Below are 143,613 nucleotides of genomic sequence, written 5' to 3'. Positions count from 1 at the left end.
CCTGTCTTGGGTTGTGCCAAGTCAGTCAGTCAAGCTGATGCTCACCTGCAGAGAAGAGGAGAGATCCTGCTGGGTGGTGTGGTGGTGACACATTCCTTTAATATCAGCACTTGGGAGTTCCAGAACTGGTTCCAAGGCTACAGCTAGGAGTCTGGTTTCCTGTGCTCACTCCCCCACAAAGATTTGGGTTTGTGTGCTCCTGAGACCTACCCCAATTTAATAGTGCTATTGCCCTATCATAAAGGATGATAGGGCATGTACACGCATGCTTGATATCACACACATACACTGCCTATGTGGCTGCCTGCCTCTGTGAACCCTGTGAGAGTGGCTGGTACCTTCAGAAGACAGAAGATGGAGGGGGGTTCTGATGCAATTAGAGTTATGGATGGCTGCCAGCTCTCTCTTGGCTGCTGTGAGGATGGTCGGACAGTAACTCACCAAAGACAGAGACATGCCAGACAGGAGTTTTTGGTAGAAAACTAAACTGAACTGAACGGAGTAGAAACAATTTTAGTGTTTTCAGAGTATTGTCTGAGGAACCTTCTACTTAAATGAAAGAAAACCAAATCCTTTCAAATGTCCAGATGTCCTCTGAGGAGGATGAATGGATGACAGAAAAGGAAAGAAGATAAGATGGTTTTAGTTGTTCCAAAATCTGCAGGAATAAAATTTCCCCTTATATGGTGTACTGGAGAATAGCAAGAGTTCCTGATGCATTGTGTCTAGTTTTTCTCACTTGAGGCTGGATGGTGTCAGCCATAAGATTTTCATCTTTTATGATCATGTGAGGGTCTAGTTTTTTTTAATTTGATAGAGGGACACATGTTCCCTGTAGTTCTATTAGCTGTACAGCTTTGACCATGAAAACAGGTTGTATTTCATCAGAGAATTTCTCTGCATTTTATATTTCATCTTTGATTGCTATTAAGTACCATCTAGTTGTTTCTTGGTGTTTCATGAGCACTTTCCTAATTCTTTTGTTTCTTGTATCTTGTTTGGTTTTGTTTTTTGAGGCAGGGTTGCTCTGGTTAACAGTCTTGGAACTCGCTTAGTAGATGAGGCAGGCCTTGAACTCACTGATATTCTCCTGCATCAGCATCCCAAGTGCTAGGATTACAAGTATTATGTCACCACTCCTTAACTTTTCCTAATTCTTTTTCTTGTTGGTGTGGTGTGGTTTGTTTTTTTGTTTGGTTTTGTTTTTGGAGACAGGGTAAAATTACCTAGTGCTAGTGAGAAGGAGACACAGATGCCAACAAATCCACTTAGGGGTTTCTTAGAGGGCAGTGTGCACAGGCCTGGAGATCGAGGTGCAGACAGAGAGCATGGTGCATCCAGTTTTTAAAAGCTGCCTTGCACGTGCACACGGGGGCTTGGCGGGACTACATCACACTGATGACGCAGATGGTGGATGACTCACACATGTGTGCAAGGGTTTAGCTGAGTCATACGTGGATGGAACCACGCATGCGCACATATGGGCCACACGGGGCCCATTGTGCCTGAGGGCCTGTCCTCACATGCCTGCCTTTAGAACATTGAAGTACAGTCTTATCCATGGCTGAATAATTACATTCCACCCTTAAGTTTATTACTAAAATTTGAGGAGTTTGGGGAGTCTAAATGGATGGTAATGTGGTGCCATAAGGTCTTGAAAGACCCTGAGAGAGGACCTTTCCTCTCTGATGAAGACCCCAGAACCAGGACACTCTGAGACCAAACCACAGGATGCAATTAGCAAGAGGTTTATTGAGTAAACACAGGTACCTGAGGGCGGCAAAGTCTTTAGAGGACTTGAGCACCTGCAGACTGGGGGAGGTCTTTTTACAGGAAAGAGGGTGGCAGAAGCAGATTACAGAAGCAGATGCGTGGTTAGTGGTTGGTTGGAATGGGGCAAGGGGCATAAGTGGTTTTTCCTTTCCAGCACAGATGTATGACCACAGACATCCTGTTGTATAGATGTCCTATCTTATAGATATCCTGCTTTACCGATTGTCCTATTTTATAGATATCCTGCTTTGCAGCCAGGGACCCTGACCTCACTCTGCACTTACATTTGTTCGTCAAAAGCCTTGTGAAATGACGTTACAGCAGCTAAGCTGGGATCTTTCATAGAGGCAATTGTTTCTTTTGTGAACTGCTGATATTCTAAGTTTGGCACATGTGCTGACTATAGGCATCCTGTTTCCCTAAGCAAACGGGATGTTCTCATGAGAGCCATCTAGCTGCAGGTTCTGAGGGGGGGGGAGGTGTCCAGAGGGTCTTTCATTCCCCCCTTTTTCTTTTTCATGGATTAATCATAAATCCATGTGTTTAAAACCCTCTACGTCATTCTGCTTTAATATCTGATATTGCTGGGAGAGTACCATGGTTTGGATAACTGAAAGTCTGTCTTTTATAAATTGCACCAGGCTATTTAAAATGCAAGGGTCAATTGTAAAGATAAGAAGTAAATAAGTAGGGGCCCCGCTATAGTGGAAATCAAGGTTTTTAACCATGGCGATTTATTAAACCATCCTTTAAACTATCCTTGTTGTGATTCAAATAGCTTTTATCTCTGCTTTAATCTTTCTCTAAGTTTGGTCTTGGATCTTCTAACCAATCCAGTATGGTCAGCATAAAAGTAACATTTTTCCCTGAGTGTAGCACAAAGACTCCCTTTAAAAAAAAAAAAAAAACAACAGATCCAGGCCCCTCCTGTTATGGAGCACCACCTCTGAAAGATTAGCTCAGACAATAGGCACATGAAAACTAGTACAACTGATGGGACAAAATAACTCATACTTTACGGAGCAGTATTGGGAGAAGATAGTAGAACATCTCTAGGGTGTGCAGAATAGTTCTTAGCAAAATTATCTGAATGAGGCTTGAAAGTTACTACATGGTAGACATTGTGAACCACTGTAGACCCGAGAAAGCACCCAACACTGTGGCAATAATAGTCTATTGACTACAAAGAGCTTAACTCAGCCCCAAGAAACACATGGATGCCTTCTCATAAGAGGCAAGTTCAGTATTATGAAGACAAATCTCTTTTGCTGTAAACACCGGGAGTGTTGATCCTCAATTCCAGAGAATGTGCCGGAGAGGTCAGTTTCGGTCCAGCTGGCACCACATGGCATTCACGGGTTTCCGTTGCATCCTGTAGCATCAGCTTTATCCAAATGTACAGGGTTGTGTCCATTGTGAGAACTTTAACAAACAATGAGAGAAAATGCAATACAGGATGACAAATGTTCAAAACAAAACAAAAAGCCCTAACGCCAGAGGACAGCCAATGAGGACATAAATATCTTTTTTTGAGACTGACCTTACCCAGGCTTTACATTTGTAAGTACAGCATTAAAAAAGTTTTAACATCCCATTAACATTTATTTTATCATATATTAAACCACATCTGTTTATTTGTTGAAAGCCTCATTATTTTATAACCCCACAGATTAAAGCAAGATTTTTCTGTAGAAAAACAAAACCTGTCAAGAGGTAAGGAAGCTTTAGGTGTGTTTGTTTTTCTCTGCAGTTATCTGCACAAAACGGTCTGATCTGGAAAAATCTCAAAGTGTACAAAATAATTCCTGTCAATAGGTCCCAGACACACAGAGGAGGAACAGAACAGAATCGCCTTTTGCTTCTGCTGTCTGATATTGTGCTTCAAAAGACACTAAAAAATGAGCAGAGCCCTGTGGGTTTCTGACTTTAGGAAAGAAGAGCCTTAAAGGTGATGTAAGCCCATCTTATAGCAGATGTGCCTGCCCTGTGCAAGCCTTGAGCTCAGGATTCCATCACCAGGGTCAGCCATTGTCAGCGGATACATGAGCAGCAGGTAACTAGCCAGGCAATAGAACTAGTGGCAGTGATTGCTGGGGTGTTTTGAACCCAGAGCAGGATAGGAGGGAGGGAGGTCTGTCCAGTCATTTTTGCTGGTCTCCAGGGCCAATTATGTCAATTTGTTCTTTTAGAATTTTATATATCCTATCTATCTGACCTAAGCTTTGGGGTTGGTAAGCACAATTTCCAATTGATCCCCAATGCCTGGGCCACACCCTAATTTACCTGGGCAACAAAGGTATGTCTATTATGGGACATGATTATTTTGGGCATCCCAAACGTTAGGATGATTTTTTTTTTATGATCTTCTTAGCCATTACATTGGGCGTCTCAGTCTTGGTCAATGTATGATGCCTATCTTCTTTGGAAATGTGTGGCCTCCTGGAGGCTCAAAATTTCCGCAGATGTCAACAGTCCTTGTTGTCTGTATATTGCTTTGTGTATATAGGTGAGGGCAAAAGCATACCTGCTGTTAGTATAGACGTTCCTTCTGCCATCTGTAGAGCTTGTATCAAAGCCACAAGTTCAGCTTTCTGGTCGGGCCGCCATCCCTGAAGGGAGGCTACTGGCCCAGATCATTTGCTTCCTGTCCACCAATGTTGCCCCCGCCTTCCGCTTACCTTCAGTCTTGTGTACCTGCTCAGCTCGGACCGCCAGCCTTGTTCCCCAGGCAAGCTTCGCCCTCATTTTCGGCTCTGCCTGGCACAGCTTAGTCTGCCATTCTGCCAGCCGCCTGTCCTTTCTGCAGATGCTGGCAGGATCCATAGTCCATCGACGTCAGCCCAGCACAGGAGCAGTAGTCTGGCACAGGAGGGCACCTGTGGTAGCATTGTGACCGCTGTATCGCAGTCTGACATGGGTGAGGGGAGCAAGACTGTAGGGTGAGCAGTCAGGGCTCATGCAGGCTTTAGAGCAAGCACAGCACCAAGGCAGTTGCTAGGAGGTGAGGATTTCTTCAGCGGTGAAGGCAGGGAGAGGTGGTCATCCTGGTGAGGAGGGCGTGGTAGAGGCAGAGGCAGACAAGCAGCCTGCATCTCCTGCAGCACTGAGAACAGCAGCGAAAGCAAAAGTCCCTCGTTTGGCCAACAAAAGGCTTTGATCATACATTTAGAAGTGACCAGGGAGGAACGAGTCATTTATTTGTCCTTTTTTTCAAATTTATAGTTTATAAGGTGTCCAGTTTGTATTTTTAATTTTTTTAATGGTGGTTTTAACACAGAGTACTCAGTTCCTGTGTCTCTGTTCATTTGTCTTTGATCTTCTGTTGCCCAGGCTCCTTATCTGAGTTCTGTCTTTCTTTTGCTTCCCGCCTCTCTCTCTTTTGCTTCCCTTTCTCTGTCCCTTGTTTAACATTTTTTTTCTGTCTCTTTAAATTTTACTAGGTATAATCTTGTAACCTATGTATTTGTAACTTTTTTTTCTTATATCTGATGTTGCCTGTCCTTTGTAGGCCATGGCTACTGCTGTCTGCTGACCTTTAGAGGTTGGTAAAATGCCTGTAAACTTTTATTAATCATTTAAGGAACACGGATTTTAACTGGCCCCTGGAGAACCTCTCTCTTACCTTGGCCGAATTAGTGGGGTGCCTTGCAGCCCCCCTGAGATTTGCCATGAGCCCAGCATTTTGACTCTCAGTTTCTCCCTTTAAGAATTAATTAAACATCATCATGTAGAAGAATGAAAATAGATTCATATTTACCTCTATGCACAAAACTGAAATTAACATAGTCTCAGTAGAATAGACATGAAAGGAAACAATCAGTAATTGAAATCTCCAGAACTGAGAAGCTTTTTCTTTGTATAACAAAGGATATAATTAACAGAACATAATATCAGCCTGTAGAATAGGAAAGGTATCTTTATCAATTATTTTAAAACCATACAAGGAACTTAGAAGCTTAATCCTCATAAAAACAAATATTTCAGTACAATTACGTCACAGACCCAAACTGTAAATTCTCAACAAATGAACTTGAAATGACTGAAAGATATTTAAAATTTGTTTAAATATAACATCCTTAATCATCAGGGAAATGCAAATTAAACAATTCTGAGATTTTATCTTATTTCTGTAAAACTGACCAAGATTAAAAATATCATTTGACAATTTACGCTTACAGCTACTTTGAACATTAGCATGGTGGATTTTCAGAATTAGATAGCATATTACCTTAAAACTTAGCGACATTCTTTATATTATCATAGACAGAATCTGAAAACAACCCAAAAATGCACCTTTTTTATATTAATAATAAATGAGAATCTTCGCCATGGTTTTTTTTTTTATAAAAAAAATGGCCATAAACATTATAAAGAGTCAAAGGGGCCATTTTAACTCAACCTCATCATTCAGTAACATCCCCTTTGCCATTGTGGTGGGGTGAGAAGCTTTAGCAGATCTTTGCCATGTGGGGCAACTCAGGGACCCCACCTTATCACAAGCATTGTGAGCAGACAAGTGTTAAATTCAGATCTAAACATGGGCTGGCTTAGAAGCTCAGCTGGGCTGTTCATATGGCCCCGGCCCTGGGCCAGGGATTTTACAGCAATAGTTCTTGAAGACAGTGTAGTCCTGCACCCATCTAAACAGAGCTGGGAATTCACTTTCCTCTGGACACACTGCATAGTAAGAAATATAGAAAACAACAATCTGTAGTTTTTCTATAAGCACATTATTTTAAAGTGACTTAATTTAATTTTTCCAATTTTTAAACCAGAGGCTTTTACCCTGGATTCAGCACATGATGACTGGAACAGAGCATCCCCAGAAGAGAGATGCTGTCGGGGCTGGTAGGCCCTTTTAATGTCAGCTTACTCCACTACCTGCAACTCCTGAATCCACAGTCGCCATTTACCAACAGCCACAGGGATATTTACTTGCAATCTCTTGCCCTACTGCCAAAACGAAAAGGTCCAGGCTCTTTAGGGGACCTTTGCTTTTTAATAGGGTATCCGACCCCAGAGAAATAGCCTACTGCAGGTTCCCAGGCTTACTGGGTCCTGTGGGGAGGAATTAGCACCAGCTTGGACCCCGCTGGCTGGCATGTGTGTCTCCACAGGAGGCCTTAGTTCCTTGACCCTGGCACTAGCACCAGCTACTTCCCCTGGGTAAGGGCCACAGATCTTTGGCACAAGGTTTTGCATGGCATTTGCAGATGGGGGGCTGCCATTCAGTCCCTAGCACCTTATTTTCCAAGGAAAACAAGCCTTCCCCACAGGGAACCCCACTGGGGATCCTCCCAGGACCTGGCTTCAGCCTCAGCTCCTTCCACAGTGAGCTCCTAGCTGTATAGCACAAGCTTCCCCCATCCCCACCTCAGTACTCACAGCAATCTAGCAGCTTTTCTCTGAATGGGATTCCAGAGGCCCCAGGAGGCATTCCCTCCAGGGGACTTGTCAGGTCAGGATTGGTGGGCCATCTGGAAGCCTCAACTCAGTTCCTCAGGGTGCCACATAGGTCACCAGGGAGGCCCCTCTTTAGCCCTCACACTTCCAGTAGCAGCTGGGAAGACCTTTGCATTGGCTATAGGGGGAGGGAATATCCTGGACTGTCTAAGGCAGCCCTCCTCCCCCCAGTCCTCCTGTACGGTGCTGGTGGACTCCAGGTCAGCAAGGGAGGACTTTACATTCAGCACAGGGAGCAAGCATTCCCTTCTTGTGGATGTTTTGGCCCCGTCTCTCCCTGCTGTAGCAGGGAGAGCTAGTTGTGAGCAGAGGTGGGCAGGATTACAAGGCCCAACTAGTCATCAGCTGGGCTATTCCCGAGCTGATATTTGTTGTGTCTCTGATTTCTTTCCCAACCTTTATATCATCTGTGTACAGTAGAGATACTGATTTTTTTTAAGTTAATCTTTATCCTGCTACATTACTGAAAGTTTTTATGAGTCATAGAAGTCCCTTGGTAAAATTTTTCGATCGCTTATGTAAACATCATCAGCAAACAGAGTTTGACTTCTTTTCTGATTTGTGTTTTCTTGATCTCCTTTTGGTGTCTTATTGCTCTAGCTAGGACCTCAAGAACTATATTGAATAGATATGGAAAGAGAGGACAACATTTTTTCTTGTTCCCGATTGCAGTTGAGTTGCTGGGAGTTTCTCTCCAATTAGTTTGATGTTGGCTGTTGGCTTTCTGCATATTGCCTTTATTATGTTTAGGTATGTTCTTTATATCCCTGCTACCTCCAAGACATTTCTCATGAAAGGATGTTGTATTTTGTCAAAAGCTTTTTCGGCATCTAATGAGATGATCATGTGGTTTTTATTTTCAGCTTGTTTATATGGTGGACTACATTGACAGATTTTTGTATGTCGAGCCATCTCTGCATCTCTGGGGTGAAGCCGACTTGATCATGGTGGATGATGGTTCTGATATGTTCTTGGATTTGATTTGCCAGTATTTTATTTAGTATTTTTGCATCAATGTTCATGACTGAGAGTGGTCTGTAATTCTCTTTCTTAGTATTGTCTTTCTATGGTTTGGGTATCAGGGTAATTGTAGCCTCATAAAAAGAGTTTGGCAATGTTCCTTCTGTTTCTATTGTGTGGAATATTTTGAGGAGTATTAGTATTAGTTCTTCTTTGAAAGTCTTGTAGAATTCTGAGCTGAAACCATCTGGTCCTGGGCTTCTTTTGGTTGGGAGAATTTTGATGACTGTTTCTATTTCTTCAGCAGTGATAGGTCTCTTTAATTTGCTTATCTGGTCTTGATTTAAATTTTGGTAAGTGATATTTATTCAGAAAGTTGTCCATTTCCTTTAAGTTTTCCAATTTTGTGGAGTACAGGTTTTCGAAATATGACGTGATGATCCTCTGTATTTCCTCCATGTCTGTTGTTATGTCCCCCTTTTCATTTCCGATTTTGTTAATTTGGATATTCTCTCTCTACTTTTTGGTTAGTTTGGAGAAAGGTTTGTCTATTTTGTTGATTTTCCCAAAGAACCAACTATTTGTGTCATTGATTCTTTGTATTGTTTTCTTTGTTTCTATTTTGTTGATTTCAGCTCTCAATTTGATTATTTCCTGCCATCTAGTTCTTTTAGGTGAGTTTGCTTCTTTTTGTTCTAAAGTTTTCAAATATTCCATTAATTCACTAGTGTGGGATTTTTTTCAGTTTCTTTATATAGGCATTGACTGCTATGAACCTTCCTCTTAACTCTGCTTTCATTTTGTCCTATAAATTTGGGTGTGGTGTGTGGTCATTTTCATTGAATTTTAGGAAGTCTTTAATTTCTCCCTTTATTTCTTCCTTGACCCATTGATGATTCAGGTGAGCATTGTTTAATGTCCATGTGTTTGTGGGTGTTTTTGAATTAGTATTGCTGTTGACTTCTAGTTTTAAACCATGGTGATCTGATAAGATACATTGGGTTATTCAAATTGTTTTAGTATCTGTTGAGGTTTGTTTTGTTACTGAGTATGTGATCAGTTTTTGAGAAGGTTCCATGAGGTGCTGAGAAGAAGATATTTTTTTCAGTTTGTATGGAATACTCTGTAGATGTCTGTTAGGTCCATTTGAGTCATAACATCTATTAGTTCTCTTATTTCTCTGTTCATTTTTTGTCTGACTGGCCTGTCCAGTGGTGAGAGAGGAGTATTTAAGTCTCCCACTCTTAGTGTGTGGGGTTAATGTATGATTTAAGCTTTGAAAGTGTTTCTTTTACATATGAGGGTACCCCTGTACTTGGGACATAGATGTTCAGTCCTGAGATTTCCTCTTGATGGATTTTTTCTGTGACTAATATGAAATGACCCTCTTTGTCTCTTTTGATTGATTTTAGTTTGAAGTCTATTTTGTTAGATATTAGCATAGCTACACCAGCTTGTTTCTTAAGTCCATTTGATTGGAATATTTTTTTTTCTGAACCCTTTACTCTGAGATGATGTCTGTATTTGAGATTGAGGTGTGTTTCTTGTATGCAGAAGAAAGAAGAATTCTGTTTTCATATCCAATCTGTTAGCCTGTGTCTTTTTATAGGTGAGTTGAATCCATTTATATTAAGGGATATTAATGACCAGTGATTACTATCTCCTGTTAACTTAGTTTTCATTGTTGGCTATGTTAATTTGTGCATTTTTTCTTCTTTGACACTTGCCTATGAGACCATCAATTGTCTGTGTTTTTGTTGGTGTAGCCAACTTCCTTGGGTTGAAGTTTTCCTTCTACTATTTTGTGTATGTCTGAGTTTATGGCTAGGTATTGGTGAAATTTAGTTTAGTCATGGAATATCTTGTTTTGTTCTTCTATGATGATTGAAAATTTTTCTGGGTATAGTAGTCTGGGCTGGCATCTATGGTCTCTTAATGTCTGTATAATGCTTGACCATGACCTTCTGGCTTTCATTGTCTCCACTGAGAAGTCAGGTGTAATTCTCATAGGTCTACCTTTATATGTTACTAGGCCTTTTTCCTTTGCAGCTCTTAATATTCTTTCTTTACTCTGTATGGTTAGTGCTTTGATTATTAAGTGGCGAGAGGACTTATTTTTGGATCCAGTCTATTTGGTGTTCAGTAAGCTTCTTGTATCTTCATAGGCATATCTTTCTTTATGTTGGGAAGTTTTCTTCTGTGATTTTATTAAATATATTTTCTGTGCTTTTGAGTTGAACTGCTTCTCTTTCTTCTATACGTATTATTCTTAGGTTTGGCCTTTTCATGGTGTCCCATATTTTCTGGATATTTTTGGTTAAGCTTTTGTTAGATTTAATGTTTTTTTTAACTGATGAGTCTATTTCCTCTATTGTATCTTCAGCACTTGAGATTCTCTCTTCCATCTCTTGGATTCTGCTGTTCATGCTTGCATTTTTGATTCCTGATCATTTTCTCATGATTTCTGTTTCTGTAGTTCCCTTGGCTTGTGTTTTCTTTATTGTCTGTATTTCAGTTTTCAAGCTTTGAATAGTTTCTTTTCATATGTTTGATTTCTTTCTTTTTTTTTTTTTTTGGTTTTCTTTAAAGGATTTCCTAATGTCTTCTAATATTTTTTTGTCTTTCCCTCCATTTCTTTAAGGGAATTTCTCCTTTCCTCTTTAAGAGTTTCAAACATTCTCTTGATGTTTGAAAAAAAAGAAAAAGAAGGTAGATATGACATAAAAATGATTACATTGGTATAGATTTTGGTTTATTGTTACTAATTTAAGATAAATTTTGTTATGTGTATATTTCTACTCTTGCTTAAGGTATTAATGTTTATGCAGATGATTTAAATGTGTAATGTATAGTTAAGAAATACAGATAGTCATCTATAATGTAGTCATGTTAGGTTTTGTAGATGTATAGAGATATATTTCAGATATATAGGAAATATTCAAACCTTTCAAAGACCTGCAGAATATAGTATTTAAAATGTTTTGCTAATTTAGGACTTTTCATTACAATGAAACACATCTCCTGGTAACAACAATCTACTTCAAGAGCAAGATCGGAATCGAAGAGGCTCTTTATTAAGTTTGTTAGCCATTTGGGCAAGAAAATGCTCTTGCCTGGACTACATGATGTTATGCTATATGAACTGGACATGCAGGACCCTTAGAAAAATAACTGCTGAATTTTCCAAAAGATGGAATGGTCCTTCAGGGTTCCATCTTCACAGAAGAAACTGCCAGACATTCTACAGGATGCAGAAGAAAGCAACTGACAAACTTTGCCAGTCCATAACAAAACAAATTTCTTGCTTCACTGAAAAGTCTTTCAGATATTATGGGCCTGTGGGCTGAAGATGGATGCCCCTACATTACAGAAGAACTTTGTTTGACTGTACTGGCAGTGAGATGTCAATTCTAGAGTTTTGGAAGTTGTTTGCAATGTACTTCCTGTTTACTTAGGTATTATACCCATCTGGGGTCTTTGAAGAGTTGTAGACAGTTATAGCTTTTCTTAGTTATGATAAAAGACAAATTAAATATGAAACTTTAGACTCAAAAAGAAATATTGTAACTGTAATTCTTCCTTGATTCCTGTTTTATTATATGTAATTTTACTACATTAAAGTTAAAACCTTCCTTCTTATTTAAACAAAAAGGGGGAGATTATGTGGGATGTCCTGTATTATTGTTTCTGTTGGTTAATTAATAAAGTTGTTTTGGCCAATGGCTTAGCAGAGTAAAGTCAGGCAAGAAATCCAAGCAGAGATGTATATACAGAGTAGGCAGAGTCAGAGAGATGTCATGTAGCTGCCAAAGAGGAAGACACTGGGACCTTACCTAAAAACCATGAGCCTCATGGTAAAATATTAAATCATAGAAATGGCTTAATTTAAGATGTAAGAGCTAGATAGGAATACACCTAAGGTATTGACCAAGCAGTGTTGTAATTAATACAGTCTCTGTGTGATTATTCGGGTCTGGGCAGCCAGGAAATAGAACAGTCTCTGTTTACATACAGTCATCTAATGGAGCATCAATTGAGGATGTGCCCTGAGGAATTGAATAAGGCAGAAAATTAAAAAATGGTGGGCTAATTTCTTAGATGAAACATCGAATCTCCTAGATGGCTATTAATGATGGCTCATTTAGGATTCCAGTGGGGGACAAAAACAACAAATTGGGCACAAATAAATGAAAATCTGTGGGTTGTAGGGAAAAACAGCCCTAGGTAGTTTCACATGGCAGTCAGATGCTGAAACAGAGGCAGGAATTTTCAGGGAGATTATCACAATTAAAGACATGCCCTTGTTCTACATTGGAGCAAGGTTAAGAATCCATCTTTCTATGCCCTCAGTTAATGGAAGGATTAGGAAAAGTGATTCCTAGTCCCAGGAAGGAATTTCCTATAAAAATCTTAAGCAACTCTCTTTGAAGTATGGCAGTTTCCACCCCAACCTAGAAGCCAAATTTGGTGGAATCATTGATGTCATACTAAGAAGGACTAACTTAACATTAGTGCAGTCATGAAAGACTACAGGCTAGGAATACTGGTACTAGGCCTCACGCTTACATTGGTCCTGAGTTCAGCCACTAGTCAGAATTGAGACAAACAAGTACCAGACATTCCAGAAAGTTAAAAATAGCTTACATAACTTGCATATAGGTTTCAATTTCCTTGCAGCAGTGCTAGCACCAATCCCTGTTTGACAAGACTCCTGTTGCCTCTCCCCTCCTCAATGAAGAGTTCCCCTACCCCAGTCTCCTATACTTTAATCATTGAAAACTCTGCCACAGCTGAACTTGGGGCTCTCCCTGAACCAACCTCTGTTTCAGAACGGATGGAGAGTTTAAGCTCAAGCTTGCAATAAATAAAAGCTCATGACACTAATGCTCTCTGAGCATTCCGAGTCATTGAATTGCAAATTTGTGACATTCTTCCTGCCTGTTGTATTTGCTTTGAATTTTTTAAAGTTAATATGAGTCTTTGTCTGTTTCCCCGGACATACACCCCATGGGTGCCTGGTCCTCACAGTAGTAAAAGATGGTCTTAGAACCTCTGAACTTGAGACAACAGATAATTATGATTTCCCCCTGTAAGTACTAGCAATTGATCTCACCTATATGAAAGATCAGCAAATGTTCTTTTCTACTGAGCCATCTCTCTTGCCCTATGTTGATTATTTATGATCAACATTTACATTGCTTGTTTTTATCTGTCCATTTGTACCTGTTTAAACATGCAGTTCCTTTTAGTAAGATCTTATTTATATTACAGTTTAGACAGGCACTTCGTGTTTCTTGAATATGAATGCAGAACTGGAATGCATACATACTCTTTGTAGGAACTTCAGTAAGAAACCTCTGAGTTCTTTCTATCTTTTCTGTTCATTTGATTTTTGCATGGGAGACAGGGTCTTACAATGTACTTCTGTCTGTGTTGGAACTGATTGCATAAATGGGGCCAGTATTCAACTCAGAGGCAAACACACCTGCCTCCTCATTCTGAGTGCTAGGATTACAGACATGAGTCAGCACCCCAGCTTCCCCATCATCTTTTTGTAGTTGGTCGTTCATACAATTTCTCTATTGATCTGTTTGCTTGTCTCTCTGAGTCTGTTAATAGGCATTTCTCTAACAAGGCAGAAATGACAGAGTTGACCCTCCTTTTCAGTTTCCTTCTAAAATGACTTGGTGATTACATTAGAACTTCTGTGTCATGAAATATGTTGAGAAACACCAGAATTATATGACTATATTTTCAAAGAAGTATACATTTGCAAGGTTGTCACTTTGTTTTGTACACATGTATATTTTAGGATGCAGTGACCTATGATGATGTGCATGTTGACTTCACTTGGGAAGAGTGGTCTTTGCTGGATCCTTCCCAGAAGAGTCTCTACAGAGATGTGATGCTGGAGACCTACAGGAACCTCACTGCTATAGGTAAGACTGTGAATTTTCCCTCACATTTTAAAATAAGGGATGACTGTTTCTTGTTTACAGATGATCTTTTGTAATTGTAATTGTAATTGAGACTAAGGAAGGATGATGTGAATAAGTGTGGCACGGTTCTAAGGTTCACTTAGAGGATAATAACTTAAATTTTGTACATTTGCCAATAATACATTATTCACTTTCCAGTACTATATTTTAGGATGCAAATGGGAAGATCATAATTTTGAAGAACATTGTCAAAGTTCTCGAAGACATCAAAGGTAATTTTCATGTGTAAGCTGATATAAATAGGCCTCAAGAAATTGTAAGATTTCTGGAAATTTTAAAAGAAACAACAGTGTAAATAAGGACAACTTCAAATACACTGATGATTATTAAATTCTCACAAAACCACATAACTTGATGTCAAATAGGTACATTTTGTTTGCAAACCATTATGTTAAGAAAGAAGATAAGGAAATAGTGCCTTCACAGATATCACCATTTCAATTATAGCCTCATGAGAGCTGTACTGTGGAACTGCCAATCCATTTAGTTTCATACCAGTCATAGTACAAAAGATATGCACATTGAATAGGTGATACGTATATGTCCAAACCTTTTTAACTATTTTCCAACTTCTCTTTCATGGGATTCCCTGAGCTCTGAGGGCTTGGATTTCATGGAGATACCCCATTTTGGGGGCTGAGTGTTCCAAGGGCTTTCACTCTCTGTGCAGTGTCTGAATGTGGGTCTCTGTATTTGTTCCCATTTGCTGAAGGAGGAAGCTTCTCTGATGATGGTTGATCAAGGAATTGATCTTTGAGTATATCAGAATATCATTAGGAGTCATTTTATCGATATGTTTCTTTTTTCTTTTAGACCAGTATTATTTTGTTTTCCAAAGGTTCCTAGACTATTGGTTGGGGGAGTGGAAGAATATGATGGAAATACATACAAGGAAACAGAGAAGTGGTGTTGCTGCACCCACATCGTCATGTGCTTTTCCTGCAAAAATAAGAGTGTGCATACCAGGTGTGGGGTGCAATTTAGTGCATCTGAGCAGTGTCTTCTCCCATAGTTGCCTTGATCTACAAGCATGTTTTTTTCTCTCCAAAGAAACCCAATCTGGGGCTGGAGAGATGGCTCAGAGTTTAAGAGCGTTGCCTGCTCTTCCAAAGGTCCTGAGTTCAATTCCCAGCAACCACATGGTGGCTCACAACCACCTGTAATCAGGTCTGGTGCCTTCTTCTGGCCTTCGGGCATATACGTAGACAGAATATTGTATACAAAATAAATAAATATTTTTTTAAAAAAGAAACCCAATCTTAGTCAGAATGGAAAGGCACACTTGTTCTCTGGTGAGATTCATTCTCACCCCTCAACATGGCAAAAGTCCAAAGGTCCTTCAGACCAATGAATATGCTAGGGAACCCAGGTCACTGAATATCATTGGATAGCTCAGGCTAGTGTCTTCTGTCTAGTCCAATGGGAAACTGCTCTCCAAACAGCCAGCTAAAAGTTCTGACAAGCCATGTCAGATGTCATGTTAGAAATGTAGTCATAATCCTGAATCTCACAGTCAAAATCCTGAACTAATAGGATTCTCATTGTTTATGATTGTAGGACACCAAGAGGAAACTGCCTGCCATGGTGGTGCCTACCTTTAATTGGAGAACTTGAGGAGGAGGATAGAGGCAGGCAGCTATCAGGGAGAAGGACATCCTGGTCCACATAAATAGCACCAGAATAAAAACACATGAAAGAAACCTGTTCCAAAATCTGATTTTCAGTACTTGGCAACCAAAATGAACATGATATTGCAGATATTATATTTTGTGTCCCTTCTGCATGCAGAATGTGAAATCAAACTTTATCATACCAAGAGAACATTCATGACAAACTCAGAAACCTGAGCAACTAAGGAGACAAGAACAGAAGCAATTGAAACATTAATATTAAAAGTGTAGCCAGGCGATGTTGGTGCACACACCTTTTAACCCCAGCAAGCAGATCTCTGACTTCCAGTCCATCCTGGTACACAGAACTAGTTCTATAATAGCCAAGGCTACATGAAGAAACACTGTCTCAGAAAACCCTGGGCAGGGAACCAGAGTGGCTGATCCTGTACTATTATTAAAACAAATAAACAAAAGGCAGGCTAAAATGTCTACATTTATTTTGTTTTAAAAAACAACTGTAGCCTTAAACTCCGTTGCTATTTTACAACATACTTTCTATTATTATATCCTATTAATTCCATGTCTTTAAGAACAGTGTTATTTGAAAAGCAAAACCTTAAACTAAGCCATATACATGTATATGTCACTGCCATCTGTCAAGAGAATTTATCACAAGTTAATGCAGGCCATGGCACAGTTATAGCTTACTCTGAAAACTTGATTTCATCAGTAATTTCACTTGTGTAATAACAGCTTTGATACCTCCCTATTATCATGCATTTTCATACAATGTATACATGTAATCTTATGATTGCATTTCAATATATGGTCACACATATCCATAGATAACTTTTTATTTAGGTATATAGTTTTGATTTATAGAATGTATGCTGGGACTACAATTTACAATCCCAGAGAACCTAGACAACAAAGAGGACCCTAAGATAGACATACATGGATCTAATCTATGGGGGAGGTAGAAAAAAACAAGATCTTCTGAGTAAATTGGGAGCATGGGGACAATGGGAGAAGGTTGAAGGGGAGGGGAGAAGAAGGGAGGGAAGTGGAGAAATATATATAACTCAATAAAAATAATTTTTATAAAGAATATATGCTGGAACACCCTTCATAACTAGATCTACTGTCTCACAAGGACTACAGACTCCTAAAAGCCTGCCTTGCTAACTAAACACAATTAGTTCATTTTCACCTCAGAACAAGTTCAACTAGATTAAAAGCTTTTTGTTGAAAGAAAATGTTACAGCTTACACAAGGTCAGAGTATCATTTGACAGTCATGTTCAGCAACATCCACTTCTATCCAGTGACTGATTGATCATCTTCTCTGATCCTTCAGCTTTAACCCTGATAGCTGACTCTGAGTTTTTATTTTTAAGATCACTTAAAATTTGTGCTACATTTGGCACCCAACTTTTGGGGTCTGATTTCTCCCAGAAGCCATTTGCTAGGGGTTTGCAGCCACCACCATAGGCCAGAGACACACGTGGCCAGAGTCACCAAACTACCAGCTAGGTTGTCCTTTCCTCTATCCCGGTGGGATTTCCCAGGACCCCCTTCTTGTACTACCTGCTAGAATAGGTAGCTGATTTGGAAAAAAAACTTTTACTGTTCTACACATTAGCAGTCAGCTTCACATCTTCATCATCATTGTCAGCAGATTTGGTGAGAAAATTGAAATTCTTAAAGGGAGGAGTTACTTAAACGAGATAGTTTTTCCCACATTAAAAATGGGAAACACAATTACAATAGGTCTCTGTATGATTATACAATGCATGATTTAAAAATGGAACAATTAAATAAAGGGATAATCAACATAGCTAGAATTGATGTGCTGTTAATTATCATTGTAATAATCCTTGTTATCAGTTTGATAATTCTTGGTTTATCTCTTAAAAAGTTGTTTGGTATGTGTGCCACGATACAGGCCTTAGAAAAAGTTAATAAGACAGATCATAGGGATATTCAAATCCAGACAGAGCAATTTAAAGGAGAACCAATTTCAGCATTGCATTATAAGGTTAGAGAAAAATAGCCTAAGGTTTTCAAACAATGCACCTTAATATATCTGCTAAACTTACAGGAATTGCCAAGTGATAGATATTCCCAAGGCTCTAGAAGAGCTGATTAGACTCCTGCAGCAATGTTAAATTTAAGGAGATTCAAGGAAGAAATAGTCTCATATGGCACACTGTTGTAGTAGGAGCGGCGGGGCTGCATCCCCAGCACCCCGGCCGCCCACATGGCTAGCTTATGCCCTGAAATAATTACACGGAAACTGTATTCTTTTAAACACTGCCTGGCCCATTAGTTTCAGCCTCTTAACCCATTTCTAATAATCTGTGTAGCCCACGAGATGGCTTACCAGAGAAGATCTTAACCTGCGTCTGTCTGGAGTGGGAGAATCATGGCAACTCCTTGATTCAGCTTCTTTCTCCCAGCATTCTGTTCTGTTTTCTCTGCCTACCTAAGGGTTGGCCTATCAAATGGGTCTAGGCAGTTTCTTTATTAATAAGAAATCACTCCCACATCATTTCTCCCTTTTCTGTTTAAACAAAAAAAGAAAGGCTTTAACTTTAACATAGTAAAATTGCATATAACAAAACAGTTATCAAGTAAAAATTACAGTTACAATATTCTTATCTACTTTATCTTTTATCATAACTAAGGAAAGCTATGACTATCTATCTATTCTTCAACTCCATCAAAGACTCCAGAAGGATATAATATTACCTAAGTAAACAAGAAATCAAAACTCTAGAAATGACAGAGAATTCTCGCTGCCTGTACATTCACCCAAATTTCCTCTGTACCGGTGGGGCATCCATATTCAGCCTTCAGGCCCATAGTATCTAGCCTACATTTCCATGAAGCAGGATATTTCAAAGACAGTTCAGTCACTATCTGCTGTGTCCTGCAGAATGTTTTGCAGACTCTTTCATGAATCAGGAACCCTGAAAGGTCATCTCACCTTTAGGCAAGTTTAGCAGTCCTCTCTCTGTGGGTTCTTTGTGTCCAGTTTATGCATCAGTCCAGGCAAGAGTAGTTTCTTGCCCAAATGGCTATCAAACTCCATAAGGATCCTCTTCGATGCCCATCTTCTTGAAGTAGATTGGTGCTGCCAGGAGCAGACATGTCTCATTGTCATGAAAAGCCCTAAGTTATTAAAACATTTAAAATGCCATATTCTGCAATTTTTGAAAGATATGAAGAATGTCTATCTAACTGAAATGTATCTCTATATATCTAGAAAATCTAACGAACATGACTACAAGCTTTACTATTATCAATAATTATCCATTAGCAACCTATATTTCCTATTATACATTACATTTTAAATGAACTACACAATCACAATTCCTTAATCAATATCAGAAATACATATACATATAACAAAATTGACCTTAAAATCCATACCAATGCAAATTATTCATATCTATATCATATCCCCCTTTAAATGTAAAAGAACATTTATAAACAATATTTGGGAACATGGGCACAGTTTTTTCACTCCAAACTGCTTCCTGCTGAATGGGGGCGCTGTTAATCAGATCATTTAGGGTGTAACCTGTGTGCCACGTTTATCTCAGTTGGCAGTTGAGTGAAGTAATTTTTTGAGGGTGTTCACAGCAACTTTTCGGGAGGTCGTGGTCTATCATACCATATCGGGATAGAGTCAATCCACAGGGTCTGGTCCTCTGTGAAAACTAAAGTAGAACCTCTCCAAAGCATCATATCCTTAGACCCAAATTTTGAAATCATAATACCCTTATATCCATTTTGGTTTAGCTTGGCAGCCCATGTAATGAAATGTCTCTCTGTACTTAGCTCCTTCACAGTCAAAAATTTTAAAGAAAACACAATGTACATAATCCAGACTCTCTGTGAATTTTCCATTTTTACGTGGCTTATTTTTCTTTATTTCTTTTAATCTAAAACTATCTGTACTCTCTTTAAAGACTTTACCTTTTTTTTTTAAACCATTAACTTTGTTCTCTATATTCTTTTTCTTCTCTCTCTCAAGGCTACGTACATTCATCCAACAGTGTGGTCTTTTATGTCTGAATCTGTTTTATTGTGAATCTGTAACATTTTTTTTACTATTCAGAAGTATTTCTTAAAATGTTAAGCAGTTCTTAAAAACTTAAGTTGCACCATGTACAGGTAATATGGTACCATCTGTGTCCTGCCCAGTCTAAACCTTAACTGCGCTGTTATTATTACAGTAATTGCAGTAGTTCCTGCCAGAGGTCAGCACAGTTCAGCATGGAGTAGCCACTCCTGCCTCAGATCTATTTGCTGCCCCTGAGCTGCGCACAGTTCCACGCACACAGCAAGTCCACATTGGAGCTGCACTCAGCAGTTTAATTCTGAGACTGAGCGTGCAGCACAGAAACTCTTTTTATCCAAGTTACAACCAAATCTGACACACAGAGCACTGCGCAGTATGGCAGCAGGAATCGGCCATGCTCTTCTGCCTGCCTAAGCCTGATTCTGCAGTCTTCCCAGGTGCAGGCGGGGAGTGCTGAGCCTTCGGCATGGTCTGAGAGCACTCTCCTTTCGATCCCAAGCGGGAACACAAACATAAAGCCAGAGTTTGCACTGGCGGCACAGCCCCAGGAAGCCGTGCTTTAAAATGACGCAGCTTTTTTCTGCTGCTGTTGCTGAATCAGGAAGTCTCTCTACGGCACACCACCAACAAAGAGCAAAAATCTATGTTAAATTCTGTTTTTTTCTCTGATTAAAATTAAGCTCTCTCAAGTTTTACATGGAATTCATTACCACGCTGGGCGCCACTCTGTTGTAATAGGAGCGGTGGCGCTGCGTCCCCAGCACCCCGGCCGCCCACATGGCTAGCTTATGCCCTGAAATAATTACACAAAAACTGTATTCTTTTAAACACTGCCTGGCCCATTAGTTTCAGCCTCTTAACCCATTTCTAATAATCTGTGTAGCCCACGAGATGGCTTACCAGAGAAGATCTTAACCTGCGTCTGTCTGGAGTGGGAGAATCATGGCGACTCCTTGATTCAGCTTCTTTCTCCCAGCATTCTGTTCTGTTTTCTCCACCTACGTAAGGGTTGGCCTATCAAATGGGTCTAGGCAGTTTCTTTATTAATAAGAAATCACTCCCACATCAGCACGCAATCACTAATTGTAACGTAAGTGTTAAACTTGTGGTCAACTTGTAATAAAATAGAATTATTGCTCAAGACTGGAGAGACTTGGTTCCAGAAGTCTTGGAGACTGGTCCACAATGGAGGACCTGGTGAAAAGAAGAGGCTAAGACAATTGTACAATGTAGTAGATCTAGAGGTAAGGAAATATCCCAAGATCAACTTCTTGGAGCAGGAGATCATGCTAATATAGAAAGGCAAATTCTTATAAGATGGCCAAACCCTGACTTTATGGTGTGCAGCAGCCTTGATTGCTTGAGATAGAACTGAAGAAGTAGGAAAGAAGATTCAGTCATTTACTAAAGTCATACAGGCCCAAACCTTCACTGATTTATTACAAAGATTGACATCAGCAGTAAATAGAATGATACAAAATTCAGAAGCTAGAAAAATAATAATTAAATCTCTAGCTTTTGAAAAATGCTAATTCTCAATGAAAAGGGATAAAAAGGCAAGATCAGCACCTTTGGAGGAATAGATCTGAGATACAATCAATATTGAATCTCTTGACCATGATGATGCTTGTATAGAAGAGATGATTTTCAGAGGTTTGAAGAAAAAATCAAAATGTCAAGTGATGAGGCGAGCACCCGGTTCCCGCACGGCTAGCTTTACACCTGAAATAACAACACACAAATTGTATTCATTTAAACCCTGCCTGGCCCATTAGCTCTATCCTCTTACTGGCTAACTCTCACATCTTGATTAACCCATTTCTAATAATCTGTGTAGCACCACGAGGTGGTGGCTTACCGGAAAGCTTCTAACCTATGTCCATCTTGGGAGAGATTCATTGCATCTGCCTCACTGCCTTCTTCCTCCCAGCATTCTGTTCTGTCTTCCCTGCCTATCTATGTTCTGACCTATCAGGCCAAGCAGTTTTCTTTATTAATTACCCAATGAAAGCAACAGATAGAGAGAAGACCCACCTACATCACAAGGTCATCTTAAAAGGTCATAAGGATCATAAACAGGGTGTTCCTAGAAACAATACTTTTTTTCTAAACATAATCCATTCAGAGGACCTCACCCTCTGGATTATGCAGAAGGTGTGGCAAAAGCAGAAGTTGGACTAATGAATGTAGATCAACAAGGGACAGTCTAGGTAACCCATTGCTGTCTGTAAACTCCATGAGGGGCCTCTCGCAGGCCCCTATCCAAATCAGATTTAGTTGTTTCCTGTCATTGTGAAGAAAACTCTTTTCCAGAACAATTTAAGAACCTAATGTCTATTGAAAGAAACCATACTGCTCTGGATGATAAAACAGCTATAAAAGAAAGAACAACAATTTCAGAAAAACCATTAACAAGTATTTTTTCAAACTTCTGTTAAAGAACAAAGAACAAAATCAAAAATATGAATAAATGATATTGTCACTGGATGTCTGGTAGACACTGGTGTGGATGTAACAATAATTGCACCAGAATCTTGGCATCCAGATTGAACCCTTCCGGAGGTAAATGTTTTTAGGAATTGAAACTTTATCTCAGGTAAAGCAGAGTGTGAGATGGTTTGAACGTATTGGGCCAGAAGAACACAGAGTAAAATACTTTAGAAAGGATGTTTGAAGAAGTAAAGAAAGTCTTGCCTAAATGGGGATTACAAATTGCTCCTGAAAAGATTCAAAGAGGAGATTCTGTTGATTACCTAGGTTACAGAATAGGTTTACAGAAAATTAGAACACAAAGGGCACAAATTAGGAGAGACAGGTTACAGACTCTTAATGACTTTCAAAGATTGTTAGGAGACATTTCCAGTCTATAATCAGCTTTTGGAATAACACTTGATCTAATAGTTCCTTTAAACAAAACCTTACATGGTGATAATGATTTGAATAGTCCCAGAGAATTAACAGCTGAAGCAGAAAAGGAACTGACAATAGTTGAGGAAAAATTACAAGAGGCACATGTGGATAGGGTGAACCCAAATCTTAGTTGTATCCTAGTCATATTGCTTTCCAGAATTTCTCCTACAGGGATTTTAATGCAGAGGGAAGATATTATTTTAGAATGGATATTTATACCACATAAACCAAATAAAAAATTAAAAATTTATGTGGAAAAAGTCTCTAAAATAATTATTAAATGTAAACTGACACTTCATCAACTAGCAGGTATAGACCAAGCAGAAATTATAGTGCCTTTTAGTACTGATGAAATAAAAAACATTATGGGAAGACAATGAACCATGGAAAAGAGCTTGTGCTAATTTTTTTGGAGAAATTAATAGCAACTATCCCAAAAGTGATAGACTTAACCTCATAAAGAGAACTCCTTGGATTTTTTCCTTGAATTGTACATGATGCACCAATAACTGGACTCAGAATTTCATAAAAAACATCAAGTCAATAGTAAAGGTTTAAAGAAAGAGTTTTCTATTACAAGGCAACAAGCTAAGGAGATTATAAAGAGGTGTCCTACTTGTTCTTTCTATTCTCAAACACCATTGCTTGCAGGGAGTAACCCAAAGGGTACTCAAAGGAATGAAATCTGGCAGATGGATGTGTTCCACTTTATGGAATTTGGTAATTTAAAATATGTACACCACACCATAGACACGTATTCAGGTTTTCGATGGGCAACTGCCCTGAGCTCAGAAAAGGCTGATTTGGTAATTACACATTTATTGGAAGTTATGGCCATCATGGGTATACCTGCACAAATAAAGACAGACAATGGTCCAACATATGTATATAAGAAAATGAAACACTTTTTTGCTTATTATAATATAAAACACATTACAGGTATAGCAAATAATCCTACAGGCCAGGCAGTTATAGAAATTTCAAGTTATACTATAAAGGATATACTGAACAAACAGAAAAGAACAGAAAATACTCCCAGAAATAGATTACATAATGCTTTATTGACCTTGAATTTTCTTAATGCTATTGAGAAAGAAACAATAGCAGCAGAGAGGCATTGGATAATGGAAAAAACTTCTGAATTGAATCAACCAGTATATTTTCAAGGATGTGTTGATTTCACCATGGAAACCAGGAGATGTACTACGTTGGGGAAGGGATTTTGCTCTTGTTTCCACAGGAGATGAAAATTGTGGATACCATCAAAATTGATAAAGATTTGCTTTGAAAAAGAGAAACCTATAGAAACAGAGAAATGACAGCTCATCCACACTGGTGATAACCATACAGGTGGTAAGAAAAGCATTTAGAATGGGGGCAGGGTCATGTTCTTGTCATTGCACGAAAATACTCATCTTCAAAAATTCAAGAAACCCCTGATGTTTGAATGATGATAGGTAGAAAAATAACTACCCAATAGGGATCATCAAGAAAATCAAATATGGTTCATAAGTACAAATGATACAATGCTTACATTTATATATATATATGTATATGTATCTATATGTTTATGAATATATAGAGCTGGTTTTGGAGTTGAGCAACGGCTCTGTGCTTCTTTAAATCCAAGCATGTTGTTAAAAGAAAAAACCCAGAGTTACTATCTCATGTCACGGGCCATTTGATGTGGGACAGAAAGAAAAAAGAAGTTAGAAAACATCTTTGTTTTTCTTCATATATATTTTTTAAAAATATTTATTTATTATGTATACAATATTCTGTCTGTGTATATGCCTGCAGGCCAGAAGAGGGCACCAGATCTCATTACAGATGGTTGTGAGCCACCATGTGGTTGCTGGGAATTGAACTCAGGACCTTTGGAAGAGCAGGCAATGCTCTTAACCGCTGAGGCATCTCTCCAGCCCTCATATTTTTCATTGAATATATATGTCTATCTGTCTATATAAATACTGTTCAAGTTTTCCACAATGAACAATGAATTTTCCTGTAGTAATTTTTGAAGTTTCCAGGAAGAAGATGGGGCCCAATAACAACAACTCCACCTGGTTGATATGACATCATGAGACTGATAGCTCTACTACAAGACCTGTTTTGGGTACCAGCTGCACAAGATGATTCCAACTTGGTTAGCTGAAATGGTGCACATCTTTTACAACATTCTGGCCAGACCTCCACAAAATACTCAGAAACTATTTGCAATCTTACCAGACATTAATCTTGAAATTAATCATCATTTTACTTTTACAGGATCCCCCAGAAAGAATGCCACCCTATTCCACAGCTGGAAGTAATTCTAGAGACGATGTCCCCTCTCCCAGTAAAGTTTGCCCTCGGGTTTAAGGACATCACTTAGGGGTTGATTACAATTAGTATACGATTGAGGGTTGGGGGAGGAATTTTATAAGCTCAGGGATCTTTTTGAAAACAAGGGGGGTAAATTGGATGATGGGATAATAGATTGGTATTTGTGAATTATTGTTTATAAATAATTACATTGGCATAGATTTTTGTATATGGATACAAAATTATTGTATGCATGCATGCTTCTACCTCTGTTTAAAACATTTTTATGTATCGATATATATTGTATTGATATATATATATATTTACCATATTGCAGTGTACATTTCTACCTCTGATTAAGATAATTATATATTGTTTATGTATTGATATATATAGTTACCATATTGCAATGTATTCCTGTAAATTGTTTATATGTGGAGGTCACTGTCCTCATTTATTACACAGCTGTTTATTCTCTTAGTCTTTAAGTTAGATAGGTATTAAGAATTGTAAATCAATAGTCATATATGTTTGTCATGTTTATAGTTAGACTAACTAGGTTCTTTAGATACATAGAGATTATATTCTGTATATATAATCTTCAATCTCTTCAAAGAGCTGTAGAAAATGGCATTTACTCTAACTTAGAGTTCTGTGGTAGTGAGACACAGTCGCTCTGGCAACACTGATCTATTCCCAAGAGATTGTTGAACACCGAAGACACTCGACCTGGAGCCTGTCTTCTTGGCAAAACTGGCCTCTGGGCAAGGAACTGCCAATACCTCAACTTCTGACAAAATACATAGTATCTGGAAAAGAATAAGCAGAACTGTCAAATCTTGCCAAGACAGGGTAAGATGTTAAAAATAATCTGTCAGTTATTCCAGGCCTTAGTCAAAGTTGGTTGCTTCAACGCTGCAAACAAAACTTTGGCTGATTGCCTACGTAGCCAGTTGTCTCTGTGATTTGTTGCATGTTTTGGAAGTTGTTTGATTGCACTTCCTAATTACTCAGGAAACATGCCTAGCTTTCTTTCATTTCTTTAACTATGGGAATGTTATCAGAAACATTCAAGAGTCCTAGTTTCAGATATCTGTGGTTCCAGGCAAGACCACTCACTGTCTACAGCAATCTCAATAAACTTAGCAAGTAAATAAATAAATTATAAACAAGAAAATGAATACTCAAACAAACAAATGGAAGCCAATTGTCCTGGATCACTCTTTTAATATTAGCAGAGACAGACAGAGTTATGTAAATTGGATGCCATACTGGTCTAGCAGTTATTTCCAGTACTATACAGAGATCCTGAACAAAGAACTAAATGAAGAAAACAAATCACAAAAGTGATACAAATAAATAGATAAACAAACAAATAAATATAGACATGAGTATAGAGGCTGGAGAGATGACTCAGAGGTTAAGAGCACTGACTGCCCTCCAGAGGACCCATATTAAATTCCCAGTACCCACATGGGATCTCACAGGTTAAGAGCACTGACTGCCCTCCAGAGGACCCATATTAAATTCCCAGTACCCACATGGGATCTCACAGGTTAAGAGCACTGACTGCCCTCCAGAGGACCCGTATTAAATTCCCAGTACCCACTTGGGATCTCACACTTATGTATAACTCCAGTTCCAGGGGACCTGACACTCTCACACAGATAGATTATATATGCAGGCAAAACAGCCATGGACATAAAAAATAAATAAATGTAAAAAATAAAAAACAAATATAATTGACTTGGAATTTGAAATAAAACAACAACAACAAAAAACAAGGGAAAACAGTGCTGTGGATCTGGCTTATGGCCTAAGGTGCCTGGAACCCTGGGCTCTGTCCTCAGTACTGCATAAATGGAAGGCTGGTCTGTGCCTGTCATTCCAACACTCAGGATCTGGAAAGTGGAGGAAAAGTCCCCACCCTTGTGAGTTGGAAAATGACCCATGCATTGGATATATGTTTTTGCACTGCTGAGCATAGAAGCCAGTCTGGAAGCCTCATAACAACCCCAGCCCTGATTTCCTTTGTTTTACTAGTTAGTTAGTTGTTTAGCTCTTTGATTGGTTCTTCAAGACAGGGTCTCTCTCTGTCATCCTGGCTGTCCTGGAACTAGCTCTTTAGATCTTCAATTCACAGAGATCAGCCTGCCTTGGCCTCTGCCTCTGCCTCCTGCCAGAGACAGCAAAGCATACCCCCTTCCACTCACAGTGCCTGAGATGCAGGAAGCAATTCCCTCTAGGCAACCCAGTGGCAGCTCAATAAGCATGTTGCATCAGGACCAAGGAGAGAACACCTATGTGCCCTGAGGACTGCTTCTACAGTGTCTGTGTACACATTTGGCAATGTTATAGATGATTCTGGTTATAGCAATTCTACTGGTGTTCTTTTTCCTGCCACACCAGTGACATCTGAAAATATGGATGTGCTGTACAATAATATGAATCTTCCTGATTTGATAGATCAGGCAGGCACTGAAAACTGTAAAGCAGGTCATGGGGGAAAAGCTGACTTTGAGGAAATTTGGGGGAAATGCAGAAATTGTTCTTTGCCTGATTATGATATTTGGCAAAAGAATTGTACTGAAACAGAAAGGAACTTGGCTATGATGAATAGCGTTTCTGAAGAACCTAGGGCTTGGGGGCTAACTGCCTAGCGGCCTTATAAGTCATAATGATATGTACTGGAATTGTGAGGAAGAACAATGGGAAAGGTACAATGGAGGACAACCCACTGAAATACGCTCCTGTAAACCACACGTAGTTACCCTCTGAGGTGACAGCCTCACAGGGTGTTTTGTGACTAACTCAGCCAAGAATATAGTGGCTGGTATGGGCTTGGGAACCGGAAAAGTGTGATGATGGATGATGATTTTCTGATTTCAAAGAATCTTTGTATTTCTTGTGAACTGCTTTGCCCATGTAATGACTAACCTGTGACAAGAAAATAGAATCAACTTCCTTGTGTAAAATTTACAATAAAAGATTGAGGTTTGAAGCTTGGGGTAGAAAAAGAACCTGCCCTGCAGCTGATAGCCTGTCGCCTTGCATCAGAACCCTGTGTTTGTGTCCTCACTTCACCTTCCAGATCCCAGATTCGAGACACAGTCTCTACTGAGGTTGGTCCCCAGCAGCCTCCCCAATGCTGGGATTAAAGATTAAAGTGTACATCACCACTGCCTGTTAATTTTACTTTCTTTCATTTATTCTTTTCTTTCTTTAATTCTTTCATTTTTTTCTTTCTTTTTTCCTTTTCTATTTTGTCTGCCAACTCCAGAGAATCCAAAGCCTCTGGCCTCCCTTCACAACTAAAAATAATTAAAATCAAGATAATTTACTTGCTATTAATAAAGAAAAAAGAAATGAATAAAAAACAGAGGGAACCTGGGCTGGGGATGGGATGAAGCTTCAGGTGTTGGATTGGAAAGCTGAGCTAGTTTAGGGCTCTGATCTCAGCAGTGCGTGTGGACACTGGGTACACTACATTACACAGAACAAAGCAAGTTCTGGTGGTCACTGGGACTTGGGGTGGTAGGAGAAGAAGCCTAGATACTCAAAGCAAATCTTCTTCTCTTTTTTAATGAGTAAAATTATATTAAAATATCATCAAATGCCACTGTATTTTCAGATCTTTAGGCAAGTTTCATTTATTAAAATATGATTGAAATGCCACTACATTAAATGTAATTAAAAAATTAATCGTAAAAAAAATTAATTTTTTTTTTTAAAGTGGGGAGCCTGAATGGCACAGAGCTTCTGTTGCTGGACCCACACTCACACAGGGTTTGGATGCCACCTGCCCCCACCGCATGCCTGCAGTATTATACACAAATATACAGGTGCCCACTCTTCCACTAATGCAGGCATGCAAGAAAAACAAAGAATCAGGCCTGGAGAGAAGGACTCATTGCTCTTTAGTTTCCAGATAGCACATGGTAGTATCTGGTGCCCTCTTCTGGTAAAGCGGTATACATGCAGATAGAGCACTCGTACATAAAATAAAAGCTTAAATCTCTTTTGTTGTTGTTGTTTTCAATACATGGTTTCCCTGTGTAGCAGCTCTGGCTATCTTGGAACTCATTTTGTAGACCAGGCTGGCCTCCAACTCACAGAGATCCACCTGCCTCTGCCTACTGAGTGCTGGGATTAAAGGAATGCATCACCACACTCAGCCTACATAAATCTTTTTTAACATTAAAGAATCAACCAAATCAGAAGGCAGTGACCTGTAATTCACATAAAATTGGGCATTTTCTGCAATCCACCAAATCCTAAGAGAGTTCAGTGAATATGAAGACAGAGACAGGGTCCTGCAGGCTCCTTGTGTTATGAGCAGAGAGTTCAATTGACCCACAATTTGCCAGAGTATGCTGCTTGAAAAATCACGATTATTGGAGGTTTAATAAAGTAATCAATTTCTAAAAAAGGAACTGTTATTTCTTTCTGTCTGCCTCTCTCTCTCTCTCTCTCTCTCTCTCTCTCTCTCTCTCTCTCTGTGTGTGTGTGTGTGTGTGTGTGTGTGTCTGTCTGTCTGTCTGTCTATATGTATGTCTGAGTACAGGAGTATGCATTCCTAAACTGAGTTTAAAGATCATGAAAGACACTGAGGACACATCTAATAAACAGAGAATCATATTTAACCACAGGTTGCAAGAACATTTTATTAGCCCCAATGCTGGTGCAAAAAATCAAGAAAAATTGCAATCCACAGGGGCGGGAGTGGGGCTGATCCCCTCTCCAGCTGCTGAGCGCTGCAGTTACAGGAATGGGGCAGCACAGCCAGGTGTGCAGTGCTGAGAAGGTGGAACCTAGGGCCTCCCCCCCCCCTCATAAATCAGCTCCCCACTGCTGCTGTCTTGGTCCCTTGCTCTATCCTTAACCATTTTAACCCTATCTCTGAACCATAACCCCTATGCCTAAAGCACTGTCTTAAACCCCTTCTACTTCCTACCACTTGTACCTGCTTCCCTTTGGCTTATGATCCTCAACGTCCAAATTCCATGTGGCTTGCCTCACCTACCTGGCATTGCTTCTCCCCTTTAAGGCCTCTTCAAAAAGGTCTCTAACGTGAAGGGTTCAGGGCATTGTGCTTGTCCAGCATCCATCTGCTGCTGGCTTGGTCTTCCACTTACACACTCACAAGTTAGATGTTTTCCTCCCTCACTACCGCAGAAAGTGTTTTATGAACAAACATAAAATGAAATAATGAAACCAAACACAAACAAAAACAGAATGCACAGGCAGCAGGGTGAGCCCTTCTTGGAAGTTGTGACTGACTTTACAAGTTGTGCAGTTGCTGTTGTTCCACTAGCATGCATGTGTCTGAGGAAGACAGCACACATGCAGCTCTGTGCTCCATGCTCCGTGACCAAATGCACCTGAGCTGAGGACTGGGAAGGAAAGGGCACAGGAGAGGAGAAGGAGGCAGGCAGATGGCAAGGAGCCAGAGGGAGGAAAGGCTAGGAAGAAAGTGGAGAAATGGAGGAAGGGTATAGAGGAAGAGGCAGGGAAAGGAGAGGAGGCAGGAGGAGGGATTAAGAGGCAGTATCAGGGGGCTTGAGAGATGGCTCAGTGGTTAAGAGCATTGCCTGCTCTTCCAAAGGTCCTGAGTTCAATTCCCGGCAACCACATGGTGGCACACAACCTTCTGTAATGAGGTCTGGTGCCCTCTTCTGACCTGCAGAAATACACACAGACAGAATATTATATACATAATAAGTAAATAAATATTTTGGAAAAAAAAAGAAAGGGCTGTGTCAGTTGTCGGGGCAGGAAATTGAGCTTAGGATAAGACAAATAACCCCAAATGTGCATCAGTACATATTAGTCCAATATACCAACTTCGAATGCCAGTCAGATAGTTAGAAGTTACCTGGCAGAGCCAACTTCATCTTTTATAACAACTTAATGCTACAAACTTACAAAAAATGTACTGCTGAACCCCTGAGAAACAAGAGCTCGCTGGGGGTGCGTGGAGGACCTCTCAGCGGCTTTACATCCAGGTACACCTGCGGTAAAACACAAGTGACCTTGGTTCAGCCCAGAGCATTCCCCATCCCAGGATGGGAAATGGAGGAAAGTTGGCTCCTGTCCCTGTCTGGCCACAGGGACCCTAGCTGGTCAGCCTCTGGGGAAATAAGTGGAGGCAAAGCCTTTCCCACATCCCATGAAAGATGGCAGGCACTGGCCATCTCCACTCTAGCTGCTGAGGCTTTGTCGGCAGTGAAGACTCTCCCTGTCACTCCATCAGTCCCAGAGGGAGAGGTGCAAACCTGCCACCAAGCTAAGACCCCCATCCTAACCATCCTCAAATACTCAGTTGTTACAGCGATATCCACTAAAAACATTTCCTCGCATTGATTCAGGAACTTCTTTCAAAATGCAGCTGGTGTGCTTTAATTGGCTAATGAATAAAGAAGCTGCTTGGGCCTATAGCAGGGGAGAATAGAGCAAGGTGGGAGTTCCAAGCAGAGATAGAGGAGAAAGAACGGTGGAATCAGAGAGTCACCTTGTAGCTGCCAAAGGAGAAAGACACCAGCCACCAGCCAGAACCTTACAAGTAGCCACATGGTGGTACACAGATTAATAGAAATGGGTTAATTTAAGATGTAAGAGTTAGCTAGGAGTATGCCTAAGCTATTGGCCAAACAGTGCTGTAAATAATATAGTTTCTGTGTCTTTATTCATGTCTGGGTGCCCAGGAAACACATGATCATTCTCCCCCTACATACAACAATGTGTATGAATATGAATTCAAGACTATGTTTTACTGATCTTTTATTCATGTCAATGATATTTCTTATTAGTATACTTGTTTGGTTCTTTTGAGACAGGGCTGCACTACATCCTCTAGACTGACCTGGACTCAATCTTCCAGCCTGTACCACTTGAGTGCTTGGAATGTGGCATGTGGGGCCACATCGAACTGCTTATTAGTGTAAGCTCTAAAATTCTTTAGTGTAAGATTTTCCATTTATTTTTAAAAATATGCTTCGGTTATTCTCAGGCTTTTGCATTTCCACACAAATTTTAGATTAGCTTGTTCATTTAAATACAAAATGCCTCTGAATCTAAAAGTTGATTTGTGGAATACATGTTATGTTAACAATACTGAGTTTTTCATTCTGATCATGACATCTTTCTGCATTATGATGGGTTTTATAATTTCTTTAACTTTTATCTGTCTTATTTAAGGAGGGAGAGTGCCATAGTATTCGATGTGGAATTGAGGTAATTGGGTATGTCCATGATGTGTGTCCAGGCACTGAATTCTCAAGCAAGCTCCTTTACCCACTAGACTACCTCACTGGCCCTTTGCTCTATAATTTCATTTAACATTGCATTAGTTTTCACCCTTGTCCATACATATTTCATTAATAAAAAACTGAATACATTTATATCATTATAAATGAAAGTGCACAGATCTGATATCACTTTCTAGATGTTCTGTGACCTTAAGATTTTTGGAGCTTATGACTAGAGAGGACCTTTGGGAGAGAAAATTTTATTACCAAAAACAGTTTTCTTGATTATGAAACCTAACAGAGTCTTTGAGGAGAATTTGGAAAGAGTGAGACAGTGTGTTTTGTTTTGTTGAAACAGGGTCTCACCATGTAGTCCTAGCTGTCCTGGAATTCACTGTGTAGACCGTACTAGCCAAAGAAATCCACCTGCCTCAGCTTCCTGAGTGCTGATATTAAAGGTTTGCACCATCATCCCTAGTAACAAATTAAACAGTTTTCAGGTATTGTGTTGGGTGGTGGGGAGAAAGTGCCTGTATTTATGTGCCAGAACTGTAATTATAGGTGGTTGTGAACTACCATGTAGGTACTGGGAATGGAACCTGAGTCTTCTATAAGATCCACAAGCAATCTTAATCTCTGAGCCATCTTGCCAGCCCAAGCATAGTTTTAAAAACAAAGAAACAATATGTAGGTTAACTGATATTAATCCTTCACATATTTTCTTAAGTTTGGGGCAATAGACACCTATTTATTGTGCATTTATTTATAAATATGTTAGTTTATGTCATAGCAACAACCTATCACGCTTTTTTCCCCCACTATACAAGTCAGTATCAACCTTTCCATTATTAGACTTGTTGTGTATATAATTTTAATGTCTGCATAATATTCTATTACATAGATATATAATAATAAAAATGTTGATGAATGTTTTTATTTAATAAATTATCAACTACTATAAGCACCAGCTGAACGATCATTAGATGTTTACCTCTTTTTTGTTATTTTTACTTTCTTGAGGGTGAGGGAATTTGTGCCATGTTGCTTCTTTCCTGCTACCATTTAGACTCTGGGTACAAAACTCAGATCGTCAGGATTAGCAGAAAGTGACCCTACCCACTAGCCCCCTCACCATTGACTGCACTTCCAGGTCTTGAGGGCAAAGCTAACATTGTTCACTGCTCAGATAAAGATCCCTGCTAAGGGCCAGGCACTGTTTAAGTATTCCATGCATTACAGTCAGTCCACATAATAACCTTCTGATAGAGTTTCAACTGTATGATTGAGTTAAATGAGCCATGTGCTATCAGAACGATGCCCTGTTCTCTGTGGTGCTCAAATTTGATTCTACCCATCATTCCTAAATTTCCCCAAGATACCGAGGACTCCATCTTCTAACACTCAGATGTCAGCTGACAACCAAATACTGAACATTACCTATACTATAAAATGGCAAATGCCAGTGAGTACTGGTGTTGACTGAAATAAACGGATTAAAACTGAAAAACTAAATCAACTTCTGGGAGGAACAGTATTGTAGTGGTAAGAGCAGATCATTGCAATGGGAACACATGTACTACAGAAACTGTGGGAGCATTTAGTGAGGAGGAGGCAGAGGACATTCTTAATAATAGTGCTGAAAGTCAGCTTGCAACCCCACACAGCCTGACAACGGTTTTACACAGAGCTATATTTCCAGAATAGGATATTTATAAATACAAAATAAGAATTACATCAAATCGTTTGAAAGACTGATTCTTGACCACAATGTCAGCCAGGGTTGACCAGACAGTTGCTGGACAGATGGACTGTTTATACAACTATACAGCAGCCATTCTGCAAGCTTGTGGACCTGGTAGTGTTTTGTGACAGTTTCTACAAGGTAAATATGCATCAGGACTCTTCCTTCATAAGCTCTCAACTTAATTATTTTGCTTGGATTGATCTAAACAACTTCATTTTGAGTTTTTAAAAAATATTTATTTATTTATTATGTTATGTTATACAATATTCTGTCTGTGTGTATGCCTTCAGGCCAGAAGATGGCACCAGACCTCATTACAGATGGTTGTGAGCCACCATGTGTTTGCCAGGAATTGAACTCAGGACCTTTGGAAGAGCAGGCAATGCTCTTAACCACTGAACCATCTCTGCAACCCTTCATTTTGAGTTTTTGACAACTTTTACAGTACACACACAGGATATACATGTTGGGAGCACATTCACAAAAACCAGAAATGATAAACACAGAGGACTCTTTTTAAGGGAACTAATATAGAACCTGAGTTACACCCAGGCTGGGCATGGAAGTGACTAATGGTCAGGTGATCTGTGTTATCTATAGATCCAGACCATAGAAAGTTTTCACAAGCAGGAACAGAGGTAGTTAACAGTCTACATGACCTTTGCATTATTTCTATGACCAGGATCTTCCCAATGTTCCCACACCATACCAGATCCCTCCCTAGGCTTTTAAGGTTAATGCAGGTAAGTTTGGCAGTGGTGGCACATGCCTTTAATCCCAGTACTTGGAAAACAGAGGTGGATCTCTGATGGAGGAAGGTCATTGGCTAATTATAATAAAGAAACTGCTTGGCTCTCATAGGTTAAAACATAGGTGGGTGGAGTAAAAGAACAGAATGCTGGGAGGAAGAGGAAGTGAGCTCAGACTTGACAGCTCTGCTCTCTGGAGCAGAGACGCCATATTCCCCTCTCCTGGGAGGATGCGATAGCTCTGCTCTCTGGGACACATGTGATGAAGCTCTGACCCAGGGTGTACGTAGGCTAGACTCTCCCTGGTAAGCCACCTCCTGGGCTACAGCAGATTATTAGAAATGGGCTAGTCCAGGTGCGAGAGTTAGCCTAGAAGAGGCTAGATAGAAATGGGCCAAGCAGTGATTGAAAGAATACAGTTTGTGTGTTGTTATTTCGGGGCATATGCTAGCCAGGTGGCCGGGGTGCTGGGGACGCAGCCCCACTGCTCCTATTACAACAGAGTAGTACCCAACGTGGGGCTAAATCCACTTAAAAGCCTGAGAAGGCTTAAAAATAAGGGAGAGAGAATTTCACACAGATTTTTCTGTTTGTTGGTGGCCTGCTGTAGAGAGATTTCCTGATTCAGCAAGAGCAGCAGAAAAAAAAGCTGCGTCATTTTAAAGTGCAGCTTCATAGGACTGTGCTGCCAGTGCAAACTCTGGCTTTAAAGCATTTCAATGGCTTTTATGGGATTGGATATTTGTGTTCATTCTTGGGATCAGAAGAAGAGTGCTCTGAGACTGTGCTGATGCCTCAGCGCTCCCCTCCTGCACCTGGGCAGATGGCAGAATCAGGCTTAGGCAGGCAGGAGAGCATGGCAGATTCCTGCCACCATACAGAGACGTGTTTTTAGACTGCACAGTGCTCTGCGTGTCAGATTTGGATGTAACTTGGATGAAAAGAATTTCTGTGCTGCACGCTCAGTCTCAGAATTAAAGTGCTGAGTGCCGCTCCTCCCTGGCGGCCCCAGAGCTAGCACAAAATGGTATGTCCTCCATTTTGAAATTTTCCTGACCCAGCAGCAGGACAAAACCTGTGTTGTTTTAAAATGCCGGCTTTCTGGGCCGTTCTGCCAGGGCAAACTCTGTTTGAAGCAGGAGGGCCAACTAAGAGAGAGGACTTGGACATAATGCTGCAACTTACTTGCTGGCAGGGACCTTGAAATGCCATAGAGTTGTGGCAGTAAACATGGCTACAGCCAGTACCTCAGCCATGAGGCTGGAAAGCTAAGGAATGGACTGGATCTAGCTGGCAAAGCCACGGCTTTAGTCCTACTGAGATTGCTTGGTAAATTAAAGACTCATGTGGTCAGAAAAACAGAGAGAGATACAGTAAAGAGAGCATCAAAGACAAAGAAAATGTTTAAATGATTTACAGCGTGTTAAAAATATATGCAGGCTAAAAGTTGAAGTTCTTAAAGTAAAAAACAATAAAAAAAGAAGAGAGTTGTGTGTGGTAGTACACACCTTTAATCCCAACACTTGGGAGGCAGAGGGAGATTGAACTCTGTGACTTCAAGGTGTGGTAGCACAGGCCTTTAATCCCAGTGCCTAGAAGGCAGAGACAAACAGATCTCTGTGTATTCAAGGTGTAGTAGTGTACACCTTTAATCCCAATGCCTACGAGGCAGAGACAGGTGGATCTCTGAGAGTTCAAGGACAGCCTGGTCTACAGAGTTATTCCAGGTCAAAGATACAGAGAACCTGTCTCAAAAAGCAAAAAGTTAAAAGTAAAAATAAACGAAATAGAGGTTAAAACAAAGATGGAAAATACACAGAGAATCTTGATACTGTATGCTATTATGCTCTCTTTGAATTGTTTGAATGCTGAGGAAGGAGCAACAGCTGCTAAAAGATATTTATTTATAAATGCTGCTGAACTAATCCAACATAGATATTTTGAAAATGCCTAGACTTTGAAATTTGGATCTAAGGACATGATGCTTTGGAAAGGAGTTTCCTATTTTGTTTTCACAGAGGATGAGAGCCTGTTCATTTCTTCTATTCCAATATGGTATGATGGACCATGCCCTCCTGAAGGGTTGCTATGAATATCTTCATAAAATTGCTCCGCTCAACTGCCAACTGAGATGAAACTAGCACACAGGTTATACCATGAAAGACCCAATTAACGATGCCCCCATTCAGCAGGAAGCAGTTTGGAGAGAAAAAACTGCGCCCATGTTCCCAAAAATGGTTTATAAATGTTCTTTAAAACATTTAAAGGGGGATATGATATATATATGAATAATTTGTATTAGTATAGATTTTGCTTTATTGATAGAGATTTAAGGTCAATTTTGTTATATGTATATACATATTTCTGCTATTAATTAAGATATTGTGATTGTGTAGTTCATTAAAAAATGTAATGTATAATTAAGATATATAGGTTAATGGATAATCATCAGAAATAGTCAAGCTTGTAGTCATGTTAGTTAGATTTTCTAGATATATAGAGATACATTTCAGTTAGATAGACATTCTTCATATCTTTCAAAGACTGCAGAATATGGCATTTAAGGTTTTAATAACTTAGGACTTTTCATGACAATGAGACACTCTGCTCCTGGCAGCACCAATCTACTTCAAGAGGAAGATGGGCATCGAAGAGGATCCTTATGGAGTTTGATAGCCATTTGGGCAAGAAACTGCTCTTGCCTGGACTATTGCATAAACTGGACAAAGAGAACCCACAGAGAGAGGACTACTGAACTTGCCTAAAGGTGAGATGATCTTTCGGGGTTCCTGATTCATAAAAGAGTCTGTGAGACAGTCTACAGGACACAATAGATAGTGACTGAACTGACTTTGAAATGTCCTGCTTCATGGAAATGTCTCTGGATACCATGGGGCTGTAGGCCGAAGATGGATGCCTCAACAGTATAGAGGAACTTTGGGTGACTGTACAGGCAGCAATATGTCTCTGTCATTTCTAGAGGTTTGGATTTCTTGTTTACTTAGGTAATATTATATTTTTCTGAAGTCTTTGATAAACTTGAAGAATGGTTAGTTATAGTTATAGTTTTCCATTGTTATGATAAAAGATAAGGTAGATATAAATATTGTAACTGTAATTCTTGCTTAATAACTGTTTTGTCATATGTAATTTTGCTATGTTAAAGATAAAGCCTTTCTTTTTTTTGTTTAAACAGAAAAAGGGGAAATGATGGAGGAAGGTCATTGGTTAATTATAATAAAGAAATTGCTTGGCTCTCATAGGTTAAAACATAGGTGGGTGGAGTAAACAGAACAGAATGCTGAGAGGAAGAGGAAGTGAGCTCAGACTTGACAGCTCTGTTTTCTGGAGCAGAGACGCCATGCTCCCCTCTCCTGGGTGGATGCGATAGCTCTGCTCTCTAGGACACACGTGATGAAGCTCGGACCCAGGATGTACATAGGCTAGAATCTCCCTGGTAAGCCACCTCGTGGGCTACAGCAGATTATTAGAAATGGGCTAGTCCAGGTGCAAGAGTTAGCCTAGAAGAGGCTAGATAGAAATGGGCCAAGCAGTGATTAAAAGAATACAGTTTGTGTGTTATTATTTCGGGGCATAAGCGGCCGAGTTTTCCCACGGAGAAGATTCTCAGGGTGGGAATTGTTTAGATGTCAATCCATGACTTTGAACAAAGCAGAGGTTGGCTGGATTTCATGCTCAGGTGTTGGTAGATCTGAAGCTTAGGGATTAGCTGGTTTTGTGCTCAAGTGGTCAAGGGTAGAATTATTTTTGGATCTTGTTTCAGGGCCAAAGTGTGTTCTTTCACTGGCCCCTTATAACCTTTTGAGACTGGTTTCAGAGTCAGATGTTTCTTTTATTGGCTCTGGATTCAGGAACAAAGTGTGTTTCTTTGTCTTGGTCTTAGAGTCAGGATGTATTTCTTTGGCTCCAGTTTCAGAGTCAAAATTATATATTTCACTGGCTCTGGTTTCAGTATCAGGATGTGTTTCTTTGGCTGGCCCATTTACCCTACACATAGGGCTGGATAAATTCATAAATTCATTTTACCATGAGTTTTGAAGTACAAACAGTATAAAAAGGACATCATAATGCTAGAAAAGATTGTTAACACTGTCAAATTTATTTCTACAGAAGAAATAGTCTTGTGTTGTAGGCAGAAGATTCTTGTTCATTCCTGGCTGTACAGACTCAAAATAATCACACAGAAACTATACTAATTAACAGTGCTTGGCCTATTGGCTTGAGATTCTAATTAACTAATACTGACATCTTAAATTATCCCATCCCTAATATTTTGGATTTTATCACAAGACTTGTGATTTACCAGTAAGGTTCCAGGGCATCTGTCTCCTTCAGCAGATACATGGAGTCTGACTCCACTTTCTTTTCTCCTCTATCTCTGCTTGGAATTCCTGCCTTGCTCTATTCTGCCCTGCTATAGGACCAAAGCAGCTTCTTTATTAACAATGGTAACAAAATATATTCACAGCATACAGAAGGGAAACTCAAATCACTGTGTAGTTGATTATAAGTGTTTTGACTGAAGATCTTACCAAATACTTTATAATAAGAAGTCCTCAGTATCTTTTTCAGGTAGTCATTGTCTATTGTAATATACAAAGATTTTAACAGATTATTGCACACAAAAGTTTTATTCCAATATAAAGTACAAAACTTTATCATACTGAATACATTCAAAGGGTTTCTATGAAGTATGATTTTTCTCATGACTTAGATTATTCATACATTCAAAGGCTTTACCATACTGATGACATTCACAGAGTTTATCTCCAGTGTGTGATCTTTTATCCATTTGAAGAGTCCTGTGAAGTGCAAAGGCTTTACCACACTCATTACATTCATAGGATTTCTCTCCAGCATGTGTTAGTTCATGTCTTTGAAGATGACTATGATAAACAAAGCCTTTAGCACAATAATTACATACGTAATGTTTCTATCCAGTATGGGTTATTTTGTTTTCAGGGATCACTAAACATGCAAAGGCTTTACCACATTGATTATATTCATAGGGTTTCTCTCCAGTATGTGTTCTTCCATGTGTTTGGAGACTACTGTGACAAACAAAGGCTTTACCACACTGATTACTTTTATAGGGTTTTCTCTCCAACATGGCTACTTTCATGACTTTGTAGATGAATGTGCTGTGCAAAGGCTTCACCACACTGATTACATTCATAGGATTTCTTTACATTATGAGTTCGTTTATGTTTTGGAAACTACTGGGATATGCAAAGGTTTTGCCACACTGATTACGTTCATACAGTTTTTCTCCAGTATGTGTTCTTTTATGCTTTCGGAGGATACTGGGATATGCAAAGGCTTTGCCACACTGACAACATTCATAGGGTTTCTCTCCAGTATGGGTTTTTTCATGATCATGGAGACTACCGGAATATGCGAAAGCTTTACCACACTGATTACATTCATAGGGTTTCTCTCCAGTATGGCTTCTTTCATGATATTGGAGACTACTGGATCTTGCGAAAGCTTTACCACACTTATTACATTTATAGGGTTTCTCTCGAGTATGGGTTATTTTATGCTTTCGGAGAGTACTGTGATCTGCAAAGGCTTTACCACACTGATTACATTCATAGGGTTTCTCTCCAGTATGGCTTCTTTCATGAGTTTGAAGATAACTGTGCTGTGCGAAGGCTTTACCACACTGATTACATTCATAGGGTTTCGTTCCAGTATGGCTTCTTTCATGATATTGGAGACTATTGGAATATGCGAAAGCTTTACCACAGTGATTACATTCATAGGGTTTCTCTCCAGTATGGCTTCTTTTATGTCTTTGGAGACTACTTTGATCAGCAAAGGCTTTACCACACTGATTACATTCATAGGGTTTCTCTCCAGTATGGGTTCTTTCATGAGTTTGAAGATGGTCTTGCCGTGTGAAGGCTTTACCACACTGATTACATTCATACAGGTTTTCTCCTGTATGGGTTCTTTTATGCTTTCGGAGAGTATTGGGATGTACAAAGGCTTTGTCACACTGATTACATTTATAGGGTTTCTCTCCAGTATGGGTTATTTTATGCTTTTGGAGATTACTGTGATCTGCCAAGCCTTTATTCCACTGATTACATTCATAGGGTTTCTCTCCAGTATGGCTTCTTTCATGACTTTGAAGATAAATGTGCTGTGCGAAGGCTCTACCACACTGCTTACATTCATAGGGTTTCTCTCCAGTATGGCTTCTTTCATGAGTTTGAAGATGCTCTTGCCGTGCGAAGGCTTTCCCACAGTGATTACATTTATAGGGTTTCTCTCCAGTATGGGTTATTTTATGCTTTTGGAGATTACTGTGATCTGCAAAGGCTTTACCACACTGACTACATTCATAGGGTTTCTCTCCAGTATGGCTTCTTTCATGAGATTGAAGATGGTCTTGCCTAGCGAAGGCTTTACCACACTGATTACATTCATAGGGCTTCTCTCCAGTATGTGTTCTTTTATGCATTTGAAGAGTATGGTGACGTGTAAAGGTTTTGCAACACTTGTTACATTCATAGGGTTTCTCTCCGGTGTATGATCTTTTATGCATTTGAAGATGACTGTGATATGAAAAAGCTTTACCATACTCATTTTCTTCATAAGGTTTCAATCTAGTGTGTGTTTTTTCATGCCTGTGAAGACGACATGCAAAAGCTTTAAGACATTGAGTATATGCAGAAATTTTGACTTTTTTCGTGCCTACAATGATATAGGTACATGTGAAAGCATTACTACATTTAATACATTGTTGAATATTTTTATCTGTAAATTAATTTTACAATTAATCTATTTTAAAGAAGAATTATATGTTGAAGTTTTATCACCATGTTTACAATCTTGTTTTTCCCCTTCATTAAGGCTTGCTTTTCATCTTTGAGGATAACTGATAACAGCCTTTATTACATGGTTTACATTTCCAGAAACTTTTTTTCTGTATGAGAATTTTCATGTATTTGAAGAGAACCGAAAAAACTCAGAGCTTTACTACTCTTATTGCATTCATAATGTTTCCTATACTGTGAGTGAAATTACATTTGCTAAGTGTACTAGGACAACAGAAGATTTTACACAGTCCTAGTACTCATGGTGCTTTTCTGAAATGTGAGCTTGTTGATATATTAACAATGAGACTAGGAAAACAATGACTTGTATACCTGTACATCAAATTCAACAAGTATACTCAACATGGGGACTGCTATATATCTTCTATTTGTTCCGAGAGAGAGGTATGTTATATTTCTTCACATCCCTATGCTCATGTGGCTTGTATCCAGAGGAACATATGATATACTTAATAAAGGAAGAATAACAAATGTCAAGCTTCCACATTGAGTTCACAGTTTGACTTTTTGTCCTCATAGACTTTTGGTAAATGGATTGAGGCCTCTCCAGGACAGCTGCCCTTGATTTGGGACTCTAACTACCTTCTCACTAAGCTTAAAACAGTCACAAGTATATGGGATGAACTACCTTTTCTATGGAATATGAGTGTAATAGAGAGTTTCAGAGATATACTTATCATGTTTTCAATATGTATATCTTTTATAATATGAATAATATGAAATAAATGATCTGACAATTTTGCAGTATAGTTCTTATTGTATCATGATTGAAATGGAAATATAGGTTAAGGCATCATTTCCTTGCTTCTTTCTTAAAAGCATGACTTGCAAATGCAGTTCACCTATCTGAAATTAAGGTATATGATTTTGCGATAATTTTAATAATCATCAATGCAGTTTATTACATTGTTGTTTTGGTTGAAAACATAAAGGATACATTATAAATTCTTCAGGGGTACATTTGTATGAGCTTATACATGGAAATTACCTTTCATATCTTCTAAACTTTGAAAATATTGTTCAATATTATGGTCTTCCCAATTATATCCTAAAATATAGTGACAGAAAAATGTATGATATATATTAAAAATTGTAAAAAATTTAGTTGCCATATAAGCAAAACAAACCAATGCCTGATTTCTTTACCCATTCTTCTTTCTCATATCATATTACAAAAGAGCATCATTAACCAATGAACACTTGTCCCCTTATTTGAAACAAAAAGATAATTTAGTCTTACCTATAGTAGTTAGGTTTCTGTAGGTCTCTACCATCACATCTTTGTAGAGACTCTTCTGGGAAGGATTCAGCAAAGTCCATTCTTCCCAAGTGAAGTCAACATGCACGTCATCATAGGTCACTGCATTCTAAAATATCCCATACATGTGTACAACAGAAAGTATGATTTGACAACACTGTAAATTTGTACTTTTTTGACAATATCATTATATAATTCTGGTGATCCCCATACTTATTCCATGACATATACATCATTATTTAATTACCAAGTCACTTTAGAAGCAAACTGATCCCAAAGTTCACCCTTCTTATTTCTGAACCATTTGAATTGATATCACCTTGCAAGAGAAATGCCACTACCCAACAATGAAAGATATATAAACAGATCAACAGTACAGAGTACAGATAAGAGAAATTGTATGAACGATTAATTTCTGACAACAATAAAGAAATATAAGATGAAAAACCTGGATACATTGAATCATTCCTCTAATCCGTGTACTCAGAAGGCAAAGGCATGAATATTTATCTGCCTCTGAGTTGAATACCAGCCTAGTCCATGCAATCACTTCTAGGGCAGCCAGAAATACGTGTTAAATACCTCTTTCACATGATAAAAATCAATCAAACAAACATAAAAGTTAGGAATAACTCACAGGTATTTGCTGAAGTTTCTACAAAACTTAGGCATTCACATCAACTATTTATTCATCTACCAGAAACCTGAAGTGCCCCACTTTAAACTGCAACATAAATAAGATTTGACTAAAAGGTAGGGTGTGTTTAAAAAGTTACGAATGGACAAATGAAAACAATAGCAATTAATATGCTGATTACAGATAATCAACACAGAGCAGGAAAGATGGCTCAACAGTAAAGAGTCCTCCTGGTCTTGTGTACCAATGACTTCCATGGGGGATAATAACTATGCATTACTCCAAGTGCAATGTTTCTAGTACCATCTTTTGATCAATGTAAGGAAGGACCAGGTACTCACATCATGCATAACCATGCATACAGGTAAAATACTCTTTTTAAGATAAAAACTCAAAAAAAACAAAACAGGCAGAAAGAAGGTTATGCACCTGCAATCCAATGACTCAGAAGGCACAGGTAGTATTAATGTCTTGAATACATGCCATCCAGGGAAAGATAATGATACCCTCTGTAAAATTTAAAATTTAAGATATGGGTGAAGTTCACTACAATAGCGTATGCTTGATTAAAAAAATGATATAAAAACAAAAAAGTCAGGAATGCTGGCCCACCTTTAATCTCAGCACTATGGCGTCAGAGTTAAGAGGTACTCTGAGGTTGAAGCCAAACTGGTATATACAGCTACTTTCAGGACAGCTAGGGCTACACAGACAAACCATGTCTTCAAAAATAAATCAACAAAAATAAAAACAGTAGGCTACCAAACAACCTTAGCACCAAATAGCAGCTAGTTCTACTCAACCTTATGTGATTTAGTGATAGAGTTTATGATGGTGGGGAAGTAATGACAGAAAGCTGACTGATTAGTTTCAACCACAACACAGTAGGCACAAAGAACAGAAAATGGGTTGAGGCTATAGAAACTCATATTGTGGGATTCCAATCTGTATGCTGTGATTATCATTGGTTAGTAAAGAAACTGCTTTGGACCTATAACAGAGCTATAGGACAACTCTAAGGTGGGTTGGGAAAACTAAGCTGAATGCTGGGAGAAAGAAGGCAGAGTCAGAGAGAAGTCATGTAGCCCTGCAGAAGACAGATGCTGAGAACTTTATCTTGTAAGTTATACCCACATTGCAATACACAGATTGATAGAAATTGATTAAATTAACATGTAAGAGTTAGCCAATAAGTTGCTAGAGCCAATGAGCTAAGCAGCGATTTAATTAATACAGATTCTGTGTGATTGTTTTCGGGCTGAGCAGCTGGGAACTAACAAGCAGTTTCCCATAATAAACACGACCACGCAGCCAACTAAAATCCACTTACAATCTTAGAGAGCTTAGAAAGGAATCCTAGACACTAAAAAATGAAGTTTAGCTACATTTCTTTCCCCAAATGGCCTTTGCTTACTGGTGACATGCTTTGGCACCTTTAAGAGAGGTTTTCCTGATTTAGAGGTAGCAGAAAAAAAGCTGCACCATTTTGAAATGCAGGCTTTCTGGGCTGTGCTGTCAGCGCGAACTCTGACTCTTTCTGGAGGACCAGTAATGGGGTCTGTGAGGAGATTGCTAATGGCAACTGAGACCCGGTGAATGCCTGAAAATGGGGCAATGTACATGGCTCTTGGAGGCAGCAAATGTGCCTCTGCCATCTTGGACTGTGTGGAGCAAGCAGCCAGGACATATTTTCTCTACCAATGGCACAGCTTAAGTTCATAAGAAGTGCTTAGCATTTTAAGAAGCACACTCCTGAACAGGAAAGAATTACGGATACACAATAGTACAATTTCATACATAAAAGACCTCTAAATGAGACAGAGTGTGTTTTAAAAATGTACATAGAGCTGGGAGAGAAAAGGAAAATAATAGAGTTATAAAAAGATGTAAATGGCTCATAAAAAATGAAACGAAGTCTTTAAAGAGACAGAGAACAGACAGTCATAAATTAAGAGAGTAAAGACAATTAAATAAATATTAAAAAGTAATAGAATAAAAACAACTAACCCACGTAAAGAAGGACTGTATACACAGTGTCTGGATTATGTATATTGTTTTATTTTCTTTGAATTTTTGAATGAGGAAATAAAAACATTTTCAAACCAAATGCAGAATAATAAATTTTTTAAAGAAACAGCATATGATTTGTGAGAGCCAGCACTGGGAGTGCCATCACTGGGAAGGTACATCAGTAGGCAAGGAGACCTGATCCTGTAAAAGAAGATCCATAGGGAAGCATTCAGAGGAAGTGATGTGCAGGTGCTAAACCAAGAATTCACCCAACAATCTGAAAAACAACATAAAACCACCAGAACCCAGGGAGCTCACAACAGGAGGACATGAACACCTTAATCAAGAAGAAGTAGAAAAAAATTGACTTTATGAGAGTGATTGAGGCCCCTAAACAGCATGTAAACAATGCCCTTATAGAAATGGATGAGAAGTATAACAGAAAGTTTGAAGAATCGAATAAATCAGTGAATGACACCCTAGGAAACCAAGGAAAAACAATCAAACAGATAATGGAAACAGTTCAAGACTTGAAAACTAAAATGGAGGCAAAGAAGAAAACACAAACAGAGGGCCGGCTGGACATGGAAAATCTAGGTAAACAAATAGAGACTACAGAAACAAGCATTACCAGCAGAATACAAGAGATAGAAGAAAGAATCTCAGATTCTAAAGATAACATAGAGAAAACAAACGCACTGATCAAAGAAAACAGCAAAACCAACAAATTCTCATCCCAAAACATTCAGGAAATCTGGGACACAATAAAAAGACCAAACCTAAGAATAATAGAAGTAGAAGAAGGAGAAGTGCAGCTCAACGGTCCAGAAAATATATTTAATAAAATTATAGAAGAAAACTTTCCCAACCTAAAGAAAGATGTACCTATGAAGGTTCAGGAAGCATACAGAACACCTAAAAGGCTGGATCAAAAGAAAAAAACATCCCCTCGCCATATAATAATCAAAACACAAAGCATACAGAATAAAGAAAGAATATTAAGAGCTGCAAAGGAAATGGGCCAAGTTACTTATAAAGGTAAACCTATCAGACTTACACCTGACTTCGCTATGGAAACCATGAAAGCCAGAAGGTCCTGGATAGATAGATGTACTGCAGACACTAAGAGACCATGGATGAAGCCCAGACTACTATACCCAGCCAAGCTTTTGTTCACTATAAATGGAGAAAACAAAATTTTCCAGGATAAAAACAAATTTAAACAATACGTAGCCACAAATCCAGCCTTACAGAAAATAATAGAAGGAAAATCACTAACCAAGGAGTCCAACAATGACCACAATAACTCAGACATCTAGAGACCCTTCACCAGCACAACTCAAAGAAAGGAAACACACAAACTCTACTAATAAAAAGTGACCGGAGTTAAGAACCACTGGTCATTAATATCACTTAATGTCAATGGACTCAATTCACCTATAAAAAGGCACAGGCTAAGAGATTGGATACAAAAACAGGATCCAACATTCTTCTGTTTAAAAGAAACACACCTCAACCACAAAGACAGGCACCTACTCAGAGTAAAGGGCTGGGAAAAGGCTTATCAAGCAAATGGACCTAAGAAACAAGCAGGTGTGGCCATATTAATTTCTAACAAAGTTGACTTTAAACTTAAATCATTCAGAAGAGATGGAGAGGGACATTTTATACTCATAACAGGAACAATTCATCAGGATGAAGTCTCAATCCTGAATATCTATGCCCCTAATATAAAAGCACCCATGTATGTCAAAGAAATATTACTAAAACTCAAGGCAGCCATCAAACCGCACACACTAATAGTAGGAGACTTCAACACTCCTCTCTCACCAATGGACAGGTCAATCAGACAGAAACCTAACAGAGAAATTAGAGTATCAATGGACGTAATGAATCAACTGGACTTAACAGAATATTCCACCCAAATAGGAAAGATTATACCTTCTTCTCTGCAGCTCATGGAACCTTCTCGAAAATTGACCACATACTCGGTAACAAAGCAAACTTCCACAGTTACAAAAAAAAAATTAGTAACCACTTGTGTCTTATCAGATCACCATGGATTAAAGTTAGAATTCAACAACGATACCCCCAGTCAGCCTACAAACTCATGGAAACTGAACAGTCAACTACTGAACCATACCTGGATTAAGGAAGAAATAAAGAAAGAAATTAAAGTCTTCCTTGAATTTAATGAAAATAAAGAAACAACATACTCAAACTTATGGGACACTATGAAAGCAGTCCTAAGAGAAAAGTTCATAGCGCTAAGTGCCCACTTAAAGAAAACAGAGAAAGCACACGTTGGAGACTTAACAGCCTACCTGAAAGCTCTAGAAAGAAAGAAGCAGACTCACCTAGGAGGAGTAGAAGACTGGAAATAATCAAACTGAGGGCTGAAATCAACAAAATAGAAACACAGAAAACAATCCAAAGAATCAATGAAACAAAAAGCTGGTTCCTGGAGAAAAATCAACAAGATTGATAAACCCCTATCCAAACTAATCAAACGGCAGAGAGAGAATATGAAAATTAATAAGATCAGAAATGAAAAGGGGGACATAACCACAGACACAGAGGAAATTCAGAGAATCATTAGATCTTACTATAAAAGCCTGTATGCCACAAAACTGGAAAATGTAAAAGAAATGGACACTTTTTTATATAAATACCATATACCAAAGTTAAACCAGGACCAGGTGAACAATCTAAATAGACCTGTTAGTCGCGAAGAATTAGAAGCTGTTATCAAAAACCTCCCTACCAAAAAAAGCCCAGGACCAGATGCTTTCAATGCGGAATTCTACCAGAACTTCCAAGAAGACCTAATACCTATACTCCTTAATGTATTTCACAATATAGAAACAGAAGAGTCATTACCACATTCCTTTTATGAAGCTACAGTTACTCTGATACCAAAACCACACAAAGACTCAACCAAGAAAGAGAATTACAGGCCAATCTCACTCATGAACATCGACGCAAAAATCCTCAACAAAATACTGGCAAACTGAATCCAAGAACAAATTAGAAAAATTATCCATTATGATCAAGTAGGCTTCATCCCAGAAATGCGGGGCTGGTTCAACATACAAAAATCTATCAATGTAATCCACCATATAAATAAACTGAACGAAAAAGAAACATATAATCATTTCATTAGATGCTGAAAAAGCATTCGACAAAATTCAACACCCCTTTATGATAAAGGTCTTGGAGAGACTAGGGATACAAGGGTCATACCTAAATATAATAAAAGCTTTTTACAGCAAGCTGACAGCTAAAATTAAATTAAACGGAGAAAAACTCAAAGCCATCCCACTAAAATCAGGAACACGACAAGGATGTCCACTCTCTCCGTACCTCTTTAATATAGTGCTTGAAGTTCTAGCAATAGCAATAAGACAACATCAGGGAATCAAGGGGATTCGTATTGGAAAGGAAGAAGTTAAGTTTTCATTATTTGCAGATGATATGATAGTATACATAAGCAACCCCAAAAACTCTACCAAAGAACTCCTACAGCTGATAAACACCTTTAGTAATGTGACAGGATATAAGATCAACTCCAAAAAATCAGTGGCCTTCCAATACACTAAGGATAAGGAAACAGAGGGGAAATCAAAGAAGAATCACCTTCCACGATAGCCACAAATAGCATAAAATATCTTGGGGTAACTCTGACAAAGGAAGTGAAAGATCTATATGACAAGAACTTTAAGTCTTTGAAGAAAGAAATTGAAGAAGACACCAGAAAATGGAAGGATCTCCCCTGATCTTGGGAAGATCAACATAGTAAAAATGGCAATTCTACCAAAAGCAATCTATAGATTCAAAGCAATCCCCATTAAAATCCCATCAAAATTCTTCACAGATCTGGAGAAGACAATAATCAACTTTATATGGAAAAACAAAAAACCCAGGATAGCCAAAACAATCTTATACAATAAAGGATTGTCTGGAGGCATTACCATCCCTGACTTCAAGCTCTATTACAGAGCTACAGTATTGAAAACAGCTTGGTATTGGCATAAAAACAGAGAAGTCGACCAATGGAATCGAATAGAAGACCCTGACATTAACCCACAAACCTATGAACACCTGATTTTCAAGAAAGGAGCTAAAAGTATACAATGGAAAAAAGAGAGCATCTTCAACAAATTGTGCTGGCAAAACTGGATGTCAACCTGTACAAGAATGAAAAGAGATCCATATCTATCACCATGCACAAAACTCAAGTCCAAATGGATTAAAGACCTCAATATCAGTCCAAACACACTGAACCTGATAGAAGAGAAAGTGGGAAGTATTCTACAACACATGGGCATAGGAAACCACTTCCTACGTATAACCCCAGCAGCATAGACATTAAGGGCCTCATTGAATAAATGGGACCTCCTGAGACTGAGAAGCTTCTGAAAAGCAAAGGACACTGTCGCTAAGACACAAAGGCAACCCACTGACTGGGAGAAGATCTTCACCAACCCCGCAACTGACAAAGGTCTGATCTCCAAAATATATAAAGAACTCAAGAAACTAGAACGTAAAAGGCTAATCAACCCAATTATAAAATGGGGCACTGAGTTGAACAGAGAATTCTCAACAGAAGAAGTTCAAATGGCCAAAAGACACTTAAGGTCATGCTCAACTTCCTTAGTTATCAGGGAAATGCAAATCAAGAAACTTTAAGATACCATCTTACACCTGTCAGAATGGCTGAAATAAAAAACACCAATGACAGCCTTTGCTGGAGAGCTTGTGGAGAATGCAAACTTGTGCAACCACTTTGGAAAGCAGTGTGGCGGTTTCTCAGGAAATTCGGGATCAACCTACCCCTGGACCCAGCAATACCACTCTTGGGGATAAACCCAAGACAGGCCTTATCATACAACAAAAGTATATGCTCTACTATGTTCATAGCAGCATTGTTTGTAATAGCCAGAACCTGGAAACAACCTAGATGCCCTTCAATGGAAGAATGGATGAAGAAAGTATGGAATATATACATATTAGAGTACTACTCAGCAGTAAAAAACAAGGACTTCTTGGGGGCTGGAGAGATGGCTCAGAGGCCTGCTCTTCCAAAGGTCCTGAGTTCAATTCCCAGTAACCACATGGTGGCTCACAACCATCTGTAATGGGGTCTGGTGCCCTCTTCTGACCTGCAGGCATACACACAGACAGAATATTATATACATAATAAATAAATAAATATTTTAAAAAAAACAAGGACTTCTTGAATTTTGCATACAAATGGATGGAAATAGAAAACACTATCCTGAGTGAGGTAAGCCAGACCCAAAAAGAGGAACATGGGATGTACTCACTCATATTTGGTTTCTAGTTATAAACAAAGGACATTGAGCCTATAAATAGTGATCCTAGAGAAGCTAAATAAGGACAACCCAAAGAAAAACATATAGGCATCCTCCTGAATATTAACCTTCATCAGGCGATGAAAGGAGACAGAGACAGAGACCCACATTGGAACACCAGACAGAAATCTCAAGGTCCAAATCAGGAGCAGAAGGAGAGAGAGCACGAGCAAGGAACTCAGGACCACGAGGGGTGCACCCACACGCTGAGACAATGGGGATGTTCTATCGGGAACCCACCAAGGAAATTCGGGATCAACCTACCCCTGGACCCAGCAATACCACTCTTGGGAATATACCCAAGAAATGCCCTATCATATGACAAAAGCATTTGTTCAACTATGTTCATAGCAGTATTGTTTGTAATAGCCAGAACCTGGAAACAACCTACATGTCCTTCAATGGAAGAATGGGTGAAGAAAGTGTGGAATATATACACATTAGAGTACTACGCTGTGGTAAAAAAAAAACAATGACTTCTCGAATTTTGCATGCAAATAGATGGAAATAGAAAACACCATCCTGAGTGAGGTAACCCAGACCCAAAAACATGAACATGAGATGTACTCACTCATAATTGGATTCTAGCCATAAATAAAGGTCACGGAGCCTATAATTGGTGATCCTAAAGAAGCTAAATAAGAAGGTGAACCCAAAGAAAAACATGTAGTTATCCTCCTGGCTATGGGAAGTAGACAAAATTGCCAGGGGAAAAATTGGGATCTTGGGGGTGGGGTGGGGTGGGGGTAAGGGGAGATGGGGAGAGAAAAATGAGAAGGGGAGGATGGGGGAAACTTGGGGAAACAGGATGATTGGGATAAAGGAAGGTTGGATAGGGGAGCAGGGAAGCACAATTCTTAGATAAGGGAGCCACCTTAGGGTTGGCAAGAGACTTGAACCTAGAGTGGCTCCCAGGAGCCCAAGGCGATGTCCCCAGTTAGTTCCTTGGGCAGCTGAGGATAAGGAACCTGAAATGACCCTCTCCTATAGCAATACTGATGAATATCTTGCATATCACCATAGACCCTTCATCTGGTGATGGATGGAGATAGAGACAGAGACCCACACTGGAGCTCCCAAGGTCCCAATGAGGAGCAGAAGGAGGGAGAACATGAGCAAGGAAGTCAGGACCACGAAGGGTGCACCCAACCACTGAGACAGTGGGGCTGATATATTGGGAGCTCACCAAGGCCAGCTGGACTGTGACTGAAAAAGCATGGGATAAAACCGGACTCTCTGAACATGGTGAACAATGAGGGCTGATGAGAAGCCAAGGACAATGGCACGGGTTTTTTTTTATTTTTTTAAATATTTATTTTATTTATTTATTATGTATACAATATTCTGTCTGTGTGTATGCCTGCAGGCCGGAAGAGGGCACCAGACCTCTTTACAGATGGTTGTGAGCCACCATGTGGTTGCCGGGAATTGAACTCAGGACCTTTGGAAGAGCAGGCAATGCTCTTAACCACTGAGCCATCTCTCCAGCCCCTGGCACGGGGTTTTGATCCTACTTCATGTTCTGGCTTTGTGGGAGCCTAGCCAGTTTGGAAGTTCACCTTCCTAGACATGGACGGAGGGGGGAGGACCTTGGACTTTCCACAGGGCAGGGAACCCTGACTGCTCTTTGGACTGGAGAGGGACGGGGAGAAGAGTTGGGGGAGGGAGAGAAGGGTGGGAGGAGGGGGAGGGAAATGTGAGGCTGGGAGGAGGCGGTAACTTTATTTCTTTTTCTCAATAAAAATTTTAAAAAAATGCAATATAAAGGAATGCAACACACTCTTGCATTATTAAACAAACGTTCCACAGCATAAATGGATGTGAAACATCTTCAATTAATGTTCCACAACATTTACCCTTTTGTCTAAATAAAAAAAATGAAAGGTTATAACTTTTAACTTTCTCCACAGCTGCCATTTTTTTCATTAGCATTAAAAAATTAAAGTTAATAAACTACTGTGCAATTTATATCTAGGGTTCTTGATTACTCCTTTCTGCTTATTAAGCATAAATTTTAGGGGAACAGATGCAACATTAACTAATTAATCTTTATCAATAAAAATTGGGAGTCAGATATCAGGACTAAAAACCTAAAAGATCAAAGAAACTGGAAAAGCCACCAGTGAATCTTTCTCTTCCATTCCTCTATCCAAAAAAGGCCAAGATCCTCTCTCAGCCCAACCTTACTACTTCTTGTCTCCTATCTATCCACTGTCCTCCAAACCTCTATGATGATGGAGGAGGGTCATCTGTCTATCTGTTACTTTCATTGGTTAATTAAAAAAGAAAGGTCTGAACATAGGTGGGCGGAGGAGACAGAACAGAATGCTGGGAAGAAGAGAAGTGAGGCAGACACTATACCTCTCCTCTCCAAAATGAACGCAGATTAAGATCTTTCCCAGTAAGCCACCACCTCATGCTACACAGATTATTAGAAATGGGTTAATCAAGATGTGAGAATTAACCAGTAAGAGGCTAGAATTAATGGGCCGGGCAGCGTTTAAAAGAATATAATTTGGCTGGGCGGTGGTGGCGCATGCCTTTAATCCCAGCACTCAGGAGGCAGAGGCAGGAGGATCTTTGTGAGTTCGAGGCCAGCCTGGTCTACAAGAGCTAGTTCCAGGACAGGCACCAAAAACTACAGAGAAACCCTGTCTCAAAAATCAAAAAAAAATACAATTTGTGTGTTATTTCGGGTGTAAAGCTAGCAATGTGGGTGGCCAGGCGCGGGGAACATAGCCCACCATTCCTTCTACACTCTGACATCTTTTGGTCAGTAAATAGCTCTGACCCCAAACATGCTTTTTATCTAAATAAGATCAAAATATCAAACAACACACTGCAACCTCTCATATATCTCACTCTTGCTACTTCCACACCCCTATGCACTTCTCCATGGCAGATGTCCCATAGCTTGGGTATCTCAACATCCTGTGGTCTAAAATGTGACCCAGCTTCATCTCCACCACTTCCTGTAATGAACTCTCACAATCTCTTCTTTCACTGGGGCTCTGACTCTGCCAAACATAGATGGGCAAAATACTGATGACCTGATCACAAAAAAAGAATCCATGACCTTTATATTTTGCATCTTTCTTGTTTTCTGAATCAGTATGACATAGGTAATCCTGCCAAGATTTTTTTTTTGAACTCTGAAGCTTTATTCAGTGGGTCTCTGGGTCTAGAAGAAGGTGTTAGGCCTCTTGGTAGTGAAGCAAGGCTTGTGCTGGTTCGGTAGAACAAGGTGAGGCAGCGGGAACTTGATCTTGGAGTCATGGAACTGCTTGACAGCCGGCCTGCAACATTCGCCGGCAGCGATCTCTTCCACCTTCATGATCTGGATGGAGTGTGCACAGGCACGATGCTGGGCACCCATGTCTCCGTAGCACTGTGTGACAGCCCTAGCAGTGGTCAGGTCGCGGTACTCGAGGTACATGTTGTGTGTCCCACTGCGGGAGTCATAGCGCAGCCAGATGCTGAAGTTCTTCACGCGCAGGGGGGACTTCTCTAATACATACCCACAGTACACGATCTCCCCGGATGACTTCTTCATCTTCTTCAGCTATGACACAAAGTACCAGAAGCGGGACTTAGCCACCACATGGTTGGGGGCGAAGATGCGCATTCGGTACAGCTGTGGTATGTGGCACTTCGGGATGGGCAAGCAGTACCCCACCACCTTGTACTCCTGAGTGTGCCCGAGGCCTTCATGGCGGTCCGTCCTCTTCCACCGCCAGTCACAAAAGGACTCCTGCCAAGATTTGATGGACCCTACCAAACTTGGACCAAATTTGCTGCAAGTTCTATATGATGTTGCTCCTGGGACAAGGAATTACTTTGTGTACTCCTTCCAAGAATTAAGGGCTTAGTTAGATGCAGTCTTACATATGGAGCATGCTCCTAGGCTTCAAATGTACAGCCAGGCTCTTCCCTTTAATGGTGCTAAAATAGTTGACAAACTCTGCATCCTTTTAACCACTGGACTGCCATCTGAAACTACCTAGTATTGTTTTACTTAACAAAACACACTTTTCTGATGTGCGGTGTCCCTCTGAATGCTGAAAATATGTGTTGCTTTCTTTGGTTGATGAATAAAGCTGTTTTAGCCTATGACAGGGCAGAATATAGCTAGCTAGGAAATCCAAACAAATACAGAGAGAAAGAAGGTGAAGTCAAGGAAACTCCAAGAGCTGCAGGCAGAACAAGATGTGAGGTAACAAGTCATGAATCAGGTAGCAAATATATACAAAATATTGGTTAATTTAATTGTAAGAATTAGCTAGTATTAGTCTGAGTCATTAGCCAAATATTTGTAATTAATATAAGCCTCTGAGTGGTTATTTGGGAGCTGGAAGATGGGAGGGAAAACTTGCAGCTACACTCGTCATCTTTTTCTTCTTGTTTTTTTTTCACTGTAGACCTGAATGAGTCATCAGTAATAACCATCCAATAGAGGCAGTATTTTGTATAGGAAATCAGTTTATACCTCTCTAATTCTGCCTAAGGTCTTTTTCAGGACAAGGAGAGAATAAGAAAGATTAGGACAAAAATATCACACAAATGATCTATAGATAATTTTTTTCATGAAGTCTTCTAAGCACCTGTGCTTGTGTACCAAGCTAAGATCACCTGATGGTGCCACAAGGAATGAAGTCAGACTTGGGCTAGAAAGGCCACAACAAGACAAGGCTATGACTGTTTTATTGAGGACACTCCGACTCTGTATTTATCAAATAGAGAAGATAATGGAAATTTCTAGGATCAATACTCTTGTAGCTTCCAGGATGTTATGGAATTCCCCTCTGTATGCTGTGAATATATTTTATTCCCATTGGTTAATACAAAAAAACTGCTTTGAGCACTTGGGAGGCAGAGACAGGTGGATCTCTGTGAGTTCGAGACCAGTCTGTTCTACAGAGCTAGTTCCAGACAGGCTGCAAAGCCACAGAGAAACCCTGTCTCGAAAAACCAAAAAAAAAAACAAAAACAAAAAAAAAAAACAAAAAAACACCTGCTTTGGGCCTATGGCAGCACAGAATAGAACAAGGTGGGAATTCCAAGCAGAGATAGAGGAGAAAAGAAGGCAGAGTGAGGGAGATGACATGTAGCCACTGAAGGAGACAAATGCTGGAAGGAACCTTACTGGCAGGCCACAGCCATGTGGCAATACACAGATTGATAAAAATGGCTTAATTTAAGATGGGAAAATTACTTAATAAGAAGCATAAGCTATTGAATATGCAGTCTTATAATTAATACAATTTCTGTATAATTATTACAAGTCTGGACATTTGGGAAATGAAAAGCAATCTCTGTCTACACCAGGATATAATGATGTTTAGAAGCTATACAGCATATACAAGATTAATATCTAAGTTCAATTGTCCTGTTAAGCATTCATGATTCCTTGACTACTTAGGGATCATACAAAGTGCAGAAATCAGCCTGAATGCTTACTGCCTAAGGGAATGCAACAGTCTGTCAGGAACTGGGAGGTATATTGTGACCCAGGAACCATGGACTTTAACCTGAAAAACCTATGATACAGGTCCCTCAAGCCAGTTAGGTAGGGCCAACTGCATGGTTCCCTGAAGAGCCTACTGCCCACTAAAATCCTATGACCTTGACCTCCACTATCTGTCATTACTCTCAACGTTCCCATCTTCTAGGTTCTACCAGACCAGCTGATTATGATCTTTGTCCAGTGTTCTGATATCTTCAGCATTCTTCTCAGAGTCAACATTCCCAGGTTGCAGCAACAAAATCCCCTTTGAGTCCCATTTTTGTTCTTTCTTCTCTGTTGCTGTTATTAAATTATGCAATCAAAAGCAACTCAGGTAATGAACATGCTTATTTGGTTGTTAACCCTATTTCACAATTCCTCCTTATGACATCTTTGGATAGACAAATCAAGCTAATAACTAAAGGCAAAATATGTGGAACCATTGTTTTCAGGATTTCTCTCTTGCTTTGTCTCTGTCTTATGCTCAACTAGCTCTCCTATCAGAGCTGCTTGTTCAGAGATATTGCCAACTCAGTGGAAGAGTCTTCCTATATCAATCGAAATCAACACAATCTCTCTCAGATACCTTAATCAGGTATTCTGATCTAGGCATACTCTCAATTGGTATTTTCTCAGATCACTCTAAGCTATGTCATGCTGATAGCTGAGGCTAATTAGAAGAAAGAGACAATAATATAAAAGAAGTTTTTAAATGTGATTAGTACATTGCCCTTCGATCTTTAAGCAGCAAAAACACAAACATGAAGATAGATATGCCAGGAAATGGAAAGAGGCAAACATCTAAGATAAAGACGAGAAAACTAAAGGTGTCTCTCCACAGAAACTTCCCAAACCAACAAACACTCAAGGAACTCATAACATGAGAAACCTGAAAACAAAATTGGTGAAACCATTATTTTCCAGAAAATGAGTAATATACTTCAATAACGATTAATAAAATCAATAGCATAGAAGGGTAGCACTGACAAACAAAGCACACAGACACAATATGGTCCTTTAAATAAAAACTACAAGATGCTAACCAAGATCAAACTCTAATAAATCACTGACCAGCACTCATACTATACACTTCAGTTCTTTATCTTATACCAATAATAGATAAGAGCTGGTTGAGGAGGGTTGTTCCCCCCAAATTGGAAAGATTCACTTGAAACCTTCTCATGTCTTAACTTTGTAGAAAATAATTTTGACTACTAAAAAACATCTCACTATCTATAATAAAGAAAATATGTCTGTTAGGATCACCTAGACACCATTTTGCTCCCCCTGATTGGTGACTGCCTGTACGTCTGCAATCAGAGTGAGGAAATGAAATCATTTTAAAACAAAATGCAAGATGACTGATTTTTTTTAAAGAATCAATGCACACCTAAAGCAACTTGTTTTACTCTAATTGTTTTATAAGTAACAAACACTTTTGAAAACAAGTTTATTGCTATTTTTTTGCATATGTTTATGCCAGAGTGAGAATGTCTTCCATATGTATACAAGTAACACAAAAAAGAGGGATTCAGAGGCCCTGGATCTGAAATGGTAGAGTTATGAGCCTCACAATTTAAGTACAGGTATCTGAACTCAGGTCACCTCCAAAATGAATATGTGCTGAGCCACCTGTCAACATCCAAATACCTTTTATCCAATAAACCAAAGTCTCTCACAGATTAACAACAAGAGCAACAAAACCTAAATAAATAAAGAAGTAAATAAATGATCCTTGGAAACATGATGCATCAACATTGAGATGATGTGTATGTTAAATTTGCACCATAAATAAATACAGTACAGTGACAATTCCCAACAATTTATAACAGAAAAGCTGATTACAAAGCTACATTCGTATTGGAAGCACACAGAGTAATCAATTAGGATTATGAAAAATAGTACACAGGCTGCCATAATATAACTTCTTTGTGGGTGGTGGTAGAGGAACACACCTTAAATTCCAGCACTCAGAAAGAAGAGACAGGAGGATCTCTGTGAGTTTGAAGCCAGTCTGGTCTACAGAGCAAGTCCCAGGACAGGCTCCAAAGAAACAGAAAAACCCTGTCTCGGGGAGAAAATATTACCACAAAGCTGATCAATCAAGAATGTGTATGATAGGGGCTGGAGAGATGGCTCAGTGGTTAAGAGCACTGACTGCTCTTTCAGAGGACCCGGGTTCAATTCCCAGCGCCCACATGGCAGCTCACAACTGTCTGTAACTCTAAGATCTGACACTTCACACCAATGCACATGAAATAAAGTTAAATAAACCATAAAAATATTTAAAAAAAAAGAATGTGTATGATATTTGGGAAAGAATAAAGAGAATGGAGAGAAAGTCAAGAACAAAGGCGGGAAAATATAGTCAGCTATTAATCAAAAGGCCAAAGGAAATTTAGTCAGGAAACGTGTGATCTTGACCAATGTTATCCAGCTACCTATGATTCTATGTGTATAGAAATTAAATAAATAAAGACTTCACAATTTTCACAAAATTACCTCAAAGTGATCCTTAAATGTTGTTTCTGACCCTGCAGCTACTGGTATTTCTTCCAGAGAGACCCCATGCTCTAGATCCCTCTCTGCAAAGAGATGATCTCCTGCTATGGCTCTGCAGTCCGTTAGTCCTCCTTGTGTTTTCAGGTAAACCCAGCCCCACTGATGCCCATTCCCAAAACAATATAGAATAATTTTTGCTTCCTGTCACATGGATTATAGCACAAGATATAGACTTTGCCCTATCTACCTGCCCAACACCATACACACCTAACAAACCTCTGCAGCTCAGAAATTCCCTTTGTCCTGTGGAACTAAACATCCATGAATCACACCATTGCAGCTGGTGGCAGCAGAAAGTTAGAAACATTTAAATTATGCATTGCTAAATCAACATCACTGTAGTTCTACCAGCTTTAAAACTACTTGAAACATAAGACAAACTTGAAAGTAGACTGCAATATTCAGAATTCTAGAAACCAGATTATCAGTTTTCAAATCTGTCTTCCCACTGTAGACCAAAAGCATGACTCTGTGTGTAGAGTGGACAGTGAGATTACAAGCATAATATCCTACCATGCCAGTGCTGCAGAGTCTCCCTCTCCCCAGGAAATCCATAGAGAGCGAGGCTCGGAGGACAAGGAGCACTGCCCGGGTCATTACATAGAGCAATAGAACCACAGTCTGGCACATGGTCCATCCAAATCGCAGCAGAAATGACAGACCAACAGACCTTCTCTGAACACCCTACACTCACTATGGCATAGCTTGTGGTCTTCCTTACAACAATTACAACAAAAGTAGAGAAGAATCCTGGAAAGAACCTGCCAGCCACCTGCCACTATTATTCCTGATTGCTAAGATTTTCCAGAGTTCCTCACTGGCTAAGGCCACCTTGATGGACATCAGAATATTATCAGCTCTCCTAATGGGTGATTAGAGATAAAATGACTCAGACAGCACTGTACTTCCTGCTCTGCCCTTCCAGCCCAGTAGACAGGGCCTAAGTCCAGAAAGTCTGTATTTCAGTACACATTCATCCACTTTCCTAGCCCATACCCTGTTCCTCATCCAGAGCACATGATCCTTTGTATGCACATTCCATTACACACTCAATGTGCAGTGCAGCAAACCTATTGCCTCATACCTGGGAAATCCTGCAGCCAAACACAAGTCACAATTACAACTCTTGTTAAAGAAAAATGGGGCATGAATTAGAAGATATTAAGGGGTCATAGTAAGGCTTGGGGACAGAAAAGAGAATGTGGATATGATATAGTTATAATCTCAAAAAATTATTTTGAAAAGTTGACACAAGATATAAGGCCATGTGATTCAGAAACAAGAGATTATATTAGAGCACATCAAAGACTTCTCAAACCCTTTTGTCTCAAAGTATATATTTAAAACCAGTAAAATAACATTCCTGTTAGGCAGGGCCACATTTTACTCAAATCTATTTTGGTTGAACTGCTGTAACTATAGCAATTTGGTCTCGAGATAAGTTCAGTTCTTCATCCAGATTCTTTATTGCCCAATATGTGGAAATAAAAAAATGACCATCAGGACATTGGTGGAGCACCTAAAATTGATTGTCTGGTTCTGCATTGGTAATCTCAACTACTGTTAAAATAGGAAAGTTCTCAGCCACTGTCCTGTCTCTCCCTTTCTGCACTGTGAATCTACCAGCTTCAAGCCTGACCTATGTACTCACCCTCTTCATCTACAATAATACACTGAAAGTCAGAGAGACTGGAGGTCTCTCATTAGCTGCTTTATTTTTCCTTCCCACTGACCAGTCAAGATCCAGTCCTGAAGAAGTTGAAGGACCATCTACCCAGCACTGGGCAGCAGAGACAGGAATAGGCTTTCAAAGCAATTCTCAGTTACACAGTGTGAGGCAACAATATTACAAGCTCATAATCTCCCCCACTCTCGACAAAGATCAGAGGCCCAAGGCCACTACCAAGGTCACCAAGAAGAACAATAGAACCTGTCTGACTCGTGGTTCATCCCTGTCCAAGCACCTCTGACAGCTCAGCCAACCTGCACTTCCTGGTCTGGGGACAGTGGCTCCTACATTCACCATGGCATGGCTTTTGGTCCTCCTTACAGCTCCTGAGAGCAAAACAAGAGAATCCTGGAAAGAACCTGTAAACTACCTCTGGTGCTTCTAATTGCCAACCAGAGTCCCTCTAGGACCACCCAGCTGGGCTTCAAGACATTAGTAGTTACCCCACTGGGCGAGAAGAGATAGAATGTCTCGAAAAGCAAACATCCTCAAGGTTTGTCCTTACACACTATAGGCAGACAAGAACCTAATCTGGGAAATTTGTAGTTTAATAAAATCTTCCATTCTCTCAGAGGAATTCCTGTTCCTCCTCAAAGGCACCAGGTCCTGTGTGTGGTCTGTGGACCCATGAAATGGCCAGACAGGACATTTATGGAACATCTAAAATTGATCACCTCACTACTCACAGCTAATGTCAATTACCGTCACAGCAGGAAAGCTTTTACCCTCCTTCTTGCCCATCCTTTGTCTGTTGTGACTACACTGGATTTACACTTGGTCAGTGAACTCAATTCTTACACGGCTTTCACTTCACTTGTAAATTCACAATAAAATCTACAGAAATTGGAGGATACTCATTCACTGATCTATTTCTCCTTCACACAGAACAGTCAAGGTCCAGCCTGGTAGGAGTTGCAGGACTGTCTTTCCAGCACTAGGTAGCAGAGGCAGGATTGGGTGTTCACAGCAATTCTCAGTTACATAGCAGGTTGCAAGCCTGAGCTACAGGAGACATTAATCTAAACCAGCTGTTCTCAATCTTCCTAGTGCTGTGACTCTTTAATAGTTACTCTTGATGTAGTGATCCCCCCAACTATAAAATTATTCATACTACTTCATAACTATATTTTTGCTAATGTTAATTATAATATAAATATCTCTACTTTCTGATGATTTTAAGCCAGTCCTGTGATAACTTCATTTGATTCCCCAAAAGAATCATGCCCCACCAGGTTGAGAATCACAGCTATAAACAGATATTAATAAATAGATGAATAAATAAAGAGTACTTAAAAATAGAATGAAATTCAGAAACTGGGAAACATTGGAAAATAGAAACAAAGAGATTATAGCACTTATGCCATTGAAGAAAATAAAATCGAAAATATGATAACCAATAATTGATTTTTTTTTTTATTTTTCAAGACACGGTTTCTCCGTGTATTCAGGAACAAAGTGTGTTTCTTTGCTTGGCCAGTTTCAGAGTCAAAATTATATATTTCACTGGCTCTGGTGTCAGGGTCAGGATTTGTTTCTTTGGCTGACCTACTTACCCTACACATAGGGCTTGATAAATTCATAAATTCATTTTACCATGAGTTTTGAAGTACAAACAGTATAAAAAGGACATCATAATGCTAGAAAAGATTGTTAACACTGTCAAATTTATTCCTACGGAAGAAATAGTCTTGTATTGTAGGCAGAAGATTCTTGTTCATTCCTGGCTATAGAGAATCAAAATAATCACACAGAAACTATACTAATTAACAGTGCTTGGCCTATTGGCTTGGGATTCTTATTAACTAATACTGACATCTTAAATTACCCCATTCCTAATATTTTGTATTTTATCACAAGACTTGTGATTTACCAGTAAGGTTCCAGGGCATCTGTCTCCTTCAGCAGATACATGGAGTCTGACTCCACTTTCTTTTCTCCTCTATCTCTGCTTGGAATTCCTGCCTTGCTCTATTCTGCCCTGCTATAGGACCAAAGCAGCTTCTTTATTAAACAATGGTAACAAAATATATTCACAGCATACAGAAGGGAAACTCAAATCACTGTGTAGTTGATTATAAGTGTTTTGACTGAAGATCTTACCAAATACTTTATAATAAGAAGTCCTCAGTTGCTTTTTCAGGTAGTCATTGTGTATTGTAATATACAAAGATTTTAGTAGATTGTTGCACACAAAAAGTTTTATTCCTATATAAAGTACAAAACTTTATCATACTGAATACATTCAAAGGGTTTCTATGCAGTATGATTTTTCTCATGACTTAGATTATTCATACATGCAAATGCTTTACCATATTGATGACATTCATAGAGTTTATCTTCACTGTGTGATCTTTTATGTACTTGAAGAGTCCTGTGAAGTGCAAAGCCTTTACCACACTCATTACATTCATAGGATTTATCTCTAGCATGTGTTAGTTAATGTCTTTAAAGCCTTTAGCACAATAATTATATACGTGATGTTTCTATCAAGTATGGGTTCCCCTATGTTTTCAGAGATCACTATACATGCAAAGGCTTTACCACATTGATTATATTCATAGGGTTTCTCTCCAGTATGTGTTCTTCCATGTGTTTGGAGACAACTGTGACAAACAAAGGCTTTACCACACTGATTACTTTTATAGGGTTTTCTCTCCAACATGGCTACTTTCATGACTTTGTAGATGAATGTGCTGTGCAAAGGCTTCACCACACTGATTACACTCATAGGCTTTCTTTACAATATGGGTTCGTTTATGTTTTTGGAAACTACTGGGATATGCAAATGCTTTGCCACACTGATTACATTCATACAGTTTTTCTCCAGTATGGGTTCTTTTATGCTTTCGAAGAGTACTGGGATATGCAAAGGCTTTGCCACAATGATTACATTCATAGGGTTTCTCTCCAGTATGGCTTCTTTCATGATCTTGGAGACTCTTGGAATATGCGAAAGCTTTACCACACTGATTACATTCATAGGGTTTCTCTCCAGTATGGCTTCTTTCATGATATTGGAGACTACTGGATCTTGCGAAAGCTTTACCACATTTATTACATTCATAGGGTTTCTCTCGAGTATGGGTTATTTTATGCTTTCGGAGAGTACTGTGATCTGCAAAGGCTTTACCACACTGATTACATACATAGGGTTTCTCTCCAGTATGGCTTCTTTCATGAGTTTGAAGATAAATGTGCTGTGCGAAGGCTTTACCACACTGTTTACATTCATAGGGTTTCTCTCCAGTATGGGTTCGTTCATGATTTTGAAGATGAATGTGCTGTGCGAAGGCTTTACCACACTGTTTACATTCATAGGGTTTCTCTCCAGTATGGCTTCTCTCATGAGTGTGAAGATAACTGTGCTGTGCGAAAGCTTTACCACACTGATTACATTCATAGGGTTTCTCTCCAGTATGGGTTCTTTTATGTTTTTGAAGACTACTTTTTTCAGCAAAGGCTTTACCACACTGATTACATTCATAGGGTTTCTCTCCACTATGGCTTCTTTCATGAATTTGAAGATGAATGTGCTGTACGAAGGCTTTACCACACTGATTACATTCAAACAGTTTTTCTCCAGTATGGGTTTTTTTATGCTTTCGGAGAGTATTGGGATGGACAAAGGCTTTACCACACTGATTACATTTATAGGGTTTCTCTCCAGTATGGGTTATTTTATGCTTTTGGAGATTACTGTGATCTGCAAAGGCTTTACCACACTGACTACATTCATAGGGTTTCTCTCCAGTATGGCTTCTTTCATGAGATTGAAGATGGTCTTGCCTAGCGAAGGCTTTACCACACTGATAACATTCATAGGGCTTCTCTCCAGTATGTGTTCTTTTATGCATTTGAAGAGTATGGTGACGTGTAAAGGTTTTGCAACACTTATTACATTCAAAGGGTTTCTCTCCGGTGTATGATCTTTTATGCATTTGAAGATGACTGTGATATGAAAAAGCTTTACCATACTCATTTTCTTCATAAGGTTTCAATCTAGTGTGTGTTTTTTCATGCCTGTGAAGATGACATGCAAAAGCTTTAAGACATTGAGTACATGCAGAAATTTTGACTTTTTTCATCCCTACAATGATAATGGTACATGTGAAAGCATTACTACATTTAATACATTGTTGAATATTTTTATCTGTATAAATTAATTTTACAATTTAGTCTATTTTAAAGAAGAATTATATGTTAAGGTTTTATCACCATGTTTACAATCTTGTTTTTCCCCTTCATTAAGGCTTGCTTTTCATCTTTGAGGATAACTGATAACAGCCTTTATTACATGGTTTACATTTCCAGAAACTTTTTTTCTGTATGAGAATTTTCATGTATTTGAAGAGAACTGAAAAAACTCAGAGCTTTACTACTCTTATTGCATTCATAATGTTTCCTATACTGTGAGTGAAATTACATTTGCTAAGTGTACTAGGACAAACAGAAGATTTTACACAGTCCTAGTACTCATGGTGCTTTTCTGAAATGTGAGCTTGTTGATATATTAACAATGAGACTAGGAAAACAATGACTTGTATACCTGTACATCAAATTCAACAAGTATACTCAACATGGGGACTGCTATATATCTTCTATTTGTTCTGAGAGAGAGGTATGTTATATTTCTTCACATCCCTATGCTCATGTGGCTTGTATCCAGAGGAACATATGATATACTTAATAAAGGAAGAATAACAAATGTCAAGCTTCCACATTGAGTTCACAGTTTGACTTTCTGTCCTCATAGACTTTTGGTAAATGGATTGAGGCCTCTCCAGACAGCTGCCCTTGATTTGTTACTCTAACTGCCCTCTCACTAAACTTAACACAGTAACAAGTTTATGGGATAAACTACCTTTTTAGGGAATATTAGTGTAATAGTTTCAGAGATATACTTATCATGTTTTCAACATGTATCTTTTATAATATGAATAATATGAAATAAATGAACTGACAATTTTACAGTATAGCTCTCATTGTATAATGATTGAAAAGGAAATATAGGTTAAGGCATCATTTCCTTGATTCTTTTCTTAAAAGAATGACTTGCAAATGCAGTTCACCTATCTGAAATTAAGGTATATGATTTTGTGATGATTTTAATAATCATCAATGCACTTTGTTACATTGTTGTTTTGGTTGAAAACATATAGGATACATTATAAATTTTTCAGGGGTACATTTGTATGAGCTTATACATGGAAATTACCTTTCATATCTTCTGGAACTTTGACAATATTGTTCAATATTATGGTCTTCCCAATTATATCCTAAAATGTAGTGACAGAAAAATGTATGATATATATTAAAAATTGTAAAAAATTTAGTTACCATATAAGCAAAACTTAGAACCATGCCTGATTTCTTTACCCATTCTTCTTTCTCATATCATATTACAAAAGAGCATCATTAACCAATGAACACTTGTCCCCTTATTTGAAACATGAAAGATAATTCAGTCTTACCTATAGTAGTGAGGTTTCTGTAGGTCTCTACCATCACATCTTTGTAGAGACTCTTCTGGGAAGGATTCAGCAAAGTCCATTCTTCCCAAGTCAAGTCGACATGTACGTCATCATAGGTCACTGCATTCTAAAATATCCCATACATGTGTACAACAGAAAGTATGATTTGACAACACTGTAAATGTGTACTTCTTTGACAGTATAGTCATATGATTCTGGTGCTCCCCATACTTATTCCATGACATAGACATCATAATTTAATCAACAAGTCACTTTAGAAGCAAACTGATCCCGAAGTTCACCATTGTCATTTCTGAATCATTTGAATGGGATATCACCTTGCAAGAGAAATGCCTACTACCCAACAATGAAAGATACATAAACAGATCAACAGTACTGAGTACAGATAAGAGAAATTGTATGAATGATTAATTTCTGACTACAAAAAAAGAAACATAAGATGAAAAAGCAGGATGCATTGAATCATTCCTCTAATCCGTGTACTCAGAAGGCAGAGGCATGAATATTTATCTGCCTCTGAGTTGAATACCAGCCTAGTCCATGCAATCACTTCTAGGGCAGCCAGAAATACATGTTAAATACCTCTTTCACATGATAAAAATCAATCAAACAAACATAAAAGTTAGGAATAACTCACAGGTATTTGCTGAAGTTTCTACAAAACTTAGGCATTCACATCAACTATTTATTCATCTACCAGAAACCTGAAGTGCCCCAATTTAAACTGCAACATAAATAAGATTTGACTAAACGGCACTGTGTGTTTGAAAAGTTACAAATGGACAAATGAAAACAATAGCAATTAATATGCTGATTACAGATAATCAACACAGAGCAGGAAAGATGGCTCAACAGTAAAGAGTCCTCCTGGTCTTGTGTACCAATGACTTCCATGGGGGATAATAACTATGCATTACTCCAAGTGCAATGTTTCTAGTACCATCTTTTGATCAATGTAAGGAAGGACCAGGTACTCACATCATGCATAACCATGCATACAGGTAAAATACTCTTTTTAAGATAAAAACTCAAAAAAAACAAAACAGGCAGAAAGAAGGTTATGCACCTGCAATCCAATGACTCAGAAGGCACAGGTAGTATTAATGTCTTGAATACATGCCATCCAGGGAAAGATAATGATACCCTCTGTAAAATTTAAAATTTAAGATATGGGTGAAGTTCACTACAATAGCGTATGCTTGATTAAAAAAATGATATAAAAACAAAAAAGTCAGGAATGCTGGCCCACCTTTAATCTCAGCACTATGGCGTCAGAGTTAAGAGGTACTCTGAGGTTGAAGCCAAACTGGTATATACAGCTACTTTCAGGACAGCTAGGGCTACACAGACAAACCATGTCTTCAAAAATAAATCAACAAAAATAAAAACAGTAGGCTACCAAACAACCTTAGCACCAAATAGCAGCTAGTTCTACTCAACCTTATGTGATTTAGTGATAGAGTTTATGATGGTGGGGAAGTAATGACAGAAAGCTGACTGATTAGTTTCAACCACAACACAGTAGGCACAAAGAACAGAAAATGGGTTGAGGCTATAGAAACTCATATTGTGGGATTCCAATCTGTATGCTGTGATTATCATTGGTTAGTAAAGAAACTGCTTTGGACCTATAACAGAGCTATAGGACAACTCTAAGGTGGGTTGGGAAAACTAAGCTGAATGCTGGGAGAAAGAAGGCAGAGTCAGAGAGAAGTCATGTAGCCCTGCAGAAGACAGATGCTGAGAACTTTATCTTGTAAGTTATACCCACATTGCAATACACAGATTGATAGAAATTGATTAAATTAACATGTAAGAGTTAGCCAATAAGTTGCTAGAGCCAATGAGCTAAGCAGCGATTTAATTAATACAGATTCTGTGTGATTGTTTTCGGGCTGAGCAGCTGGGAACTAACAAGCAGTTTCCCATAATAAACACGACCACGCAGCCAACTAAAATCCACTTACAATCTTAGAGAGCTTAGAAAGGAATCCTAGACACTAAAAAATGAAGTTTAGCTACATTTCTTTCCCCAAATGGCCTTTGCTTACTGGTGACATGCTTTGGCACCTTTAAGAGAGGTTTTCCTGATTTAGAGGTAGCAGAAAAAAAGCTGCACCATTTTGAAATGCAGGCTTTCTGGGCTGTGCTGTCAGCGCGAACTCTGACTCTTTCTGGAGGACCAGTAATGGGGTCTGTGAGGAGATTGCTAATGGCAACTGAGACCCGGTGAATGCCTGAAAATGGGGCAATGTACATGGCTCTCGGAGGGAGCAAATGTGCCTCTGCCATCTTGGACTGTGTGGAGCAAGCAGCCAGGACATATTTTCTCTACCAATGGCACAGCTTAAGTTCATAAGAAGTGCTTAGCATTTTAAGAAGCACACTCCTGAACAGGAAAGAATTACGGATACACAATAGTACAATTTCATACATAAAAGACCTCTAAATGAGTCAGAGTGTGTTTTAAAAATGTACATAGAGCTGGGAGAGAAAAGGAAAACAATAGAGTTATAAAAAGATGTAAATGGCTCATAAAAAATGAAACGAAGTCTTTAAAGAGACAGAGAACAGACAGTCATAAATTAAAAGAGTAAAGACAATTAAACAAATATTAAAAAGTAATAGAATAAAAACAACTAACCCACATAAAGAAGGACTGTATACACAGTGTCTGGATTATGTATATTGTTTTATTTTCTTTGAATTTTTGAATGAGGAAATAAAAACATTTTCAAACCAAATGCAGAATAATAAATTTTTTTAAGAAACAGCATATGATTTGTGAGAGCCAGCACTGGGAGTGCCATCACTGGGAAGGTACATCAGTAGGCAAGGAGACCTGATCCTGTAAAAGAAGATCCATAGGGAAGCATTCAGAGGAAGTGATGTGCAGGTGCTAAACCAAGAATTCACCCAACAATCTGAAAAACAACATAAAACCACCAGAACCCAGGGAGCTCACAACAGGAGGACATGAACACCTTAATCAAGAAGAAGTAGAAAAAAATTGACTTTATGAAAGTGATTGAGGCCCCTAAACAGCATGTAAAAAATGCCCTTATAGAAATGGATGAGAAGTATAACAGAAAGTTTGAAGAATTGAATAAATCAGTGAATGACACCCTAGGAAACCAAGGAAAAACAATCAAACAGATAATGGAAACAGTTCAAGACTTGAAAACTAAAATGGAGGCAAAGAAGAAAACACAAACAGAGGGCCGGCTGGACATGGAAAATCTAGGTAAACAAATAGAGACTACAGAAACAAGCATTACCAGCAGAATACAAGAGATAGAAGAAAGAATCTCAGATTCTAAAGATAACATAGAGAAAACAAACGCACTGATCAAAGAAAACAGCAAAACCAACAAACTCTCATCCCAAAACATTCAGGAAATCTGGGACACAATAAAAAGACCAAACCTAAGAATAATAGAAGTAGAAGAAGGAGAAGTGCAGCTCAACGGTCCAGAAAATATATTTAATAAAATTATAGAAGAAAACTTTCCCAACCTAAAGAAAGATATACCTATGAAGGTTCAGGAAGCATACAGAACACCTAATAGGCTGGATCAAAAAAAAAAACATCCCCTCGCCATATAATAATCAAAACACAAAGCATACAGAATAAAGAAAGAATATTAAGAGCTGCAAAGGAAATGGGCCAAGTTACTTATAAAGGTAAACCTATCAGACTTACACCTGACTTCGCTATGGAAACCATGAAAGCCAGAAGGTCTTGGATAGATAGATGTACTGCAGACACTAAGAGACCATGGATGAAGCCCAGACTACTATACCCAGCCAAGCTTTTGTTCACTATAAATGGAGAAAACAAAATTTTCCAGGATAAAAACAAATTTAAACAATACGTAGCCACAAATCCAGCCTTACAGAAAATAATAGAAGGAAAATCACTAACCAAGGATGAAGGCGTAAGTCACAAACAATGCCAATTTGGGATTATGATTAATAGGGTGATATTTATTTAAAGGGGAAAAACTTACAGATCACTTTCAGCCCTCTGCGTAACCAGGAAGGAAGTCAAGTCACCGGCGGAGCAGGAAGTGAAGAGAGCGAGGAGAGGGAAGTGGCCGCTTTTTTAAAGGGAGAGAGACCACGCCCCAAGGGGCTGGTATCTCAGCGGCGATAGGCTGGAGGAGTGGGAGGACCTCCCGTAACACCTCCCCCTTTTGTTTAAATAAGAGAGTTCTAAACCTACTATGAAATTATATACAATAAGTACAAATATCCTATTCTAACTAGCTTAGGTCTTGTATAATAAATAACTTGGCCAAGTCATGAGAGAAAAGTAACTACATCTATATAGTCTTCAACCCCATCGAAGATCTGAGAAGGGAAATAATGTTACCTGGTTAATTAGGAAGTTCAGTAAAACAACTTCCAAAACATGCAACAAATCACAGAGACAACTAGCTACCTAGGCAATCACCCAAAGTCACATTAGCAGTGTTGAAGCAACCAACTTTGGCTAAGGCCTAACATAACTGACACACCATTTTCAAAGGCAAGCAACTTTTCAAAACTATCTTACCCTGTCTTGGCAGGATAAGACAGCCCTGTTTTATCCATTGATGCATGCTCTGTATCTTTGTCAGTGGTTGAGGTATGGGCATTTCTTTGCCCCAAGGCCAGTTCTGCCAAAAGGAAAGGCTCCAGGTGGAGTGTCTTTGGTGCTCAACATTCTCTCGGGAATAGAGTAGTGTTGCCAGGAGCAATTGTGTCTCACTACCACAAAACTCTGAGTTAGATTAAAGGCCATTTTCTACAGCTCTTTGAAGAAGTTGAAGATTATCTATCTATACTGAGTATAATCTCTATATATCTAAAGAACCTGATTAGTCTAATTATAAATGACAAACTTAGATGACTGTTAGTCTATATAATTCTCAATATCTATCTAACTTAAAGATTAAGACAATAAACAACTGTGAAACAAATGAGGACAATGACCTCCAAATATAAACAATGTACAAATATACATTGCAGTAGGTAAATATATATCAATACACAAACATTATATAAGTATCTTAATCAGAGGTAGAAATGTACACAGCAATATGGTAAATATATACAATACAATATATGTCAATACATAAAAATGTTTTAAACAAGGTAGAAAAATGCATGCATACAATAGTCAATATAATTTAACTTTGTATCAATATACAAGAATCTATACCAATATATTTGTCTAAAAACAGTAACTCACAATTACAAATCTATTATCCCATCATCCCTCTTTTTTTTTTTTTTCAAAATGATCCCTGAGCTTATAAAATTCCTCCCCCAACCCTCAATCATATACTAATTATAATCAACCCCTAAATGATGTCCCTAAACCCAAGGGCAAACTTTACTGGGAGAGGGGACGTCGTCCTCTAGAATTACTTCCAGCTGTCATGGGGGCGACGTTCTTTCTGGGGGATCCTGTGAAAGTAAAATGATGGTTAAATTTCAAGATCAAGTCTTTTAATATTGCCAATAGTCTCTGAGTATTTTGTGCAGGTCTGGCCAAAATGTTGTATAAGATGTGCACCATTTCAGCTAACCAAGTTGGAACTGTCTTGTGCAGCTGGTACCCAAAGCAGGTCTTGTTGTAGCGCTATCAGTATCATGACGTCATATCAACCAGGTGGAGTTGTTGTTATGGGGCCCCATCTTCTTCCTGGAAACTTCAAATGTCACTTCAGGAAAAACTCATTGTTCATTATGAAAAACTTAAGCATTAATCATATAGACATATATATATATTCAATGAAAGACATGATAGATATATTCAATGAAAAGTATGATAGATATGAAGAAAAGCAAAGATGTTTTCTAAACTCATATTTCTTTCTGTCCCACATCATGGCTCTTGACATGAGACAGAAACTCCAGAAACTCTGGGTTTTTCTCTTACTAACAGGCTTGGAATTGGAGAGGGACTGAGCCAGAGTCCAACTTCAAAACCAGCTTTATAAATTTAGAAATATGGTTTAATATTACTTACACATCCCATTCAGTTTTCTTGATATTTCCTATCGGGCAGGTATTTTTCCATCTGTCAGTATCCAAACATCCAGGGTCCCTTGAATTTCTCAAAGATGAGTGTTTTCCTGTGGAGATAAGAACAGAACCCTGCCCCCATTCTATATGTTTTTCTTACCACCTGTATGAATATCATCATTGTGGATAAGTTGTCATTTCTCCTTTCCAAGAGGTTTCTCCTCTTCAAATCGAAACTTTATTAATTTTGATGGTATCCACAATTTTTCTTCTCCTGTGGAAACAAGAGCAAAACCCCTTCCCCAACGTAGCACATCTCCTGGCTTCCACTGAGAGGTCAGCACATCTTTGAAATAAATCGGTTGATTTAGTTCAGCAGACTTTTCCATTATCCAATGTCTTTCTGCTGCTGTCGTTCCTTTCTCATTAGCGTTAAGAAAATTCAAGGTTAATAAAGCATTATGTAATCTATTTCTGGGGGTATTTTCGGTCCCTTTCTGTTTGTTCAGCATATCCTTTATAGTACGATTTGATCTTTCTATAACTGCCTGACCTGTAGGATTATTTGGTATACCTGTAATGTGTTTTATATTATAATAATCAAAAAAGCGTTTCATTTTCTTAGATACATATGCTGGACCATTGTCTGTCTTTATTTGTGCAGGTATACCCATGATGGCCATAACTTCCAATAAATGTGTGATTACTGAATCAGCCTTTTCTGAGCTCAGGGCAGTAGCCCATTGAAAACCTGAATACGTGTCTATGGTGTGGTGTACATATTTTAATTTACCAAATTCCATAAAGTGGAACACATCCATCTGCCAGATTTCATTTCTCTTAGTGCCTTTTGGGTTACTCCCTGCAGGCAACGGTGTTTGATTATAGAAAGAACAAGTAGGACATCTCTTTATAATGTCCTTAGCTTGTTGCCAAGTAATGGAAAATTCTTTCTTTAGGCCTTTACTATTGACATGATGCTTCTTATGAAATTCTGAGGCCTGCAACACACTTCCAATCAATAATTGATCAATCTCAGCATTGCCTTGGGCTAGAGGACCAGGCAGACCTGTATGGGAACGGATGTGTGTTATGTACATCGGACAAAGCCTGTTCCTGATTATGTCTTGTACCTGGATAAACAATGAAGTCAACTCTGTGCCATCTGGTATAAATTCAGCGGTTTCAATATGCAAGATAACTCTTTCTGCATATTGTGAATCTGTAACTATATTAAGAGGTTCTTTAAAATCCCTTAGCACCATAAGAATGGCATATAATTCTGCCTTCTGGACAGAATTATAAGGGCTTTGTTCCACCTTACTCAATTCATCTGACTTGTAACCTGCTTTCCCTGATTTATTTGCATCAGTATAGAACGTACGGGCTCCAGTTATTGGAGCATCACGTACAATTCTAGGAAGAATCCAAGAAGTTCTTTTTATGAGGTTAAGTCTACCACTTTTGGGATAGTTGCTATTAATTTCTCCCAAAAAATTAGCACAAGCTCTTTGCCACGGTTCATTGTCTTCCCATAACTTTTTTATTTCTTCAGTAGTAAAAGGCACTATAATTTCTGCTGGGTCTATACCTGCTAGTTGACGAAGTCTCAGCTTACCTTTTATAATTAATTCAGAGACTTTTTCCACATAAGTTTTTAATTTTTTACTTGGTTTATTAGGTATAAATATCCACTCTAAAATAATATCTTCCCTCTGCATTAGAATCCCTGTAGGAGAAATTCTGGAAGGCAATATGACTAGGATGCAGCTAAGATTTGGGTTCACCCTATCCACATGTGCCTCCTGTAATTTTTCCTCAATCATTGTCAGTTCCTTTTCTGCTTCAGCTGTCAGTTCTCTTGGACTATTCAAATCTTTATCACCATCTAAGGTTTTGTTTAAATGAACTATTAGATCAGGTGTTATCCCAACAGCTGGTCGTAGACTGGAAATGTCTCCTAACAATCTTTGGAAGTCATTAAGAGTCTTTAAGCGGTCTCTCCTAATTTGTGCCTTTTGCGTTTTAATTTTCTCTAACCCTATTCTGTAACCTAGGTAATTAATAGAGTTTCCTCTTTGAATCTTTTCAGGGGCAATTTGTAATCCCCACCTAGGCAAGACTTTCTTTACTTCTTCAAACATCCTTTCTAAAGTATCTTTATTTGAATCAGATAACAAGATGTCATCCATGTAATGATAAATAATGGACTTGGGGAATTGTTTACGAATTATTTCCAATGGCTTACTTACAAAATATTGGCACAGTGTAGGACTATTGAGCATACCCTGTGGGAGGACAGTCCATTGATATCTCCTATTGGGCTGAGAATTATTATAAGTAGGCACTGTGAAGGCAAATTTTTCTCTATCCTTTTCTTGTAACGGTATAGTGAAAAAACAATCTTTCAAATCAATAACTATAAGAGGCCATCCTTTTGGTAACAGAGAAGGCAAAGGAATTCCAGATTGTAGTGAGCCCATAGGTTGAATTACTTTGTTGACAGCTCTTAGATCTGTCACCATTCTCCATTTACCAGATTTCTTTTTTACAACAAACACAGGAGAATTCCAAGGGCTGGTTGATTCTTCAATGTGGTGAGCATCTAGTTGCTCCTGCACCAGCTGTTCCAATGCCTGTAGTTTATCTTCAGCTAGAGGCCACTGTTTGATCCATATTGGCTTCTCAGTTAGCCATTTTAAAGGTAGGGCTGTTGGTACCTCTAAAGGTTTGGTATTTGCTGTATGTTCTTGTACAGCCTGAATGGCTAGTGACCTTTTTCCATAATACCTCATCATATACTTCCCAGAATTATGAGTTCCTGGAACTACAGGAATGTTAATCTGGGTATTCCATTGCTGTAGCAGGTCACGGCCCCATAAATTTATGGCAATATTGGCTATATATGGCCTTAGTCTTCCTATTTGCCCTTCGGGCCCTATGCATTCAACCCATCTTGTGCTTTGTTTTACACGAGATAGGGTTCCAATTCCCAGGAACTGAACATCAACCTCTTGAAGAGGCCAATTCGGATGCCAAGATTCTGGGGTAATGATACTTACATCCGCACCTGTGTCTAATAAGCCTTCAATAAAAGTGCCATTTATACAGACTCTTAGCTTTGGTCTTTGATCATTAATAGAAGTCTGCCAAAATATACGTTTACTCTGTCCAACTGGGTTTTTTGACTCATCCTCCACATGGATTTCATCATTTAGACCAGTATTACTTTTTACAGCAGAAATTGGAGCTTTTAATTTTCTTGGTGAGGCACGTTCTCCACTGTGACTGGGAATGACTGGGCCACTGTTGGCTTGGGGGCCTGCGAGAGGCCCCTCAAGGAGTTTCCCGACGGTATCGGGTTGCCTTGTTTGTCTGTTGTTGACCTGCATTCATTGGACCAATGTCGGCCTTTACCGCATCTCCTACATATACCTGAAGGCCTAGGTCTCCTATCTTTGTCATTCCCAGAGGAGATAATATTCCTAGAAATTCTGTGCCTGCAATCCCTTTTCAGATGTCCTAATTTACCACAATTAAAACACCTGGCAGTTTGATGTCTCCTCATTGCTGTGGAAATCGCTTCTCCTACCCAAGATTCATCGTTATAGCTAAACGTCTCAACATTCATCGTATGCTGAATCCATTCATCCATAGGTGCTGATCTAGACTTTAAAGGCCCAATTATCTTTTTGCATTCTATGTTTGCATTCTCAAAAGCTAGAGATTCAAGAAGTATTCGTCTAGCTTCTGGGTCTGTTACCCCTATGTCCAGAGCCTTAATTAATCTTTGCAAAAAGTCAATAAAGGGTTCTCTCTGTCCCTGCCTAATTCTGGTATATGATTCAACCCTTTTTGCTGGATCTTGTATCCTATTCCAAGCATTTAAAGCTGCTTGGTGACATAGACACAGTACTTCATCATCATAAAGAGCTTGGACCTGTGGATCAGCATATTCTCCTGCACCAAGAATTTGGTCTTGGGAAACCTCAATACCTTTTGCTCTTCCTTGCTGTTCCATATGTTTGGATTCTTCTCTGAAATAAATTCCAAACATCAAGGAAGGTCCATTATCTAAAACTGCAGACACTAACTGATGGAAATCATGGGGGGTAGCTCTAGCATTAGAAGCCCAAGTCCTTATCATTTCCTTTACGTATGCAGAGTGCAAGCCAAAATTAACAATAGCTTGCTTAATTTCTTTTAGATCATTCATTGCTATTGGCGTCCATCTAGCTTCTCTGACTCCCTTTGAGCCTTTAGAAGTTGACGCTTTGTCAGAATTAAGTATAGGGTATGCTGCTAAAACCTTTGGTAAGCCAGTTCTAATAGCTGGTATTGGCATTGTATTCTGTCCTTGTGCCTTATTACTCTGTTCACCAGCTCCAATCATTTCTTCAATCATTTCAAGTCTTTTTATTATTGTCTCTTTTGAATCCTTAATCTCCTGACCTGCATGAGTTTCTAGTAAAGATTGTATGGTTCTTAGGAGTGCCATGATCTTCCTAAATGATAGAATATGCAAAAAAATACTGAAACCTAGTAACCAGTAAATTAAGTTATCCCCATAGTCATATAAACCTTGCATGATATAACCCATTGTATTGGTAACCAGAACAGTAAAATTCGCGTTAGAAACGGGAACTGCCATATTACCTATTATCCAGCAGGTGGCGCTGTTGCCAAGTCTCGACGAAAACACGGTCCTGTTTCAGAGTCCGCCTAGTATTTGTTAAAAACTGGAAAATGTAAGTTGCTCAACAAAGTAAATGTAATTAAATCAATTCCAGAGATGGAACCAGAAACCAGAATCCAGGGGTAGAAAAGAGCAACCTGGAAGCCGCTTATGCCTCCACGTGACAGAGTCACCCTGAGGGGTTGCAGCTTTCAGCAACCGCGTGCTCTGGTTCGCGCCACTTAAGAGCTGTGCTTGCAAGGGGGATTTAAAAACGACTCAGAAAAGAGCAAACCAGGCGGGCAGAGACTACGTGGGCCTGTGGAGTTTAAATCCACAGGCAGCGGCTGAGGAAGCAAGGGCTCCCGCCAAGCTGAACAAGCGCCCGCCAAGCCGAACTTGCGGCCGCCAAGCCGAACTTGCGGCCGCCAAGCCGAACTTCCGGCCGCCAAGCCGAACTCGCGGCTGCGAGCCGGGAGAGGTTCTAAAACCAAACGTTGGGCGCCAAATGAAGGCGTAAGTCACAAACAATGCCAATTTGGGATTATGATTAATAGGGTGATATTTATTTAAAGGGGAAAAACTTACAGATCACTTTCAGCCCTCTGCGTAACCAGGAAGGAAGTCAAGTCACCGGCGGAGCAGGAAGTGAAGAGAGCGAGGAGAGGGAAGTGGCCGCTTTTTTAAAGGGAGAGAGACCACGCCCCAAGGGGCTGGTATCTCAGCGGCGATAGGCTGGAGGAGTGGGAGGACCTCCCGTAACACAAGGAGTCCAACAATGACCACAATAACTCAGACATCTAGAGACCCTTCACCAGCACAACTCAAAGAAAGGAAACACACAAACTCTACTAATAAAAAGTGACCGGAGTTAAGAACCACTGGTCATTAATATCACTTAATGTCAATGGGCTCAACTCACCTATAAAAAGGCACAGGCTAAGAGATTGGATACAAAAACAGGATCCAACATTCTGCTGTTTAAAAGAAACACACCTCAACCACAAAGACAGGCACCTACTCAGAGTAAAGGGCTGGGAAAAGGCTTATCAAGCAAATGGACCTAAGAAACAAGCAGGTGTGGCCATATTAATTTCTAACAAAGTTGACTTTAAACTTAAATCATTCAGAAGAGATGGAGAGGGACATTTTATACTCATAACAGGAACAATTCATCAGGATGAAGTCTCAATCCTGAATATCTATGCCCCTGATATAAAAGCACCCATGTATGTCAAAGAAATATTACTAAAACTCAAGGCAGCCATCAAACCGCACACACTAATAGTAGGAGACTTCAACACTCCTCTCTCACCAATGGACAGGTCAATCAGACAGAAACCTAACAGAGAAATTAGAGTATCAATGGACGTAATGAATCAACTGGACTTAACAGAATATTCCACCCAAATAGGAAAGATTATACCTTCTTCTCTGCAGCTCATGGAACCTTCTCGAAAATTGACCACATACTCGGTAACAAAGCAAACTTCCACAGTTACAAAAAAAATTAGTAACCACTTGTGTCTTATCAGATCACCAAGGATTAAAGTTAGAATTCAACAACGATACCCCCAGACAGCCTACAAACTATGGAAACTGAACAGTCAACTACTGAACCATACCTGGATTAAGGAAGAAATAAAGAAAGAAATTAAAGTCTTCCTTGAATTTAATGAAAATAAAGAAACAACATACTCAAACTTATGGGACACTATGAAAGCAGTCCTAAGAGAAAAGTTCATAGCACTAAGTGCCCACTTAAAGAAAACAGAGAAAGCACACGTTGGAGACTTAACAGCCTACCTGAAAGCTCTAGAAAGAAAGAAGCAGACTCACCTAGGAGGAGTAGAAGACTGGAAATAATCAAACTGAGGGCTGAAATCAACAAAATAGAAACACAGAAAACAATCCAAAGAATCAATGAAACAAAAAGCTGGTTGCTGGAGAAAAATCAACAAGATTGATAAACCCCTATCCAAACTAATCAAATGGCAGAGAGAGAATATGCAAATTAATAAGATCAGAAATGAAAAGGGGGACATAACCACAGACACAGAGGAAATTCAGAGAATCATTAGATCTTACTACAAAAGCCTGTATGCCACAAAACTGGAAAATGTAAAAGAAATGGACACTTTTTTATATAAATACCATATACCAAAGTTAAACCAGGACCAGGTGAACAATCTAAATAGACCTGTTAGTCGCGAAGAATTAGAAGCTGTTATCAAAAACCTCCCTACCAAAAAAAGCCCAGGACCAGATGCTTTCAATGCGGAATTCTACCAGAACTTCCAAGAAGACCTAATACCTATACTCCTTAATGTATTTCACAATATAGAAACAGAAGAGTCATTACCACATTCCTTTTATGAAGCTACAGTTACTCTGATACCAAAACCACACAAAGACTCAACCAAGAAAGAGAATTACAGGCCAATCTCACTCATGAACATCGACGCAAAAATCCTCAACAAAACACTGGCAAACTGAATCCAAGAACAAATTAGAAAAATTATCCATTATGATCAAGTAGGCTTCATCCCAGAAATGCGGGGCTGGTTCAACATACAAAAATCTATCAATGTAATCCACCATATAAATAAACTGAACGAAAAAGAAACATATAATCATTTCATTAGATGCTGAAAAAGCATTCGACAAAATTCAACACCCCTTTATGATAAAGGTCTTGGAGAGACTAGGGATACAAGGGTCATACCTAAATATAATAAAAGCTTTTTACAGCAAGCTGACAGCTAAAATTAAATTAAACGGAGAAAAACTCAAAGCCATCCCACTAAAATCAGGAACACGACAAGGATGTCCACTCTCTCCGTACCTCTTTAATATAGTGCTTGAAGTTCTAGCAATAGCAATAAGACAACATCAGGGAATCAAGGGGATTCGTATTGGAAAGGAAGAAGTTAAGTTTTCATTATTTGCAGATGATATGATAGTATACATAAGCAACCCCAAAAACTCTACCAAAGAACTCCTACAGCTGATAAACACCTTTAGTAATGTGACAGGATATAAGATCAACTCCAAAAAATCAGTGGCCTTCCAATACACTAAGGATAAGGAAACAGAGGGGAAATCAGAGAAGAATCACCTTCCACGATAGCCACAAATAGCATAAAATATCTTGGGGTAACTCTGACAAAGGAAGTGAAAGATCTATATGACAAGAACTTTAAGTCTTTGAAGAAAGAAATTGAAGAAGACACCAGAAAATGGAAGGATCTCCCCTGATCTTGGGAAGATCAACATAGTAAAAATGGCAATTCTACCAAAAGCAATCTATAGATTCAAAGCAATCCCCATTAAAATCCCATCAAAATTCTTCACAGATCTAGAGAAGACAATAATCAACTTTATATGGAAAAACAAAAAACCCAGGATAGCCAAAACAATCTTATACAATAAAGGATTGTCTGGAGGCATTACCATCCCTGACTTCAAGCTCTATTACAGAGCTACAGTATTGAAAACAGCTTGGTATTGGCATAAAAACAGAGAAGTCGACCAATGGAATCGAATAGAAGACCCTGACATTAACCCACAAACCTATGAACACCTGATTTTCAAGAAAGGAGCTAAAAGTATACAATGGAAAAAAGAGAGCATCTTCAACAAATTGTGCTGGCAAAACTGGATGTCAACCTGTACAAGAATGAAAAGAGATCCATATCTATCACCATGCACAAAACTCAAGTCCAAATGGATTAAAGACCTCAATATCAGTCCAAACACACTGAACCTGATAGAAGAGAAAGTGGGAAGTATTCTACAACACATGGGCATAGGAAACCACTTCCTACGTATAACCCCAGCAGCATAGACATTAAGGGCCTCATTGAATAAATGGGACCTCCTGAGACTGAGAAGCTTCTGAAAAGCAAAGGACACTGTCGCTAAGACACAAAGGCAACCCACTGACTGGGAGAAGATCTTCACCAACCCCGCAACTGACAAAGGTCTGATCTCCAAAATATATAAAGAACTCAAGAAACTAGAACGTAAAAGGCTAATCAACCCAATTATAAAATGGGGCACTGAGTTGAACAGAGAATTCTCAACAGAAGAAGTTCAAATGGCCAAAAGACACTTAAGGTCATGCTCAACTTCCTTAGCTATCAGGGAAATGCAAATCAAGAAACTTTAAGATACCATCTTACACCTGTCAGAATGGCTGAAATAAAAAACACCAATGACAGCCTTTGCTGGAGAGCTTGTGGAGAATGCAAACTTGTGCAACCACTTTGGAAAGCAGTGTGGCGGTTTCTCAGGAAATTCGGGATCAACCTACCCCTGGACCCAGCAATACCACTCTTGGGGATAAACCCAAGACAGGCCTTATCATACAACAAAAGTATATGCTCTACTATGTTCATAGCAGCATTGTTTGTAATAGCCAGAACCTGGAAACAACCTAGATGCCCTTCAATGGAAGAATGGATGAAGAAAGTATGGAATATATACATATTAGAGTACTACTCAGCAGTAAAAAACAAGGACTTCTTGGGGGCTGGAGAGATGGCTCAGAGGCCTGCTCTTCCAAAGGTCCTGAGTTCAATTCCCAGTAACCACATGGTGGCTCACAACCATCTGTAATGGGGTCTGGTGCCCTCTTCTGACCTGCAGGCATACACACAGACAGAATATTATATACATAATAAATAAATAAATATTTTAAAAAAAACAAGGACTTCTTGAATTTTGCATACAAATGGATGGAAATAGAAAACACTATCCTGAGTGAGGTAAGCCAGACCCAAAAAGAGGAACATGGGATGTACTCACTCATATTTGGTTTCTAGTTATAAACAAAGGACATTGAGCCTATAAATAGTGATCCTAGAGAAGCTAAATAAGGACAACCCAAAGAAAAACATATAGGCATCCTCCTGAATATTAACCTTCATCAGGCGATGAAAGGAGACAGAGACAGAGACCCACATTGGAACACCAGACAGAAATCTCAAGGTCCAAATCAGGAGCAGAAGGAGAGAGAGCAAGGAACTCAGGACCACGAGGGGTGCACCCACACGCTGAGACAATGGGGATGTTCTATCGGGAACCCACCAAGGAAATTCGGGATCAACCTACCCCTGGACCCAGCAATACCACTCTTGGGAATATACCCAAGAAATGCCCTATCATATGACAAAAGCATTTGTTCAACTATGTTCATAGCAGTATTGTTTGTAATAGCCAGAACCTGGAAACAACCTACATGTCCTTCAATGGAAGAATGGGTGAAGAAAGTGTGGAATATATACACATTAGAGTACTACGCTGTGGTAAAAAAAAAAAACAATGACTTCTCGAATTTTGCATGCAAATAGATGGAAATAGAAAACACCATCCTGAGTGAGGTAACCCAGACCCAAAAACATGAACATGAGATGTACTCACTCATAATTGGATTCTAGCCATAAATAAAGGTCACGGAGCCTATAATTGGTGATCCTAAAGAAGCTAAATAAGAAGGTGAACCCAAAGAAAAACATGTAGTTATCCTCCTGGCTATGGGAAGTAGACAAAATTGCCAGGGGAAAAATTGGGATCTTGGGGGTGGGGTGGGGTGGGGGTAAGGGGAGATGGGGAGAGAAAAATGAGAAGGGGAGGATGGGGGAAACTTGGGGAAACAGGATGATTGGGATAAAGGAAGGTTGGATAGGGGAGCAGGGAAGCACAATTCTTAGATAAGGGAGCCACCTTAGGGTTGGCAAGAGACTTGAACCTAGAGTGGCTCCCAGGAGCCCAAGGCGATGTCCCCAGTTAGTTCCTTGGGCAGCTGAGGATAAGGAACCTGAAATGACCCTCTCCTATAGCAATACTGATGAATATCTTGCATATCACCATAGACCCTTCATCTGGTGATGGATGGAGATAGAGACAGAGACCCACACTGGAGCTCCCAAGGTCCCAATGAGGAGCAGAAGGAGGGAGAACATGAGCAAGGAAGTCAGGACCACGAAGGGTGCACCCAACCACTGAGACAGTGGGGCTGATATATTGGGAGCTCACCAAGGCCAGCTGGACTGTGACTGAAAAAGCATGGGATAAAACCGGACTCTCTGAACATGGTGAACAATGAGGGCTGATGAGAAGCCAAGGACAATGGCACGGGTTTTTTTTTATTTTTTTTAAATATTTATTTTATTTATTTATTATGTATACAATATTCTGTCTGTGTGTATGCCTGCAGGCCGGAAGAGGGCACCAGACCTCTTTACAGATGGTTGTGAGCCACCATGTGGTTGCCGGGAATTGAACTCAGGACCTTTGGAAGAGCAGGCAATGCTCTTAACCACTGAGCCATCTCTCCAGCCCCTGGCACGGGGTTTTGATCCTACTTCATGTTCTGGCTTTGTGGGAGCCTAGCCAGTTTGGAAGTTCACCTTCCTAGACATGGACGGAGGGGGGAGGACCTTGGACTTTCCACAGGGCAGGGAACCCTGACTGCTCTTTGGACTGGAGAGGGACGGGGAGAAGAGTTGGGGGAGGGAGAGAAGGGTGGGAGGAGGGGGAGGGAAATGTGAGGCTGGGAGGAGGCGGTAACTTTATTTCTTTTTCTCAATAAAAATTTTAAAAAAATGCAATATAAAGGAATGCAACACACTCTTGCATTATTAAACAAACGTTCCACAGCATAAATGGATGTGAAACATCTTCAATTAATGTTCCACAACATTTACCCTTTTGTCTAAATAAAAAAAATGAAAGGTTATAACTTTTAACTTTCTCCACAGCTGCCATTTTTTTCATTAGCATTAAAAAATTAAAGTTAATAAACTACTGTGCAATTTATATCTAGGGTTCTTGATTACTCCTTTCTGCTTATTAAGCATAAATTTTAGGGGAACAGATGCAACATTAACTAATTAATCTTTATCAATAAAAATTGGGAGTCAGATATCAGGACTAAAAACCTAAAAGATCAAAGAAACTGGAAAAGCCACCAGTGAATCTTTCTCTTCCATTCCTCTATCCAAAAAAGGCCAAGATCCTCTCTCAGCCCAACCTTACTACTTCTTGTCTCCTATCTATCCACTGTCCTCCAAACCTCTATGATGATGGAGGAGGGTCATCTGTCTATCTGTTACTTTCATTGGTTAATTAAAAAAGAAAGGTCTGAACATAGGTGGGCGGAGGAGACAGAACAGAATGCTGGGAAGAAGAGAAGTGAGGCAGACACTATACCTCTCCTCTCCAAAATGAACGCAGATTAAGATCTTTCCCAGTAAGCCACCACCTCATGCTACACAGATTATTAGAAATGGGTTAATCAAGATGTGAGAATTAACCAGTAAGAGGCTAGAATTAATGGGCCGGGCAGCGTTTAAAAGAATATAATTTGGCTGGGCGGTGGTGGCGCATGCCTTTAATCCCAGCACTCAGGAGGCAGAGGCAGGAGGATCTTTGTGAGTTCGAGGCCAGCCTGGTCTACAAGAGCTAGTTCCAGGACAGGCACCAAAAACTACAGAGAAACCCTGTCTCAAAAATCAAAAAAAAATACAATTTGTGTGTTATTTCGGGTGTAAAGCTAGCAATGTGGGTGGCCAGGCGCGGGGAACATAGCCCACCATTCCTTCTACACTCTGACATCTTTTGGTCAGTAAATAGCTCTGACCCCAAACATGCTTTTTATCTAAATAAGATCAAAATATCAAACAACACACTGCAACCTCTCATATATCTCACTCTTGCTACTTCCACACCCCTATGCACTTCTCCATGGCAGATGACCCATAGCTTGGGTATCTCAACATCCTGTGGTCTAAAATGTGACCCAGCTTCATCTCCACCACTTCCTGTAATGAACTCTCACAATCTCTTCTTTCACTGGGGCTCTGACTCTGCCAAACATAGATGGGCAAAATACTGATGACCTGATCACAAAAAAAGAATCCATGACCTTTATATTTTGCATCTTTCTTGTTTTCTGAATCAGTATGACATAGGTAATCCTGCCAAGATTTTTTTTTTTGAACTCTGAAGCTTTATTCAGTGGGTCTCTGGGTCTAGAAGAAGGTGTTAGGCCTCTTGGTAGTGAAGCAAGGCTTGTGCTGGTTCGGTAGAACAAGGTGAGGCAGCGGGAACTTGATCTTGGAGTCATGGAACTGCTTGACAGCCGGCCTGCAACATTCGCCGGCAGCGATCTCTTCCACCTTCATGATCTGGATGGAGTGTGCACAGGCACGATGCTGGGCACCCATGTCTCCGTAGCACTGTGTGACAGCCCTAGCAGTGGTCAGGTCGCGGTACTCGAGGTACATGTTGTGTGTCCCACTGCGGGAGTCATAGCGCAGCCAGATGCTGAAGTTCTTCACGCGCAGGGGGGACTTCTCTAATACATACCCACAGTACACGATCTCCCCGGATGACTTCTTCATCTTCTTCAGCTATGACACAAAGTACCAGAAGCGGGACTTAGCCACCACATGGTTGGGGGCGAAGATGCGCATTCGGTACAGCTGTGGTATGTGGCACTTCGGGATGGGCAAGCAGTACCCCACCACCTTGTACTCCTGAGTGTGCCCGAGGCCTTCATGGCGGTCCGTCCTCTTCCACCGCCAGTCACAAAAGGACTCCTGCCAAGATTTGATGGACCCTACCAAACTTGGACCAAATTTGCTGCAAGTTCTATATGATGTTGCTCCTGGGACAAGGAATTACTTTGTGTACTCCTTCCAAGAATTAAGGGCTTAGTTAGATGCAGTCTTACATATGGAGCATGCTCCTAGGCTTCAAATGTACAGCCAGGCTCTTCCCTTTAATGGTGCTAAAATAGTTGACAAACTCTGCATCCTTTTAACCACTGGACTGCCATCTGAAACTACCTAGTATTGTTTTACTTAACAAAACACACTTTTCTGATGTGCGGTGTCCCTCTGAATGCTGAAAATATGTGTTGCTTTCTTTGGTTGATGAATAAAGCTGTTTTAGCCTATGACAGGGCAGAATATAGCTAGCTAGGAAATCCAAACAAATACAGAGAGAAAGAAGGTGAAGTCAAGGAAACTCCAAGAGCTGCAGGCAGAACAAGATGTGAGGTAACAAGTCATGAATCAGGTAGCAAATATATACAAAATATTGGTTAATTTAATTGTAAGAATTAGCTAGTATTAGTCTGAGTCATTGGCCAAATATTTGTAATTAATATAAGCCTCTGAGTGGTTATTTGGGAGCTGGAAGATGGGAGGGAAAACTTGCAGCTACACTCGTCATCTTTTTCTTCTTGTTTTTGTTCACTGTAGACCTGAATGAGTCATCAGTAATAACCATCCAATAGAGGCAGTATTTTGTATAGGAAATCAGTTTATACCTCTCTAATTCTGCCTAAGGTCTTTTTCAGGACAAGGAGAGAATAAGAAAGATTAGGACAAAAATATCACACAAATGATCTATAGATAATTTTTTTCATGAAGTCTTCTAAGCACCTGTGCTTGTGTACCAAGCTAAGATCACCTGATGGTGCCACAAGGAATGAAGTCAGACTTGGGCTAGAAAGGCCACAACAAGACAAGGCTATGACTGTTTTATTGAGGACACTCCGACTCTGTATTTATCAAATAGAGAAGATAATGGAAATTTCTAGGATCAATACTCTTGTAGCTTCCAGGATGTTATGGAATTCCCCTCTGTATGCTGTGAATATATTTTATTCCCATTGGTTAATACAAAAAAACTGCTTTGAGCACTTGGGAGGCAGAGACAGGTGGATCTCTGTGAGTTCGAGACCAGTCTGTTCTACAGAGCTAGTTCCAGACAGGCTGCAAAGCCACAGAGAAACCCTGTCTCGAAAAACCAAAAAAAAAACAAAAACAAAAAAAAAACAAAAAAACACCTGCTTTGGGCCTATGGCAGCACAGAATAGAACAAGGTGGGAATTCCAAGCAGAGATAGAGGAGAAAAGAAGGCAGAGTGAGGGAGATGACATGTAGCCACTGAAGGAGACAAATGCTGGAAGGAACCTTACTGGCAGGCCACAGCCATGTGGCAATACACAGATTGATAAAAATGGCTTAATTTAAGATGGGAAAATTACTTAATAAGAAGCATAAGCTATTGAATATGCAGTCTTATAATTAATACAATTTCTGTATAATTATTACAAGTCTGGACATTTGGGAAATGAAAAGCAATCTCTGTCTACACCAGGATATAATGATGTTTAGAAGCTATACAGCATATACAAGATTAATGTCTAAGTTCAATTGTCCTGTTAAGCATTCATGATTCCTTGACTACAAAGGGATCATACAAAGTGCAGAAATCAGCCTGAATGCTTACTGCCTAAGGGAATGCAACAGTCTGTCAGGAACTGGGAGGTATATTGTGACCCAGGAACCATGGACTTTAACCTGAAAAACCTATGATACAGGTCCCTCAAGCCAGTTAGGTAGGGCCAACTGCATGGTTCCCTGAAGAGCCTACTGCCCACTAAAATCCTATGACCTTGACCTCCACTATCTGTCATTACTCTCAATGTTCCCATCTTCTAGGTTCTACCAGACCAGCTGATTATGATCTTTGTCCAGTGTTCTGATATCTTCAGCATTCTTCTCAGAGTCAACATTCCCAGGTTGCAGCAACAAAATCCCCTTTGAGTCCCATTTTTGTTCTTTCTTCTCTGTTGCTGTTATTAAATTATGCAATCAAAAGCAACTCAGGTAATGAACATGCTTATTTGGTTGTTAACCCTATTTCACAATTCCTCCTTATGACATCTTTGGATAGACAAATCAAGCTAATAACTAAAGGCAAAATATGTGGAACCATTGTTTTCAGGATTTCTCTCTTGCTTTGTCTCTGTCTTATGCTCAACTAGCTCTCCTATCAGAGCTGCTTGTTCAGAGATATTGCCAACTCAGTGGAAGAGTCTTCCTATATCAATCGAAATCAACACAATCTCTCTCAGATACCTTAATCAGGTATTCTGATCTAGGCATACTCTCAATTGGTATTTTCTCAGATCACTCTAAGCTATGTCATGCTGATAGCTGAGGCTAATTAGAAGAAAGAGACAATAATATAAAAGAAGTTTTTAAATGTGATTAGTACATTGCCCTTCGATCTTTAAGCAGCAAAAACACAAACATGAAGATAGATATGCCAGGAAATGGAAAGAGGCAAACATCTAAGATAAAGACGAGAAAACTAAAGGTGTCTCTCCACAGAAACTTTCCAAACCAACAAACACTCAAGGAACTCATAACATGAGAAACCTGAAAACAAAATTGGTGAAACCATTATTTTCCAGAAAATGAGTAATATACTTCAATAACGATTAATAAAATCAATAGCATAGAAGGGTAGCACTGACAAACAAAGCACACAGACACAATATGGTCCTTTAAATAAAACTACAAGATGCTAACCAAGATCAAACTCTAATAAATCACTGACCAGCACTCATCCTATACACTTCAGTTCTTTATCTTATACCAATAATAGATAAGAGCTGGTTGAGGAGGGTTGTTCCCCCCAAATTGGAAAGATTCACTTGAAACCTTCTCATGTCTTAACTTTGTAGAAAATAATTTTGACTACTAAAAAACATCTCACTATCTATAATAAAGAAAATATGTCTGTTAGGATCACCTAGACACCATTTTGCTCCCCCTGATTGATGACTGCCTGTACGTCTGCAATCAGAGTGAGGAAATGAAATCATTTTAAAACAAAATGCAAGATGACTGAATTTTTTTAAAGAATCAATGCACACCTAAAGCAACTTGTTTTACTCTAATTGCTTTATAAGTAACAAACACTTTTTTTTTTTTTTGGTTTTTCGAGACAGGGTTTCTCTGTAGCTTTGGTGCCTGTCCCGGAACTAGCTCTTGTACCCCAGGCTGGCCTCGAACTCCCAGAGATCCGCCTGCCTCTGCCTCCCGAGTGCTGGGATTAAAGGCGTGCGCCACCACCGCCCGGCAACAAACACTTTTGAAAACAAGTTTATTGCTATTTTTTGCATATGGTTATGCCAGAGTGAGAATGTCTTCCATATGTATACAAGTAACACAAAAAAAAGAGGGTTTAAGATACCCTGGATCTGAAATGATAGAGTTATGAGCCTCACAATTTAAGTACAGGTATCTGAACTCAGGTCACCTCCAAAATGAATATGTGCTGAGCCACCTGTCAACATCCAAATACCTTTTATCCAATAAACCAAAGTCTCTCACAGATTAACAACAAGAGCAACAAAACCTAAATAAATAAAGAAGTAAATAAATGATCCTTGGAAACATGATGCATCAATATTGAGATGATGTGTATGTTAAATTTGCACCATAAATAAATACAGTACAATGAAAATTCCCAACAATTTATAACAGAAAAAAAAACTGATTACAAAGCTACATTCGTATTGGAAGCACACAGAGTAATCAATTAGGATTATGAAAAATAGTACACAGGCTGCCATAATATAACTTCTTTGTGGGTGGTGGTGGAGGAACACACCTTAAATTCCAGCACTCAGAAGGAAGAGTCAGGAGGATCTCTGTGAGTTTGAAGCCAGTCTGGTCTACAGAGCAAGTCCTAGGACAGGCTCCAAAGAAACAGAAAAACCCTGTCTCGGGGAGAAAATATTACCACAAAGCTGATCAATCAAGAATGTGTATGATATTTGGGAAAGAATAAAGAGAATGGAGAGAAAGTCAAGAACAAAGGCGGGAAAATATAGTCAGCTATTAATCAAAAGGCCAAAGGAAATTTAGTCAGGAAACGTGTGATCTTGACCAATGTTATCCAGCTACCTATGATTCTATGTGTATAGAAATTAAATAAATAAAGACTTCACAATTTTCACAAAATTACCTCAAAGTGATCCTTAAATGTTGTTTCTGACCCTGCAGCTACTGGTATTTCTTCCAGAGAGACCCCATGCTCTAGATCCCTCTCTGCAAAGAGATGATCTCCTGCTATGGCTCTGCAGTCCTTTAGTCCTCCTTGTGTCTTTTCAAGACTGGGTTTCTCTGTAGCTTTGGAGCCTGTCCTGGAACTAGTTCTGTAGACCAGGCTGGTCTTGAACTCACAGAGATCAGCCTGCCTCTGCCTCCCGAGTGCTGGGATTAAAGGCGTGTGCCACCACCGCCTGGCTTCAAGGTGTATATTTAACACCAGTAAAATAACATTCCTGTTAGGCCGGGCCACATTTTACTCAAATCAATTTTGGTTGAACTGCTGTAACTATAGCAATTTGGTTTCATGGTAAGTTCAGTTCTTTATCCAGATTCTTTATTGCCCAATATGTGGAAATAAAAAAATGACCATCAGGACATTTCTGGAGCACCTAAAATTGATTACCTGGTTCTGCATTGCTAATCTCAACTACTGTTAAAATAGGAAAGTTCTCAGCCACTGTCCTGTCTCTCCCTTTCTGCACTGTCAATCTACCAGCTTCAAGCCTGACCTATGTACTCACCCCCTTCATCTACAATAATACACTGAAAGTCAGAGAGACTGGAGGTCTCTCATTAGCTGCTTTATTTTTCCTTCCCACTGACCAGTCAAGATCCAGTCCTGAAGAAGTTGAAGGACCATCTACCCAACACTGGGCAGCAGAGACAGGAATAGGCTTTCAAAGCAATTCTCAGTTACACAGTGTGAGGCAACAATATTACAAGCTCATAATCTCCCCCACTCTCGACAAAGATCAGAGGCCCAAGGCCACTACCAAGGTCACCAAGAAGAACAATAGAACCTGTCTGACTCGTGGTTCATCCCTGTCCAAGCACCTCTGACAGCTCAGCCAACCTGCTCTTCCTGGTCTGGGGACAGTGGCTCCTACATTCACCATGGCATGGCTTTTGGTCCTCCTTACAGCTCCTGAGAGCAAAACAAGAGAATCCTGGAAAGAACCTGTAAACTACCTCTGGTGCTCCTAATTGCCAACCAGAGTCCCTCTAGGACCACCCAGCTGGGCTTCAAGACATTAGCAGTTACCCACTGGGCGAGCAGAGATAGAATGTCTCAGAAAGCAAACATCCTCCAGGTTTGTCCTTACACACTATAGGCGGACAAGAACCTAATCTGGGAAATTTGTAATTTAATAAAATCTTCCATTCTCCCAGAGCACTTCCTGTTCCTCCTTCAAGGCACCAGGTCCTGTGTGTGGTCTGTGGACCCATGAAATGGCCAGACAGGACATTTATGGAACATCTAAAATTGATCACCTCACTACTCACAGCTAATGTCAATTACAGTCACAGCAGGAAAGCTTTTACTCTCCTTCTTGCCCATCCTTTGTCTGTTGTGACTACACTGGATTTACAGTTTGTCAGTGAACTCAATTTCTACACGGCTCCCACTTCACTTGTAAATTCACAATAAAATCTACAGAAATTGGAGGATACTCATTCACTGATCTATTTCTCCTTCACACAGAACAGTCAAGGTCCAGCCTGGTAGGAGTTGCAGGACTGTCTTTCCAGGACTAGGTAGCTGAGGCAGGATTGGGTGTTCACAGCAATTCTCAGTTACATAGCAGGTTGCAAGCCTGAGCTACAGGAGACATTAATCTAAACCAGCTGTTCTCAATCTTCCTAGTGTTGTGACTCTTTAATACAGTTACTCTTGATGTAGTGATCTCCCCACCTATAAAATTATTTATACTACTTCATAACTATATTTTTGCTACTGTTATTAATTATAATATAAATATCTCTACTTTCCGATGATTTTAAGCCAGTGCTGTGATAAGTTCATTTGATTCCCCAAAAGAATCATGCCCAACCAGGTTGAGAATCACAGCTATAAACGGATATAAATAAATAGATGAATAAATAAAGAGCACTTAAAAATAGAATGAAATTCAAAAACTGGGAAACATTGGAAAATAGAAACAAAGAGATTATAGCACTTATGTCATTGAAGAAAATGAAATCTAAAATATGATAACCAATAATTGATTTCTTTTTTTTTTTTGGATTTTTCAAGACAGGGTTTGTCCATGGCTTTTGGTTCCTGTCGTGGCCTCGAACTCACAGAGATCCTCCTGCCTCTGCCTCCCGAGTGCTGCAATTAAAGGCGTACGCCATAATAATTGATTTCTTAAAATCATAAAAATGATTGAACTCTCAGTTATACTGACTTTGAAACAGAGTAGGCCCTTCCCTGGTAGGAAGAATGCCATTAATAAGAGGATGCATGACTTTGTGCCATGAAAAATGTTAGCTGCTGAGTGCTGTAAGCAGACACATGGAGTTACAGCCAATGGCTGTGTCTCAAACATCTGAGCTGACTTCACTGTGTCAACCAGGATTGGACATACCTATCTGCATGGGAGAGTTCACTAATTGGAAACTAAATACTTAGGATTTCAAGCTCTCCTCCCTAAACTGTACCGCCACCAGTTTCTGTCTTCATTCAGAAGGAAGGAATTAATGTATGATGGAAATCACACAGAAAGTCAATCTCTGTGCCCCATCACTGTGTCCTTCTTTGTAATGGACACTCCTGCAGCTCATGGCTTTAAATTCAAGTCTAAGATCTAGCTTGTCCAGTGTGTTTACCCCCTCCAGTGTACACAGTACACCATTCCTCCTTTTCTGGTCTGAAGGGAGAAGCCATGCTCCACATGCAAATCCTTTTATTGTTACTGCAATGGACAGGCCCAGTGTATGACTCAAACTGGTAATTTTAGAGCTCGGTGGTGCAGCATACTTGTAATCAAGAATGTAGGATGGTTAGCCAGGAGGAAGCAAGGGCAATGCCCTGTGGGGCTGCAGACAATATTCAAGTCCACCTCAATCAGCACAGGGGACAGAGTCAAAACTGCTGTCCTAAGAGCTGAAAAATGCAGCTGTTTAGAATTGTTATACTCTCCTGGCACACAAGGTTGTGACCCTGTAATGGCCCCAGAGCAGCAGGTCAGAGGCCTTTGATGGAGAAGTGGGTCTTCTGGCTGGTTGTAAATCATGGTTGTCTCATTTGTTATAGGAATGTAGCTTAATGGCTGATTAATCCTGCTGAACATTTGCACCTCATGATACTAATCTCTAACAGGCATGGTGTGCATGCTACTCATCTTTGGATATTTGGGATGCAGCCCACCGTCACTTAAATTTACTTTGTGTGACTTTATGTCTCCTAAGAACCAGTAAATCCTTATACCATTAATTCTATTATCAGCTATACTCGTCTGCATCACAGTTTAGTAGTGAAGCGCTACTGTACACTGGAGAAACCATTTAAAAGCGCACGAAATTAACTACAGACGGATTCCAAACCTAAATGTTAAAAGTGCAGAACTTCTGAAGACCCAGGAGAGACCAGGAGTCTCCGCGTTTGGTAAATGTGGTGATCTCACTCCACAGGCGACGGTATAAACACGACAGACACCACCATCTGAGGCTCCGGACGCAGTGTGTGTCCGCTGGCTCCCACCCACCACAGGGGCCTCGAGCCTCAGCGGCCGCTCCGCCTATTAGGTACAGCGACCCCTAGCTCGCCAAGCCCGGCTATTCCTCCCGTCTGTGTAGAGCAACCCCTCACTCACCATGGTGCAGCCGCCAAGCTGACAGACTCTCCGCCCACAGGAGAGCCTCAGACTCAGTTCTTGAGGGAGCTGAACTGGAACGGAAGTCCGGCTCCCGGAAGAACCCTCCCATCTGACAGGAGAGTCAGATGGAGGCTCTGATTGGCTGGTGCGGTTTGAGTGACGGGAGCAGGTTAGCAGAAAGGACTTGGCACTGTGGTCCAGGACTGGCTTCTAATCTAAAGACAGACTTGCCCCAGATTGGCTGGAAATTTACGCCAAATTCAACAGCAAGTCTCTTGCTAATGTAAATCAGTGGGTTCGGTTTTAAAAGAATGCATACAATTTCAGAAAATTAACTAAAATTAAAATAAAGAACCTGGCTTTAAAAAAAAAAAAGAAATGGGCGGGGCGGGGTCCCGCCGCGTAGGCGGAGGACTCGGCGGTGTTGCGGCGGGACGTGGCGCTCCCGGCACCCGGCGAAAAATATCAAAAATGTTTCAAATTCCTCTGCAGAATCTTGACAGCATCAGGAAGGTGCGGAAGAGGGTGAAAGGCATCTTGGTGGATATTGTACTTGACAGCTGCAAAGAGCTGCTGAAGGATCTTAAAGGCTTTGAACCAGGAGAGAAGTACTTTTATAATACATCATGGAGCGATGTCTCCCTTTGGGAACCTTCTGGAAAGAAAGCGAGATACCGAACGAAGCCGTACTGCTGTACTCTCTGTAGGTACTCAACAAAGGTGCTCGCTTCCCTAAAAAATCACCTGCATCGTTACCATGAAGACGAGGCTGACCAGAAGCTGATGATCCCCTGCCCCAACTGCCGTTTTCTTCTCAGCCCAGGGTAGTGGGCAAGCACTTCAGGATGTTTCATGCGCCTGCGCGGAAAGTCCAGAACTAAATGGTAAACATTCTGGGTGAAGCGAAGACATTAAGGAGTGATGTGATAAGCTTCACATGTTTAAAATGTAACTTTTCCAACACCTTGTACTACAGTATGAAGAAGCATGTGCTGGTGGCCCATTTTCATTACTTAATCAACTCCTACTTTGGTTTTCGAACCGAGGAAACAGAGCAACCAAAAGCAAGTGACCCTGCTTCTGTGGATAAAATCCTGTCATTTGACAAATACTACTGTAAAAAATGTAACGCTATTGCCAGCAGTCAGGATGCCCTGATGTATCACATTTTGACATCAGATGTACACAGGGACTTGGAGAACAAGCTGCGGTCTGTGATTTCAGAACACATCAAGAGGACTGGGTTTCTGAAGCAAATGCATATTGCTCCAAAACCAGTGACCCACTTGGCCTTACTGCCAAATAGCAGTGCTTCGAGCATTGCAGCTCCTCCGTCTTGCTTCCACCTTACTTTGCCACTGAACAGTCAAAGTCCTGGCACTGTGCAGCCAGTGACTGTGGCCCCAGGCACTTCTGGAAGCGTTACACACCCCCCACCCACCACTGCCCAGTCTCATGTAGCTCTGGTCTCCAGCCCTTTGCCTGTATGCCAGAATAGCCTCACCCTGAAACCGTCAGCTCCCCCTCCTGTCTTTATCTCTCACAGTGTTCCACTTAATCAGCCTGGGAGTACTTCTGTGCTGCCTGTGAATAAGTCTGTTAGAGCAAGCATCCTTCCCATGAATCAAGCTGTACGCCCTGGAGTTTTACCCCTCACTCAGCCCATGGAGTCTATAAGTAGACCTGTGGGACCCATAAACAGACCTGTTGGACCTGGTGTCTTACCTGTGAGTCCCTCTGTCAACTCAGGGGCTCTGCAGTCTGCTTATCCAGGGGGGATTTCTGTAGGTCGGGCGGTTCCATCAGGAGTCCTTTCTGCCGGCCAGGTGGCCCCTGCTGGAGTGGTCCCTGGGCAGACAGCCACTTCTGGTGTCCTTCCCACTGGCCAAGTGGCTCAGTCATCAGTTCTCCCTGTTGGCCAGACACCTCCATCTCGAGTTCTCCCTCCTGGCCAGACAGTGCCCTTGAGGGTTCTCCCTGCAGGCCAGGTGGTATCACCTGGGCTGCTTTCATCAAACCAGACTGTCCCCTCAGCTGTTGTCCCTGTGAATCAGGGTGTAAGCTCTGGTGTTCTTCAGCTCAGTCAGCCAGTAACACCAGGGGTCCTTCCTGTGGGCCCACCCGTAAGGCCTGGTGTCCTGCCGCTCAGTCCATCTGTCAGCACTAACATCTTGCCTGTGAGCCAGCCAGTGAGAGCGGGAACCTCACAGAACACTACTTTCCTCACTTCAGGCTCTATTCTCAGACAGCTCATTCCGACTGGGAAGCAGGTGAATGGAATTCCCACCTACACACTGGCCCCAGTGTCTGTCACTCTGCCTATGTCCTCTGGTGGAGGCCTTGCAACTGTCGCAACACCACCCCAGGTGCCAATGTAGTTCTTGCCCTCCAGCTCGGGCACACAGATGGCTAGCTCCCTGCCCAGCCTGCCCTCCCCACAGGTGCTAGTGAGCCCTGCCCCTAGTATGTTTGTTCAGGCTACCTCACCTGTAGCAGATGCAGATCAGGCACTCAGACAGGCCAAGCAGTGGAAAACATGCCTGGTTTGCAATGAGCTTTTCCCTTCCAATGTCTACCAGGTTCACATGGAAGTGGCTCACAAGCAGAGTGAGTCTCAGCTCTGCCGGGTTTGCTATGAGCTCTTTCCTGCTAATGTCTACCAGGTGCACATGGAAATGGCTCACAATCAGAGTGAGTCCAAGTCTGGTGAGAAACTTGAACCTGAAAAGCTTACTGCATGTGCCCCGTTTCTGAAATGGATGAGAGAGAAGATGGTGCGCTGCCTCTCCTGTGAGTGCCTGGTCTCGCAGGAGGAGCTGAGGCACCATTTGCTCATGCATGGCTTGGGATGCCTGTTTTGTCCGTGCACTTTCCATGATATCCCGGGCCTTGTGGAGCACAGCAGGACTAAGCACCTGGGCAAGAAGAGACTGTCGTTGGATTATAGTAACAGAGGTTTCCAGCTGGACCTGGATGCCAATGGGAACTTGCTCTTCCCCATCTTGATTTCATCACCATATGCCACGAGAAAAGCTTGGAGAGCGAGAGGTGTACCTGGCTATCCTTGTTGGAATACACTCCAAGTCACTGGTACCTGTGTATGTTAAGGTGAGGCCGCAGCCCAAGGTTTCACCAAAGTTGCCTAGCAAACAGAAGCTGACCTGCCCCTTTTGTTTTGGCACATCTGTGACTGCTGATGCCTATGAGCTCCATCTGAAGGAGAGGCACCATGTCATGCCCACAGTCCATACAATGCTCAGGTCTCCAGCCTTTAAGTGCATCCACTGCTGTGGGGTCTACACTGGAAATATGACCTTAGGAGCCATTGCTGTCCATTTGCTCCATTGTAGAAGTGCTCCCAAGGACAGCAGCTCAGACCTGCAGGGCCAGCCAGGTTTTATTGAGAGCAGTGAACTGCTGTTGGTTAATGGGGAAGTGATCCCTGACTCCACCTTTGCTGTAAAGAGAAAGCTGCCAGAAGGGCGGGGGAGGGGGGGAAGACCAGAGGGATGGGGACAAGCCCCAGCTCACTCTAGACACCGATGCAGTCCCAGGACCAGAGAGAGGACTGAGTGCTGTGCCTTTGAAGAGACAGAAGAATGAGAGCAGGACAGAGGGGTCGGGGGCCAGTGATGACTCTCTGCAGGTGTTAGCATTGGATCCTACCAAGTATGGAGGCCGCTCCTATGAGGACAAAAAACAGTTTCTTAGAGATTATTTCCACAAGAGGCCATATCTGAGTAGAAAAGAAGTGGAACTATTGACTTCACTCTTATGGGTCTGGAAAATCGACGTGGCTTCGTTTTTTGGGAAAAGAAGGTATATTTGCATGAAAGCAATAAAAACTCATAAGCCCTCTGTACTTCTAGGTTTTGATATGTCTGAACTAAAAAATATCAAACATAGTCTGAACTTCGAGTGTGAATCACAGGATCTGTAGAAGACTAGGTCTGAAGTTTGGCTGACTTTGGATGCCTCCCCCCTCCCCAGCTTTATTCTCAGTGTTTGAGGTTCTTCAAGGGTTCCAGGTGCTCAGAAAGCCCAAGAAGGAAGCACACCCTTCTGCAGTAGGACTGCTCCCTGCAGTTTGGTTTGCAACTGTTTCAGTTTCTCCGGTCATGTATATGTAAATTAAATCTTTGGTAATCCATGCACGCCTTGTTTTCCCAGGAGTGTCAGTGTCAATAGTAACAGCCTGGAATCTACAAATACTTATTTTTTTCATTTTAGGAAATTTCTGCTTGTTTGAGAATACTTGATTAATAGAAATAAAAGCATTGTCCAGCCTTAGTCTACAGACAGCAGCTAACGTCCATGTTGAGAGGAGTGAGTGCTCTGTTGTCTGTGGTCCCTAAGGTCATACTTTTAAGCACTAACTTCTGCTGATTCTGTGAATGCTGTTTGCTTAAGAGTACAAATTGAACTACAACTTTTTAGGTTTTCCCTGACAGGTATTTTTTTAAATACCATAATTCATGAAACAAATGTTTCCATTTATTAAAAATATCCTGAGCCTGAGGTCTGGTGTGTAGTGAATCATCATTGCTTTATAAATAAAGTTTCTGTAGGAACAGAAATGCTATACGGTGCAAATTGTCCTTTGCTGTGGCAAGTCATTGCTCCATTCAAAGGTAAGACGAGTCTTTAGTGCCTTAGGATAACTGAAAACGCTGAGAGTGCAGCCTCCCTAGGGACTGCTGGTTAGCTGGGAGGAAGGGAGGACCACAACACATGGGATTCCTGCTCTTGCATTTAGACACAACTTGGGGTGGAGTACAGGTTTCAGGCATAAGGTGACAGGCAGACCAGGAGCTCTGCCTTGAGTTAGAATAGCTCGGGGTAGAAGCATTAAGAGATGGAGGGAGAAACAGGCTTTCTTCTGGCCCAGGTGTTCAGATGGATGGGATGGTGGACTGATGAACCTCCACAGTCCTGTGGATGCCAAAATGTCTTTCTCACATGATAGGAAACAATGGAAAGCAGGAGAAGCGGTAATGAGAACCAGCCAGCTCTGGTCAGAATCATCCCTCTGATGCCCAGCAAACAGGGATGATGGCCTCTGGGAAGCACTGCAGTGTTGCTATGTAGAGTTTTAAAAATAGAATACTTGCATGTAATTGCTCTATTGTGCATTTCAAGGCAGTTGTCTGTGATTATTTGTGTACTCTGTTGTAAATTCAGAGCTTGTTGAACTTTACTTTTTATTATTTCCAGAGTGTCTATTTTTAATTAAAATTTGTTAAACCACAGAAGAAAAAAAAAAGAAAGAAATGAACTGGTTGGTGAAGGCACAAGTCTGTAACCCCAAAACTCCACAAGAAGGCAGGCAGGTCTCTGTGTGTTCAAGGCCAGACAGCTAGCAATGCTACACAGAGAAACTCTGTTTAGAGAAAAAAAAAATCAAAAAAATTTTTGAGAAGCTGCGTTTGAGCTTCTGCTGGTGAGTATTTATTTGTCTGACATATGTGGGTGGTGGGGAAGGGATTTCTAAAAGAAATGGTCTGTGCCCTGGCTGCAGGATCTGAGAATGAATTCCAATGGCTGCTAGCAGCAGTGAACTGGGGCGCGGCTTCAGGTCCCTGGAGGAGGCAGGTAGCTAGCATTGACCTTGCCAATAGGCCTCAGTCAAGTGTTTACTTCAGTGCCTGAAGTTCCTCAAAAGGGAATGAAGGGAGACCCTTGCTTATCTAAATGCCTGAAGTCGGGGAAAGGACTTGTGGGAGGCAGGCAGCACTTGAAACTCAGGTTTCTTGTCTTAGTCTTGCCTTCGGGACCTGTTTCCCTCAGAATGCTCCCTCTCAATAGGGAAGGTCATGGCGGACATCTTACTCTTTTCCCAGGATAACTTCCTACCTACCATTCTGATGGATCATTCTGTACTGATTCCTAACCCTAACAGAACTCTTCCAGTGTAAATAAATAAAGTAAGCAAATATGTGTTCAGAAGTATGAATGAACGGACGAACAAACCAACAAACAAACAAATAAAGAAAAAGTTCACAGTTGTTTATTGACTTTTGTTTTCATAATGAAAACTTTTGACATGTGACCTAGAAAGTGTGTGGAGAATAACTTTATACTCAACATCCCCCCCCCCGTCTCTGTCTCTCTCTCTCTCTGTCTCTCTCTCTCTCTGTCCGTCTGTCTTTCTCTGTGTATCTCTCTGTCACACACAGAAACACTTGAATAAATTTAAAATTAAACTAAATATACAATAAAAGGAAGCAAACACCTTTACTGTAATCATCCCGTCACTTAGAAGGCAGAGTGAACTCTGTGAACTCTGAAAGTCATGGAGAATAGCAAGAGTTCCTGCTGCATTTTGTCAAGTTTTTCTCGTAAGATTTTCATCTTTTATGATCATGTGAGAGTCTAGCTTTTTTTTTAATTTGATAAATGTGCACGTGTTCCTTCTAGTTCTACTGGCTGTACAGCTTTGACAATGGAAGCAGGTTGGATTTTATCAAAGAAATTTTCTGCCTTTTTATTTCACCTTTGATTGCTATTAAGTGCCATCTAGTTGGTTCATGGTGTTTCATGAGCCCTTTTCTAACTCTTTTGTTTTTTGTGTCTTGTCTTGTTTTGTTTTTTGAGGCAGGGTTTCTCTATGTAACATCCCTGGAACTTGCTTGATAAATGAGGCAGGCCTTGAGCTCACTGATATCCTCCTGCCTCAGCATCCCAAGTGCTAGGATTACAAGTATTATGCCACCACTGCTTGGCTTTTTCTAAATTTTTTTTTGGTGGTAGTGGTGGTGGTATTTTGTTTCCTTGTTTTTCAAGCCAGGGTTTCTCTGTAGCTTTGAAGCCTGGGCTGGAAATAGACCTTGTAGACCAGACTGGCCTCAAACTCAAAGAGATATGCCTGCCTCAGCCTCCCAAGTGCTGGGATTAAAGGCGCCAGGCTAAATTTTTTCATAATTCTTGAATGGGGTAACTACCAAAGGCATTTCTTCCTACTTGCTTTGTGTTTGATTGCTTGCTGTTTTGAGTTTTTAGAGCATCTGTTCCCCATACCCTAGGCTCCACACCTGTCCCTTGAGGGCAACTGGTTGGAGCAAGACTCAGACTAGTAAGATTCAAGGTCACCACCCCTTGCTAAGGTCTTGAACACCTGCTTGAACCATTAAAGGGTGAGGCTACACAACTTGACTGGTCTGCTTAGATATTCTTCCCCTCCCCCCCAGAAAGTGTTTCCCTGCCTAACAGTCCTAGCTGTACTGGACCTAGTTCTTGTAGACCAGCGTACTGCGTACTGGACCTAGTTCTTGTAGACCAGGCAGGCCTTGAACTCACAGGGATTCACCTGCCTTTCCCAGCCAAGTGTTGGGGTCACCACCACCTGACCTAGAGAGAAATGCATATTTGCTGCCTTCTTGCTGAAGTTGGGAAACATTACCTTCTTGTTGAAGTTGGGAAATTTTTGGGTTTCTTAGCAAAAAACAAAAAATTAAAAAAAACCAAAAAACCTTTTTTTGCCTTCTTTGTTTTATTTCACATTTTAACTTGATTTTTGTGGGGGGGGGGGCAGGACCTGTCTTTTTATTTGTGCCTCAGACAAACTATTTCACTACGTGGAAGAGGACTTTCTTCTGAATGCTGCTGCTGCAATTACAATTTAAAAAGGAAAAGTAAAATAAATAATCTGGGATTAACAAAGAAAAAAGGGGGAAGCAGCATTTTCTTTATTTCTTTCTTTGTTTTTGTTTTCTTCTTTTATTGTTTTTTGAGACACAGTTTCTCTGTGTAATAGCCATAGCCATTCTGGAACTCACTTTATAGACCAGGCTGTCTTCTTGGTAACATTCTGGGTTTTTTTTTTCCTTATTTTCTATCTGTAAATCGACATTTCTTCTTTTTCTCTCTTTTGTTTAATTTATGTGTTTTTGTTTTTCTCTGTTCTTGGAACTAGCTCTCCTAGACCAGGCTGGGTTCAAGCTCCCAGAGATTCACTCGCATCTACTAGATATGGAGCCAGTCCCCTCTAATGCTTTCATCTTGGTCTTATGGGCTCCATGCTCTCAGTACTGCATGAAAAACTCCAGTGTGCAGCCCTTGTCTGTCACGCCAGCAGCACTCAGGAACTGGAAATACAAGGATCAGATCATCTTCAGCAGCACAGCAAATGTGAACCATCCTGGTGGGAAACTGACCCTCTAAAAGAAATCAATAAAATTACACTTTTACTTTGTATGTCTGAAGTAAAAACATTCAAAACAAATCACTATGTCAATATTATTCCTGGAAATGACATCCAATTGGGAATTTTAAAAATTATTCCACAGCTGTTTGAATTTTCTCTGACTCAGTACTTAGTCTGAGAAGGGGGAATGAGTTTGTAAAAACAAAATAACAGAAAGAGAACCCCAAGCAAGCAAGTGGTGGCCATGGTGAAATATCTTTGAAAGGAGACTTAGATGGCAGGGAACTGCCCTTGCCAACTCCCTCCTTTCCTCCCTCAGTCACTTGGTCCCTCCCTCTCACGCTGCCATAATTGTGGCAGCCCCTTGTCACACACAGTCCTTTTGCTGCTCAGTCAGACACACTAATTTTTTAATTTTTGAATTATGGGTGAAGTAAATTATTTGAACTCTTAGATATATTGTTGTTGTTGTTGTTGTTATTATTATTATTATTATTATTATTTGGGTTTTCTTTTTTTGACATAGGGTTTCCCTGTGTAGTGTATCTTTTTATGCCCTGGAACTCACTTTGTAGACAAGACAGGCTTTGGACTCAAAGAGATCCAGCTGCCTCTGCCTCTGCCTCTGCCTCTGCCTCTGCCTCTGCCTCTGCCTCTGCCTCTGCCTCTGCCTCTGCCTCTGCCTCATAGTGCTCAGATTAAAGGCATGGCACTAAACACACTTTTTTTTTTCAAGACAGGGTTTCTCTGTGTCACCTTGCCTGTCATGAAACTCACACTGCAGAAAAAGGTAGCCTCAAACTTACAGCAATCTGCCTGCCTCTGCCTCCCTGGATCTCTGAGATCTTTAATCATCTCTATCTATCTGTGTAGTTGGCTATCTACCTATCTATGTATCTATTATCTATCTATCTATCTATCTATCTATCTATCTATCATCTATCCATCTATCTATCATCTATCTATCTATCTATCTATCATCTATCTATCATCTATCTATCTATCTATACATCTATCTGTCTATTCATCTAATACTTTACTTATTTATTTTTTGCTTTTTCAAGACAAGGTTTCTCTCTAGCTTTTGAGGCTGTCCCCTAGATCTGAAAAAGAGGAATGTATCACTACCACTACCCAGCCAGATGCTTTTTTCTTATGGTGGGCAATGAGACCTATAAATTCCCTTAAAGGACTGAATTCCCTGTGTGCCAGATGTTCTGTAGGGTTATGTTTTCCTTTGCTTGGGGGAATACTCTGCCAATCTATCTATCTATCTATCTATCTATCTATCTATCTATCTATCTATCTATCCATCCATCTATCTATCATCTATCTATCTATCTATCTATCTATCATCTATCTATCATCTATCTATCTATCTATACATCTATCTGTCTATTCATCTAATACTTTACTTATTTATTTTTTGCTTTTTCAAGACAAGGTTTCTCTCTAGCTTTTGAGGCTGTCCCCTAGATCTGAAAAAGAGGAATGTATCACTACCACTACCCAGCCAGATGCTTTTTTCTTATGGTGGGCAATGAGACCTATAAATTCCCTTAAAGGACTGAATTCCCTGTGTGCCAGATGTTCTGTAGGGTTATGTTTTCCTTTGCTTGGGGGAATACTCTGCCAATCTATCTATCTATCTATCTATCTATCTATCTATCTATCTATCTATCTATCTCTCATTCCAGATTTCTATTTTGTCCCGTTCCTTGTAGGAACTTCTATGTTTTTCTTGATTTTTTTACTCAGTCTGTCTTCCACATTTCTTCTCTTTTTTCTCTCTCTCTCTTTTTAACCCTCTCACCCTAGACAGGAAGCTAAAGGTTTATGGTATTTTTCTTTACACATACAGTGTATTGTTACAATGTAGAGAACACTGATTTCAAATCATGGTCTTCTAAAGGCTAGGAGACTGAGAACAAAATGGACCTTTAACATATGGCTCGTAGTGTCTACCATCTTGCTGAGATCAGCACTCATCAAAGTGGTTACCAGAGGCAGCCTCCTAAAAGCTTCCATCTTGGTAAAGTCAACACCCATGATGTCTGCAAAGGACCTTCACTAAAATGTTTTAAACTATGACCCTGCCCCCCTCTCACACACACATGGACAGACATGGGCACACTGAGAGAAACAAATAAAATTTGAAATTAAACTCAATATACAAGGGAGTCAGAGAACACAAAAACAAAACAAAAATACACGATAAAAACATGCGACAGGGTGGTCTCATGCAGGACTGTCATGCATTTGGCGATGAAATTCTGCCAGGGACCTTTCATTTTTAATGTTATTCACATCCCATGGTGATGATAGTTCTCTTCTTGAACAAGGAAAGTATCAAAACTAGAGAGATGAAATTTCTGCAACTGCCAGAAACCACAAGGTGGGGATCTATTACACTCTTCTGCTAAAATGGAGTACATACAGATAGAGTGCACATGCATAAAATAAATACATTTTTTCCCTAAATTAAAGAAACAAACAAGGGCTGGAGAAATAGCTCAGAGTTTAAGAGCACTGGCTATTCTTACAGAGGTCCTGAGTTCAATTCCCAGGAGAGATATCTCAGTGGCTCTTCCTGAAGAAGTGGCTTCAATTCCCAACATGCACATGGCAGCCCATAAGTGATTGTAAATCCAGTTCCTGGGTGATCTGACACCCTCACACCATTGCACATATAAGAAAGTTAAATAAATCATAAAAACTTATTCTATCTGGCTTTGGACTCTGTCCTGGACCTAGCTCTTGTAGAACCGGGAATAAAGAAACGTGCTGCCACCACCACCGAACTAGATGGTTTTTTCTAAATGGTAAGCAGTAAGGCCTATAAATTCCCTGAATGACTGGATTCACTGTGTTCCAGGTATTCTGTAGGGTTATGTTTTCCTTTGCTTGAGGGAATACTGCATCATCCCTGCCTCTTTCTCTCCCTCTCATTCTAGATTTCTATTTTGTCCTGTTCCACATAGGAACTTCTCTGTTTTTCTTGATTTTTTTTCCCTCAGCCTGTCTTCCACATTTATTAAACTCAATGTATGAGGAAAGATTAACCAAGCACAATGCTCAAAACACAGCTGGGGCTCAGAGGTGGTGGAAGAGGCCTTTAACTCTGGCACTTCATTCAACCTGATTTTCACCTGCAGGAGAACAGCTAGAAAGAGATCCTGCCAGGTGGTTGTGGCCTATTCCTTTAATCTCAGTTCTTGGGAGTCAGCCTGGTCTATAAGGGACTTCCAGAACAGGTTCCAAAACTATGGAGAAGCCCTTTCCTGGAGACCAAAAAAGGAAGGAAGGAAGTTGCTGTGGGAGCTCCTTCTGCTTCTTCAGCCAAGAGCCTTTAAGATACCAGCCCACTTGGGCATGGTCTCTGCTGCTTTTAAAGCAGCAGTAGCCCTGAGCTCTGTTTCTTGCTTCAGACTCCACTTCTGGCTATTAGACCCCCTTTTGCCTGGTCGAGCAGAGGGCTGTTGTCTAGGATAGTAATCTGTAAGTTTTTCCTTTAAATAAATAACCCCCCCCCTTTTTTTTTTTTGGTTTTCGAGACAGGGTTTCTCTGTGGTTTTGGAGCCTGTCCTGGAACTAGCTCTTGTAGACCAGGCTGGTCTCGAACTCCCAGAGATCCGCCTGCCTCTGCCTCCCAAGTGCTGGGATTAAAGGCGTGCATCACCACCGCCCTTTTATTAATCATAATTCCAAACTGGTGTGGGATTGTTTTGTGACTTATGCCTTTAGGAAGGAAGGAAGGAAGGAAGGAAGGAAGGAAGGAAGGAAGGAAGGAAGGAAGGAAGGGACATCTGAACTGTCTCCTTTTTCCCAGAATCTTGACAATGGGAGCTTATAGCCTATAAGACAGTGCATGAGTCTTATGATCTCACTTGGTGGATGAGTCTGTATTATAACTCACTGATATCCTCCTGCCTCTGTCTCCCAAGTGCTAGGATTAAGCTTTTCCTAATTGTTGAATGGCATACTTAAGGTATTTGTTTCTACTTGGTTTGTCCTTGATTTATTTTTATTTTTATTTTATGATTTTTGAATTGTGGGTGAAGTCAACTCTTTGAGCTCTCAGATATTTTTGTTGTTATTGTTAATATTATCATTATTTTGTTTATGTGTTATGGGTTTCTCTCTAGCTTTGGAGCCTTTCCTGGAGTCAAACCTGGTCACAGCTGTACCTGAAAACAAAACAAAACAAAACCTTGCAGGACTGTATGGTGGTAACCTTCCATTCTTTCCTCCCCCATGGGCTCCTCAGAGGAGGTGAGGCCTCCTGATGGGAATCTACAGAGCCTCAGCCCAGGGCTCTCCAGGGGACCCACTCTCTCCCTTCCCCCAGCCCCAGGGCTGCCAGCTACATCTCAGCAGTGGCATGCCCTCTGACTACCTAGGACGTGACAGACACAGACAGCACAGAGAAACAGGGAGGAATGGTGCCCACTCTCTCACTAAAGGCAGACATGCAGGAAGAACAATAGAAGAGCCAGTTCCAAGAACAGAGAAAAACAAAGCAAAGCAAAACAAATCAAAACAAAAAACACATATGAATTAAACAAAAGAGAGAAAAAGTAGAAATGTCGACTTACAAATAGGAAATAAGGAAAGAAACCCCAGAATGTTACCAAGAAGACAGCCTGGTCTATAAAGAGAGTTCCAGAATGGCTATGGCTATTACACAGAGAAACCGTGTCTCAAAAAACAATAAAAGAAGAAAACAAAAACAAAGAAAGAAATAAAGAAAATGCTGCTTTCCCCCTTTTTTCTTTGTTAATCCCAGGTTATTTATTTTAATTTTAGTTTTCCTTTTTAAATTGTAATTGCAGCAGCAAAAAGTGTTCAAAAGAAAGTCCTGGTCTATGTGGTGAAATAGTTTGTCTGAGGCACAAATAAAAAGACAGGTCCTGTCTCCCCCCCCCCCCCCAAAAAAAAATCAAGTTAAAATGTGAAATAAAACAAAGAAGGCAAATAAAGGTTTTTTGGTTTGTTTTTGTTTTTTTTTTTTTTTTGCTAAGAAACCCCAAAATGACTGAATTTAGCAATTTCCCAACTTCAACAAGAAGGTAATGTTTTCCAACTTCAGCAAGAAGGCAGCAAATATGCATATCTATTTAGGTCGGGTGGTGGTGGCAGGTGCTCATAATCCCAACACTCTGGAGGCAGAGGCAGGTGAATGCCTGTGAGTTCTAGACCAGTCTGGTCTACAAGAGCTAGTTCCAGTACAGCTAGGACTGTTAGGCAGGGAAACACTTTCTCGATAAACACACACACACACACACACACACGCGCGCACACACACACACACACACACACACAAAGCATATCTAAGCAGACCAGTCAAGTTGTAGCCTCACCCTTTAGTGTTTCAAGCAGGAGTTCAAGACTTTAGCAAGGGGTGGTGACCTTGAATCTTACTAGTCTGAGTCACTCTCCACCAGGTGCCCTCAGGGGACAGGTGTGGAGCCTAGGGTATGGGGAACAGATGATCTAAAAAACTCAAAACAGCAAGCAATCAAACACAAAGCAAGTAGAAAGAAATGCCTTTGGTAGTTACCCCATTCAAGAATTATGAAAAAATCTAGTCTGGCGCCTTTAATTTCAGCACTTGGGAGGCTGAGGCAGGTATATCTCTGTGAGTTTGAGGCCAGTCTGTTCTACACAGCTAGTTCTGCCTGGTGCTGGTGGCACTTGCCTTTAATCCTAGCACTTGGGAGGCAGACAGGCGGAGCTTTGTGAGTTCCAGACCAGCCCGACAGGCTGCAAAGCTACAGAGAAACCGTGGCTCGAAAAACAAGAAAACAAGCCGGGCGATGGTGGTGCACGCCTTAATCCCAGCACTTGGGAGGCAGAGGCAGGCGAATCTCTGTGAGTTCGAGACAAGCCTGGTCTACAGAGCTAGTTCCAGGACAGGCTCCAAAGCCATAGAGAAACTCTGTCTCGAAAAACCAAAAAAAAAGAAAAAAGAAAAACAAGAAAACAAAATACCACCACCACCAACAAAAAAGAATTAGGAAAAGCCAAGCAGTGTTGATTGCCTTGGCGGGTTACTTAGTCTAGGGTTAGTAACCCACCTAGCAGTTCAGTTATTCCAGGGTCATGGAGAGGCACTACCTGTAAGATAAATGGGATAAGAAAGAGGAAGGAGGCTAAGCGAGAGTTCTTGTCAAAGCCTCAGTTTATTAGAGACGGGATACAACTTTTATAGGGTAAAGAGTTGGGGGATGGGCACAGGGGCCTGGGCTCTTGCCACGTGGTTCACGTTGGTCACATGGTCCGAGTTGGTCACGTAGGCAGGAGGTTATCTTCGGTCAGGTCACTGTACCTAGAAGTCACGAGTCGACACACCTGATCTTTAGATAGTTTGGAATGCGGGGTGGGTTCCGCTAACAAATAGCTCTCCATTGGGGTGCGGGGTAGGCTTTGATTCCTAACACAATTATGGGTGTGGGGTTCTCTGCAGACTCCCCAGGGTGATGGTTCCTGTAATGATTTTAGGAAGTAATTGGCTCCTGACAAAACAGTAGTGACATAATACTTGTAATCCTTGCACTTGGGATGCTGAGGCAGGAGGATATCAGTGAGCTCAAGGCCTGCCTCTTTTATCAAGCAAGTTCCAGGGATGTTACATAGAGAAACCCTGCCTCAAAAAACAAAATAAAACAAGACACAAAAAACAAAAGAGTTAGAAAAGTGCTCATGAAACACCATGAACCAACTAGATGGCACTTAATAGCAATCAAAGGTGAAATAAAAAGGCAGAAAATTTCTTTGATAAAATCCAACCTGCTTCCATTGTCAAAGTTGTACAGCCAGTAGAACTAGAAGGAACACGTGCACATTTATCAAATTAAAAAAAAAAGCTAGACTCTCACATGATCATAAAAGATGAAAATCTTACGAGAAAAACTTGACAAAATGCAGCAGGAACTCTTGCTATTCTCCATGACTTTCAGAGTTCACAGAGTTCACTCTGCCTTCTAAGTGACGGGATGATTACAGTAAAGGTGTTTGCTTCCTTTTATTGTATATTTAGTTTAATTTTAAATTTATTCAGGTGTTTCTGTGTGTGACAGAGAGACACACAGAGAGAGAAAGACAGACAGAGAGAGAGAGACAGAGACAGAGACGGGGGGGGGGATGTTGAGTATAAAGTTATTCTCCACACACTTTCTAGGTCACATGTCAAAAGTTTTCATTATGAAAACAAAAGTCAATAAACAACTGTGAACTTCTTTATTTGTTTGTTTGTTGGTTTGTTCATCCGTTCGTTCATACTTCTGAACACAGATTTGCTTACTTTATTTATTTACACTGGAAGAGTTCTGTTAGGGTTAGGAATCAGTACAGAATGATCCATCAGAATGGTAGGTAGGAAGTTATCCTGGGGAAAGAGTAAGATGTCCGCCATGACCTTCCCTATTGAGAGGGAGCATTCTGAGGGAAACAGGTCCCGAAGGCAAGACTAAGACAAGAAACCTGAGTTTCAAGTGCTGCCTGCCTCTCACAAGTCCTTTCCCCAAAGTCAGGCATTTAGGTAAGCAAGGGTCTCCATTCAGTCCCTTTTGAGGAACTTAAGGCCTGGATGCTAACACTTGAGGCCTATGGCAAGGTCAATGCTAGCTACCCTCCTCCTCCACCAAAGACCTGAAGAGGCACCCCAGTTCACTTCTACTGGCAGCCATTGGAATTCATTCTCAGGTCCTGCAGCCTCTCCAGGGCACAGACCATTTCTTTTAGAAATCCCTTCCCCATAACCCACATATGTCAGATTGTCAGATAAATAAATACCAGCAGAAGTTCAAAAGCAGCTTCTCAAATTTTTTTATTATTATTTTTGAGACAGGGTTTCTCCATAGTTTTTGGTTCCTGTCCTGGAACTAGCTCTTGTAGACCAGGCCGTCCTCTAACTCACAGAGGTCCGCCTGCCTCTGCCTCCGGAGTGCTGGGATTAAAGGCGTTTGCCACCACTGCCTGGCCTCAAAATTTTTTTTTCTCGAGACAGGGTTTCTCTGTGTAGCATTGCAATCTCTCTGGCCTTGAACACACAGAGACCTGCCTGCCTTCTTTGTGGAGTTTTGGGGTTACAGCCCTGTAACTCCACCAACCAGTTCATTTCTTTTTTTTTTTTTTTTTAATGCCAGGTTCTTTAGTTTAATGTTAGTTAATTTTGTGAAATTGTATGCTTCCTTTTAAAACTGAACCCACTGATTTACATTAGCAAGAGACTTGCTGTTGAATTTGACGTAAATTTCCAGCCAATCTGGGGTAGGTCTGTCTTTAGATTAGAAGCCAGTCCTGGACCACAGTGCCAAGTCCTTTCTGCTAACCTGCTCCCGTCACTCAAACCGCACCAGCCAATCAGAGCCTCCAGCTGACTCTCCTGTCAGATGGGAGGGTTCTTCCGGGAGCCGTACTTCACATCCATTTCCGCTTTCTTAGGGCTCGGGCTCTCCCGTGGGCAGAGAGCCTGTCTGTTGGGCAGCTGCACCATGGTGAGTGAGGGTTTGCTCTCCACAAACGGAGGAATGGCTGGGCTTGGCGAGCGAGGGGCCACTGTTTCTAAATTAGGTGGAGCGGCCGCTGAGGCTCGCGACCGGTGTGGTGGCCGCGTGGGAGCCAGCGGACGGACACAGAGTTTAGCGTCTTCCTCCATCAGTAGTCCTAACCTTGCAGCTCTCCTGGCAGCCTCTAAATCCCTTCACTGCCCGGGCTGTGTCTGCACAGAGCAGAGCGCCCGGAGCCGCAGATGGTGGTGTCTGTCATGTTTATACCGTCGCATGTGGAGTGAGATCACCACATTCGCCAAACGCGGAGACTCCTGGTCTCTCCTGGGTCTTCAGAAGTTCTGCACTTTTAACATTTAGGTTTGGGATCCGTCTGTAGTTAATTTTGTGCGACTTGTAAACGGATTCTCCTGTGTACAGTAGCGCTCCACTACTAAACTGTGATGTAGACGAGTATAGCTGATAATAGAATTAATGGTATAAGGATTTACTGGTTCTTAGGAGACATTAAGTCACACAAAGTAAATTTAAGTGACGGTGGGCTGCATCCCAAATATCCAAAGATGAGTAGCATGCACACCATGCCTGTTAGAGATTAGTAACATGAGGTGCAAATGTTCAGCAGGATTAATCAGCCATTAAGCTACATTCCTATAACAAATGAGACAACCATGATTTACAACCAGCCAGAAGACCCACTTCTCCATCAAAGGCCTCTGACCTGCTGCTCTGGGGCCATTACGGGGTCACAACGTTGTGTGCCAGGAGAGTGTAACAATTCTAAACAGCTGCATTTTTCAGCTCTTAGGACAGCAGTTTTGACTCTGTCCCCTGTGCTGATTGAGGTGGACTTGAATATTGTCTGCAGCCCCACAGGGCATTGCCCTTGCTTCCTCCTGGCTAACCATCCTACATTCTTGATTACAAGTATGCTGCACCACCGAGCTCTAAAATTACCAGTTTGAGTCATACACTGGGCCTGTCCATTGCAGTAACAATAAAAGGATTTGCATGTGGAGCATGGCTTCTCCCTTCAGACCAGAAAAGGAGGAATGGTGTACTGTGTACACTGGAGGGGGTAAACACACTGGACAAGCTAGATCTTAGACTTGAATTTAAAGCCATGAGCTGCAGGAGTGTCCATTACAAAGAAGGACACAGTGATGGGGCACAGAGATTGACTTTCTGTGTGATTCCCATCATACATTAATTCCTTCCTTGTGAATGAAGACAGACACTTGTGGGTGTAAAGTTTAGGGAGGAGAGCTTGAACTCCTAAGTATTTAGTTTCCAATTAGTGAACTCTCCCATGCAGATATGTCCCATCCTGGTTGACACAGTGAAGTCAGCTCAGATGTTTGAGACACAGCCATTGGCTGTAACTCCATGTGTCTGCTTACAGCACTCAGCAGCTAACATTTTAAAAGGCACAAATTATTAATTGCATTCTTCCTACCAGGGAAGTGCCTACTCTGCTTCAAAGTCAGTATAACTAAGTGTTCTCTTATTTTTTATAATTTTAAGACGTCAATTATTGGTTATCATTTTTTAGATTTCATTTTCTCCAACGCATGACTGCTATAATCACTTTGTTTCTATTTTCCAATGTTTCCTAGTTTTTGAATTTCATTCTATTTTTAAGTGCTATTTATTTATTCATCTATTTATTTATATCAGTTTATAGCTGTGATTCTCTATCTTGTGGGCCATGACTCCTTTTGGGGGATCAAATGAACCTATCACAGGACTGGTCTAAGACGATCAGAAAGTATAGATATTTATATTATAATTAATAGTAGCAAAAATATAGTTATGAAGTGGTATAAATAATTTTATAGGTGGGGAGATCACTACATCAAGAGTAACTATTAAAGAGTCACAGCACTAGGAAGATTGAGAACAGCTGGTTTAGATTAATGTCTCCTGTAGCTCAGGCTTGCATCCTGCTATGTAACTGAGAATTGCTGTGAACACCCAATCCTGCCTCAGCTACCTAGTGCTGGGAAGACAGTCCTACAACTCCTACCAGGCTGGCCTTTGACTGGTCGGTGTGAAGGAGAAATAGATCAGTGAATGAGTATCCTCCAATTTCTGTAGATTTTATTGTGAATTTACAAGTGAAGTGAAAGCCGTGTAAGAATTGAGTTCACTGACAAACTGTAAAGCCAGTGTAGTCACAACAGACAAAGGATGGGCAAGAAGGAGAGTAAAAGCTTTCCTGCTGTGACGGTAGTGGACATTAGCTATGAGTAGTGAGGTGATCAATTTTAGATGTTCCATAAATGTCCTGTCTGGCCATTTCATGGGTCCACAGACCACACACAGGACCTGGTGCCCTGGAAGAGGAACAGGAAGTGCTCTGGGAGAATGGAAGATTTTATTAAACTACAAATTTCCCAGATTAGGTTCTTGTCTGCCTTAGTGTGTAAGGACAAACCTGGAGGATGTTTGTTTTCTGAGACATTCTATCTCTGCTCACCCGGTAGGGTAACTGCTAATGTCTTGAAGCCCAGTTGGGTGGTCCTAGAGGGACTCTGGTTGGCAATTAGGAGCACCAGAAGTAGTTTACAGGTTCTTTCCAGGATTCTCTTCTTCTCCTGTACAAAGCTGTAAGGAGGACCACAAGCCATGCCATGGTGAATTACGAGCGACTGTCCCCAGACCAGGAAGAGCAGGTTGGCTGAGCTGTCAGAGGTGCTTGGACAGGGATGAACCACGAGTCAGACAGGTTCTATTGTTCTTCTTGGTGACCTTGGTAGTGGCCTTGGGCCTCTGATCTTTGTCGAGAGTGGGGGAGATTATGAGCTTGTAATATTGTTGCCTCACACTGTGTAACTGAGAATTGCTTTGAAAACCTATTCCTGTCTCTGCTGCCCAGTGCTGGGTAGATAGTCCTTCAACTTCTTCAGGACTGGATCTTGACTGGTCAGTGGGAAGGAAAAATAAAGCAGCTAATGAGAGACCGCCAGTCTCTCTGACTTTCAGTGTATTATTGTAGCCTCCCGAGTGCTAGGATTAAAGGTGTGTGCCACTACCACCCAGAAAGAAGTCATATTATGTCAATCTGTGTACTGTTTTTTCATAATCCTAATCAATTACTCTGTGTGCTTCCAATACGAATGTAGCTTTGTAATCAGCTTTTCTGTTATAAATTGTTGGGAATTGTCATTGTACTGTATTTATTTATGGTGCAAATTTAACATACACATCATCTCAATATTGATGCATCATGTTTCCAAGGATCATTTATTTACTTCTTTATTTATTTAGGTTTTGTTGCTCTTGTTGTTAATCTGTGAGAGACTTTGGTTAATTGTATAAAAGGTATTTGGATGTTGACAGGTGGCTCAGCACATATTCATTTTGGAGGTGATCTGAGTTCAGATAACTACACTTAAATTGTGATGTTCATAACTCTACCATTTCAGATCCAGGGTCTCTGAACCGCTCTATTTTTTATGTTACTTATATACATATGGAAGACATTTTTGGCTCTGGCACAAACATATGCAAAAAATAGCAACAAACTTGGTTTCGAAAGTGCGTGTGAGCTGGGTGGTGGTGGCGCATGCTTTTAATCCCAGCACTCAGGCGGCAGAGGCAGGCGGATCTTCGTGAGTTCTTGGCCAGCCTGGTCTACAAGAGCTAGTTCCAGGACAGGAACCAAAAAAGCTACGGAGAAACCCTGTCTCGAAATATCAAAAAAAAAAAAGTGCTTGTGATTTATAAAGCAATTAGAGTAAAACAAGTTGCTTTGGTTGTCCATTGATTCTTTAAAAATCTGTTATGTTGCATTTTGTTTTAAAATCTTTTCATTTCTTCACTTTGATTTCAGTCTTACAGGCAGTCATCAATCAGGGGGAGCAAAATGGTGTCTAGGTGATCCTAACAGACATACTTTTCTTTATTATAGATAGTGAGATGTTTTTTAGTAGTCAAAATTATTTTCTACAAAGTTAAGACATGAGAAGGTTTCAAGTGAATCTTTCCAATTTTGGGGGAACAACCCTCCTCAACCGGCTCTTCTCTATTATTGGTATAAGATAAAGAACTGAAGTGTATAGGATGAGTGCTGGTCAGTGATTTATTAGAGTTTGATCCTGGTTAGCATCTTGTAGTTTTTATTAAAGGACCATATTGTGTCTGTGTGTCTTGTTTGTCAGTGCTACCCTTCTATGTTATTGATTCTATTATTAATTAAGTATATTCCTCATTTCTGGAAAATAATGGTCTCACTAATTATATATTAGTTTTTGTTGGTTTAGGAAGTTTCTTTAGAGAGACAGTTTTCGTTTTTTCTTTTTTATCTTAGTTGTTTGCCTCTTTCCATTCCCGGAATATCTATGTTCATGTTTGTGTTTTTGCTGCTTAAGTGACTGACATGATTAGTACATTGCCTTTAGATCTTTAAAATATTCTTGTATATTATTGTCTTTTTCTCTTAATTAGCCTCAGGTGTCAGCATGACATAGCTTAGAGTAATCTGATAAAACACCAATTGAGGGTATGCCTAGATCAGAATGTCTGATTAAGGTGTCTAAGAGAGAATGTATTGATTTTGATTGATATAAGAAGGTTTTTTCACTTGTGTTGGCAGTATCTCTGAGCAAGCAGCTAGCTAAGCACAAGACAGGGAGAAAGCAAGAGAGAAAGCCAGAAAATAATGGTTACACATTTTGCCTTTAGTTATTAGCTTGAGTATCTGTTTTAAGTTCCCAAAAGGAAGAATTGTGAAATAGGGTTAACAGCAAAATAAACTTGCTCATTACCTGAGTTGCTTTAGATTAGATAATTTAATAATATCAACAGAGAAGAAAGTTGGAAAAAAAATGGGACTCAAAGAGGATTTTGTTGCTGCAAAGGACCTGGGAATGTTGACTCTTAGAAGAATGCTTAATTGGCTGTTCTTGTGAGACCTAGAAATTGGGAGTGTTAAGAGTACTGGGGGAGAGTAGAGATCAAGGTCATAGGATTTTAGTGGGCTGTAGGCTGTGCAGGGAACCATGCAGTTGGCCTGACCTAACTGGCTTGAGAGACCTGTGTCATGGGTTTTTCAGGTTAAAGTCATGATCCCTGGGTCACAATGTGCCTCCTAGTTACTGGTAGATTGTTGCATTCCCTCAGGCAATGAATCATTTAGACTGATTTGTGCTTCTTTTTATGATCCCTTAGTAGTCAAGGAATCATAAAAACTTAATAGGACAATTGAATTTAGACATTAATCTTGTGTATGCTGTATAGCTTGCAAACTTTATTATATCCTGGTGTAGATAGAGGCTGCTTGTTCATTTCCCAGCTGCCCAGACCTGCAATAATTATAAAAAAAAAATATATTAATTACAAGACTGCTTAGCCAATAGCTTAGGCTTTTTATAAAGTAACTCTAACATCTTAAATTAACCTATTTCTATTAATCTGTATGTCATTAAATGACTGTGGCCTGCCAGTAAGGTTTCATCCAGCATCTGTCTCCTTCAGTGGCTACATGGCATCTTCCTGTCTCTGCCTTCCTTTCTCCTCTATCTCTGCTTGGAATTCCCACCATGTTCTATTCTGTGATGGTAATAAAACATCTTCACAGCATACAGGGGTAATCCTATATTACCTCCCTTTTTCTGTCTAAATAAAAAGGAAAGCTTTGACTTTGACACAGTGAATATTGATATGATGCTAAGATATTAAGCCTTGGATATTACAGATGAGGAGAGCAGTCAATATCTTCACAATAGCCTTTGAAAAATGATTCAAAACTTCTCAATAAAATAACTTGCAAAGTGAAAGTAGATACATACCAAATAGATGATCCGCCATGATGAAGTTGTTTTTATCTCAGAGAGGCAGAGATGATTTGAAATACATAAGTCAAATGAGTATTGGTAACATGTTTTAGACAGGTGTGGATGGAGGGTGGGGTAGGGAGATGTGAGGAGTCAGGACAGAAAGGAAGGGAACGGGGATTAATATATAAAATAAGATTGTTTAAAAAATAAAAATAGAAATAAATCTTTGGATCTAGAATTCACCCCAATTAAATATTTTTCTTTATAAAAATATTCAAAGTATGTTGCTTTTTCTTAGCAATGGATATCCTAAGACAAATGGTATTTCTATTTTCTGGTTTGTCTCCCTTTCATTTTCTTTTAGTGATTTAATGCTTCAGGTAATACTTTGAGCACAATATTGAAAAAGGATGATGATCATAGTCAATCCTGTTTCTTCATGACTTAAATGGGATAACTTCATGTTTTCTGCCATTTAGGATGATGTTGTCTGTGAGTTTCTCATTATACAACTTTTATTCTATTGCGATATGTTCCTTTATGTCCTACTCTCTGGGACTGTAGATAGATAGATAGATAGATAGATAGATAGATAGATAGATAAATTTAATAAAGCACAGAAGTGGATTTAGAGACAAAAAAAAATCACCTAATCTCAGTAGATACAGAAAAGGCCTTTGCCGAATGTGAACCTTCAACCTTACTGTGATTGACTGCAAATAGGGAACTATAGCTTTTTTTTTCTTTCTTTGATTTTTTGATGTGAATTGCAACTTTTCTAATTTATTTTTTTCTTAGATTTTGAGAGATTTATTTCTCATCAATAAATACAAAGTTTCTGCTTTATTAATGACCAGTTGATCCAATGATTATAGTTGAATCAATATAATGGTACCTTGTGGGAGAAATCAATGATTAAGTCCAACTCACATGAGACATAGAAAATTAAAAATCCTTATGAGATAGGACAGTCAAAGTGTATTGATGGTCATGCTAGCTGAAAGCAAATTTCTTTTTATGGCCTTATGAGTAAGTACAGAGGAAATATTTTCAAGATCAGTTTTTCAGGCAATCTTCAATCATAGGAAACAAAATGGTGTCTAAGTAATCTAAAGCAATATAATTTTTATTATAAGAGAATGAGATCCTTTTATTAATCAAAACTCTTTTCTATAAAGTTAAAACCTCAGAAAGCTTCATGCAAATCTCTCCAATTTTGGTGTAACAGCTTTCCTCACCCAATCCATTTTTTATTATCAGCAAAGGTGAAAATTGGAATGCACAAGATGAGTGCTGGCCAGTGATTTCTTGTCATTTAATTTTGATTAGAATCTTGTCATTCTTGTTTAAGGGACCATGATATGTATTTGTAGGTCTGTCTTTGTGTCTTGTTTTGCTTATGGTACCATCTATATTGTTGAATTTATTATCATCTAAATTTATTGTTGTTTCTCTGGAAAATGATGGATCTTCATCATTCTTTTTTTGGAAAATTTACTATATTATGAAGTCCCTGTGCTTTTCTTGGTTTAGGAAGTTTCTGTGGAGAGACAGTTTTAGTTTTCTCTTAGACTCTTATTTTTCCTCATTTTCTTGACCTATGTGTGTTTTTGAGTTCTTCATGTTTGATATGGTTAATATATTGGTTTTGTGTTTGAAAAATCTTCTCATATCTGCCTTAATTCGCTTCAGCTGTCAACATGATGTAGCTTAGAGTCATCTGAAAGAACATCAATTGAGGCTTTGCCCAGATCAAAATTGCTACTTACTATGTTTAGGGAAAATTGTGTTGATTGATGTGGGAAAGCTCTTCCACCGAGGTTTTAATACTCTAAGCAAGTAGGACTGAGAGGGATAGGAAAACTAACTGAACATGAGAGAGTGACTAAGCAAGAGAGAAAGCCAATAAACATTTTTCCCTGTGTCTCTTGCCTTCAGTTCCTAACTTTAGTTTCTATACTAAGTTTCCACAATTGTGGGTCATGATCTGGAAATATTAGTCAAACAAACCTGTTTATTACCTCAGGTGCTTTTATTTAGAAAATTTAATCACGGTGAGAAACAAGCAAATTAGGTAAAAATGCTGTATGCTAAAAGTGATTCTTTTGCTGGGTAAAATGTGGGAATGTTGTCTTTTGGAGGAATGTGGAAGATATTAGAACTTTAGAGCCGGGCGGTGGTGGCGCACGCCTGTAATCCCAGCACTTGGGAGGCAGAGACAGGCGGATCTCTGTGAGTTCGAGGCCAGCCTGGTCTACCAAGAGAGTTCCAGGACGGGCTCCAAAGCTACAGAGGAACCCTGTCTCGAAAAACCAAAAAAAAAAAAAAAAAAAAAAAAAGAACTTTAGATGGCAAAAGGCACAGGAAACTGTACACAGAGCTTAATTAGCTATTCTTGTAGGGCTAGCAATATGAAAGTAGTGAACATAATGCACACACTGGAGCTTGAGTTCATAGAATTTCAGGGGGAAATAGACTCCATGAACATTTTATCTATAGGTCATTTGTAAATTTTGTTCCCAAATCATTTATATTTTCTCCATTTCCTGAGAAATTGAATAAGGGAAAATTAAAAAGTAACTGGGTGGTTTCCTAGACAAAGTATTGATTCTGTTGGGTGCTTATTGCTGATGACTTATTTAGGTCTACAGCAGAAAAGAAACGAGTGGTGTAGAAAGAAATGAAGTCAGTTTCATGGAGAAAAACAGAACTAGGAAGATTCAAATGGCTGTCCTGTGGTGAAAAAGAGGGAGAAGATTTCAAAAAGTTTAGATCCATTAAAGAGGAGGCCCTTCTTATCATTTGAAGTCTAGGAAGGTAGCTTAGGGTAAGATTCCATCCATTTAAGTCTTCAGTTTCTCAATGGAATAGGCAACTTGATTCCTAATCTGAAGAAGCAACTTCTTCCAGAAGCTGCTAGAACTCTGATCCAAGCGTGGAAGCATCCATAACAACTTAAAAGCCAAATTGGTTGTGGTGGTGGTGGGGGGTAACCCATGTTGAATTTTTTTTTCTGGAAACAAGAAAGAATCAAAATTTATAGGTCATAGATTCTTCCTCTTTAGTTTCAGCTCAGCACTGTTGCATCTATCTGTTTAGCAGAGTCAGAAGCCCGGTGAGGAGACAGACTTCATTGTATGAAGCTGTAAAGATGAAGACAGAGTTGTATTTTGAGATGATAGGATGTTGAGATACCCAAGCTATGAGAGGTCTGCCATGGAGAGTTACATACAGGAAGTAGAAGTAGCAAAGGAGATATATAAAATTTTCATGGATGGAGCTATCTAAGCCCTGTAAAAGTGAAGCCCACCTGTCTAAGGCAGAGCTATGGGGTTTGTTGTTTGCCCTGCTGTTTCGGTCTTGCCTTGAACCAATCTTCCCTCACTGTGTCCACATTTCTCTCTTTTTTTTTTTCAAAATTTATTCTTTTTATAAACAGAAACTGCTTGCTCATTTCCCAGGTACCCAGACCCAAATAATCACACAGAAACTATATTAATTTTTTTTTTTGTTTTTCGAGACAGGGTTTCTCTGTGGTTTTGGAGCCTGTCCTGTAACTAGCTCTTGTAGACCAGGCTGGTCTCGAACTCACAGAGATCCGCCTGCCTCTGCCTCCCGAGTGCTGGGATTAAAGGCGTGCGCCACCACCGCCCAGCAGAAACTATATTAATTATAGCACTGTTTGGTCTAGTAGCTCAGGCTTCTCATTAACTGGTTTTTTTTTTATCTTAAATTAACCCATTTCTTAATCTGTGTGTCACCACATCCTACTGGTAAGGTTCTGGGTGGTCTTTCTGCTTTTGCAGCTACATGGCATCTATTAGGCTCTGCCTATTCTCTCTGTATATCTCTTTCAACCTGACTTTATTCTGCCTTGCCATAATCCAAAGCAGCTTTACTCATTAACCAATAAAAGCAACACATATACAGAGGACGTCTCACATCACTTCTCTTACAATACATCCTAACTGCAGTTTCCCCTCCCTCCATTACTCTCAGTCCTCTCCACTACTCCCTTCTTCACCAGATCCATTAGTCTCTATTTCCCTTCAGACTAGAACAGATATTCCAGGGATATTATTAAAACCATGGATAGCAAATTGCAATAAGACTAGGCACAAATCCTCATATCAAAGGCTTGGAGGAGGCAACCTAGTAGGAGGAATATGTTCCAAGAGCAAGCAAAGGAGTCAGAGAAACCCCCACTCCCACTGTTAGGAGTTGCACAAAAACACCAAGCTACACAATGATAACATATATGCAGAGGACTTGGTGCAAACTCTTGTAAGCTCCATGATTGCTATTTCAGTTTCTTTGAGACCCTGCAAGCCCTACTTAGTTGGTTCTGTGGCCTTTTAGTTAGGAAAGATTTTGACTATGAATTTTTTGGAAATTTTTTTCCTGGCCTTTGGGGTGAGATTCTTCTCCTTCAATTCCTATTATTCTTAGGTTTGGTCTTTTCATAGTGTTCCAGATTTCCTGGATGTTATTTTTCAGGAAATTTTAGGTTTATCATTTTCTTTGATCAATCTACCTATTTCTTTGATCATGCCTTTAAAGTCTGAAATTCTCTGTTCAATGTGTTGTATTTTGGTGAAACTTGTCTCTGCAGGTCTTATTCGATTACCTAGATTTTCATTTTCATAATTCCTTCAGTCTGCACTTTTTAATTACTCTTATTTTTATTTTCATGTCTTGAATAGATTGATTCATTTCTGTCAACTGTTTCTTCATTTATTTTTTGGCTTTCTTTAAGGTTTTTTTTTTTAAATTTTCTCCAATACTTCATTTATCCTTTCTCCATTTTCTTTAAGGGATTCATTTACTTCCTCTTTAAGGAGTTCTGTCATCTTTATAAAGTTGTCTTAACTTAATTGTGCTTGAACTGTGTTAGAATATTCAGGGCTTGCAGTAGTAGGATAGCTGGCATATGGTAGTGACTTATTGCTCTGGCTGTTGTTGGTTGTATTTATGCTTGTGTCCAGTATTTGGGTTTGAGGTATTTGTGGGTCTAGGTGCCAATTTCTCAGTTTGTCTTTGTTGCATGGGTGTTTTGTTCCTTGGTTTCTATTTGCTCTCTAGTTTTCTGATTTATGTGGCCTATGGTTGAACAGGGGTCTCATCCTAAGTTGGGGCTGGAAATCTTCGAGAAGGTGTGGCCTTGGCTCCAGCAGGGAGTATCTACCCATGTTTGGGCCTGAAAAATGGGGAGAGGGTAGGAAACTTGGGGATAGTGTTGAGGGGAGACTTAGAGAATGAGGAAGGTCAGTTGGAAGGTGGCCAACATAGACTTCTTGCAGGTAGTGTATGGGTCTCCAAACAAATTGGAGGCTACAATACAAAGATGGGATTGGGCATAGCGTTGTGGGATTATTGAAAGAATAAAGAAGGTACACAGGCAAGAAACCTGCATTGATTTCTGATGACTGGCATAGCTTCTGGTCCAGAAGAGTCTTTACCTCAATTTTCCTGTTTTGTGTGTGTGTGTGTGTGTTTGAGGTTTTTTTTTTGGCTGATGTGGCCTGCACTTGAGCAGAGGCTATGCATCTGATATAGGGTGGGCAAATGGTTTTAGAGGTAGCAGCTGTAGGGTGGTTGGAGGGTTATGTCTATGGGAATGACGGGAGCGTGGAAATTGCATGGACTGGTGGTCTGCCTATCTCTTCTGACTGGTATGACAGACACATGAGTCTGCCTAAATTGGGAGCTGTATACAGTCATATTTCTGTTTTTTTTCTAAATGGGAATATGTCCTGTGCCATTATATATTTTAAATCTTTAATTTGTTTCTTGATTTTACAGCATGTGACAGGCAAGAGATTGTATTAAAAGAGACTTTGGACATTTGCAATGTTTGGGCTGCTACAGATTATAAGGATCCTTGAACTTATACTAAATGCATTTTCATTTTTCTTTGTATTTATTCTTCTCTCATACTATATATCATGATGGAATCATTCCCTTCCTCTACTCCTTCCAGTCCCTCCCCCAGAAAATCTCCATTGCCCCAGCTCCACTGCTCCTTTTTCCCTTCAAAAAAAAAAAAAGCAGACTCCCAGGGATATCAAATACATCATACCCAGGTGCAATAAGACTAGGCACAAACTCTTTTTTTTTTTTTTTTTTTGTTTTGTTTTGTTTTTTCGAAACAGGGTTTCTCTGTGGTTTTGGAGCCTGTCCTGGAACTAGCTCTTGTAGACCAGGCTGGTCTCGAACTCACAGAGATCCGCCTGCCTCTGCCTCCCGAGTGCTGGGATTAAAGGCGTGCGCCACCACCGCCCGGCTAGGCACAAACTCTTATTTCAAGGCTAGACAAGGCAATGCAATCGACGCAAAAGGGTCCCAAGAGCAGGCAAGAGTCAGAGACACCATGACTCCTACAGTTAGGAGATTCACAAATACTTCAAACTAAACAATTATATCATGTATGCAGCCATGAAGACTCTGTAATTGCTTTATCAATTTCTTTGAGCCACTATATGCCCTACTTAGTTGCTTGTGTGGGCCATGTTCTCCTGATTTCTTCAACCACTGAATGCTACAATACTCACACCCTCCTTCTACAAGATTCCTAGAGCTCAAGCTAATGTTTGGGTAGGGATCTCTGCATAGGATCCTATCAGCCCCTGGAAGAAGCCTCTTTAATTACAAGTAGGCCAGGCGCCAATATATAATTATAGCAGAAACTAGTTATGAATATTTCATTGATATTTTTCTTGGTCAGCTGTATTTGGTTCTACCCCTGTTTCTGAGCCATTCAAGTTCTGGTTTCTGGCTATCCAGGCAGTATCAGTTATGGGCTTCCTCTCACAGCATGGGCTTCAAGTTAGACCAGTCATTTATTGGCTACTAAGAAAGCGCTGAGCCATCAGTGTCCCAGCATATCTTGCCAGTATTACAAGTGTGGGTTGAATGTTTTGTGGCTGGCTTGGTGTTCCAGTTCCACTGGGAGCCTTATGTGGTTACAGAAGATGGCTAGTTCAGCCTCCATATTCTTGAGTACTAGGAGTCCTCACTAGGGTTACCTTTATAGTCTCCAGAAAGTTTTCACTGCACTGTTTCCACATTCCCTGTTAACAGCTCCCTTATTCCAGTCATCTCTCCCTGTCTTCTCCCCACCTGTCCCTTCTTCACTCACCTGATCCTTCCTGTTCCCATCCCCATCTGCCTCCAGTACACCCACAGGATCTATTCTATTTCTGCTTACCAGGGAGATCCATGCATCTCCCCTAGAGCTGTTCTTGTTGCTTAGCTTTTCTGTGTCTATGGATTGTACAGTGATAGACTGTGAGTACTGTGATTATACTTTTCTTAACTGGTAATATCCACCTATAAGTGAATACATACCATGTTTATCTAAGTGATTCTGTGTTTTATCACCTAGGATATTAAAGAACTCAAGAAACTAAACAACAAACCAAATAATCCAATTATAATGGGGTACACCTCTAAATAGAATTCCCAGTCAAGGAATCTAAAGTGACTGAGAAACACCTGAAGACATGTTCAACATCCTTGGCCATCAGAGAGATGAATATCAAGACTACTTTGGGATTCCGTCTTACAACTCTTAGAATTGTTAAGATCCATAACACAAGTGACAGCTAATGCTGGCAAGGACATATAGCAAGGGGATTCATTGCTGTTGCAAGTGCAAACTTGTACAGCCAATGTGGAAATCAATATGAAGTCCTCAGGAAATTGGGAGTCAACCTACCTCACGACCCACCTATATCACTCTTGGACATATACCCAAAAGATACTACCACAAGGACATTTCATTTGCTCAACTGTGTTCATAGTGGCATTGTTCATAAAAGCCATAAACTGCTATATCTGGGAGAGATTGTGTTGATTGAAGATTGGTGTGGGAAGGCTCCTCCACTGAGGGTGGCAATATCCCTAAGAAAGTGGGCTTGGGATACAAAAGGCACCAATCAGTGACTAGGCAAGAGAGAAAGACTTGAAACAATCTTTGTCCATGTATTTTTGCCTTCAACTATTAGCTTTATTTTCTCTATCCTAAGCTCCAAAAATGATGAAGCCAAATTACCCCCACTTATTGCCTGAGCTGCTTTTGGTTAGAGGACTTAATTAGAGAAATATAAATGCAAGTTAGAACAAAAAATGGAAAACCAAAAGTAATATTGTTGCTAGGCAGAACCTGGGAATGATGTCTCTTAAAAGAGTATAGAAGATATCAAGACTTTAGGTGGCAAAAAAAAAAACAACATAGAAAATAGTACACAGAACTAAATCAGCTGTTCTTGTAGAATCAGAAAGATGGAAATGTTAAAAGAAATGACAGAAAGTGGAGATTGAGATCATCGAATTTCAATTGAAACTGATTAAGCTAGAGGTCATTTGTGTGATATTTTGACTCCAAAATCTTTTTCTGCCTGTGACCTGGAAATTTAGTAAAGCAGAACTAAAAAAAATAATGAGCTAAGTCCTGAAATGGAATATTGAATGTGGTGGATGGTTATTACTGATGATTCATTTAGCCAAAAGTGGAAAAAAAGAACACCAAGTGGGGCAGAAATAAATGAAAATAAAAAGGCAGTTTCTTATGGCAGTCAATTACTGAAACAGGCAGGGATTTTCAAGGATTTTATCACCATTATAGAGAAGATCCTTGCTATGGAATGGAAGCCTAGCAAGGTGCTCTAAGGGTAAGACTCCATTCACATAAACATTCAACTTATGGAAGGGGTAAGCAAAGTGATTTCTAGTTCCAGGAAGCAACTTCATCCAAAATCTGCTACACATGTGGTCCAAGTGTGTTAGTGTCTATCCCAATTAAGAAGTTAAACTTTTCAGGATCACTCATCATGTACTAGTCCTGGAAACAAGAAAGAATCACAATTTAAGGTAATAGGTTCTTAGTTTGTGGTTACAGTTCAGCATTGTTGCAGGCATCCATGTTTGACAGAGTCAGAAACCCAGTGAAGAGATATCCCGACCCACGGGATATGAACGGGGGTCCCTGATAAACCTAGTGGAGAGGAATGAAAGGAGACAAGAGACACAAGAAATGACGGCAAGACAGGATTTTTGATCAAGCCGTCTAGTTTATTATTTCCTCAGAAGCTGTTATATAGCAAACGGGCAAAGGGTGGGGGGAGGTGTCAGGGGAAAGGGAAGTGTGTCAGGAAGCTCAGGTCTGTTGGAATTCAGGTCCGGAAACATCCCCAGCTGATAAGTAAATACTGAGGGTCTGTGATTGTTGACTAACAAAGGAAAATGCTAATGAGTTCTGGAGCCTAGTTCCTTCAGGTCTCTGCTAGGAGATAAGACATCAGTTGATTTCCTAGACCCTGCAGAGGGGATAGAGGTAAATATTTTTCTTAATTTGTGAGCTTAAGATGGCTGTAAACAAAATGCAGATCTCAAAATACAGGTCCTTGCTTCCGGCAAAGAGACTACAAGAGTTCACTTCTTGAAGCTGTGAGGATAAAACCTCTTGTTTTTACTCTTTTTTGGACCTGCCACCCAGCTCTCAAATAAATGACACACACTGGGGCTTATTAATTCTTAGATATTCCTGGCCTTAGCTTTTCTTGTTTCTACCCAGTTTTTTTTTTTTTTTTTTTTTTTTTTTGAGACAGGGTTTCTCTGTGGCTTTGGAGCCTGTCCTGGAACTAGCTCTGTAGACCAGGCTGGTCTCGAACTCACAGAGATCCACCTGCCTCTGCCTCCCTAGTGCTGGGATTAAAGGTGTGCGCCACCATCGCCCGGCTTACCCAGCTTTTCTTAACTAATTGTTCCATCTACCTTTTGCCTCTGGACTTACTTTTATCTTTATTCTGTATACCTTTCTTCTTACTCAGTGGCTTGCTGTGTAGCTGGGTTGCTGGCTCCTGATTTCCTCTCCTTTTTTATCCTTCCTTTTCCCCCCAGGATTTCTCCTACCATTTATTCTCTCTGCCCATGAGCCCTTTCTATTCTTCCCTGTCAAGCTATTGACTGGTCAGCTTATTATTAGGCAAATCAGGTATTTTAGACCCACTAAGTATCACACCTTCACAGAATTAAACAAATGCAACATAAAAGAATGCAACACATCTTTGCATCATTGGAACAAATGTTTCACAATATAAACAAATATGACACATCTTACAATAATATTCCACAACAGCAAGGGTTGTATTTTGATACAGCCTAGGTTGCATTTTGATATCACAAGATATTGATATGCCTAAACTATATCTATGGAGAACTAACTGAATATAGGGAGTGGAAGTAACCAAAGAGAGAGATGTATGAGACGATGCAGAGATAGGGCCATCTTTGCCCTTTGAAACTGAAGCCCTGTGCATCTGAGACAGAGCTACAGGATTTGATGTTTGTCCTGCTATGCTTCAGTCGCGTTGGTTCAATCTTCCCTCACTATGTCTCCATTTCTCTATTTTGGAATGTGAATGGTATTCTGTACCATTGTATGTTGAAAAGATGTAACTTGTTTTCTGATTTTACAAGATGTCACTGTCAAGAGATTGTCTTGAGTGTCAGAAGAGACTTTGAACATTTCAACAGTATAGGGCCTGTTGCAGATTATGAGTTTCATTGAAGTGACTAAATCCTTTTTCTTCATTGGGGACCATAAGCCTATAGTGATCTGAGTCAGAATGTAAGTGGTTGAATAAAAAACTCCCCAGATAGAAAGATGGATTTGAGCATGTGCCTCTTCTTGGCAAATTTCATTTGGTTGTTTGTGAAATCAGTAGTAGGAAGAGCCTTTCTGGATGAATTTCCTCATTGGACATGTGATATGAGTTTCTATAGCCTCAACCCATTTCCTGTTCTTTGTGCCTGCTGTGTTGTGGTTGAAACTAATTGGTCAGCTTTCTTCTTTTACTGTCATAACTTCCCCACCATCATAAACTCTGTCACTAAATCACGTGAGATTCAATAGAAATAACTGCTATTCAGTGCCAAGGCAGTTTGGTAGCCTACAATTTTCATTTTTGTTTGTTTATTTTTGAATTCAAGGTTTGTCTGTGTAGCCCTAGCTGTCCTGGAGTAGCTCTATATACCAGGCTGGGTTCAAACTCAGAGATCCTTTAATTCTGACTCCCAAGTGCTGGGATTAAAGGTGGTCCAACATTCCTGGCTTTTTGTTTTTATATTGTTGTATGATGGTTTTGTTCCTATCAAGCATATGGTATTGTACTGAGTTATACCCATATCTTGAATTTTAAAATTTGACAGAGGGTTTCATTATATTTCCCAGAATGGCATGTATTCATGACATTAATACTACCTGTGTGTTCTGAGTCATTGGATTACAGGTACATAACCTTCTTCCTGCCTGTTTTGTTTGTTTTGAATTTTTATTTTAAAAAAAGAATATTTTTGTAGTAGGAGGAGGGTGGCCCTTTGTTCCCTCCTTGGTGAAAAAGATGGGATTGCTTGTCGTCCCAGCTAGCTTACACCCGAAATAATCACACAGAAACTGTATTAATTTAAACACTGCCTGGCCCATTATCTCTATCCTCTTATTAGCTAACTCTCACATCTTGATTTAACCCACTTCTAGCAATCTGTATATCACCATGAGGTTGTGGCTTACCAGGAAAGATGCAGTGTGTCTGATATTGACAGCTCCATGGCGATTCTCTCTGACTCTGCTTTCTTCATTCCAGAATTCAGTTCTGTCTACTCTGCCTACCTCTAAGTATTTTACTTGTATGCATGGATATATACCATGTGAGTATCTGTTCTTTACACTGATCAAAAGATGGTGTTAGAAACCCTAAACTTGGAACAATGTATAGTTATGATCCCACATGTAAGTCCTTGAGCCCACCTGTATGCAAGACCAGGAGGACTATTTACTGTTGATCCATCTTTTCTGCTCTGTGTTGATTATTTGTAATCAGCATATTAATTACTATTGTTTTCATTTGTCCATTTATAACTTTTTAAACACACAGTGCCTCATAGTAAAATCTTATTTATGTTGCAGTTTAGATTGGGGCACTTCAGGTTTCTGGTAGATGAATAAAGAGTTTAAGTTAATGCATAACTCTTTGTAGAAATTTCATCAAAAACCTATGAGTTGTTTCTTTTTTTTAAATATTTATTGATTTATTATGTATACAATATTCTGTCTGCATGTATGCCTGAAGGCCGGAAGAGGGTGCCAGACCTCTTTACAGATGGTTGTGAGCCACCATGTGGTTGCTGGGAATTGAACTCAGGACCTTTGGAAGAACAGGCAATGCTCTTAACCTCTGAGCCATCTCTCCAGCCCCCCTATGAGTTGTTTCTATCTTTTATGTTTGATTGATATTTTTCATGTGAAACAGGTATTTAATATGTATTTCTGGCTGTCCTAGAAGTGATTGCATAGATTAGGCTGGTATTGAACTCAGAGGCAGATAGATATTCATGCCTCTGCCTTCTGAGGACAAGGATTAGAGGCATGATTCAATAATCTGGCTTTTTTATCTTATGTTTCTTTTCTGTAGTTAGAAATTAATCATTCATATAATTTCTCTTATCTGTACTCAGTACTGTTGAACTGTTTATGTATCTTTCATTGTTGGGTAGTAGGCATTTCTCTTGCAAGGTGATATCCCATTCAAATGGTTCAGAAATGACCGAGGTGAATCTCCGATTCAGTTTGCTTCTAAAGTGACTTGTTGATTAAATTATGATGTCTATGTCATGGAATAAGTATGGGGAGCACCAGAATCATATGACTATACTGTCAAAGAAGTATACATTTATAATGTTGTCAAAATCATGCTTTCTGTTTTACACATGTATGGGATATTTTAGAATGCAGTGACCTATGATGACGTGCATGTTGACTTCACTTGGGAAGAATGGACTTTACTGGATCCTTCACAGAAGAGTCTCTACAAAGATGTAATGCTGGAGACCTACAGAAACCTCACTACTATAGGTAAGACTGAATTATCTTTCATGTTTCAGATAAGGGGACAAGTGTTCATTGGTTAATAATGCTCTTTTGTAATATGATTGAAAAAGAAGAATGGGGTAAATAAATCAAGATTTTTGTAAGGTTTGCTTCAAATTGTAACTTAATTTTTTTTTAAATTTTTAATATATAATGAACATTTTTTTCTGGCAATATATTTTAGGATACAGTTGGGAGGACCATAATATTGATGAACATTGTCAAAGTTCTAGAAGACATGAAAGGTAATTTTCATGTATAAGGTGATACAAATGTACAAATGTATGAAGATTTTGTAATGGATCCAAATGTTTTACACAAAAAGAACTGTGCAAATTATTATTATGAATTGATGATTGTTAATTTCTCACAGAATCATGTACCTTAATTTCAGATAGGTGAACTGCATTTGCAAGTCATTCTTTCAAGAAAGAAGTCAAGGAAGCAATGTCTTAACCTATATTACCATTTGAATCATGATATTATGAGAGCTATTCTGTAAAATTGTCAATTTATTTCATATTACTCATATTAATGATAAGTATATCTGTAAGCCTCTGTATTACACTAATAGTCCATAGAAAGGGTAGTTTAACACATATACTTGTGACTGTGTTAAGTTTAGTGAGGGGGGCAGTTAGAGTCATGAATCAAGGGGGAGCTGTTGTAGAGAGGCCTTAATCCAGATACCACAAGTCTATGAGAACAGAAAGTCAAACTGTGAACTCAATGTGGAAGCCTTATATTTGTTATTCTTTCTTTACTAGGTATATCATATGTTACTCTGGATACAAGCCACATGAGTATAGGGATGTGAAAAGATATAACATACCTCTCCCTCAGAACAAACAAAAGATATGTAGCAGTCCGCATGTTGAGTATACTTGTTGAATTTGATGTACAAGTATACAAGTAATTGGTTTTCTAGCCTCATTGTTAATATATCAACAAACTCACATTTCAGAAAAGCACCATGAGTACTCGAACTGTGTAAATACTTCTGTTTGTGCTAGTACACTTAACAAATGTAATTTCACTCACAGTATAGGAAAGTTTATAAATGCAATAAGAGTGGTAAAGCTCTGAGATTTTTCAGTTCTCTTCAAATACATGAAATTTCTCATACAGAAAAAAAGATTCTGTAAATGTGAACCACGTTATAAAGGCTGTTATCAGTTATCTTCAAAGATGAAAAGCAAGCCTTAATGAAGGGGAAAAACAAGATTATAAGCATAGTGCTAAAACCTAAACATATAATTCCTCTTTAAGATATGACTAAGATGTAAAATTAATTAATACAGATAAAAATATTCAACAATGTAGTAATGCTTTCACATGTACCATTATTATTGTAGGCATGAAAAAAGTCAAACTGGAGAGAAAACTTCTGTATATACTCAATGTGTTAAAGACTTTGCATGTGACAGTCATCTTCACAGGCATGAAAAAACACATACTAAATTGAAACCTTATGAAGGAAATGAGTGTGGTAAAGCCTTTTCACATCACAGTCATCTTCAAATTCATAAAAGAACATACAGTGGAGAGAAACCCTATGAATGTAATCAGTGTGGTAAAGCCTTTGTGCAGCACAGTCATCTTCAAAGTCATGAAAGAAGCCGTACTGGAGAGAAGCCCTATGAATGTAATCAATGTGGTAAAGCCTTTGCATGTCATAGTAATCTTCAAAAAAATAAAAGAATCCATATGGGAGAGAAACCCTATGAATGTAATCAGTGTGGGAAAGCGTTTGCACAGCACAGTCACCTACAAAGTCATGAAAGAACCCATACTGGAGAGAAGCCATATGAATGTAATCAATGTGGTAAAGCCTTTGCATATCACAGTAATCTACAAAGACATAAAAGAACCCATACTGGAGAGAAACCCTATGAATGTAATCAGTGTGGTAAAGCCTTTGCACTTCCCAGTACTCTTCAAATACATAAAAGATCACATACTGGTGAGAAGCCCTATGAATGTCATCAGTGTGGTAAAGCCTTTGCACAGCACAGTCATCTTCAATGTCATGAAAGAAGACACACTGGGAAGAAACCCTATGAATGTACTCAGTGTGGTAAAACCTTTGTATGTCACAGTAGTCTCCAAACACATAAAAGAACACATACTGGAGAGAAACCCTATGAATGTAATCAGTGTGGTAAAGCCTTTATATGTCACAGTAGTCTCCAAGCACATAAAAGAACCCATACTGGAGAGAAATCCTATGTATGTATTCAGTGTGGTAAAGTCTTTTCATATCCCAGTTATCTTCAAAGTCATGAAAGAAGCCATACTGGAGAGAAACCGTTTGAATGTAATCAGTGTGGTAAAGCCTTTTCACAGCACGGTCATCTTCAAAGTCATGAAAGAATCCATACTGGAGAGAAACCCTATGAATGTAATCAGTGTGGTAAAGCCTTTGCACATCTCAGTCATCTACAACGTCATGAAAGAATCCATACAGGAGAGAAACCCTATGAATGTAATCAATGTGATAAAGCCTTTGCATGGCGCAGTAATCTACGAAGACATAAAAGAACCCATACTGGAGAGAAGCCCTTTGTATGTAATCAGTGTGGTGAAGCCTTTGCACAGCACATTCATCTACAAAGTCATGAAAGTAGCCATGTTGGAGAGAAAACCCTATAAAAGTAATCAGTGTGGTAAAGCCTTTGTTTGTCACAGTAGTCTCCAAACACGTGAAAGAACACATACTGGAGAGAAACCCTATGAATATAATCAATGTGGAAAAGCCTTTTCATGTCACAGTAATCTCTGAAAACAAAAGAACCCATACTGGATAGAAACATTATGTATGTAATTAGTGTGCTAAAATCTTTGTTTATCATAGTCATCTTCAAAGACATGAACTAACACATGCTGGAGATAAACTCTATGAATGTATGAGTGTGGTAAAGCCTTTGCACTTCACAGGACTCTTCAAGTGCATAAAAGATCACACACTGGAGATAAACTCTGTGAATGTAATCAGTGTGGTAAAGCATTTGCATGTATGAATAATCTAAATCATGAGGAAAAAATTCATACTGCAGAGAAACCCTATGAATGTATTCAGTGTGGTAAAATTTTGTACTTTATATAGGAGTAAAACTTTTGTGTACAACAATCTGTTAAAAATCTTTGCACATTTCAATAGAGATTGACTACCTGAAAAAAAATACTGAGGACTTCTTATTATAAAGTATTTGGTAAGATCTTTAGCCAAAACACTTACAATCAACTACATAACGATTTGGGATTTCCCTCTTTATGCTGTGGATGTATTTTGTTACCATTCTTTAATAAAGAAGCTGCTTTGGGTCTATGGCACAGCAGAATAGAGAAAGGCAGGAATTCCAAGCATAGGTAGAGGAGAAAAGAAAGTGGAGTCAGACTCCATGTATCTGCTGAAGGAGACATGCCCTGGAACCTTTCTGGTAAATCACAAGTCTTGTGGTAAAATACAAAATAATAGAAATTGGTTAATTTAAGATGTCAGAGTTAGTTCGTAAGAATCCTAAGCTAATAGACCAAGCAGTGTTTTAATTAATATAGTCTCTGTGTGATTATTTTGGGTCTGGGCAGCCAGGAATGAACAAAAATCCTCCACCTACAACACAAGACTATTTCTTCTGTAGAAATAAATTTGAGTGTTGACAATCTTTTCAAGCATTATGATGTCATTTTTATACTGTTTGTACTTACAAATTCATGGTAAAATGAATTTATGAATTTATCAAGCCCTATGTGTAGGGTAAATGGGCCAGCTAAAGGAACACATCCTGACCATTGAAATATATAATTTTGACTCTGAAACTGGAGCTGAAGAAACACATCCTGACTCTAAAACCAAGACAAGGAAACACACTTTGATCCTGAATCCAGAGCCAATGAAAGAAACACACCTGACCCTGAAACCAGACTCAAAGGGTTTTAAGGGGCCAGTGAAAGAATACACTTTGGCCCTGAAGCATGAGCCAATAAAACACACTCTATCCTTGACCAATTGAGCACAAAACCAACTAATCCCTAAGCTTGAGATCTACCAATCCCTGAGCATGAAATCCAGCCAATCTCTGCATTGTTCAAGATCAGAGATCAAATAAGATTATTAGGAAAATCATAATAGTAAACTATTGTCTTCTTTTCTGATTGTAAACTTAATTTCATACAAGGATAGAGGAACACGGTATAATTTGAAGAATAAGTACTCTTTGCATAGGAGAATACTAATATGATCATACATCTTTTTAATTTGTTAATCCTGGGGACTAAGCATTTGTTTATAACACTTTCTCAAAACCATGATTGAATGCCAACGAATTGCCTCATTAATTAAAATTGGTTGCTGATAAGCCTGATGACCTGTGTTATATCTCTGGGTGATCCATATTGCTCCTATAGGTTTTTTTTCTTTTATTTCTAAAATTGGGCAGTGGTATGTTCATATTCCTACATACATAAATAATTTTTAATCCTAAATAAGTGCAATTGAGGTCAATTGTAGTCAAATGAATCCCTAAGTTTCATTAGCAAAACTCACATGGGGGAAGAAAATAATAGACACCTGTAAGTTGTCTTCTCAGTGCTACATACACATCATGGCACAGGTGTATACACACAAACACAGGTCAAACATTTTTACATGGACAAAGTTAATAAAGCAAAGAAAATAACCCAATTATTGAGCACATATTAAATGGTTGCACATTTCAGCTATAGAACTTCAAGAAATATTACTGTTCATCATAACAATGATGGTCCCTTTTAAATTATACTTTATCCTTTCATTCTCTGATTCAGTGATAGGTCATTTAAAAACATATACCTCGGGGGCTGGAGAGATGGCTCAGAGGTTAAGAGCACTGGCTGCTCTTCCAAGAGGTCCCGAGTTCAATTCCCAGCAACCACATGGTGGCTCACAACCATCTGTAATGAGATCTGGCGCCCTCCTCTGGCATGTGAGCATACATCGAGGCAGAATGTTGTATACATAATAAATAAATCTTTAAAAAAAAACATACCTCAACTGGATTTAGAGGTACATGGCTATAATCCCAGCACTTGAAGAATTGTGTTGGGCCAACCTCTGAGTCTGGCCATCTTGGTGCTCATAGTAAATTCCATTGCAGCTATGGCTCTTTGGTCATAACCTGTGTCAATAATTCCAAAAATATAATCTTTTTTTTTAAACTTTATTTAATTTTATGTATGAGTGCTCTCTGCATGTACACCTGTGTGCCAGAAGAGGGTATCAGATCACATTGTAGATGGTTGTGAGCCACCATGTGGGTGCTGGGAATTGAACTCAGGACCTCTGGAAGAGCAGGCAGTGCTCTTAACCGCTGAGCCATCTCTCCAGCCCCCCAAAAATATAATCTTATCTCAAATTTTGGAACTTTTCCTAATATAATCTGGCTGGACTCTGAATGGTTTCAACAAAAGCTTTTATCTTATATCAAGATAATTGTGTTAACAATGAAACTGAGAAACAATATGGAGAGGTAAAGAAGTCCATTAAATTCTTTGACAGCCATCAAGAGGGGACTTTTCTCACCCTCAAGTGATAGGAGACAAAAGGAATAGTAGCTGGCCTCCTAGATATATAAATGGTGGAAAGACAGCTATGTATATGATTACATATTGTTAAAGAGGGTTTTCTTTGTGTGTCTATTACCTTAGAAAAAATAAAATTTAATTTAAGTGTATAAGTTTTTCCAGTGAGTATACCAATGGCATGCCTGGAACTAGTAGTGACCAGAAGATGTAGTCTAATCCCCTGTGACTGGAGTTACTGACAATTGTAAGCTGTATTTTGGTGCTGGGAATCAAAAGTCAGGCCCTGCCGGTGAGTAGCCAGTGTTTTAGGTGCTGAACCTTCTATTCAGTCCCATGAACATGTCATTAATAGCAATAAGGTGTGATTGGTTGATCTAAGTAACAGAAGACTCCCATCAAATGCAGCCTTCCTGTCTTAAGGTCCACTGTCTTCCAACTATGAGCAATATTGTTTTTATCTTTGTATTATAATTCATCAAGAGACTAGAGCACAGTCCTCTTTATTCTACAGATGGGTGAAACCCAGGCTCATGGAGATCAATGGAGTTTTAATATAATTAAGTGTAACTGCTCATCTTACTCATCCCATCATTCTAACGAATGATTAAATGGAGTTAAAGCCAACTAAATCAAGCACGGTGGCACAGATGTGTAACCATGGTACTTAGAAAGTGGAGGCAGGAATTTCAGGATTTCAAAGTCATCCAAAATGAGAATTGTCAGTAGGGTATGGTGGGAGGCCCATTGTACCTAGGGAGCCTGTGATTTGCTCAGGACAGTGCCCATAGTCATTCTTGCAGCCCTAGAACTTCAGAGCTGTGGCATCAACAAATGTTAGCTGAGGTATTTGCCATTCTGATTTTTATTCTTGGTAATGTTTTCTGCCCAAGTCAGCCTAGGTCACTTAAGAGTCAGACTCATGTTGCTCAATAAAGATTAAAATTCTCCTACAATTGGGTGAATTAGCCTCAGGCAGAGATGAGATCCTTATTTGTGTATCTGAAACAACATGTTCAATTCTGAAACCATAACACAAAATCAATAGAAATGGACCCAGCAGGTTTTATTAATATATTTGCATGTCCTTATTCACACAGACTTAAGGAAGGAATTAGAAAAAAAATTGGGGGGATAAATTTTAAATAAAAATGCAGCTTGTGAGATAGCTTAGCAGTCAAGAACACTAAGTGCTGTTGCAGAGGGCACAGGTTACATTGCCAGAAACCATGGTTGCTAACCATCTCCTCTAACTCCAGTTCCAGGGATCTGATTCACTCATCTGGCCTCTGCAGGCACTGCACAGACACCTGTGGGTAAACACCCATATACATTAAATAAAACTTAAAAACTGAGATTCTGGACAGTAATGTTACAGACTTGAAATAAACATCAGTCTGGGCTGTCCATCAAAGAAGCATCTGTGGTCTTTCTCTGAGCCAGCTTGGTTGGAGGCAAAAGAAGGCTTATTCTGAGGTTAGAATGGCTCAGAATAGCTGTTGACTTAAGAACAGTCACAGTGTGGATAGGTGACTTTCCCATAACATTGTTTTAATTTGTGTTCTATGTCCTTTGTATGTGTGAGGATTGTAGCATCAATACATCTTAAATGTATCTTTTAGATCGTATCTTAAGATCTATTTATCTTCTAAGTCATACATTATGATATATTTTATTTTGATCATAATGCATAATCTAAAAGGTAGTTTTGTTCTGTAAAAATCTCCATCTGCCTAAGTGGCTAGACTTGCATTCTCCTGTCCATATTTACACTGTTCAATGTATAACCTCAGGCCTGAACCTAAAAAAAGATTTAAGGATGACAGCGTATGTGGAGTGCAAAATCTGGACCAGGTTGTCTCCTCTTTTAGCATTAACCACCATGAATGCATACTCTTATTAAAGGAATTTATGTCTATTAAACTTTAAGTGTGTGAATGATTTATCACTGGGAAGACATATTAAGTATAGAATAGCAGTACCTCCAGCATTGTAGAAAAATGTTTCTGAGAAAAACATTTTTATGTTGGATTAGGTAGCCTTGATCCCACACCATTGCTCCCCAAGGTGTTGTCCTTGTAATTAAACTAAATTCTTAGATTAAAGAAAACAATGAAGACTGAGCTCTAAAATTAAAAATTTGAGACATGTAGTCAACTGTCCATTTCAGGAACAGGGAAAGGATTTGTATGTGGAGCATGGCTTCCACCTTCAGACCAAAAGAGGAGGAATAGTTTATTGCATATATAGTAGGTAGGCAAACAGCTCCTGGAGTCACCATTATGAAATAGGACCTGATTGTGACAGGATCAGTGATTCTGTAATTTCCTGGCATATGTTGATCCATCATGAGAATGAAGGCAGGCTAGATTTGGGCTGTATAATTCGGGAAGGTTAGCTTGAGTCAATAAATATTGACTTTCTAACAAGGGAACTCTCCTATATGTTCAATCCTGCCTGTCATGATTATATCCATTAGCTGTAGCTGTGTGTTTCAGGTCACAGATCTCAGCAGCTGACATTGCACATAGGGGCATGGTGAAGTAATACCTTTTTAATGTCAGTCTCTCTACCAGGGAATGTTTTTCTCTATTTTTCAAAGTCAGTATAACTGTTTTTTAAAAAATTATATATATGTTTTTTAAAAAGATAATTGCTTTTTCACTTTTTAAATTTTATTGACTTTAAATGCATCACTGTTCTAATCTACTTGTTTTTATTCTCTATTATTTCCAGGTCAATAAGAATTTCTTTCCATTTTTCTCAAATGATGTTGATTATTTATTTCTGTCTTCTGTAGTTTAGGCTTATCTCACACTATGCAGCTGAGAATTGCTTTGAACACCTAATCCTGCTCCTGCTGCCCAGAAAGCAAGTCCTGTAACTGCTTCAAGACTGGGCCTTAACTGTTCAGTGAGAAGGAAAAATAGATGAGTAAATGAGTGTCCTCCAGCTTCTCTGGATTTTATTGTGAACTTGCAAATGAAGAGGGACCCGAGTAAGAATTGAGTTCACTGACAAACTGTAAAGCAGGTGTAGTCCCAGCACAGAAAGGGATGGGCAAGGAGGAGCATGAAAGTTTCCCCCCTTAGACTATAGCTCACATTAGAAATGAGTAGTGAGTTAATCAAGTTTAGATGATTGCTAAATGTCTGACTGGCCATTTCTTGCATCCACAGAGCAAGGAATCAATCTGGATAAAGAACAGAACTTATCATAAAACCAAATTAAAAGTTACACTAGTTTGACCAAAATAGAACTGAATAAAATGGCATGACCCTGCCTAAAAACTTATTTTACATATTTAAGATGTACAGCCTGAGATAAAATGTGTGACTAATATTTTTTGCTCTCTACTATAAATCCCTAGTCTCTGGAGCACGTGATCATAAAGCTTTTTTATGAATAATTTTTAGAAAAATTTTGTAGATTATAATTACATCGTTTCCATCATCTCTTTCTTGCCAATGAGCCCTTCCATAGACACTTCATTGTTTTCTAATTCATGGCCTCATTTTGATTTCACAAGAGTTACTATTTGAATGTGACCTATGTTTGGCTTCAGGACTTCTGAGCTCTGAAGAAAAGGGTTGGTTACACTGGTCAGTGACTCTGTAGTGGAATACATGCACAAGGGACCCTGTATCTTGGAAGAGGAACAGGAGACTGGAAGACTTTCTATTAAATGCAAATTTACCAGACGAGGGTTCTGTCTTCCCCTAGGGTGGAATGGCAATGCTGGGAAGGGCTGTGCTGGCTTAGTATTGGTTTCTGCTCATCCTGTAGGGGAGCTGCTACTGCCTTGCAGCCCAGCTGAGTAATACTAGCTTTTGAGGGACTCTGAGCAAGCCTAGCAATCAGGAGCCCCAGTGGGAAGTAGATTGTGAGCCATGATGGAGCCAATAGGGAGCCATGAGGGATTTTTTTAACCCTAAATTGTTTAATTTCTACCTCTAGTTCTCATCTCACCTCCCTCTGATAAGATAACACTAACTACCATTGTGGGATTGGGGCAATGACTGATCTGGTTTCTTTCAGTTGAATTTAGGGTATCAGGTGGCAGTATTGTGATACCGTTCCAGAGAGACTCTTGTAAAGACCAAACTCTCAGATGTAGACAGAAAAGGAATTTCTTTACTGTTGTCTGAGAAGAACTAAAATGTCCAAAGTTCATAAGACATTCTTGATGAGCTCACAATAGTCCCCATCAATTAGATGTTTCCCTTTAACCTCTACAGTTGGTCTCCAGAGTGATGAACCCATAACCAACTTTCACACCCTTTTATAGCTGTTTTATCAGCCCAAAGTCAGCATGATTCCCTTCCCATGTATCTTCTGAATAGAGAGAGAAAGGGTATTTAGCATCATTTAATTTGAATGTTAAAATAATAAATGCCCTGCCCTTCTTTGCTGTGGGAAGGTGCTCCAGGAGCCAAGGTCTAATGTCTCACATCTGGACAACACCCTTTTATCAAGAAGAAAATATTAGTGAGATTTGCTGTCTAAATAACATCTCATATAGACTTATATCTAATGTCTGTGGAGTGCTATCCCTTGTGTTGTCACCAATTCCCTTAGTCTTTGATTAAATTTTCTCCTTGAGTACTCAAGAACAATGCAGGCTGTCAAAATTAATCTTTCTTTCTCTGTTTTCAAGGTGCCTGTAGTGCTTATATTGTCGCATGTGGAGAGATATCACCAAATTTGCCAAACTTGGAGACTATTGGTCTCTCCAGTATCTTCAGAAGTTTTGTACTTTTAACATTTAGGTTTGGGATCCATCTGTAGTTAATTTTATGGAGCTTGTAAACAGTTAGTCCTGTGTAGAGTATCACTCCAGTGCTAAACTGTGATGTAGAAGAGTATAGTTGATAATAGAATTAATGGTATAAGGATTTACCAGTTCTTAGGAGACATTAAGTCACACAAAGTAGAATTTAAGTAAGGGAGGACTGAATCCCAAATACCCCAAAGATAAATAGTATGCTAACCATGCCTGTCAGAGATTAATTAGTATGATGAGTTGCAAATGTTTGTTCAGCAGGATTAATCAGCCATTAAGGTACATTCCTATAACAAATGAGACAACCATGATTTACAACCAGCCAGAAGACCCATTTCCCCATCAGAGGCCTCTGACCAGCTGCTCGGGAGCCATTACAGGGTCACAACCTGTGTGTGCCATTAAAGCATAGTAATTCTATTACATCCACTTTTTGGTACTCGCGCAGCTCCAGCCAGCCACCACTGAGTCACACGTAGGTATTTGGGCACTGACCCTCCTTGTGCTTGGCTCTACAGAAATCTCTGGCCTCAGTGGCATCCCAGAGCCGTCTGGATCTGGCTTCCTGGGCATGTTGCAAAGGTTCAGGTGGGATGTGGGATTCACTGGATGTCTCTGTTGGCATTGCTGCCTTCCTGTCCCTCCAGTACCCACGCTGCGGCCATGGAGGGATCTCTGTGGAGTGCAGGGTCTGTGATTTATACTGGTGGAAGGCTCTGGATTTTCTCTTTATCCAGGTCACCAACTCTCAAAATCACTTTGATCACTTTAATAACTGGTCCTAATTTAAGCATATCTTTCAGTATCTAAAGAATTAAAACCAATTTGAAAAGTCCTTGGCTAGGATTTTTCCTACCACACAGATACAACTGTGACACCTGCTGGCCGGTAACAGTTATTGCACATACTTCAATTCAATATACCTTATGACAGGTGAGATTTATAATGTCAACATAACAAGTAATTTATCAATGCAAGACAACAGCTTTTTAACTTATACGATGTGTGGTATTATGCAAGGTTTATGTGATTTCCATCCTACATCCCTATATTTCATTCCACGGATTAGCTTTGTATTTCATATTTTCTCCTTTAAAAATGGTTTGATAACAGAGCCATGAATGAGGCACTTTAAGACTGATAATGACCAGCTAAAAGGAAAAGTCAGCACTCTGGAGAAGGACACGACCAATTTGATGGACCAAACCCAGTCAGTGATGGAGTGTGAAGAGACACATTCATGCTGAGAGAATTCATGCTGTTGAATGTATCTATTAAACAGTTAAGATAGATTGATGGATGGGGTGTCTGTCCACGAAGGTAATGTGTATACCATAAAAATTATGTCCAAGATCCAGAGTAACCAATCTCCACTGGAACAGGTACTAGGGAGTAACCGCTGAGAAAGTAAGCCAGAGTCAGAGACCGCTGAGAGTTCTGACGTGAATCTGGGACCTTCAAGGAAGTAGACCTAAGCCAGGACCCCTGTAGATCTGAGCATGAGTCTAGGACCTCCCAGGAACTAGGCCTGAGCCAGGTCCTCTGCTGTTCTGGGTGCACCAGAGCCTGGGAACTCTGGTGCAGTAGACCAGAGCCAGAAACCTTTGCAGGACCAACTCCAGGCAAGGGACATCTAAAGGAGGAGATCCAGACCAGAATTTACAGAAACAGGTAAAAGCCAGCAACCTAGTAGGCCTGAGACAACAAACTCTAAGGGAGCAGAGAAAACCACAGGAGCACTGAGCTATCTCCAGGAACACAGAGTAACCAATGGGTGGCACTGACTGTACCACGAGGAGCAACCATCTGAGCTTTGGATTCTTTGGGGGCACCTAAAAGATTAATCAACAGAATCTCAGACAGCCCAAACCTCATCTATTAGAGGAAAAGATGAGTAGAAAAGGTAAGAACACACGCTACACCACAAATAGCAACACAATACCAATAAAACCTAAAGACCCTACAACAGCAAGACTTGAACAACCAAGTTGTTCAATATAGATGAAGCAGAAGAAAATGACCTAAAGAGAATGTTTAAAACTCTTAAAGAGGAAATGAGAAATTCCCTCAAAGAAATGGAGAAAAAGACAAACAAAATTTGGAAGATACCAGCAAATCCCTCAGGGAAAACCAAGAAAAAGAAATCAAACATATGAAAGAAACTATTCAAGACTTGAAAACTGAAATAGATACAATAAAGAAAACACAAGCTGTGGGAATTATAGAAACAGAAATCATGAGAAATGATCAGGAACCACAAAAAGCAAGCATAAACAGCAGAATACAAGAGATGGAAGAGAGAATCTCAAGTGCTGAAGATACAATAGAGGAAATAGACTTAGTAGTCAAAGAAAACATTAAGTCTAACAAAAGCTTAACCAAAATATCCAGGAAATATGGGACACCATGAAAAGAAAATCTAAGACTAGGTATAGAAGAAGGAGAAGTTCAACTCAAAAGCACATAAAATATATTTAACAAAATCATAGAAGAAAACGTTCCAACCTAAAAAGAAGATATGCCTATGAAGATACAAGAAGTTTATAGAACACCAAATAGACTGAATTAAAAAAAAGTCCTCTCGCCAAATAATCAAAACACTAAACATACAAAGTAAAGAAAGAATATTAAGAGCTGCAAAGGAAAAACGCCAAGTAACATATAAAGGTAGACCTATCAGAATTACGACTGACTTATCATTGGAGATAATGAAAGCCATAAGGTTATGGTCAAGTATTATGCTGACATTAAGAGACCATGGATGCCAGCCCAGACTACTATACCCAGCAAAACTTAAAATCACCATAGTAAGGCAAAACAAGATATTTCATGACAAAACTAGATTTCACCAATACCTAGCTACAAACCCAGCCCTACACAAAATACTAGAAGGAAAAGTCCCACCCAAGGAAGTTGGCTACACCAACAAAAACACAGACAATTGATGGTCTCATAGCAGCAAATCCAAACAAGAAAAACATACAAATTAACATTATCAACAATGAAAAGTAAACTAAAAGGAGATAGCAATCACTGGTCATTAATAGCTAACAAAATAGACTTCAAGCTAAAAGCAGTCAAAAGAGACAAAGAAGGTCATTTTATATTAGTCACAGGAAAAATCCATCAAGAAGAAATCTCAATACTGAACATCTATGCCCCAAATGCAAGGGGACTCTCATATGTAAAAGCAACACTTCTAAAGCTTAAACAATATATTAAATCCCATACACCAATAGCGGGAGACTTTAACATTCCACTCTCACCACTGGATAGGTCAGTCAGACAAAAAATGAACAGAAATAAGAGAACTAACAGGTGTTGTGATTCAAATGGACTTAACAGACATCTATAGAATATCCAAACAGAAAAGAATACACCTTCTTCTCAGCATCTCATGGAACCTTCTCAAAAATTGACCATATACTCGGTAACAAAACAAACCTCAACAAATACAAGAAAATTGGAATAACCCAATATACATTATCAGATCACCATCTTTTAAAACTAGAAGTCAAGAGCAATACTAATTCCAGAAAACCCACAAACACATGGAAATTAAACAATGCTCATCTGAATCATCAATGGAACAAGGGAGAAATTAAAAACTTCATAAAATTCAATGAAAATGACCACACAACATACCCAAATTTATGGGACACAATGAACGCAGTCTTAAGTGTTCATAGCACTAAACGCCTACATGAAGAATCTGGGAAAAGCACACTAGTGAATTAACAGAACATTTAAAAATTTTAGAACTAAAAAAAGCAAACTCATCTACCATAACTAGACAGGAAATAAAGTGAGAGCTGAAATCAACAAAATAGAAACAAAGAAAACAATACAAAGAATCAGTGACACAAATAGTTGGTTCTTCAAGAAAATCAACAAAACAGAAAACTTCTATTCAAGCTAACAAAAGGCAGTGAAAGAATATCCAAATTAACAAATTCAGAAATGAAAAGGAGGACATAACAACAAGCATGGAGGAAACACAGAGAATCATCAGGTCATATTTCAAAAACCTGTACTCCATAAAATTGGAAAACTTAAAGGATATGGACAATTTTCTGGATAAATATCACTTATCAAAATTAAATCAAGACCAGATAAGCATATTAAACAGACCTATAACTGCTGAAGAAATAGAAACAGTCATCAAAAGTCTCCCAACCAATAAAGGCCCAGGACCAGATGGTTTCAGCTCAGAATTCTTTTTTATTTATTTATTTATTAAAGATTTCTGCCTCCTCCCCTCCACCGCCTCCCATTTCCCTCCCCCTCCCCGGATCAAGTCCCCCTCCCTTATCAGCCTGAAGAGCATTCAGGGTTCCCTGCCCTGTGGGAAGTCCAAGGACCACCCACCTCCATCCAGGTCTAGTAAGGTGAGCATCCAAGCTGCCTAGGCT

General features: G+C 39.7%; 4 protein-coding genes and 2 pseudogenes across 10 annotated transcripts; 2 read left to right on the top strand and 4 right to left on the bottom strand.

The window, feature by feature from the left end:
• Nucleotides 1–39,836: 39,836 nt before the first annotated feature.
• Nucleotides 39,837–93,571, bottom strand: LOC142854930 (uncharacterized). Of its 2 annotated transcripts, XM_075981374.1 has the most exons (3): nucleotides 93,496–93,571; nucleotides 42,958–43,084; nucleotides 39,837–41,507 (listed from the first exon to the last, which is right to left on the bottom strand). In XM_075981374.1, exons 2-3 carry the CDS (start codon nucleotides 43,035–43,037, stop codon nucleotides 40,058–40,060), a joined length of 1,530 nt encoding a protein of 509 aa, XP_075837489.1. In that variant the 5' UTR covers nucleotides 43,038–43,084; nucleotides 93,496–93,571; the 3' UTR covers nucleotides 39,837–40,057. The 2 variants fall into 2 exon arrangements, with proteins under 2 accessions (XP_075837489.1, XP_075837499.1); XM_075981384.1 differs by lacking the exons at nucleotides 42,958–43,084; nucleotides 93,496–93,571 and adding an exon at nucleotides 42,706–42,762.
• LOC142855035 (large ribosomal subunit protein eL20 pseudogene) lies at nucleotides 52,501–55,945 on the bottom strand (annotated as a pseudogene).
• On the bottom strand, nucleotides 58,241–93,586 carry LOC142854903 (uncharacterized). 4 transcript variants are annotated; one of them, XM_075981323.1, is made up of 4 exons: nucleotides 93,496–93,580; nucleotides 66,263–66,389; nucleotides 66,007–66,067; nucleotides 58,241–64,811 (listed from the first exon to the last, which is right to left on the bottom strand). In XM_075981323.1, exons 1-4 carry the CDS (start codon nucleotides 93,496–93,498, stop codon nucleotides 63,431–63,433), a joined length of 1,572 nt encoding a protein of 523 aa, XP_075837438.1. In that variant the 5' UTR covers nucleotides 93,499–93,580; the 3' UTR covers nucleotides 58,241–63,430. The 4 variants fall into 4 exon arrangements, with proteins under 4 accessions (XP_075837438.1, XP_075837463.1, XP_075837446.1 ...); XM_075981348.1 differs by lacking the exon at nucleotides 66,007–66,067 and having other exon boundaries at nucleotides 93,496–93,586; XM_075981331.1 differs by lacking the exon at nucleotides 66,263–66,389 and having other exon boundaries at nucleotides 58,241–64,878; nucleotides 93,496–93,572.
• On the bottom strand, nucleotides 83,331–87,451 carry LOC142855028 (large ribosomal subunit protein eL20 pseudogene; annotated as a pseudogene).
• Nucleotides 93,587–93,930: 344 nt separating the features above from the next.
• Nucleotides 93,931–97,480, top strand: LOC142854791 (activity-dependent neuroprotector homeobox protein 2-like). Its single transcript, XM_075981048.1, is given in 5 exon segments — nucleotides 93,931–94,300; nucleotides 94,303–96,077; nucleotides 96,162–96,502; nucleotides 96,504–96,984; nucleotides 96,986–97,480. Coding segments are annotated over 5 exon segments (3,381 nt in total). The 5' UTR covers nucleotides 93,931–93,969; the 3' UTR covers nucleotides 97,439–97,480.
• Nucleotides 97,481–110,064: 12,584 nt separating this feature from the next.
• On the top strand, nucleotides 110,065–133,223 carry Znf268 (zinc finger protein 268). Of its 3 annotated transcripts, XM_075981400.1 has the most exons (5): nucleotides 110,065–110,139; nucleotides 127,577–127,640; nucleotides 128,718–128,844; nucleotides 129,044–129,104; nucleotides 130,215–133,223. In XM_075981400.1, the coding sequence occupies exons 2-5, from the start codon at nucleotides 127,626–127,628 to the stop codon at nucleotides 131,509–131,511; spliced, it is 1,500 nt and encodes a 499-aa protein (XP_075837515.1). In that variant the 5' UTR covers nucleotides 110,065–110,139; nucleotides 127,577–127,625; the 3' UTR covers nucleotides 131,512–133,223. The 3 variants fall into 3 exon arrangements, with proteins under 3 accessions (XP_075837515.1, XP_075837537.1, XP_075837526.1); XM_075981422.1 differs by lacking the exon at nucleotides 130,215–133,223 and having other exon boundaries at nucleotides 129,044–129,108; XM_075981411.1 differs by lacking the exon at nucleotides 127,577–127,640 and having other exon boundaries at nucleotides 110,070–110,139.
• Nucleotides 133,224–143,613: the final 10,390 nt, after the last annotated feature.

This window comes from Microtus pennsylvanicus, chromosome 1 (genome assembly GCF_037038515.1).
Source record: "Microtus pennsylvanicus isolate mMicPen1 chromosome 1, mMicPen1.hap1, whole genome shotgun sequence".
NCBI classification, from domain to species: domain Eukaryota; kingdom Metazoa; phylum Chordata; class Mammalia; order Rodentia; family Cricetidae; genus Microtus; species Microtus pennsylvanicus.
The sequence above is the reverse complement of the archived record's forward strand: the minus strand, read 5'-3'. Positions and strand labels throughout refer to the sequence as shown.

Excerpts from the sequence above, each read along its gene's own strand:
- LOC142854903 (XM_075981323.1), bottom strand. Across the intron at positions 66,068-66,262 it reads CAGAAACCTCACTACTATAG|GATATAATTGGGAAGACCAT; the intron begins GTAAGACTGAAT and ends ACTACATTTTAG. Across the intron at positions 64,812-66,006 it reads AGTTCCAGAAGATATGAAAG|GCATGAAAAAACACACACTA; the intron begins GTAATTTCCATG and ends TCATCTTCACAG.
- Znf268 (XM_075981400.1), top strand. Across the intron at positions 128,845-129,043 it reads CAGAAACCTCACTACTATAG|GATACAGTTGGGAGGACCAT; the intron begins GTAAGACTGAAT and ends AATATATTTTAG. Across the intron at positions 129,105-130,214 it reads AGTTCTAGAAGACATGAAAG|GCATGAAAAAAGTCAAACTG; the intron begins GTAATTTTCATG and ends TTATTATTGTAG.
- LOC142854930 (XM_075981374.1), bottom strand. The coding sequence starts at position 43,037 with ATGGACTTTGCTGAATCCTTCCCAGAAGAGTCTCTACAAAGATGTGAT. Across the intron at positions 41,508-42,957 it reads CAGAAACCTAACTACTATAG|GCATGAAAAAACACACACTA; the intron begins GTAAGACTAAAT and ends TCGTCTTCACAG.